This window comes from Sapajus apella, unplaced genomic scaffold, assembly GCF_009761245.1.
Source record: "Sapajus apella isolate SASKATOON/1434 unplaced genomic scaffold, GSC_monkey_1.0 scaffold1, whole genome shotgun sequence".
Classification (NCBI taxonomy): Eukaryota; Metazoa; Chordata; class Mammalia; order Primates; family Cebidae; genus Sapajus; species Sapajus apella.
This window is the reverse complement of record NW_022436941.1, coordinates 64,432,226-64,548,210: the sequence shown is the minus strand read 5'-3', so window position 1 is coordinate 64,548,210 and position 115,985 is coordinate 64,432,226. Positions and strand designations below refer to the sequence as shown.

Below are 115,985 nucleotides of genomic sequence, written 5' to 3'. Positions count from 1 at the left end.
AAAAAAAAAAAAAAAAAAAAAAGACTTAAACATAAGACCTAACACCATAAAAACCCTAGAAGAAAATCTAGGCAAAACCATTCAGGACATAGGCGTAGGCAAGGACTTCATGACCAAAACACCAAAAGCATTGGCAACAAAAGCCAAAATAGACAAATGGGACCTAATCAAACTCCATAGCTTCTGCACGGCAAAGAAACAGTCATTAGAGTGAATTGGCAACCAACAGAATGGGAAAAAATTTTTGCACTCTACCCATCTGACAAAGGGCTAATATCCAGAATTTACAAAGAACTAAAACAGATTTACAAGAAAATAACAAACAAGCCCATTCAAAAATGGGCAAAGGATATGAAGAGACACTTTACAAAAGAAGACGTACATGAGGCCAACACACACACGAAAAAATGCTCATTATCACTGGTCATTAGAGAAATGCAAATCAAAATTACATTGAGATACCATCTCACGCCAGTTAGAATGGTGATCATTAAAAAATCTGGAGACAACAGATGCTGGAGAGGATGTGGAGAAATGGGAACATTTTTACACTGTTGGTGGGAGTGTAAATTAGTTCAATCATTGAGGAAGACAGTGTGGCAATTCCTTAAGGACCTAGAAATAGAAATTCCATTTGACCCAGCAATCCCATTACTGGGTATATAGTCAAAGGATTATAAATCATTCTACTATAAGGACACATGCACAGGAATGTTCATTGCAGCACAGTTTACAATAGCAAAGACCTGGAACCAACCCAAATGCCCATCGATGATAGACTAGACAGGGAAAATGTAGTACACATACACCATGGAATATTACGCACCCATCAAAAACAATGAGTTCGTGTCCTTTGTAGGGACATGGATCAACCTGGAAACCATCGTTCTCAGCAAACTGACACAACAGCAGAAAATCAAACACCGCATGTTCTCACTCATAGGCAGGTGTTGAACAATGAGAACACGTGGACACAGGGAGGGGAGCACTACACACCGGGGTCTGTTGGGGGGAAATAGAGGAGGGACAGTGGGGTGTGGGGAGTTGGGGAGAGTCAGCATGGGGAGAAATGCCAGATATAGGTGAAGGGGAGGAAGGCAGCAAATCACATTACCATGTGTGTACCTATGCAACTATCTTGCATGTTCTTCAAACGTACCCCAAAACCTAAAATGCAATTAAAAAAAAAAAGGAAAAAAAATTGTTTTCTTTTGCGTGAGAAGTCATTTTATGGGATTAGAATTTACTTGGTTTATTTGTATGAATTTTTTCTCAATTTCAAGCACTAAAGGAAGGATTTAACTTTCGTTTATTTTTGTGACTGGGGACATTTTTACAATATCCTTAGTTTAATGGCATCTTTTTCTTTCTGTCATTTGCCAAAGTCTGGATACTTCAGTGGAGTTTTGTTTTGATAGCAGAGAAGAGAATTGTGGGACTTCTAATTTTTTTTTTTTTTTTGAGATGGAGTCTTGTTCTGTTGACAGGCTGGAATGCCGTGGAGTGATCTCTGCTTACTGCAACCCCCACCTCCCAGGTTCAAGCGATTTTCCTGTCTCAGCCTCCTGGGTCTTTTGGACTACACGCATGCGCCATCACACCCAGCTAATTTTTGTATTTTTAGTAGAGATGAGGTTTCACCATGTTGTCCAGGATGGTCTCAATATCTTCATCTCATGATCTGCCCACCTTGGCCTCTCAAAGTGCTGGATTACAGTTGTGAGCCCCATGCCTGGCCTGGGACTTCTAATTTTTTGGTTTCTTTTTTTCTTGTAGGTCCTTAAATTTTTTCCTTGACCATCCAATTTCCAAAGAACTCTTCTGTTTTCAGTCTTCCAGAAGCTATACACATTCAGAAATCTCTTTAAATCATACTTAAATGGCTGTCTAGCCTTTTAAATTGTTCATACTTTGAAATCCTTTTCCTATAGCTGTGCTCTTATCTGCCTGGTTAGTTTTTTGTATTAAAAACACAAAAAAGGGTAGATTTAGTCTTTCTGGTGGTTCTTCCAGCTCTCTTCACTAATGCTCCTTCTGTCTTCTCAAAGAACATATGTTGATCTAACTTTCCTTGTCACAGTGTCCCCTTGTGGCAGTGGGGTCAAAGTGTGTAGGACCACTGCACTGGAGTGTGTTACCTTTCCTTACATGATTATTTTGCAGTTTTGGCATCATCTATCTACGAGTAATGCTGAAGGTGTTGTTTCATGTAGAAATGATATACATGTGGAGTTATTTTGTATCTTTTAGGGAGATAACATTTTGGGATGCTGCTTACCACAAGCCTACCACCTACCACTATCTTCAGCTACCTGGAAGCCCATGCACAGTTTAAAGAGTTAAATCATCTAGGGCTGGGCGTGGTGGCTCACGCCTGTAACCTCAGCACTTTGAGAGGCCGAGGCGGGCGTATCACATGAGGTCAGGAGTTCAAGACCAGCCTGGCCAACATGGCGAAACCCGTCTTAAAGCAAACAAACAAACAAACAACAAAAAACAAAAAAAGAGTTAAATCATCTAAACTCTTTAAGGTTTGATAACGAAAAACAGTTGTAGCTCTTCTCACCTTTACTTCTCTCTCTCCCTAATCATTTTCACCTTTTTCCTGATAATACATAAAATAGCTAGCACAATGTATGTCACAGTTGCTCAGTCCCTATTTGTAGTTTTAAAAATCTGATAGTAGTGGCCAAGTGCAATGTCTCACACTGTAATCCCAGTAGTTTGAGAGGCCAAGGATGGAGGATTGCTTGAGGTCAGGAGTTCGAAACCGGTCTGGACAACGTAGTGAGAATCAGTCTCTACCAAAAAAAAATTAAAAAATAAAATAGCCAGGTGTGGTGGTGCACCTACAATCCCAGCTACTATGGAGGCTGAGGCAGGAGGATCATGAGCCCAGGAGGTCAAGGTGGCAGTGAGACATGACTGCACCACTGCACTCTAGCCTGGGTGACAGCATTAGGCCTTGTTTAAAATAAATAAAAATATATAAATCTGATAGTAGAGACAGAAAGATGAGAATGAGATCTAAAGTGATTCCTTGAAAAGCTGTGGTTTAGTTGATCCCAGGAGGAAAGATAGGCTTTTAATAGTACAGGAGGAAAGGCATTCTAGATTAATAAAAGTTTCAATTGGTAAAGTCAGCAAAGAATGTCAAGGTGCCAGTTAGGCAAGCAGCCGGGTTGGTATAGGACGTGTTCATATGTTCCCCTCATACCTCTTCCCATTTCTAATACAATCACTATACTTAAGAGTTCCTTAAATCTGAACTTTTACATCTATTGTTCAGATTGTTAGAACTAGTAGCACAATGTAGTATTTTTTATGTGTAACAATTCAATTGATTTAATAAATGTCAGAGCAACTATCAAAGTCCAGAGAAAGCAGTTAAGAAAATGAGATGATACAAAACAGCAGTCATGTCCATTCTCTACTTGAGCACAGCTATTTTTCCTGCTTTAAGAAAGTGGTTCTCAAATTTTAGGATGCATCAGAATCATTTGAAGGGTTTGTTAAAGACAGAATGCTGGACTCCCTGTCCAGAGTTTCTGATCCATTAGGTTTGGGGCAGAGCCCCAGAACGTGTATTTCTAACAAGTTCACAGCTTACACTGATGTTATTGCCCTGGAGATCACACTTTGAGTACAATAACCTCTATCACATCTTCCTCTTGTTTATTTAATTCTTCCTTGTTTTGATGGGGCATATCTTTCAGCAGAAGACAGATGTCTGTGTTTTACTTTTTATTATGAAAAATTTCACATATATGTAAAAAAAAAAACAAAACATAGAACAATGAACCCTATTACCACTATTTGGTTTCAACAATTACTAACTAATGGTTATTCTTTTTTAAAATCTATATTCTCATCAATTCACACCCTTCCAAAGGCAATTTAGAAGTAAATTCTAAACATACTGTTTCAACTATAGATATGTAAACATGTATCTCTAAAATATTTTTTAAAACAACAAGAGGTAAATTTGTAGAGACCATATTTTAAAATGCTTTTAGTCTGTCCTTATACTTGCTTGGTGGTTTGGCTGAACATATAATTCACTGTTGAAAATAATTATTCTTCAGAAGAATGTAGGCATGATCCATTGCATTTTAGCTTCCAGCATTGCTTTTGAGAAGTCCACAGTTATTTTGAATCCTTATCCTTTGTTGCAATGCTTTTTCTCTCTGGAGGCATCCAAGATCTTCTTCCCAGTGATCTGACTTGACACAATGTGTCTTTAACATCAGTCTTTTAAAAATCTATTACACTGGATCTTGCTAGGCCCTTTCAATGTAAAACTCCTGTCCTTTATTTCTGTGAATTTTTCTTTTATTCTTTCACTGATACTCCTCTGTTCTTTCTTCCTGGAGCTCCTACTGTTCAGATGTTAGAACTCCTGGATCATTCCTTTAATTTTTACCTATGTCCTATTTACTACCTTTTTGGGGGTTTTTGTTTGTTTTGTTTTTGTTTTTTTGAGACAGAGTCTTGTTCTGTCACCAGGCTGGAAGGCAGTGGCACAATCAGCCCACTGCAACCTCTGCCTCCCTGGTTCAAGTGATTCTCCTGCCTCAGTCTCCTGAGTAGCTGGGACTACAGGCATGCACCAACCACATTGGACAGGATGGTCTTGATCTCTTAACCTCATAATTTGCCCACCTCAGCCTCCCAAAGTGCTGTGATTACAGGTGATTTTCAAAAAAATATTTTTCTTTACATTCTGGGAATGTCTATAATTCTACCTTCTAACTCTTTTCATTTCTTTCATCACTGCTACCATATTTATAATCTCCAAGAGCTTTTTTTAAACTCTTCCTTTTTTATATAGTTTTTTCATAATTTCAAAAGCTATTATCTTTAAAAATACTGACAAATTTCCTTCCTTATTTTTGTTGGACATCTGAATAATTTGTCTTCTAGTGTTGCATTTATTCTCTTGATCTCTTTCATATTGGAAACTTTCTTCATATGACTCTTAATCCTCGGCTGTCTGCTCATTGTTAAGAATAGGGAATCTTCTAACTGGAAGCCCAAAGGCTTTACTTATGAGTTTACCAAAAATGAGCTTCACAATAGGATAATCCAGTTGGGCTACCCTGTTACGGAAGCTATATTGTTATCCTCAGGTCAAAACTCTTGGACCCCAGCAACCTCCTGTCCTGATCCTATTTCCAGCCTCTGGAACTGTGAAACAATAAATTTTGGTTGCTTAAGTCACCCAGTTTATAATACTTTGTTATAGCAACCCTAGCAAATGAATACATTTTATAATTATATAATTTAAATTATAATTTTCTGTGACTTATTTCTACATTCTGAGCCCCAGATTTCAACAGGTATCCTTCTTCATGTTTTTCTTCTTCAAGACCTCTTAGCAAATATTTTAAATACTTTCTACTTCATTCATGCTATTTGAGTTACATTATCTGAATCATATATTATTGAAAGATGGAATATACTGTTTTCAAATGAACTGTTAAAGAGATAAATTATGAGTTCCTCAAGGCATAAATCTTAGCAGAGCAAGATTCTTACTTCTTTAAAAATTCACTGACGAATGCTCCTCCAATGAGAATTAACAACTAGTTTCTTATCTAGTGCCTTTACTTGCCACATACCTTCCTCTTTCCTTCAGTTCTCACTAACACAGTTCAAAACAGTAAAACTGCATGCTTGAGAAAATGCCTACTTCTTGGATTTCTCACTAATTTGGAGTTCTTATAATGACTATTTATGGCACTATCATCTTTGGTGATATCCAATTTGGTGAACATCATTTCCATAACATAATTTCTCATTTTACAATTCCACATGCAAAAACTTTTTAGATCTGACTATTCTTTATCTGGCACTTTAAAAATTTATTTTTATGGTTCTCTTCAATTTTGAACACTTCCCTCCCTTGCTTTTGTAACTTGTCTTTTTTTGGGGGGACAGGGTCTCACTCTGTCTCCCAGGCTGGCAGGCACTGGCACGATCTTGGCTCACCGCAGCCTCCACTTGCTGGGCTGAAGCAGCAGATCCTCTCACCTCAGCCTCCAAAGCAGCCGTGACTACAGGTGCATACTCCTACATCCAGCCGATTTGTGTATATTTTTAAATGTAGAGACGAAGTTTCATCAGTTTTCTTTAATTTTTCTAAGATCTTTCAACTTCCCCTCTTGCAGCACCACCCCCTAACCAACTTGCCTAATCACTATTTGGCCTTAATTTTTTTTTTTTTTATTCCAACAGTAACATTTTCATTACCTTTCAGTTTTCCTTCTAAAAATATTAAAACACGAAATTGGCAAATAAATTTCCCTAAAACCAACCTATTATAAGAATAATAGGAATTCTACTCATTTGGTGATTTTAAAAGTTCAACAAGATATTAGGTATACAAAGGCAGATGCCTAATGTGAGACATCAAACTACATAACTTAAGAAAGTCAATTCTATCTAAAGATATTATACCAAAACTCTCTATTTTACAAAGTATCTTCTAATTTTAGTAACTGCAAACAAATTACATCTATCTTCACAAATGAATCATTAGCAATTTAAGGAACTGGTTGAAGAAATACTCACAATATAATTTTAAACATGGACTAAGAAGAAGGACAAGCCAAATGCCCAAAAGAGAGTCCAGAAACAACCTTAAATAAACATGGGACCGTAATATATGATAAAAGTGGTGTTTCAAACCACTTGGAAAAAGGTGAGTTATTTAATTAATGCTACTAGGATACATAATTAGTCATTTGGAAAAAACTAAAAACATCAATATCACTCCTTAAGCTAAAATAACTTCCACAGGAATCAAAATTCAAGTGTAAATTTTAGATGAAAACGTTACGTACATTTATATAGAGAGATAGTCTTTGAGAGGAAAACACCTATCTAAACAAGTAAATATAGAAGCCATAATAAAAGATGTCAATAACAGTATGTAAAAATCTAAGATTTTTTGTAGGGCCTAATATAGACTATAAAAAGAGCAATGAAGAAACAGACCAGTGACAACGGGGAAAACATTTTCAACAAATGTGCCACATGGCTTATTATTATATAAGTAATTTCTACAAGTCAATAAGAAAAACAAACAAAAAAGTGCATAAGCAATTGGAAAAGAAAAAATAAACAAAAATGGGCTATAAATTATTCTGTTACTCAACCTTATGGATAAGAAGTGCAATTTAAAATAAGATACCATTTTAATTCAGCAGTTTGACAAACACTTTAACATTTGCCAAAATCCAACTTCCTAAATACTTGAGGATGGGGAAAACCAGAGGCACTCATTCACTACTGGTAGGAGTGAAGAGCGTTACATTTTGAAGGAGTATTTGACAATAACTAAAAACAAATTTTAAAGTACATATTTGTTTCAATAATGGTTGTAATAAAAATGAGAAATGATTTAAATGTGCAAAAACAGGGACCAGGCAAATAAATATAATATATCCATATGATTCAACAGAACATAACAGTTACTGTGTAAGATGTATTAAAACAAGGTGCAGAACAATAGACAATATGCCATTTGTGTAAATATTTATGAAAGTTATAAACAGACAAATCCTTGTACAGACCTACACATTTTCTGAAACGATGACCAGAAATTTAAGTGTGGTTGCCTCTTTAAGTGCAAGACTAAAAAGAAGCATGTATTTCTTAAACTGTTTAATGCCACAAATTATATTTTTTATCATGTACTTTATTTAAAAGATAGAATTTAAAAAGTAAACAGTGTAAATATTCCATAAACATTTGCTTTTAATTAAAACAATTACGACTAACATATTCAGAATATCTACTAGTGGCAAATTTTGTAGCAGAGGCTGGGTCTTCTAAGTATCAAGCTATAATAATTGAATTCAACTGTCTTTCTACAAACACTTATCCTACGTACAAATAGCTCTTTTTACACAAAATAAGGGAATACTATTTTTCCTCTCACCTACTTACTCTCAATCCCTTCACACTAAGGAATAAATTCTCCCAAGACATACTTTGTTCCTTGAAATTATTTCACCCACTTTATTATCACACAGCTAAAGAAAACTGTTTTTATAAATTAGGAATGATTTAATCATTAAACTAAGAATGAATTTAAAATGGATCAGGCTCTATCAGGAAATGTGGGCTCAGACGCTAGGTTCACCAACACCAACAAATAATAATGAATGGTTATAGCAAAGTCACAGCAACTCTTCAAGCGTAGATTTCTTCATATGTGAATATTATCAATTTCATAAGGGTGCCGTATAAAGAAATTAAACATTAATATGTATTTTTTGTATTAAGTGATATAAGCAATAGCTCATGTTTAAGGAAAAAAATACCAAGAGACGCCTATTAAAAATTAATGATGACTATTACTATGACATCTATTTATTTAACTAAAGTACATACTCGAATTTGTAAACTTCATCCTGAGTTCACTGAATTCAGTTATATTTTGTAATTTTCTTTAAATATGTAACATGGAGTCTGTGAACCCAGGGCAAGGAAAGTTCAAGTTCAGTAATATAAATGCTTGTGTTTCTTCCTATCACATTTCATTGTACCTACGACTATGATACAGATTTTGCTGCCTCATTCATCTTTTTACCTTTACTTCTGTATTTCTCCTTCAAAGAATTCAATTTGTTTCATGTTCCTCCCCATGTCTTTTACTATGTGCCACAACGAAAGTTATACGTGTAGATATAGTTATAACAAAAACCATTTACAATGAGGTAACACTGTTTTCTTCCTGAGAAGATGGAATTAAATGTTTATTAAAAATTTTATTTTCTCAAAATAAGCCAGGCAATAATATTATAGTTCATAATTCACGACAGAACAACAACATTTAAATCCACAGAAACTAGCATGGTACTACAGGAATACTACTACTTAGGGAACAACAGAGATAAAATTTAATTCCTCCCCATTCTTGTATCAATCATTATACTATTTTCAAAGAGTTAAGCATTGCAACTAATAAACATCCAATTATATGCAAAAGAAGGGGAGTGGAGGACCACAGAAAAACACTTCAAGATCGCAAAGTACATTTCCATCTACTATCATGTCCCCTGACATGAATAATGATCTACCTTGAAAGAAAAACACCCAAAATGTTAAACTAGATACAATTTCTAAACACACTACAATGTACCACATACCAGTAAAAATACTGAGCTTTTATGTTAAAGCTATATCCTTAAAATTGTCTCTACAAATGCAGAGTAGTGGTTTCATTAATACTTCCAAACATTTCTTCTGTGTTTCTCTAACCTAATATTCAATTCTAAACTTTTCAAATGCTGAATATACAAGAGGGGAAACAATGCATGAAAAAAAAAGTGAAAATACTATAAGATTTTCCCTAAATGCATAACAAACGTTAAGTCAGAGTTAGATATTAACAGAAATCTGAAATATTATCTTTCACTTTTAGAAGCAAGATAAATTCTATCACAAAAAGAAAACTGACTTCTCTTTGAATGGGTTAGTAAAATCTGTATTTTTAACATACCCATTTTCATATTTTAACTATAATATTTAACTGTCTGGCTTTAGCCAACACCTTTTTTTTTTTGCTCAACGCATGCAGACCATTCTTAACTAGCATGCTATTTTTGTATAATCAGGCACTTCTGTTCTCACTAGTTGGGTTACATGCTTAACAAGTCAGTTGGTGGTTCCCAAACCCATTTATGCCAGTTTACTTGTTACAATCCTTACATAACTTAAACATTATTTAAGTCTATGTACTGCAAGTGCAAAAAGGAATAGTTGTTTCTGTATAAGTTAAATGTAAACTAAGTAGGCAGGGTGCAGTGGCTCATGTCTGCAATCCCAGCACTTTGGGAGGCTGAGATGGGTGGATTAGTTGAGGTCAGGAGTTTGAGACCAGCCTGGCCAACACAGTAAAACCCCATCTCTACTAAAAATACACAAATTACCTGGGCATGGTGGCATGCACCCATAGTCCCAGCTACTTGGGAGGCTGAGGCAGAAGAATTGTTTGAACCTGTGAGGCTGAGGTTGCAGTAAGCTGAGACTGCACCACTGCACTCTAGCCTGGGTGACAGAGTGGGACTCTGTCTCAAAAACAAAACAAAACACAAAAAAAGGACAATAACAAAATATAAACTATATAGCATGACTCAACAAAGCTGAGTTACTCTTTTAAAGGGTGTTGAATTAGATAAAAGTGACATAACTGCAAAATATAAGGGGAAATCCTAAAAAGTTAGAAGGAGCCTATACTTAGGGTTTTTCAAAAGTTATCTTTAGGCTTTTATTCCACGTTAGAGAAATCAAAACTGGAAATAGCAAATCATGCATTATGAATATAAGAAAAACTTCTCTCAACTCCACAAAGAGAGGGCATTAGCTCAATGTTAAACGGTTTATAAATGAATGTACATTTATACCTTTTAAGTTAAAATTTTAAAATGTTACCTATAAGATGTATTATTTTTAAATTTTCAGTAACCTACAAAAAAACTGTTCCAGTCTCAACAAATAGAAAGGCTTCAAACATTTTTTTTTCCTGAAGCCCTTAAACTGGTTTGATATACCCACTAGATTAAAAACTACATGTCTATTTCCAAGGAAACCAAGGATTAAAAAATAAATAAAAATAAATAAATAAGATAAAAACTACACGTCTATACAAAATAACAATATTTAGCAAAAAGCACAATAAAATAACTTTATGGAAGCACAATAAAATAACTTTATGGAAAAAAAGTATTAGAATGTATGTTCTATAAGGGCAAGGATCTTTATCTTATTCACAGATGTATCCTGAACATGTAGAACAGTTCCTGATATGTAGTTGACACTCAATAAACATTTGTTGAATGAAGAAGAAAAGGAACTTACTGTGATGACAGCCTTGCTAAGACAAATGGATCCCCTGCAGCCATACTCTGTTTCATCTTCAGATTTGTAGTAACTCAGAGCATTATTTTTCAAAACTACCCAACGATCCTGCCACCCATGAATGTAGTTTGTCCACTGGGAGTGGGAAGGGAAAAGGAAGGAAGAAGAAAACAAAAAATAGAAGTATTTTAGAAATCCAAACTTTTTGAAACAGCAATATAATTTTAAAACCAAAATGTGAAAAATCCAACTTAATTCTAAGCATAAACAGTAAAATGATTACAAACGTGAAAAGTTGACATTTTCTAGATTGCATAATGATTTTCAGTAATTTTTACAATATCATATATAAATCAGTAAGAAACAAAATATACCATTTTCATTTTTTTTTTTTTTTTTTTTTTTTGAGACGGAGTCTTGCTCTGTCACCAGGCTGGAGTGCAGTGGCGCAATCTCGGCTCACTGCAACCTCCACCTCCTGGGTTCAAGTGATTCTTCCACCTCAGCCTCCCAAGTAGCTGGGACTACAGGCGCATGCCACCACACCTGGCTAACTTTTGTATTTTTAGTAGAGACGGGGTTTCATCATGGCCTGGATGGTCTCGATCTCTTGACCTCATGATCCGCCTACCTCAGCCTCCCCAAGTGCTGGGATTACAGGCGGGAGCCACCACGCCCGGCCTACCATTTTCTTTTAACATTTTAAGAATAAAACCAAAGCCAGATTTTGGTTAAAATTATTGTTTGTTCTTTGTGTGCTTTCATCCTTTCTTAAGTATCTTCATGATACTTGTTTTGGTCTTTGTCATACTTAACATATTCAACAGAGAATTATGTTCAGTTATGTATGTATGTAGTCTCTCATTCTCTGACACCAAGGGCTGCATGAAGCTTTCTAAGTCAATGGAAGTATAAAGTCAATTACTGCTAAAACTTTAGTTTTGTTACTCCCATATGAAAATCTATAATGGTCATAACTATATCAAAGTAAAAATAATAGAAACTAATCTGTAGTAAGCCGTCAACTTTCACTTTTCCTCCACAGAACTGAATAATATTTTATATGGCTAATTCACTTTCCAAGTTTCTCTGAACATATATTTTTCAAACCCAAGAGTAATAATACCAAAATAAAATTGGTTTTCAAAAACATATTGGATTGTCTGTCTTCAGTATTCTGAGTTTCTGTGTTGCTAAAGTCTTGCTGTACAGTGAAGATCACAATAAACTGGAAAAGACAGAAACGTAATCTTTATGAGAATACTTATTTTTGCATGTTTTTTATCTATCCTCTGGGGTTGGACGTATAGAAAAATCCCAAAACCATCTGCCAATTCCAGAAACTAATTCAAAATGGATTGCCAAAATATACTGCATTTGCTCAGGTTCTTTATCTACTGAGAAATCTATTTTTCTATTCTCTAAGCATTTTTGAGACCAATTCAGTTCTTAAATTTTCTTTTATTTTGTATTTTTTTTGAGACATGGTCTCACTCTGTCACCCAGGCTGGAGTGCAGGGGCGCCATCTCAGTTCACTGCAACCTCCACCTCTTAGACTTAATCCTCCCACCTCAGCCTCCTGGGTGACTGAGGGTACAGGTGCACGCCACCACGCCTGGCTAATTTTTTTGTAGGGTTGGGGTTTTGCTGTGGTGCCAAGGCTGGTCTCAAACTCCTGGGCTCAAGTGATCTGTCCTCCTCAGTCTCAAAGTGCTGGGACTACAGGTATGAGCCACCATCCCTACCCAGTTTGTAATTTTTCTAAGCCCCATCATTATAACTCTTCTCTGAGAACTCAACCATGCTGACAATTTAACTTATTCCAGTGGCTCCTAATCACCATTTCCTTATGTCTAACTGCGTGTGATGTACCACCACTTAGACACAGGCTTGAAATAAATGATAGTTACCAATAAAACTGAATTCAACTCTATCTATAATGTGTACTTCCTTCCTATTTTCTTATTTCCTTGGCTGGACTGCCACTTCTGCTCAGTTTTACTGTATTATATATACAATCAGATTAGTGGATACAGGATTAAATAGGCTCAACTACTTTACAACTCATGTGAAGAGAGTTTTGACAAGTTACTTTTGTAAGCTTCAGTTTCTTTGCCTATTGTTTGAAGGCTGAATAAAATAATGAAATTGCCCAGCACAGTCACAAACAATACTCAATACCTGAGTATTCCTTCTCTATTTTTATGGCCCATTACCAAAACCAGCTTATCTTTCCTTCATAGTAAACCCTTAAATTTGCCTCCTCTTCTCATTTTCAGCCATTCCAATCAAATTATCCAGTTCCTGAATTCCTTAGACGACTTAATAAGCTTTTCTTTAGTATCTTGTTTTTTTCCATAATTTACACAAGCTTATTTACTTACTCAGCATATTTGCCTACTTTTCTCACCTATTGATCGTATGGAGTCCCCAGCTCCAAAATTCCATGGACAACTTCCCACTGACTGTCATAAAAATTGTTTAGTGCATTCAACACACTCCATGGATTAATCCTGCCTTATTTACAATTACCACACTTCATAAGGCTAAACTGTGTGACTGTGGTCAAGTTACTTACTCTGTGTTCTTTTCTTTGTCAAACACTATCTCTTAGAGTTAATTTTAAACAAGAATAGACTTAGAACAGTGCCTGGACACAGTATTTTCTGAATGTGAGGAAGAGTTACACAGAGCTAATGAAGCTTAATCTTCGGCATTTCTCAATAGAACAGAACGCTTTCAAAGTTAGAGGAGGGGCTCCAGCAATATGTATCCATAATTTAATACCATGTTCTTCTAAGGTACTGAACAAATTATAACAGCTTCAGTACTCTTTAATCAGTAAGTGTTAGCTGTTATGAAACCTGGAAGGCAGGTTTTTGTCTTTTCTCTGCTCTCATAATGTTCCTTCACTCTTCCTCATTTAACAAATACAGACAAGGCAATACGCTAGACACTGCAGGAGAATCAAATATTACTGTGGCCAACAGGACAGCAAACACAAGTACAAGAGAAAAAAATATATTTAGAATAAGAGTCAGAAGCAAGCTACAAACAAAATGCTATGGGAATTCTAGTGAAGAAGGTCTTGAATGATGGCAAAATAATAAAAAGCTTTATGGAAAAGACAGTATTTGACTTAGACTCTTAAAGATGAATAGAATTTCAAAAAAGGTGTGTGGAAAAACAGAAGAAGGTAAACCATGAGGGATGGAGGAAATTCGGAAATTGAATGAGACTTATTTTATCCAGACTTAGTTGCTTTTAAGTCCAACTAAGGCATGAATCTTTTCCCCACCATGATCCACCATGATATTTGTTATAACCACATAGAACTATTGTATATACAGTATTTTTGGAATCTATACTCAAGTGATTTATAAGAAATATGCCTCATAGGTATTTCCATGTATTTCAGACTACCAGATGGAAAATATGCTTTGAACTGTATATTTTTAATATAAATTTACCTCAGCCCATTCTAAATCCCCCCCATTTTGAGGGAGAAACAAAACAAATTGCACTGGGGCTTATTTTCATTACTCAATAAAAGGAAAAGAACAAAAGCCGAGTTCTGACCCTTGTTTAAATTACCAGGTGAATACAAAGAATTCAAAATATATAGTTTACATTTAAAAACATGTACCATACTCAGTATAAGTATATATATTCAATTTAAAATACCTTTGATTAAAAAGCTTCCAGAAAACACTATATGTAACCATAAATTGGTAAATCTCAGGAAAAATTTCCTTCAAAGCTATCAGCAAGAATAATATCAAAAGCTTTATTCCTATTGATTCTACAATAGCAGCAACAGTCAAAATTTAAGTTACTTGCCTTCCATAGAGGTGTCAAATACATTTTTACACATTTAAATATCGAGATTGGTCTTCCATTTTTTGATCTACAGTATACCACTCCACATACAGTAAATACTTAGAACACTGGTAACTTTTCCCTCAGTCACTCCACTCCCCCAACCCCTAAAAAAGTTATTATTAGTAGGTTAAAAGTACAATTTGTTTTGTAAAATACTCAACACACTACAGTACTAGTGTGGCAGTCGGCTTCCCATCTCATGAGCAGTGATGAAACTATCAAAATCACTGAGAAGCAAGTAACCCATTTCACAACTATTACCAACTGAAAATGTATACCTATTACAGAATGTGTTCAATAGAGATTCCTAAATTATAGGATACATTTAATCTAAAGAAATCCTGAGGAGCTTCACTTTACTGAAAACCTTGCACTGAAATTTCAAGAATGATCACAGCATCAATATATAACATAATTTTTCTGCTATACAAATCAAAGTCAACACTTGCATTCCTTAGTTCTGACTATTCATGCCTTTCCTGGTCCCCTTTCTAAAGACATTATAAAAGCCTAATATGAAACAATTCCACAAATAGTGTCCAAGTGATTTGCCAAAATATGAATACTGGAAACAGGGTGATTTCTTAACAGCCAGTCTGCACATGACATAGTATCTTATGACCAGCTTGTTGTGGGACTGGCCCAGCTCTCCCTTTCCAAGTTAACTGCTAGCTCCAGCCATTTCTAAAAAAGTTTAACAGGAAGGGAGAGAGAAGTCAAAAAGGCTATGTGAATCTTCTTATTGCAAAAACTTAAAAAACAAACAAAACAATCAAAAACCCCCACAACCATGTATTATCAAGAAGTCCCCCATCTGAAGTCCTAGAAACGACTGCTTTGCTAAAATTTTGATACAGAGATTTTAAAAAATATATAAAAGGTAAAATATCTTTTCCTTACCCTGGACCCCTTACTGCAAAAATATTTTATTGTTAAATAATGCTCTTCTTCCTGGACTAAAGATCAGTCTCCATTCTCATGTGTTCCAAGTTACTATGAATATTTCTTGTGCCTATCAGGTGCTGATTCAATATCTCTATTCTAAACTGGGGTATAGGGTGAGGGAGAAAGTCCTCCACATTCATCTGTCTCACTACATCTAATCTGGCATAGTTTAGCACCTCAAATTTCAACATCAAGCCGAGTCGCTCCGGCTTCTATCGAAACAGTTGCGTCCAAAGTGCCCCCAACCCTACTCAACTTGGCATCCTCAGACAGACCAACCTCTTTTAAGAGATCCGACTTGAACCACTCCCAGTCGTTCCGACACCGCTGAAGCCCAACCCGGATTCCTTAGACCCGAGACAGCTGCTGCCCTGAGTCCCAAGTCATCTCGCCTCCCAAACCGGATCCCAGGTTTGATACACGCTTTCACCGGTCCTCGGCTGCCCCCGACAGTACCCCTATATCCCCACCTCATCCCCAGTCGCTGCGGCAGTACTTAGCCCCGCACCCCGGCACGTTCCGCGCCTCCTGCCAGCCCCACCCCACGGCCTCAGCGGATTGCCTTGCGGCAGGTGAGTCTGGCCAGGGGTCCCTTGGCACCGCGGGTTGCTCACCTTACTGAGGACCCCGCAGCGCTCCACAGGCGGCCCAGACTCCGTCTCTGGATCCTCCTCCGAGCCCGACGAGTTCCAGCTCTGATTATCCGACATGGAGGCGCGACAGCCGAGCAGGAGACTGGCCCCCACTCCCTCAGCTGCGCTGGAGGAGGCGCCCAGTCCTCGGGGTGAAGGGTCGGGGATGGCGAAGCGAAGAGTGCCCGTTCCGGTGTGGGGGGGGGAGCAGGAGGAGGAACGGAGTCCGCCCGCCGCGCCGCCGCGCCTGACACCGAGCGGAGCGGGGAAGGAGGACAAGCGGTGAAGGAAGTCTACCCTTCCAGCCGTCAAACGCCGTCGCCGTGACCCCTGCGTTGCGCCCGGCGCCGCCACCTGAACTTAGCCCCCTCGATGCCAATTTCAAATAGGGAAGAAAAAGGGAGAAGAAGGAAAGAGAAAAATTCGGCCGCCGAGACCCGCGTCCACTCACACCTCCGCTACAGCCGCCATCTTCCTGCCTGGCCCACTATTTACCCTCCCCTCCCCTGTCCTTTCCCCTCCTCTTCGTCCTCCCATTCTCCCTCCTACTCCCCGCCCCCTTCCCCTCCTGACGTCTGACGCAACACGCCGAGCGTTCGGGATCCTCCTCCAGCACCCTACCCCCGGCTCTCCTGGGTGACGAAGGGTATTAAAGTAGGAGGAGCGGCGCAAGGAGAGGGCGGGATAGGAACGCCACTCTGTTGCATTCTGGGAAGGGCGCCGGTCTGTCGTTCGCGCGGCCTCCTGGGAGTTGTAGTTGCGATCTTGAGGTAACGGGTGAGTATCCCGCGCGGGCATCGCTTGCTGTCTTGGGGACTTTTCAGTCGGTGGGTGGGCTTCGTTTGACAGTTGCGTGACTTGCCCTTCGGCCTCGTTTCTACCCTTGCCTTATGTGTTTATGACGAACTCTCCGGGCTTGCGGGCCCTGACGCGAGAGAACTTTCCGCTGAGGATGACGGGCCTGCTTTCTTGGGCGGCTTTTCGAAAGCCCGGGAGCATCTGGCCGCTTCCGCTTCAACCACGAGCTGAGGGTTTTCTTTCCGCCTAGCTGTAAATCTCAAGGGTCTTGCTAATTAGAATTTACACTTCACGTTTGACGTTTACCGCATTTAAAGGCAGAATTTCCTCACTCCCTTCTCACAAGCACGCACTTCGCATTTTTTGATTTCTAGAGTTTTCTTTGTGGAAAGCAATCTTGAGGTTGTCAGATAAATGACGTTAGAAGAGTTGTTAAAGTAAAACAAGACGGACGATAGCCTGGAATTTTCTTTTAGTTGTAAATGGATATCTTATTGAGAACCAGATTAACCATGACTGCCTCTCAAAGATAGGAAAGGTTGGCAACGTATAGAAACTTTTTCGTATTAGGAATACCTAAGTGCAATGGTTTTGTGTACACGGGATTTGGCAATAGGAGGCTATTTTTGTTTTAAGACTAGAGTTGAATTAGCTAAAAGACCAACGGAAGATCTACCAGCTCTTGTCTGTTGTCAAGGATAACTTTGTGAGGCCTTTGACTTTGTAGCTTCAGTAATATCCTCTCGTTAGCTATTTTAATATAGTCGATTTCCTGATAACTGACAGGAGTAAAATTTGTTATTAAACCTTAGAAATAATACTTTTTTACTACAGGGATGGGACAATAGGAGCGAAATTTCGAGTCTAAGGGAAAGCGCTGGCCAGGCGCGGTGGCTCACACCTGTAATCCCTGCACTTTGGGAGGCTGAGGTGGGCGGATCACCTGAGGTCGGGAGTTTGAGACCATCCTGGCCAACATGGTGAAACCCTGTCTCTACTAAAAATACAAAAACTATCTGGGCGTGGTGGCACACACCTGTAATCCCAGCTCTTTATATTCTGGTTTCAAATCTAGGCTTGATGACTTTTTACCATATCCCAGTCTCATATTTTTTCCTTCCTCTATGGAGAATTAATTACGATTCTAAAGGTTAGTAGCATGAAGCTAGATTATCCCTATCATGGCAATGGATAGATAAGTAGGCATCGCCAATATTTATATTGCTTTCTTTTACTTTCTTTTTTTTCTGACCATCCACACTCCATCTATATTGATGAGTTCTTTTACTAATATCAATTATTGTATTATGCTCATAGTGCCGGGTCTTATTCTGCAGCTTTGATTTTTAAGGTGACTTTGCATATCTGTCTAAGATTCCTTTATCTGTTGATTTTTACCATTTAAGTCTTCAATGACAGTTGTATTTTTGGAAAAGTGGGAGGGAAAAGGTAGATGGGGGTACTCAGTGATACCTTAATGCATTTCACAGCTACTTGAGAATATGTCAGATCTCATAAAAAGTTCTAACATTTGAGAATAAGGCAGTGATTTCAGAAATGGAATTTCAAAAGTTGTGTAGGCCACCATTTTTATCTTGTTTCCTGTTGTACAGATGAGAGCCAGGCTAGGCATGTTTCAAGCAGAAATATTCTTACTATTGAATGACATTGAAAATATATTCCAATATCTTCTAATCTTTTTGGTTTATGGGATAAAAACTTGTTAGGGTAGTTAGTATTTCATAGGCTTCACTATAACATTGAAAAATCTTTTAGTTTAAAAAGCACACAGTACACTACACATTTATAATAGATGACCAGTATTAGAAATTATAATACAAATCAAAACATACCAAACCCAAATTTTTATTCCTTATTTTCTTGAAATAGGGAGGCCTCAAGTGATCTTTCTGCTTTGGCCTCCCAAAGTGTTGAGATTTGATGTGAGCCAACATGCCAGGCCCAATAGTCTTTTTTTATGGCTAAATTGTGTGTGTGTGTGTATACACACCACATCTTCTTTATCCATTCATCTATTGATGTTGATTCCGTATTTTAGCTATTGTGAATAGTAGTGTAATAAACATGGGAGTGCAGATATCTCTTCAATGTATTGATTTCCCTTTTGGGTATATACCTCGTACTAGAATTCTGGATCATATAGTAGTTCTATTTTAAGTTTTTTGCAGAATCCCCATACTGTATTCCATAGTGACTATATTAATTTACATTCCCACCGACAGTGTACCAGGGTTCCCCTTCCTCCACATCCTCACCATCATCTGTTATTCCCTGTCTTTTTAATAAAGCCATTTTAGGCCCCACATGGTGGCTCATGCCTGTAATCCTAGCATTTTGGGAGGCTGAGGTGGGAGGATTACTTGAGCTGCTCAGGAGTTCAAAATCAGCCTGGGCAACATAGTGAGACCTTGCCTCTATGTTAATAATAATAATAAAATTGTAAAGCCATTTTGACCAGAGTAATACGATATCTCATAGTGGTTTTGATTTACATATCTATGATGGTTAGTGATGTTGAACATTTTTTACATTTACCTGTTGGCCTTTAGTATGCTTTCTTTTGAGAAATCTCTATTCTTTTGCCCATTTTTAAATCGGATTATTTTATTGAGTTGTTTGAGCTCCTTATATATTCTGTTTATTAATCTGTTGTCAGATAGATAGTTTGCAAATATTTTCTACTGTTCAGTGGGTTGTCCCTTCACTTTGTTGGTGACATCCCATGCCAAGCTCAGGAACTATAATAACAAATGCCCTGCTGTGAAAAAACTATTTAGCTTAATATAATCAACAAAGTGAAGGGACAACCAATAAAGTGATACTTTTTTATTGGTGTTGACAACCAATAAAAAATATTCTGCTGTGTAAAAACTGTTTAGCTTAATATAATCTAATTTGTCCACGTTTGCTTCGATTGTCAGTGCTTTTGAGGTCTTACATGAAAAAGTCTTTGGCCAGGCAAGGTTCAGTGCCTCATACCTGTAATCTCAGCACTTTGGGAGGCTGAGGCAGAAGGATTGCTTGATCCCAGGAGTTTGAGGCCAGCCTGGGAAACATAGGGAGACCCTACTTCTGCAAAAAGAATTTTAAAAGTTTAAAAATTAAAAAGTTAAAAAAGTAAAAATAAAAAGGTTTTAAAAATTAAAAGTTTAAAAATAAATAAAGTTTAATAAATAAATAAAATTAGTTGGATATGGTAGCACACACTTGTGGTCCCAGCTGCTCAGGAGGCTGAGATGGGAGGATCGCTTGAGCCCAGGAGGTCAAGGGTGTAGTAAGCTATGATTGCACCATTGAATTCAAAATTTGGGTGACAGAATAAGACCATGTCTCAAAACAAAACAAAAAAACCTTTGACCAGACCAATGTCCTGGAGTATTTCCCTTATGTATTTTTCTAGTAGTTTCATAGTTTCAGAACTTAGATTTAAATTTTTAATCCATTTTGATTTGATTTTTATGTGAAAAATCAAACAGAGATAGGGAAGAAATATCTTTGAGAGATAGTCTCATTCTTCTACATCTGGTTATCCAGTTTTCCCAGCACCATTTATTGAGGAGACTATCCTTTTACCATTATATGTTCTTGATTCATTTGTCAAAAATTAGTTGGTTGTAAATGTGTGGATTTATATCTGGGTTCTCTATTCTGTTCCATTGGTCCATGTGTCTGTTTTCATGCCAGTATTGTGCTCATTTGGTTACTATAGCTTTGTAGTATATTTTGAAGTCAGATAGTGTGATGCCCCCAGCTTTGCTCTTTTCCCCTAGGATTGCTTTGGTTATTCAGCGTCTTATGTGGTTCTATATATATTTTAGAATTCTTTTTCTATTTTTGTGAAGAATGTCATTGGTATTCTGATAGAGATTGCATTGAATCTGTAAGTTGTTTTGGGTAGTATTGTCATTTTAACAATATTAATTCTTCCAGTTCCACAACTTTGGAATAGTTGTCTCAGTTGTTATGTCTACTTTTTCATTTTTGTTTTTATTTATTTGAATTTTCTCAGTCTAACGGAAGTTGTGTCAACTTTATCTAGCTTCTGAAAAAAACTTTTGTTGATCTTCTGTAATTTTTTGGTCCTAATTTTATTTACTGCTTCTCTGTTATTTATTTTCTTCTACTAATTTTAGGTTTGGATTGTTCTTGCTTTTCTAGTTTTTGAGATGCATGGTTAGGTTATTTGAGATCTTTTTACTTTTTTGATGTAGACATTTATTATTGTAAACTTTTCTCTTAGTACCACTACTTTGGCTGTATCCCATAGATTTTGGTATAATGTATTTCCATTGTCATTTGTTTCAGAAAATTTTTAAATTCCCTTTTTAGTTAGAGGCAGGGTCTCAGTTTGTCATCTCGGTTGGAGTGCGGTGGTGCAATCATGACCCACTGCATCCTCAGTCTCATTGGCTCAGGGGATGCTTCTGCCACAGCCTCCTGAGTAGCTAGGACTATAGGCGCACACCACTAAGCCCAGCTAGCCCCGGTATTGCTGTGTTGCCCAGGCTCGTCTCAAACTCTTGGCCTCAAACATTCCTTCCACCTTCACCTCTCAAAGTGCTGGGATTATAGGCATGAGACACCATGCCCTTCCAGTAACAAGTCATTTGATTTGAACTTGCCTGAAATTAAAGCAAGCAATTAATTAATTTTTTGTATTGTTTCCCAGATTCCACTTATTAATGATTTCTACTTTTATTCCATTGTGGTTACAAAAGATAATGTGATATGATTTCTACTTTTTTGACTTTGTTGAGACTTGTTTTGTGTCCAAGATGTGGTCTGTTCTGGAGAATGTTACATATGCTGACGAAAGGATTGTTCTGCAGCAGTTGGGTGAAATGTTCTTTAAATGTCAATTAGGCCTATTTGGTCTAGTTTAACCCCCTTGTTTTTTTGTTTATTTTCTGTCTGTATGATTTGTCCTTTACTGAGAGTAGGGTGTTGAATTCCCCTACTATTATTATATTGCACTCTAACTCTCCCATTATGTCCATCAATATTTGCTTTATATACTTGGGTATTCTGGTGTTGGTGCTTAGATATTGTTAATTGTTATATTCTTTTGCTGAATTGACTTGTTTATCCTAATATTGTGATCTTCTTGGTCACTTTTTGGAGTCTTTGACTTACAGTCATATTTTATCTGATATGATAGCTACTCCTGCTCTTTTCTGGTTTCTCCTTGCATGGAATATCTTTTCCTATCCATTCACTTATAGTGTTACATGTGTCTCTATGGGTGAAGTGGATTTCTTGTGGGCATTGTATGGTTAGGTCCTGTTTCTTTATCCAGTCAGCTACTCTGTTTGGAGACTTGAGTTCATTCACATTTAGTGTTGTTATTGGTAAGTAAGAACTCATTATTGCCACGTCGTTGCTTGTTTTCTATTTTCCTTTCTATGTTCTTTTATGGTTAGGTGATTTTCTCTGATAGTATGTTTTCATTCATTGCTGTTTATTTTTAGTGCCTCTATTACAGGCTTTTGCATTGTGGTTACTATGAGGTTTATTAAATAGTTTTAGAGCTATGACAAGTTATTTTTAAAAATGACAACTTATCTTAGATAATGAAGAAAAAATAGAAACTAACAAAGAAAGAAACTTAAAAAAAAAAATTCCTACACTTTAACTCCATCTCTCCCAAAATTTTAACTTTTTATTTTCTCAATTTATATATTTTTATATTGCCTACCTCTCAACAGTTTGCTATAGCTACTATGGTTTTTAACAAGTTTGTCTTTTAGACTTCATATTAGAGTTATGAGAGGACCAACAACAATTATAGTATTACAGTATTTGGGTATCCTGGGTTTATCTGTGTACTTACTTTTACCCATGGATTTTATTTATTTATTTTAATTTATTTTCGTTTTTAGAGACAGGGTCTTGCCTCATCACCCAGGCTGGAGTGCAGTGGCATAATCATAGCTCACTGTAGCCTCAAACTCCTGGGCTCAAATGATTCTCCTCCCTTAGCCTCCCAAGCATCTGGGACTACAGGCATTTGCCACCATGCTCAGTTGATTAAAAAAAAAATTTTTTTTTTTTTTAGAAATAAGGTCTTACAATGTTGCCCAGGATAGTCCTCCTGGCCTCAAGCAGCCCTCTTGACTCAGCTTTCCAGGTAGCTGGTATTACAGGCATGAACCACAGTGCCTGTAATAGACTAGGAGTGGGTTTACACCTTTAAGTGTTTTCTTTTTGCACACTTTTTTTTTCTTCTGAGACTAAAGAACTCCCTTTAATATTTCTTGTAAAATGAGTCTGGTGATGGTGAATTTTTTCAGCGACGGTTTGTGTGGGAGAGACTTTATCTTTCCTTCTTAGTTGAAGGATAGCTTTGCTGAATAAAATATTTTTGGGCCGGGCGTGGTGGCTCACGCCTGTAATCCCAGCACTTTGGGAGGCCGACGCAGGCGGATCACGAGGTCAAGAAATCGAGACCATTCTTGCCATGATGAAACCCCGTCTCTAATAAAAATACAAAAATTAGCCGGGTGTGGTGGCATGTGCCGGTAGTCCCAGCTACTGGGGAGGCTGAGGCGGAAAAATCGCTTGAACCCAGGAGGCGGAGGTTGCAGTGAGTGGAGATTGCGCCACTGCACTCCAGCCTGACGACAGAGCAAGACTCCGTCTCAAAAAAAATATGTATATATTTTTGAATGGCAGTTTTTTTTTTTTTCTTTTGGGGCTTTGAAAATGTCATCACACTCCCTCCTGGCTTATTTGGTTCCCATTGAGGAGTCTGTTGCCAAACAAATTGAAGCTCCTTTATATATTATTTTCTTCTTTTATCTTGCTGCTAAGATTCTCTCTTTGTCCTTGACATTTGAGAGTTTGATTATTTATATGCCTTGGGGTAGTTTTATTTAGGTCCAATCTCTTTGGTTTTCTCTGGCCTTCTTGTACCTGAATATTGACATTTTTCTTAGATCTTGGAAAGTTTTATTTCTACGAATAAGCTTTTTACCCCTGTTCTTGCTCAGCTCCTTGAATACCAGTAATTCTTAGATTCGGTCTTTTGAGGTGATTTTCTATATGTTCTAGAGAATCTTCATTCCTTTTTATTCACTTTTTTCTTCCTCTGTGTTTTAAAATAGCCTATCTTCTAGCTCACAGACTGCTTTTTCTGCTTGGTCCACTATGCTGTTGAGAGCCTCTAATGAATTTTTTAGTTCAGCACACGTATTTCTCAGTTCCATCAAGATTTGTTTGATTTTTTTCATTGTTTCAAACTCTTTGTTAATTTTCTTTGATTTTTTTTTTTTTTTTTTTTGCTGTTATTTTGGATGTCACTGAGTTTCCATAAAATCTCTGTTTTGTATTTGTGGTCCAAAAACTCACATATCACTGTCTCGTTAGGATTAGTCACTGGTTCCTTACTTTTTCCATTTGGGGAGTTTGTGGTTTTCTATTTGCTGTTGTTTCTTTTGGATGTATATGTACCTTTGCATTGAAACATTATTTATTCATTTTAGTCTTCTCTGACTAGTTTGGTTTTATTGGACATATTTACTTAGAGATTCTTTGTAATTTACCTGTTGAATTTCTTTTTTTTTTTTTTTCTTTCTGCTAGGTCACTGCCTCTTTTTTGGCACTAAATGAAGGCTTAATTCCAGGTTTGCCTCTGGAAAAGTAAAGGATCAGAGTGTTGCCTGTTAGGAATTGAGGAGGTCCCAAACGGGATATCCCAGTAGTGTAGAAAGGCTGGCTAAGGGTTTGTGCCCAGGGCACCTGTGGAACATACCTCCTACCTAGTGGTCCTGCTGAACAAGTACTTTGATTTGGTGTCTCCTTTGACTAAGTTAAAGAACAGAGTTTCCAAGACTGGGAATGGTAGTCCTGACTTTCCCCGTTGTCTCGGAGTATCCTCAGGGCTATTTCTCCCTTTGGGTACTTATGATGCTTCCCATGGGAAGCTTGAGTTTCACTGTTTCCAGTTTAGGCACTGTGAGTTAGGGAGATTTTCCACATACTTGTTGTCAGGCAGGTTGTAGGGAGGAGTGTCATAGATATTGAATTCTGATTTGTTTTCTGTCTGCCTGGAGTTTTTTTTTTTCTTTTTTGTGTCCCTGGGAACCATTTCATCTACATATTTGAGTTCTGGGATATTACTGGCAATAATCTCAGCACCATACATTTGTTTTTAGTTTTCTGTAGTTGGAGAATGAAGCCAGCTTGCTTCTACTTACCATTTTGGAACCCAAAAGTGGTTTCAGAACTCTTAATGGTGTTAATGAAAGCCACTAAAAAGAAGACTGCAAAAATGGGGCTTCTATAGTTTTTCTGCTTTTAAAGATGTTATACTGTGGAAAACACAATATGAAAGCTATACTATGATATAAAAATGATTTCTTTTCCTACTGGATCATGTTTTTAGGTGATTCCATTTTTTTTTTAATTATTGTATTTTTAGCATATCTCCTAAGAAATAACTGATGAGTAATGGTTAAATAAATCCCAGGATGATGAAATACTAAAATATAGAGTATAGGAAAAATAGGATCCCTAAGATTCTATTATGCATCTTAAATTTATAAAGGGGATTAATAAATTCATATAGTAAATGTAGGATAGAAAGATTTTTATTCTGTGAAATAAATCCTTTTTTTGTTCCTTGGAAGACTTCTAAGAAAATAAGATATGAAATATTAATGTTTACAAATAAAGTTGCTCAAAGAAAAAACCTCAAAAGTAAAAGACCCTGGTGGTATGTGAGGGCTACTGCAACTACATTCTTCAATTTTTTTTTTTAGTTTTACAGCCAAACCTGAGCTGGTTTATATTTCCTTCTTCTATCTCAGGGTTAGCTGTTGCAATTCATTCCAAAATAAGAATAATTTGCCTAAATAAGGCACTCTTTATATTAAAGGTCAAAGCACATCTTTATTTTTATTCCTTTTAAAAAAAATTTCATTATTTTTATTATATATATATATATATATATATATATATTTATTTATTTATATATATATATAATTGCACTTTAGGTTCTGGGTACACGTACAGAACATGCAGGATTGTAGCATATGTACCTACATGACAATGTGGTTTGCTGCCTCCATCCTCCCATCATCTATTTCTGGCATTTCTCCCCATGTTATCCCTCCCCAACCTCCCTACCCTCTGCTGTCCCTCCCCTATTCCCCTGCAACAGACCCCAGTGTGTGATGCTCCCCTCCCTCTGTCCATGTGTTCTCATTGATCAATACCACCTATGAGTTGGAACATGCGGTGTCTGATTTTCTGTTCTTGTATCAGTTTGCTGAGAATGATGGTTTCCAGATTTGTCCATGTCCCTACAAAGGACATCAACTCATTGTTTTTTATGGCTGCATAGTATTCCATGGTGTATATGTGCCACATTTTCCCTGTCCAGTCTATCATCAATGGGCATTTGGGTTGGTTCCAGGTCTTTGGTATTGTAAACAATGCAGCAATGAACATACGTGTGCGTGTGTCTTTATAACAGAACAATTTATAATTTTTTGGATATATACCCAGTAATGGTATTGCTGGGTCAAATGGAATTTCTATTTCTAGGTCCTTGAGGAATCACCACACTATCTTCCACAATGGTTGAACTAATTTACACTCCCACCAATAGGATTAAAGTGTTCCTATTTCTCCACATTCTCTCCAGCTTCTGTTGTCTCCAGATTTTTTAATGATCGCCATTCTAACTGGCATGAGATGGTATCTCAATGTGGTTTTGATTTGCATTTCTCTAATGACCAGTGATGATGAGCATTTTTTCATATGTTTGTTGGCTTCATATATGTCTTCTTTAGTGTCTGTTCATATCCTTCGCCTACTTTTGAATGGGTTTATTTTTTTTTTTTTCTTGTAAATCTGTTTTAGTTCTTTGTAGATTCTGGATATTAGCCCTTTGTCAGATGGGTAGATTGCAAACATTTTTTCCCATTCTGTTGCTTGCCAGTTCACTCTAATGATTGTTTCTTTTGCTGTACAGAAGCTCTGGAGTTTAATTACATCCCACTTGTCTATTTTTGGCTTTTGTTGCCAAAGCTTTTGGTGTTTTAGTCATGAAGTCATTGCCTATGCCTATGTCGTGAATGGTTTTGCTTCGGTTTTCTTCTAGGGTTCTTATGGTGTTAGGTCTTTAAGTCTTTAATCCATCTGGAGTTATTTTAGTGCAAGGTGTCAGGAAGGAGTCCAGTTTCTGCTTTCTGCACATGGCTAACCAGTTTTCCCAACGCCATTTATTAAACAGGGAATCCTTTCCCCACTGCTTGTTTTTGTCAGGTTTGTCAAAGATCAGATGGTTGTAGATGTGTGGTGTTGCCTCCAAGGCCTCTGTTCTGTTCCATTGGTCTATATCTCTATTTTGGCACCAGTACCATGCTATTTTGATTACTATAGCCTTGTAGTATAGTTTGAAGTCAGGTAGCATGATGCCTCCTGCTTTGTTCTTTTTGCTTAGAATTGTCTTGGCTATATGGGCTCTGTTTTTGTTCCATATGAAGTTTAAGGTGATTTTTTCCAGTTCTGTGAAGAGAGTAATAGGTAGCTTGATGGGGATAGTGTTGAATCTATAAATTACTTTGGGCAGTATGGCCATTTTCACAATATTGGTTCTTCCTAACCATGAGCATGGAATGTTTTTCCATCTGCTTGTGTCCTCTCTTATTTCCTTCAGCAGTGGTTTGTTGTTCTGCTGGAAGAGGTCCTTTATATCCTTTATTACTTGTATTCCTAGGTATTTTATTCTCCTTGTAGCAATTGTGAATGGCAGTTCATTCTTGATTTGGCTCTCTTTAAGTCTGTTATTGGTGTATAGGTATGCTGTGATTTCTGCGCATTGATTTTGTATCCTGAGACTTTGGCGAAGTTGTTTATCAGTTTCAGGAGATTTTGGGCTGTGACGATGGGGTCTTCTAAATATACAATCATGTCGTCTGCAAATAGAGACAATTTGACTTCCTCCTTTCCAAATGAATACCTTTATTTCTTTTTCTTGCCTGATTGCTTTGGCTAGAACTTCCAATACTGTATTGAATAGTAGTGGTGACAGGGCATCCTTGTCTGGTGCCAGATTTCAAAGGGAATGCTTCCAGTTTTTGCCCATTCAGTATGATATTGGCTGTAGGTTTGTCATAAATAGCTTTTATTATTTTGAGATACGTTCCGTCAATACCTAGTTTATTGAGTGTTTTTAGCATAAAGGGCTGTTGAATTTTGTTGAAGGCCTTCTCTGCATCTATGGAGATAATCATGTGGTTTTTGTCTTTGGTTCTCTTTATGTGGTGGATTACGTTTATAGACTTGTGTATGTTGAACCAGCCTTGCATCCTCGGGATGAAGCCTACTTGATCATGGTGGATAAGCTTTTTAATGTGCTGTTGCAATTGGTGTGCCAGTATTTTATTGAAGATTTTTGCATCTATGTTCATCATGGATATTGGCCTGAAGTTTTCTTTTCTTGTTGAGCCTCTGCCAGGTTTTGGTGTCAGGATGATGTTGGTCTCATAAAATGATTTGGGAAGGATTCCCTCTTTTTGGATTATTTGGAGTAGTTTCAGAAGGAATGATACCAGCTCCTCTTTGTATGTCTGGTAGAATTCAGCTGTGAACCCATCTAGACCTGGGCTTTTTTTTTTTTTTTTGATTGGTAGGCTATTAATTGCTGCCTCAACTTCAGCCCTTGTTATTGGTCTATTCAGGGTTTCGACTTCTTGCTGGTTTAGACTTGGAAGGGTGCAAGTATCCAGGAATTTATCGATTTCTTCCAGGTTTATTGGTTTACTGGTATATGTGCATAGAGTTGTTTGTGGTAATCTCTGATGGTAGTTTGTAATTCTGTGGAATGGGTGGTGATATCCCCTTTATCATTTTTTATTGCATCTATTTGATTCTTCTCTCTTTTCTTTTTTATTAATCTGGCTAGCAGTCTGTCTGTTTTGATCTTTTTTAAAAAACCAGCTCCTAGATTTATTGATTTTTTTTAGGGTTTTTTTTTTTTGTGTCACTGTCTCCTTCAGTTCTGCTCTGATCTTAGTTATTTCTTGTCTTCTGCTAGCTTTTGAGTTTTTTCATCTTGCTCCTCTAGCTCTTTCAATTTTGGTGATAGGGTGTCGATTTTAGATCTTTCCTTGCTTCGCATGTGGGCATTTATTGCTATAAATTTTCCTCTAGACACTGCTTTAAATGTGTCCCAAAGATTCTGGTACATTGTGTCTTTGTTCTCGTTTGTTTTGAAGAACATCTTTATTTCCGCCTTTATTTCATTGTTTATCTAGTCAACATTCAAGAGCCAGTTGTTCAGTGTCCATGAAGTTGTGTGGTTCTGAGTTAGTTTCTTGATCCTGAGTTCTAATTTGATTGCACTGTTTGTTACGATTTCCATTCTTTTGCATTTGTTGAGGAGTGATTTACTTCCAATTATGTGGTCAATTTTAGAGAAGATGTGATGCGGTGCTGAGAAAAATGTATATTCTATGGATTTGGGGTGGAGAGATTTGTAGATGTCAATTAGGTTTGCTTGGTCCAGATCTGAGCACAAGTCCTGGATATCCTTGTTAATTTTCTGTCTTGTGATCTGTCTGATATTGACAGTGGAGTGTTAAAGTCTCCCACTGTTATTGTGTGGGAGTCTAAGTGTCTTTGTAGGTCGTTAAGAACTTGCTTTATGTACCTGGGTGCTCCTGTATTGGGTGCGTATATATTTAGGATCGTTAGCTCTTCTTGTTGCATTGATCCTTTTACCATTATATAATGCCCTTCTTTGTCTCTTTTGATCTTTGTTGGTTTAATGTCTATTTTATCAGAGACTAGGATTGCAACCACTGCTTTCTTTTGCTCTCCATTTGCTTGGTAAATCTTTCTCCATCCCTTTATTTTTAGCCTATGTGTGTCCTTGCATGTGAGATGACTTTCCTGGATACAGCGCACCAATGGGTTTTGACTTTTTATCCAATTTGCCACTTTTGATTGGGACATTTAGCCAGTTTACGTTTAAGGTTAATATTGTTATGTGTGAATTTGATCCTGCCGTTTTGATGCTATCTGGTTGTTTTTCCCATTAGTTGACACAGTTTTCATTGTGTCAATGCTCTTTACCATTTGGTATGTTTTTGGAGTGGCTGGTACTGGTTGTTCTTTTCTGTGTTTAGTTCTTCTTTCAGGACTCTTGTAAGGCAGGCCTGGTGGTGACAAAATCTCTCAGGAATTGCTTATTCATAAAGAATTTCATTTCCCCTCTGCTTATGAAGCTTAGTTTGGCTGGATATGAAATTCTAGGTTGAAAGTTCTTTTCTTTAAGAATGTTAAATATTGCCCCTTACCCTCTTCTGGCTTGTAGTGTTTCTGCTGAGAGATCTGCTGTGAGTCTGATGGGCTTCCCTTTGTGGGTAACCTGACCTTTCTTGCTGGCTGCCTTTAGCATTTTTTCCTTCATTTAAGCCCAGGTGAATCTGACAATTATGTGTCTTGGGGTTGCTCTTCTTGGGGAGTATCTTTGTGGTGTTCTCTGTATTTCCTGGACTTGAATATTGGCCTGCCTTGCTAGGTTGGAGGAGTTCTGGATAATATCCTGAAGAGTGTTTTCTAGCTTGGATTCATTCTCTTCGTCACATTCAGGTACACCAATCAAACATAGATTAGGTCTTTTCACATAATCCGATATTTCTTGGAGGCTTTGTTCATTTCCTTTCACTCTTTTTTTGCTAATCTTGCCTTCTCGTTTCTTTCATTGAGTTGATCTTCAATCTCTGATATTCTTTCTTCTGCTTGGTCAATTCGGCTATGGAAACTTGTGAATGCTTCGCGTAGTTCTTGTGCTGTGTTTTTCAGCTCCATCAATTCATTTGTGTTCTTCTCTAAGCTGTTTATTCTTGCTACCATTTTGTCAAACCTTTTTTCAAGGTTCTTGGTTTCTTTGCATTGGGTTAGAACATGTTTTTTTAGCTCAGAGAAGTTTGTTATTACCCACCTTCTGAAGCCTGTTTCTGTTAATTCATCAGACTCATTCTCCATCCAGCTTTGTTCCCTTGTTGGTGAGGAGTTGTGATCCCTTGGAGGAGGAGAGGCGTTCTTGTTTTGGGTGTTTTCATCTTTTTTGTGCTGGTTTCTTCCCATCTTTGTGGATTTACCTACCTGCGGTCTTTGTAGTTGGTGACTTTCGGATGGGGTCTCTGAGTGGATGTCCTTTTTGTTGATGATGAAGTTATTTCTTTCTGTTTTTTAGTTTTTCTTCTAACAGTCAGGCCCCTCTGCTGTAGGACTGCTGGAGGTCCGCTCCAGACCCTGCTTGCCTGGGGATCACCTGCGATGGCTGCAGAGCAGTAAGGGTTTCTGCCCAGTTCTTCTTCTGTTATCTTTGTCCCAGAAGGATACCCACCAAATTTCAGCCTGAGCTGTCCTTTATGAGGTGTCTCTTTGGATATACAGGGATGGGGGAGCGGCTTCAGGAGTCTGACCCTTATAGGAGCTCAAGTGCTGAGCTGAGTTCTGTTGTTTCTTTCAGAGCTGCTGGGCAGGTACATTTAAATCTGCTGCAGCAGAACTCATAACCACCTTTTTTCCCAGGTGCTCTTCCCTGAGAAGGTGGGATTTTATTTATAAGTTCCTAATGTGCTGCTGTCTTTTTTCATAGATGCCCTGCCCAACAAGGAGGTAGCCTAGTCACAGTCTGCCAGCAGAGACGTTGCTGAGCTGCCATGGGCTCTGCCCAGCTGCTGTGTCAACTTCCTTGTGGTTTTGTTTATAGAGGTATAGTTAGAACTGCGTGGGTAATGGCAGTCTGCCTCAGTAATGGTGGATTGCCTCTGTAACACAGACTGCCTCGGTAATGGCTGATTGCCTCAGTAATGGCGGACTGCCTTGGTGATGGCGGACTGCCTCGGTAATGGTGGACCGCCTCAGTAATGGCGGACACCCTTCCCCCACAGAGCTGAACCATCCCAGGTCCAGCTGCACTTGCTATGAAACTTTCAATCCAGAGTGTTTCAGCTTGCTGGTTTTTGTGGGGGTGGGACCCGCCGAGCAAGATCACCTGGTTCCCTGTTTCAGCCCCCTTTTTTTCAGTTGAATGGGCGGCTCTGTCTCCCAGGCATTCCAGGTGCCAGCTGAAAGGGCCGCCCAGATTCATGTGAGTTTTTGTGTGTAGACCTGCTGCGCCAGCTGAAGCAGCTGTGGTGGAAATTTGTGGTATTTTTCAGCCTGGGAATCTCCTGGTCTGTGGGCAGTAATAACTCGTTTGGAAATGCAGTGATCACTCACCCTCTGCATTGTTCTCACTGGGAACTGCACTCCAGAGCTGTTCCTATGCGGCCATCTTGGATCTGCCCAAATCCAAAGTATATCTTAATATACTACTAGTTGATTTATCTTTGTCCAATCTAGTAAAAATTTTTTGCATTACAAATAGAAACTCGTATGTATATATGATGTATTTAATAAATACTTGTCCATTGGGATATCTGAAAGTCATTTTCTTAGAAATACCTAAAGTATTAAAATCATTTTTCAGGTTTCCACATAAGAAAGGTATGTCTGTCATGTAGATTGCACTGTAGAAATCAGTTGGTAGTAGAATCATCCTGTGTAAATTGCAATCTAAGATAATTATCAAGGACCAAAGTAAAGTCAAGGGGATCAATGACTAATGTGCAGTAATACTTACCTTAGCCCTCAGGCAGATATATGAAAAGATGTGTAAAGAAATACCTGTAAACTCCAGAGACAAAGGCTTTCTGCAAAGGCCTTTGCTTCTTTCTAGGCATTTTTGCTAGTTTTAATATGGAATGAGAACCCAAAAGTTAAACAGGTACATGATTTAAGCAGTAAGTTTTGTAGGTCATGTTCTTGAAAGAAGGCCTGAAAATTTAAGCCTTGCTTTTTTTTTTTTCACTAGGGGGTGTTTTTGAAAAATAGAAAACAATTTAAATATATGCATAATGAGGATGCTGGGGAGGTGAGGAGGGCATCTTTGCTGCATGTCAGAGACAGATTAAACTTTCAGATTGTAGGCCGGGCCGAGTGGCTCAAGCCTGGAATCTCTTTGGGAGGCCGAGGTGGGCAGATCACCTTAGGTCAGGAGTTCGAGATCAGCTTAGCCAACATGGTGAAAACCCGTCTCTACTAAAAATACAAAAATTAGCTGGGTGTGATGGCAGGCGCCTGTAATCCCAGCTGCTCAGGAGGCTAAGGCAGGAGAATTGCTTAAACCCAAGAGGTGGATGTTGCAGTGAGCTGAGATTGAGCCACTGCACTCCAGTCTGGGTGACAAGAGTAAGACTTCCTCTAAAAAAAAAAAATGTTCAGGTTGTAAAAAGGTCAGATGAGAGGAAGCAGGAGCAGGAGGTTGTTCTCATGGAGAATACGATAACCTGTTTTATCTCTGTATTTGAAGGCCGGGGTGGACAGTTCACTGAACAGGTTTAAATCTGGGAACTGAGTCAGTCCCAAGTGCCTCTCTTAAATACTTGAGGGTTTGAATGAGTGTGTTAACCCATCTGAAACAAATATAGGATTAAAATTTTAGAAGAGACTGGAGTTTAATTGGCTGCTCTCTTCCCTTTGGATCTTGGAGAAAAGTCAGTGCTCTCAGCAAACATCTGTTTAAACATGTGGAATAGCCACACTGTGGAGAGCAAAAGTTATTTTAGTACTTTAGGAATATGAATTAAATTATGTATAAGTTTATTTGCTTTTAAATTTTTGAGAAACTTTTACTTCCAGTATGGTGAAGTAAGCTCCTGCACATGGCTGAAAACCTAGAAAAAGTACAAAAATCAATACTTGAGGGGTCTGGTATGAAAAACAGATTTTTAGAGGCTATCAAACTTGAACAAAATAGCCCTTACAGAGTGAGAGGTTTGGTTTTTTTTGTTGTTTGTTTGTTTGTTTGTTTGTTTCTTTTCTTTTGAGGCGGAGTCTCGCTCTGTAGCCCAGGCTAGAGTGCAGTGGCGCCATCTCAGCTTACTGCAACCTCCACCTCCCGGATCCTGGTTCAAGCAATTCTCCTGCTTCAGACTCCCAAGTAGCCGGGATTATAGGCATGCGCCACCATGCCCAGCTAATTTTTGTATTTTTAGTAGAGACAGGGTTTCACCATTTTGGCCAGACTGGTCTTGAAATCCTGACCTTGTGATCCACCTGCTGGGTTTACAGGCGTGAGCCACTGCGCCAGGCCAGGATTCTCATTCTTTGCAGCTTTTCCCTGAGGGCAGGAACAGTATGGCGTAACTAATGTTCCACTAGGACACTCACTGTTATTCTGTCCAAAAGAACTAGGGGAAGAGGGCCAGGGCTACCAAAGAGTAGAGAAGGAACCCAAGAAAACAGAGAGCCAGAGAATGGAAATTCGAAATGCCATATAATAGCTTCACCTGACTCTCTGACTGGCATAGTCTACATGCATGCTCAGGGCAAATTGAAAGCAGTCTGAACTGCGGTCTGAGTCACTCTCTCCTTACCAGACATTAGAGAGTTTTCAGTTAGAGTTTATTTGCCTGCTAAAACCAAAATATTAACACTCTTCAGAAAGATAAAACAGAATCCAGAGTTTTCACAACATAGCATTTACAATATCCAGGATATAATCTAAAATTACTTGATGTATGAGCCAGGAAAATGTTAACTATTTTCAAAGATAACCCCAAGATGATCCAGATGTTGTAACTATCTGACAAAGTCTTTAAAGCAACTATTAAAACTGTGCTTAACGAAATAAAGAAATATGTTCGTATCGCTAGAAAGAAAGGAAATCTCAGCAAAAAAGGAAAATGTAAAAAAAGCAAATGGAAACTTTAGAACTAAGAAATACAATATCTGAAATCAAAATGATGTTACTAGATGGACTTAATAGCAGAGTGGAAACGACAGGAATTGGTCTGTCAGTACCAAGATAGAGCAATGCAAAATAACCAATATGAAGAAGAGTAAGAGAAAAGAGTAAAAAACTGAAAAGGAAACTCAGGTACTTGTGGAATAATTGTAAAGGAGAAATAACAGGAGTAACAGGTAATTGAACCTCCAAAAGGAGATGAGAGAGAGATTGTAACAAGAGGAAGAAATAATAATAATGGCCACAACTTTCTCAAAATAGGAACACATACATAGAGAGAACAACAATTTGAGTGATCATGGCCTTAGCAGAAATAATAGAGGCTAGAAAACAATGGAACAACATTTTTAAGGTGCTGAAAGAAAAAAAATTGTCAATTCAATTCTACATCTGATGACAATATCATCATTTGAGAATGAAGATAAAATTAAAATGGCATCTTAGGTGTAGTTATATATTTGGCATACTGATAAAGAATGTGGGCTCTGGAGACAGAATCTAGATTTGAGTTTTAGCTTGGGTACCTCTTGTGATCTTGGGTGAATTATATAAATTCTCTAACCTCAATTTCCTTATGTATTTTATTAAAGATTCTTTATTGAAATATCTAAACTAATGAGTAATCATGAATAGCAATGAGAGGATGCTTCTTGAGCACTTAGTATCTGCTTGGCATATGGTAAATTGTTGGAAAATATTAGTTACCATTTATATATGCATGTTTTTAGCTTTCGTAGTAAATATAACCAACCTTTATAGAATTTCGTATTTTCCATTTTTATCTGTTTCATTTTTGTTCAACTTTAGAGAGGTTGGCTCTATTTTGAAAAGGGAAGAGCGAGACTCCGTCTCTAAAAAAAGAAAAGGGAAGAAACCACTAACAGTATTGTAAAAGAGAAATCACTTTTGCTACTGCTTTGACGTCAACAAAAACAAGATTTAGGAAGCTCTCATTTTCAGAAAAGGAAATGAGAAGGGAAATTTTTCTCTCTTAGAAAACAAAAAAACCTCAGCACCTAATTAATAAGACTTTTTTACTATGTAAACTAAACTTGATCCAATCATCCTTTTGTTCATTTGGTGCCTTTTTGTTTGTCTCCCAATTTCTTTTTTAGAATTTTTTTTCATGGTATTTTGAAAGTATGATTTAAACAGTTGGAAATAAACTTCTGATTTAATGTGATTTTTTTTCTTTAGACAAAGTCTCCCTCAGTCAACCAGACTGGAGTGCAGTGGCGTGGTCTTGGCTCACTGCAACCTCCTCTTCCCAGGATCAACTGATTCTCGTGCCTCAGCCTCCCGCGTAGCTGGGATTACAGATGTGCACTGCCATTCCTGGCTAATTTTTGTATTTTTAGTAGAGGCGTGTTTTGCAATGTTGGCCAGGCTGGTCTCGAACTCCTGGCCTCAAGTGATCCGCCTGCCTCAGCCTCCCAAAGTGCTGGGATTACGGGTGTGAGCCAACACACCTGGCCTAATGTGAATATTTTAAAACCTAAAACCATTTATTTTTCTTTGATGTAAAAGATAGAGGTATCTAAAGTAGATAAAGAGAGTCAGCTAGGTTTGTTAAGTTTATCTCTCAGACTGATTTGAGTTTTAATGTTCATAAACATAAACCATAAGATACCCCTTTTGATTTTGTTTCTGTGTTTGATATGAATGGTAGTGAAAGATATTATGTATTAAATTCGGCTTTTTAAATACGTAATTCATGACATGAAAAAAGTCTCCAAGGAGGATATGCTTTGTTTTGTTCCTGCTAAAAAGCATTATATAATCAAACATGTTTTTTATTCCAGTTGTTGGAAATCTTAAGATGTAGTTTTGGCCAGGTGCGGTTGTTCACACTGCTAATCTCAGCACTTTGGGAGGCCAAGGCAGGAGGATTGCTTGAGCCCAGGAGTTCTAGGGCCTGGGCAACACAGTGAGACCCTGCCTCTAACATTGCTTGAGCCTGGGCAACATAGTGAGACCCCACCTCTAAAATAAATAAATAAATAAATAAAAATTAGCTGGTCTTGGTGGTGCACACCTGTGGTCCCAGCTACTTGAGAGGCTGAGGTGGGAGGATTGTGTGAATATAGCCTGGATGACAGAGTGAGACCCTGTCTCAAAAAAAAAAATACGTATATGTGTATATCATGTATATACACCTGTACATACACGTGTATATGTGTGTATGTGTGTATGTATAGTTTTATTCTTAGGTCAACTATTTGCACTTTACTGTTGACATACCTGCTTTTCTTCTCTTAACCTGGTAGTTTTACTTTCACTTTTATTTTTAATTCTTTTTATAAGGTATCTCAAATTCGTTTTGCAAAGAAATAGATAAACAGGCAGGCTGATAGGTAAGAAGACCACTTGTTAAAGAATTCCATGTGTTGCTTTTAAGATGTCTGTCTAATTAAGACCAGTGCCTAAAAATCTATGGGCATAGATATTCATCCCAGCATTTTTTATAATAGAGAAAAATTAGAAGCAACTGCTGTCATTAGGGGTCTGTTATATAAAATGTAGTTCAACTATACAGTGTATACTGCACAGTCATTAAAAATGATGTTAGAATATTGGTAATCTCAGACAAAGATTTTGAAGCAAGAAGTTAAAGTTCAGCCATCCCCAAATGGCTAAACTCAGATGCCCAGACACATCATGATGGCATGGAAAATTTCCCTTCATACAGTCTTAAATAAAGAACATAGACTAAAAAACTGTATGTAGGATGAAATCAACTACGTTTAAAATATATAGATGATATACTTCTATTGCATATAAGTAGAAAAAATTATGGAAGAAAAAATGATTCTATAGTTCCATAATTATTTAAATAAAAATAATTCCATGTTTAAGAGGGGAAAAAAGGTTACAAAGCAGTATGAATAGGATTATGTCATTTTTGTATAAAATGTATGGGGAAATAGACATAGAAGAAAGTAATGAAGTATCCCATAATATTTTATTAATGATCATTCTCTCTGGATTGTTGCATGATATATTTATTTTCATTTAAACAACCTGATCTCTTGTGAACTCAGAGCAAGAACTCACTTATTACTACAAGGAGGGTGCTAAGCCATTCATGAGGGTTGTAAGTCATGACCTACCCCCATGACCAAAACACCTCCCACTATGCCCCACTTCAACATTTTCTTTGTTTCCCTTTTATGAATTCTGATATAAAACTTTTGTAGCAAGCATGAACTTTTGTCATTGGTATAAACATTGATGCTGTCTTAAAATTAGAGTGGAGCATGGTGGCTCATGTCTATAACTCCAGCAATTTGAAAGACCTAGGCAGGAGGATCACTTGAGGCCAGGAGCTTGAGATCAGCTTGGGGAGCACAGCAAGAACTCTGTTGTACCAAAAAAAAAAAATTTGGGCATGGTGGCACATACCTGTAGTCCTACCTACTCTGGAGTCTGAGTCAGAAGGATCACTGGAGCCCAGAAGTTCAGGGTTACAATGAGGTATGAATGTGCCACTGCACTTCAACCTGGGCAACAAAGCAAGATCCTGTCTCTTAAAAAAAATAGAATGTAATGAAATAGGTATTATAAAATATAAAATTATGCATTTTCATGACATTAGGTAAGTACAGTTATCCCTTAGTGTCCATGGGAGATTGGTTCCCGGACGTCCCACAGATGCCAAAATCCATGAATGCTCAAATCCCTGATATAAAATGGGATAGTATTTACATATAACCTTCATCTGTTCTTCCATAGATTTTAAATCATCTGTAGATTCCTTAGAATACCTAATTGTGTTAGTCCATTTGTATTGCTTTAAAGAAATATCGGAAACTGGGTAATTTATAAAGAAAAGAGATTTATTTTGACTTATGGGCTATAAGTTCTGCACGCTAAATAGGAAGCATGTGCCAGCATCTGCTCCTGGTGAGGGCCTCAGGAAGCTTCTAATCATGGTGGAAAGCAAAGGGGAAGCAAGCACATCACATGGAGAGAACAGGAGCAAAAGAGAGAGTGAGGAGGTGCCACAGTCTTTTAAACAACCTGATCTCTTGTGAACTCAGAGCAAGAACTCACTTATTACTACAAGGAGGGTGCTAAGCCATTCATGATGGTTGTAGGTCATGATCTACCCCCATGACCAAAACACCTCCCACTATGCCCCACTTCAACATTGGGGATCACATTTCAACATGAGATTTGGAGAGGAACACACACATACAAACCATGGATGTGTAGTTTGGATGCTGTATGAGTGCTTGTTATATTGTTACACAGCATATGCTATGCAAATAGTTGTAAATACTGTATAAATAGTTGTTATGCTGTTGTTTAGAGAATAATGACAAGGAAAAATGTCTGTACATGTTCACAGATTTTTAAAAATTTTCTTCGATATACAGTGTGTTGAATACACAAATGTGGAACCCATGGATACGAAGAGCCAAGTACACAGATTATAATTTTGTAATATATATATAAACATATCAAAATGTATACTGGAGTATATAGAGATCTTTTACATTGAAATAGAGTAAACAATACTTAATACATATCAATTATATAAGTACATACAAGAGGCATTTAAGTATAAACATGTACACATAGATGAAATTGTGCCCTTCACATCCGGTCTTACATTTCAAAAATACAGTAGAACTATCAGCGCAAATTCTGCGGTAAATCTTAGTTCACTCAAATTCGCGTCAAATAGCTAACAACAACAAAAACTTTCTTTTTATGAATAATGCATTCCCTTTACTATCCCTTTTCCTTTTAATAGAAATGATAGGGCCCTTTTTTCTTGATTGTTGATCTTTCGGTTTTTAGGTTACGTAATGTCTGGTGAAAATAAGCTGTTTTAGATGCCAAGATTGTTGAAGAAATTACCCTTTGGGTTACTGGGAAGATCTGCAGTTGATCCAAAATCTGTTTTTCTTTATGTTTCTCACATTTGAGGGTATTAAAAAAGCTGAATCTATTTGTATTTCTTTTTTGTTTTTTTGAAATGGAGTCTCGCTCTGTCACCAAGGCTGGTGTGCATTGGCGTGATCTAGGCTCACTGCAACCTCTGCCTCCAGGGTTCAAGCAATTATCTTGCCTCGGCCTCCTGAGTAGCTGGGATTACAGGCATGTGCCACTGTGCCAGGCTATTTTTTGTGTTTTTGGTAGAGGTGGGGTTACAGCATGTTGGCCAGACTGGTCTCGAACTCCTGACCTCAGGTGATTCGCCCACCTCAGCCTCCCAAAGAGCTGGGATTACAGGCGTGAGCCACAGCGCCCAGCCTTTATTTGCATTTCTTAAATAATTCCATGGTTTTTAGTGAAGTCTGAATGGACATTGTATTTTCATACTTTTATTTTTGTTTTCTTGTCACTATTTCATATCCTTCATTTTAAGACTTCTAGAAAGTTGTAAAAATCATGTCATTTAGAAATAAATTATACATTTTTTTGTTACGGAATGTATACTTTGGCTATTATTCATACCACTTTCATGCTACTTCTATTATCAAGCTACTGTTTTACTGCTCTTCTTTTTCTGTTTGATTTCACTAACTGTATTTTACCCTCTTCATATTTATAGGGTAGTGGTTAAATGTGAGATTTTAACTCATTTATACCTAATGTTCCATTTTTGGAATGCCAAGCTTGTGGGAGTTATTTGTATTCTACTGCTCAAGGTCATGGTCAAGGTCTGATTTTTCACACAAAAAATTTGCAACCTCCAGCATAAATGGGTTAAAGCCACTGAAGTATAATCCCAAACCTGCCAATTATTAACTATATTACCTTATCCAAAGTACCTACTAAATTCATACCCAAGTTTCCTCATCTCTGATGAATATTAAATCATGCATGTAAAATACTATAGGATCCAAATGTTAACTTTTACAATTATTCCATTTATAAAAACTTAACTGATGTATTGTTATTATTTTTGTCTGTATATTAATCTGTTCATTCAACAAACATTTAATAATTAACAGGTCTAATGGCCTAGCACTGTAGCAGTTTTTGCCCTCTTGAAGTTTATATTTTAGTTGAAATATAACTAAAATGAAAAATGTTTTCTTTTTTCCTTGCACAGATTCTAGGGGAAAAAGTTATTTGGCATCAGTTATTCTGTTGGATCAGTTCATTACTGTGCTTTAAATTCTTACCTTCATTCAAATGAAAACTGTTATCTTCCATATATAGCTATTTATACCAGTGCCACCCAAAATGTTGGCTGTGGACTAGTGCTAATCCATATGAGATAATCATAAAACTTCAGAGTAAGCTGTAAACTAACAGTTTCTGAGGGTCAAGGATTTGAGCATACCATAGCTGAATGCCTCTGGCTTATGAGGGTCCAGTCAAGTTATTATCTAGGGCAGTAGTCTTATTTGAAGACTTGACTAGAGGAGGATCCACTTCTATGGTCATTCCACATGACCTCCTCACAGGGCTGTCTCACGTGGCAGCTGGCTTCCCCAGAGGTAGTAACCCAAGTGAGAATAAGAACATCTAAAATGGAAGTTACATTCCTTTATAAACCATTGTAGTTTTTTTTTTTTTTAACTTTTATTTTAGGTTCAGGGGGTACATGTACAAGTTTATTAGATAGGCAAATTGTATGTCATGGGGTATGGTGTACAGATTTTCACCCAGGTAATAAGCATAGTACCCAATATGTAGTTTTTCAATCCTCTGCCTTCTCCCACCCTCCACCTGCAAGTGGGCCCCAGTGTCTGTTGTTCCCTTCTCTGTGTACGCAAAGTTTAGCTCCTACTTTTAAGTGAGAACATGTGGTTTTTGGTTTTCTGTTTCTATGTTAGTTTGCTTAGAATGATGACCTCCAGCTCCATCCATTTTGCATCAGAGGACATGATCTCATCCATTATTATGGCCGCATAGTATTCCTTTGTGTATTTGTACGACTTTTTAAAAAAAATCCAGTCTACCATTAATGGGCATTTAGGTTGATTCCATGTCTTTGCTATTGTGAATAGTGCTGCAATGAAAATGCACACGCATGTATCTTTTATGATAGAATGATATATATTCCTTTGGATATATACCCAATAATGGCATTGCCAGATCAAATGATAATTCTGTTTTAAGTTCTTTGAGAAATCACCAGACTGCCTTCCACAATGGCTGAACTAATTTACATTCCCACCAATAGTGTATGAGTGTTCCCTTTTCTCTACAACTTTGAAAGCATCTGTTATTTTTTGTTTTTTTAAAAAATAGCAATTCTGACCTGTGGGAGGTGGTATCTCATTGTGATTTTGATTTGCATTTCTCTAGTGATTAGTAATGTTGAGCATTTTTTTTTTATATACTTGTTGATCATGTGTATGTCTTCTTTTGAAAAGTATCTGTTCATGTTTTTGTCCACTTTTTAATGGGATTCTTCTTTTTTTTTTTTTCCTTTTTTTTTTTTCTTTTAAAGATGAGGTTTTACCATGATGGCCAGGCTGGTCTTGAACTCCTGACCTCAGGTGATCCACCCACCTCAGCCTCCCAAAGTGCTAGAATTTCAGGCGTGAGCCACCGTGCCCAGCTTGATTATTCTTTTTTTGCTTTAAAATTTTGTTTCAGTTGCTTATAGATGCTGGATATTAGACCTTTGTTGGATGCATAGTTTGCAGATATTTTCTTGCATTCTGTAGGTTCTGCTTACTATGTTGATAGTTTCTTTTGCTGTGGAAAACCTCTTTAATTAGGTCCCATTTGTCAGTTTTTGTTTTTATCGCAATTGCTTTTGGCATGTTCATCATGAAATCTTTGCCAAAGCTTGTGTCCAGAATGGTATTTCCTAGGCTGTCTTCCAGGGTTTTTGAAGTTTTAGGTTTTACATTTAAATCTTTAATCCATCTTGAGTTGATTTTTGTACATAGTGTAATGAAAGGATCCAGTTTCAGTCTTATGCATCTGACTATCCAGTTATCTCAGCACCATTTATTGAATAGGGAGTTCTTTCTCCATTGTGTGTTTTTGTTGATTTTTGTCAAAGATCAAATGATTGTAGTCATGTGGACATACTTCTGGACTCTCTATTCTATTCCATTGGTCTGTATGTCTGTTTTGTACCAATACCGTGATGTTTTGGTTACTGTATCCTTGTAGCATAGTTTGAAGTCTGGTAATGTGATGCCTCCAGCTTTGTTCTTTTTGCTTAGGGTTACCTTGGCTATTCAGGCTCTTTTTTGGTTTCATAGGAAATTTAAAATAGTTATTTCTAGTTACAGCTTTTTGAAGAATGTCATTTGTAGTTTGATAGGAATAGCACTGAATCTATAATTTGCTTTAGGCAGTATGACTCTTTTAACAATGTTGATTCATTCTATCCATGAGCATGGAATGTTTTTCCATTTGTTAGTGTTATCCCTGATTTCTTATAGCAGTGTTTTTTAATTCTCCTTGTAGAGATCTTTCACCTCCCTTTCAATACCTGGTTAGATATTTTATTCTTTTTGTGGCTATTGTGAATGGGAGTGCATTCCTGATTTGGCTCTCAGCTTAGAGGTTGTTGGTATATAAGAATGCTACAGATTTTTGTACATTGATTTTGTATCCGGAAGCTTTGCTGAAGTTTATCATATCAAGGAGCTTTTGGGGTTGGGTGTGGTGGCTCAAGCCTGTAATCCCAGCATTTTGGGAGGCTGAGGCAGGTGGATTGCTTGAGGTCAGAAGTTCAGTACCAGCCTGACCAACGTGATGAAACCCTGTTTCTACTAAAAATACAAAAGTTAGCTAAGCGTCGTGGTGCATTCCTGTAGTCTCAGCTACTCAGAAGGCTGAGGCAGGAGAATCACTTGAACCCAGGAGGCAGAGGTTGCAATGAGCCGAGATCGTGCCACTGCACTCTAGCTTGGGTGAGTGAGGCCCTGTCTCAAAATAAAAAAAATAATAATAAAACAAAGAAATTTTGGGCTGAGACTGTGAGGTTTTGTAGGTATAGAATGATACTGTCTGCAAAGAGGGATAGATTGAATTCCTCTCTTCCTATTCTTCTATATGCGTTTTATTTCTTTCTCTTGTCTGATTGCTTTGGCTAGGACATCCAATACTATGTTGAATAGGAGTTGTGTGAGAGGGCATCCTTCTCTTTTGCCATTTTTCAAGGGAAATGCTTCCAGCTTTTGCCCATTCTGTATTGGCTGTGGGTTTTTCATAGATGGCTCTTCCTATTTTCAGGTATATTCCTTCAGTGCCCATTTCGTTGAAGGTTTTTAACAGGAAGAGATGTTGAATTGTAACAAAAGCCTTTTCTGCATCTGTTAAGATGATCATTTGGTTTTTGTTTCTAGTCTGTTCATGTGGCGAATAACATTGATTTGCATTTGTTGAGCCAACCTGGCGTCCCAGGGATAGAGCCTACTTGACCCTTGTGGACTAACTTTTTGATGTGCTGCTGGATTCTGTGTACTAGTATTTTGTTGAGTATTTTTGCATCTGTGTTCATCGAGTATATTGGCCTAAAGTTTTTGAATTGTGTCTCTGCTGGGTTTTGGTGTCAAGATGTTGCTGGTTTCATAGAATAAGTTGTGAAGGGGTCCCTCCTCCTCAACTTTTGGAAGAGTGTTAATAGGAATGGTATGAGATCTTCCTTATACATCTAGTAGAATTTGTGAATTCATCTGGTCCTGGTCTTCTTCTGGGTGGTAGGCATTTTTTTTTTTTTTGCTGATTCAATTTGGAAGTCATTATTGGTCTGTTCAGGGATTCAGTATCTTCCTGGTTCAATCTTGGGAAGATATATTTTTCCAAGAATTTGTCTGTTTCTTTTATGCACATAGAACCATTAGGTTTTCTGGCTTATGTGCACAGAGGTCTTCATATGTGAATATTCACTTAGGGTGGCTGGCAAAATATTAAAGATATATTAGGAAAAGTTGTGGATTAGTCTCAAACTGTTTGGAAGGCTGAAAGGTTTTATTGGAGCAGGCCAAAGGTGGCTGGCTGGTCCATTAAGCTAGGGAGAAGTTAGTGACCAGGCTTTCCCAGTTAAGTCTGTTTACCCCACATCCCTTTGACTTTAATCGTTTACTCATGTAAACTTTGTGTTGGATAGCCCTCTGAGTGGGAGATCAAAGGGGAATTACCTGTTAATAGTGTTTACTCTGTGCCCAGAACCTAAAGTTTTTATCATTCATAAAACCACTCCTTTAACCATGTTAGTTATCCACAAGTGTGTTAACTTAGAACCTCTGTTGAAAAGTCTTGATGGAATAAATGTGTGGATGGACAGAAGGTTTTGGTTGATAGGTTGCATTTTGCCCTCTGAAAGCAGCCAATGGCCATCCCTAGCCCATTTGTATCACTGTAACAGTGTGAAAATGCATTCATTCATCTGTTGTTGAGTCTGGGTGTGCAGGTCAGACTTCCTCAGGTGGTGGTTAACGTCTCATTCATGATGGCCTCTGATGATTTTTTGTATTTCTGTGGAGTCAGTAGTAACATACCCTTTGTCATTTTAAATTGGGTTTATTTGGCTCTTCTCTCCTTTTTTCATTATTAGTCTAGGTAATGGTTTATCTGTCTTACTAATTCTTTCAAATAACCTACTTCTGGAGTCACTGATCTTTCGTATGGCTTTTCACATATCAGTTTCCTTCAGTTAGGCTCTGATTTTGGTTATTTCTTGTCTTCTGCTACCCTTGGGATTGGTTTGCTCTAGGTTTTCTAGTTTCTGTAATTGTGATTTTAGGTTGCTTATTTGAGATCTTTTTTCTTTTTTAAGAAAAAAGAAGAAAAAAGTAATTTCATGCTATAAACTTCCCTCTTAACACTGCTTTGGCTGTGTTTGAGAGATTCTGGTACATCGTATTTTTTTCTTGTTAGTTTCAAAGAGTTTTTTGATTTCTGCCTTAATTTTATTATTTGCTTAGAAAACATTCAGGAGCAGATTGTTTAATTTCTATGTAATTGTGTGGTTTTGAATGATTTTCTTAGCATTTATTTATATATTTTTTACACTGTGATAAGAGAATGTGGTTGGTATGATTTTGGTATTTTTGAATTTGCTGAGGATTTTATGCCAATTATGTGATCTATTTTGGAGTATGTGCCATGTGCCAATGAAAAGAATGTGTATTCTGTTGATTTGGGGTGGAGAGTTCTGTACATGTCACTGAGTCCATTTGGTCATATGTAGAGTTAAGATCCTGAATATCTTTGTGATGAGATGTCTAATATTATCAGTGAGGTGTTAAAATCTCCCACTATTATTTTATCTAAGTCTCTTCATAGGTCTCTAAGAACTTGCTTTGAGTCTGGGTGCTCCTGTGTTGAGTGCATATACATTTAGGAAAGTTAGGTTCTTTTGTTGAATTGAGCCCTTGGCCATTATATAATGCCCCTCCTTGTCTTTTTTGATCTTTGTTTATTTAAAGTCTGTTTTGTTGAAATTACAATAGCAATCCATGCTTTTTTCTGAGTTCTATTTGCTTTATAGATTTTTCTTCATCCCTTTACTTTGAGTCTGTGGGTGTCATTGCATGTGAGATGGGTCTACTGAAGACAGCGTACCATTGGGTTTTGCTTCTTTAACCAAGTTATCATTCTGTCTTTTAATTGTGTTGTGCATTCAAGGTTAGTATTGATGTTTGCAAATTTGATGCTGTCATGTTGTTAGTTGGTTATTATGAAGACTTGTTTGTGTGGCTCTTTTATGATGTCACTGGTCTGTGTAGTTAAATGTGTTTCTGTAGTGTCCACTAACAGTCTTTCCTTTCCATATTTAGCACTTCCTTCAGGAACTCAGTAAGGCAGGTATGGGAGTAATTAATTCAATTAGCATTTGCTTATCCGAAAAGGATCCTATTTCTCCTTTGCTTGTGAAGTTTAGTTTGGCTGGATATGGAATTCTTGATTGAAAAAATTTTTTTAAGGAATGCTGAATATAGGACCCCAATCTCTTCTGGCCAGTAAGGTTTCTGCTGACAAGTCTGCTGTTAGCCATTTAAAGGGGTTCCCTTTGTAGGTGCCCTGCCTCTTCTCTAGCTACCTTTAACATTTTTTCTTTCATTTTGACCTTGGAGACTCTGATGACTATGTGCTTTGGGATGGTCTTCTTGTTCAGTATTTCACAGGGAGTCTCTTCATTTCCTGAATTTGAATGTTGGCCTGTCTAGTGAAATTGGTGAAAATTTCATGGACAATATCCTGAAATATGTTTTTCAAGTTGCTTACTTTTTCTGTCTCTCTTTTGGGGTTGCTGATGAGTCATAGATTTGGTGTCTTTAACATAATCCCATATTTCTTGGAGGTTTTGTTCAGTCTTTATTGTTTTTTCTTTATTATTGCATGACTGGATTATTTCAGAGAGCTAGCCTTCAAGCTCTGAGATTCTTTCCTCAGTCTGGTGGATTCTGCTGTTAATACTTGGGATTGCATTATGAAATTCTTCTGGTGTTTTTTTCAAGTTTTATCAGTTGAATTTGGTTCTTTCATGTAATGGCCATTTGGTCTATTACCTCCTGTACTGTTTTATTGTAATCCTTAGATTTCTTGGATTGGGTTTTAACTGTCTCCTCTATGTCATTTATCTTTGTTCCTATCCATATTCTGAATTCTGTTTCTGACATTTCAGCCTAGTTAAGAACCATTGCCTGGGAACTAGTGTGGTGATTTGGAGGTAAGTAGACACTCTGGCTTTTTGAGTTGCTAGAGTTCTTGTGCTGGTTCTTTCTCATTTGTGTGGGCTGATGTCCCTTCAGTGTTTGATATTGCTGTCCTTTGGATTTTTTCTTTTTTTTTCTTCTTTTTTCTTCTTTGATGCCCTTGGGGATTTGATTATGGTATAAGGTGGGTTCAACTGACTAGCTTTGATTCCAGTCTGCTCCTGGGTCTTGAAGGATCCCCCTCTGATTACTGTCTCTATGCCTGCATTTTTTTGGGGTTGTTCTTGTCATCAGGGGCCTTAGTTGGCAGACAGACTGCATCCTTGCCACATCAGCCCTAATCTGCTATTCGTGTGCTTCCTGGGAAAACATGGGGTTGCGCCTGCCTACAGAGTTCAGGTGGAAGTAGGAACCCTGGGTTGGAAGTTCTAATAGATGTGGCCCATCTGGCTGTAAGAGGCAGGGTGGGTGGAATTGCCTGCTCTGCTATCTGGGTGTTTCCAGGGCAACAGGAGGCCGTACCCCTCGGCAAATTCAGGCAGAAGTAGGACCACTGGGCCAGAAGCTCTAGCAGGCATAGCTCTCCTGACTACCAGTGGTGGGGGTGGGTGGAGCCACCCACCCTTCCCCCGGGTGTTTGCTGGGACAGACACCACTGTGCCCACCACTAGCTGAGTTCCCAGAGAAGCAGGACCCCTGGGCTAAAGCTCTAGCATATGTTGACCCCCGCGCCCCCACCCCACCCCAGGCAAGGATGGTGGTAAGGGTGGCACACTCTCCTGTCTGGGTATTTACTTGGACAACAGGAAGCTGTGCCCTCCTCCGAGTTCACACAGATGTGACACCTCTGGGCCAGAAGCTCTCGCAAGCATTGCTTGCCTGGCTACCAGTGGCAGGGGCAGGTGGGGTCATGTAATCTGCTGTCCTTGTGTTTCCTGGAATGACAGGAAGCTGCATCCTTCAGCTGAGTTCACATAGAAGCAGGACTGCTGGGCTAGAAGCTCTAGCAAGCATTACTTGCCTGGCTACCTGTGACAGGGGTAGGTGGAGTGGCTGGCCAAATTCTGGCTGAAGCAGGACCACTGGGCTGGAAACTGTTGCTGAGCCCCATCCAGCAAGGAGTAGTAGAACAATCTTAATGCTTTCAGGCACTGCAGCTGCGACCTCTACTGGGGCTATAAAACTGATGCTGGTCTACTCCAGGGCCCAAGGCATGTGGAGGCCCTTGGACTTCAGAGTTGCCTCTGCCAAACATCCTAGTGGCTCTCTGCCTCAGTCTAGAAGCGTGGGGAGTGAGGAGATGAGGGGGCCAGGGAAAATCTCCCATACTGTCTTGCACAGGACCCTGCAGAAAGTGTGAATCTCCCTGAGGCCTCAGTCACCCTTTCCAGTGTTGGTTAGGTTCTCTTGGCTCTGTGCTCAGCCCAGACAGGGTACCTAGTTTCATTTCTCCTGCTCTCTGTGTTCCCCTGCTGCCTTGATAGATCTCAGCATTGTTTCTCAGCTGATCAGCCTGCAGGATCAGTGTTCATTAGCTGTTTTGCTTATTCTCTGTGAGAGCAGCACACAAAAGCTGCTTCTAGTCTGCCATCTTGGTCCCACTAACCTAACTCATTTTTGGTTGTTACATTCCATCACTTCTGCTTCTGCTATATTCTGTTTGTTAAAAGCAAGTCTCTTTTTTTTTTTTTTTTGAGACGGAGTTTCACTCATGTTACCCAGGCTAGAGTGCAATGGCACGATCTCGGCTCACCGCAACCTCTGCCTCCTGGGTTCAGGCAATTCTCCTGCCTCAGCCTCCTGAGTAGCCAGGATTACAGGCACGCACCACCATGCCCAGCTAATTTTTTGTATTTTTAGTAGAGACGGGGTTTCACCATGTTTACCAGGATGGTCTCGATCTCTTGACCTCGTGATCCACCCGCCTCGGCCTCCCAAAGTGCTGGGATTACAGGCTTGAGCCACCGCGCCCGGCCAGAAGCAAGTCTCTTAATTACACATTATGGCATTATTTTGTTGTATCTTTCTTGCTTTTCCTAGCACCTGTGAAGTATTACTGAAAGTAATTATTTTAGTAGTGTTAGAAAATGGATATTTTCTTTGCAGTTCAAATTTTATTTTCTAGTGCATTTTGTAGTATAGAAATAAGTGCTTTATATGTTGGAGGTTGCTGTTAACACTTTATTAATTTTCATAATGCTATACCGTGTGCACATAGCAGTGTCAAAATTAGCCTTAAACAATTTATTGGCATTGGGCAAGTGGTTTTTCTCAAAAATATTAATTCAGTGAGCTCTGCCAATATGCTAATGCCATTGTGATTTAAAATTCTGATCTGATAAATTTAAGCTCTTGCCTTTTAATAAAGATGATTATTTTGACCTTTTAGAAGTTATAGTCACATAGCCAAAACCAACAAAGGAAGACTTTTTCTTGGCTTTTAGAGCTTTAACATTGACATTATCCTAAAATTCAAATCCAGGTTTTTTAGTTTAATTTAAATTAAAAAAACATATTAAGATAACCAAATTTAGGCCAGGTGAAGTGGCTCACACCTGTAATCCCAGCACTTTGGGAGGCCAAGACGAGCAGATCACCTGAGGTCAGGAGTTTGAACAGCCTGACTAACATGGTGAAACCCCATCTCTACTAAAAATACAAAAATTACCTAGGCTTGGTTGCATATGCCTGTAATCCCAGCTACCCAGGAAGCTTAGACAGGAGAATTGCTTGAATCCAGGAGGTTGAGGTTACAGTGAGCTGAGATCACACCATTGCACTCCAGCCTGGGCAACAGAGTGAGACTCTGTCTCAAAAAAAAAAAAAAAAAAATCAAAAAAAAAAAATCAAATTTAGAGACATATAAATTTTGAAACTAATACCTAATGTTGAATTTGATCTCCTGATGTTTAACTGTGTTAGTGCATTGTCATAATGTGCTTGGAATGACTGATTTAAAAGTCACATCTATGACTGTCTAGAATACTTGTGAAAACACTTGATATTAATGAAACCTGACAAGTGAATGCATTTTTATGGGGTAGGTACCTTTTGTTCTTTCATACTTCCCTAAAGTTAGTTGGTACTTTGTGTATGTGTGTGTGGCAGTGGATAGAGGGTGATATTTTTTCACTTGTCATTTATTTAGTAATAAAGATTTTTGTTGGTGTTCTGTGATTTCTCAATTATTACATGCTAATTAATTTGCAGCCAGCCCTGTGGGCTTGATCACATTTTAGAGAAATAAGTAAGAATGAAAGTGAGTGGAGAGAATTCACATCTAATATATGCTTATTGTGTGTTTATGAGGTGCATGTTATCACACATTTAAGCCTCAACAACCCTGGAAAGTAAGTTTTATAAACCAGAATACCAAGATTCATAGTCTTTGAAATAACTTAAATTGCCCAGGAAGACACAGCTAACAGCTAGCTAAGTTTCAGAGTTTAAATTTAAATCCAGGTCTATCTGGTTTCAAAGCATATACTTCTTGCAGTACATCATAATGCCTCTGTGGGGCTAAACTTTTTAAAAGTCTTCTTAAACAGCATATTTAGATCTCATTAATTTAAAAAAAGTTATTAGTAATCTGGACTGCTTTTTCTTTTATGAAAAAAATTAAGCTAACATAAACCACATATTAAGCTAACATAAACCACATATTGTGATAACTCATGCTCTTTTTCATAAACCTTCCATTAGTGTTTTTTGAAACTTCAAAAAAAATTACCAAATAAAAACCAAGTTATGGTATCTCAAAGGTTCGAGAGATATCACCTCATCAGTTTTTGAAGGGGCAGGGTGGTGGGAGCTTTCTGGTGAAGACCAGAAAACCTACTAAATTCTAAAAAACTAACGTTCGTCTCATCAATTGAGAATATTTTTACTAATTTAGTATAAATCCCAGATGCCATTGTTTAGTATCAGATGCTTTTTATATGATATGGGTTTAAGTGTTTTTGTTTTGTTTTTTTGAGAATTTTGTTCTCGTTGCCCAGGCTGGGGTGCAGTGGCGCAATCTTGGCTCACTGCAACCTCCGTCTCCTGGATTCAAGCAATTCTCCTGCCTCAGCCTCCTGAGTAGCTGGGATTACAGGCCCACGCCACTATGCCCAGCTAATTTTTTGTATTTTTAGTAGAGATGGGGTTTTGTCATGTTGGCCAGGCTGGTCTCGAACTCTTCACCTCAGGTGATCCACCTGCCTCAGCCTCCCAAAGTGCAGGGATTACAGGCATGAGCCACCGCACTCTGCTGTATAAGTGTATTTTTATAGCACAGGGTTAATAATAGTTTCCAAATTGACTGTCAGTATTTTAAAAGTAGAGTTCTTTTTTACCAGTATGATCTTGGAAAAAATTTTATCAAGGATTTTTGTTTTTTAATTTATTGGGCAGGAGGAAGGTGTGTGGGTATGTTTCTAAATCATTTTGGCTTAATCACTCTAAGACCAGAACTTCTTGCTGGTGTTTTTTTTTTTTTTTTTACCATGTTTGGCAAGTTCTGAAGCAGTGTTTTTGAGATGTTTCATTTTTTTTGTTTTTGGTATTTGGGCATGTATGATATGACTAGGAAGATAACAATGATTTTCAGAGTTTACTTGTGGAAACCATCTTTTAAAATTCATCAATAGTAAACAACTGTTATTTGAAACTGTTATTGCAGTCTTTGAGTTGGTAACAATATGTTAGTGTTCACACAAATACTTCTTACTCTGTTTCTTTCTTTTCTTTTTTTTTGAGATAGAGTGTCACTTTGTCACCCAGACTGGAATGCAGTGGCACTTTCATGGTTCACTGCATCCTAGACCTACTAGGCTTCAGAGTTACTCCCACTTCAGCTTCTCAAGTAGCTGGGACTGCCCAGCTAATTTTTAATTTTTTTTGTAGAAACGGGGGTCTCACTCTGTTGCCTGGGCTGGTCTCAAAACCCTGGGCTCAAGCAATACTCCCACCTCAGCCCTGCAAAGGGCTGAGATTACAGAAATAAGCCACCACATCCTGCCTGCGTACATACTTCTAAGGAATTTGGAGAATCAAATCAATGAAGGTTACTATGAGTGTTCCTCTTTTTGTAGGCTATCCATTTATTCTTTTATATTAGTGATAGAATACATATGAAGAAGTTATAGAAGAGCTGTAGAGTAGCATTAGTAGAAAAGAAATCTAAGAAAATATTTGAGGTTTTTATCTAAAATTTCATTTGAACAGAGTTATGTTGCTACGGAGTTTTAAACCCCTACCATACACTATTAGAGCTGTAAGAAAACTAAAAATTCAGTAGCAGTGGATCAAGAAACAATATCAAGGTTAGAACTCAGAAGAAACTTAGGAGCAGTTTGGCAAAGGGGACAATTGAAAGGATCATTTTTCCAGGATAGGAAAATAATAATAGCTTATACAATTCTTTTTGATTTTATTAGATATCTTCCTTCCAATAGTGTGAAGTGGAGTGTAAAGATAAATAGCACAATATCTCAGTTTCTTACTTGTGTAATGCTAACCTATTATCCTGGCTTCTGTTGTAATTTTTTTTTAAAGACACAGGTCCTATCACCCTGTCTCTTAAAAACTCTTGCTCTCAGGCTGGAGTGCAGTGGCATAACCATGGCTCACTGCAGCCTCCAACTCCTGGGCTCAAGTGATCCTCCTGCCTCAGGGTCTCAAGAAGCTAGGACTACAGGCACATGTCAACACACTTGGCTGCTTATTTTTTTATAAAGACAGGGTCTCACTATGTTGCCCAGGCTGGTCTTGAGTTCCTAACCTGAAGTGGTCCTTCCACACTTAGCCTCCCAAAGTGCTGTAATCACAGCCCTGAGTCCTAATTTTATATTAAAATCATAATATTCTAGATTATAGAACTTAAAAAATAACAGCACCAAAAAAGGTACCACAGGAGAAACGGTTTCTCCTTTTCTAAGGACATAGTATGAACTATCCCCTAAGACCTGTGCACTTTACTGAAACAAAATTAGTCTGTTTAGCATCCCTTTTTTATAGATAGATATTTTTGCTGATATCTAGTGCCCAAAGAAATAAACTCCGAGCCTATCTCCTTCATGTTGAGTCAACATTCCAAGAAACAATCAACTTCTATAAGATAAAAACTTAAATTTTCACAATTATTAAATGTCTTAAATATGTTTATTTCTGAGTTGAAGGTTTCATTTTTAAAGAACCTGGAAGAATTTTTATAAAATATGTAACTCATCACCCAAATAGAAACTTAAAAACTTGGGGCTTGGGGAATTTGCCTCTGAATTGACACAGTAGGTAATATGTTTATATCAGGATATCTTCATTCTGTCAAAAGAAGATAATTTCTGCTTATTGTTCTATAAAAGTGAATTTAATGTCTTTAGGATGAAATAGAGTATAGGTTTTTAAATTGCCCTCTGTCCCATTCTTCTTCATTAGAACCAATTAAATGAATAGAAAAAGGAAAAAGTCAGAAGAGAATATAGGCATGGTTCTCACAAGACAGACCTTCTGTCTCCGGTAAAAAACTTGAGTTTTCTTTTAGCATATATATTCTTGGTTTAGGATCTATGTGGGGTTTCATTATTTCTGTTATTTCTCTCAGTGACACATATAAATGAGAAAATCTTTCAAATCCAGTCTAAAATATTTTTGAAAGTTTTTGCCTCTTATTTTGCAAAAATATTAAAAGCTAAAGCTAAAAATTCAAAGTTGCACCTCTACTTTTATTCCTGTCATGTAAAAATTGTGGCCATATTGTTTCCATGTTTCTTTTCATGTATCTGTTTGTAAAATAACTGACGAACATGGAAAAATAATGTGTTAAAGTCTTGAGATTGTGATTTTTTATTTTCTTGAAATTTCAAAAAGTATTTTTACAATAAATGAAACTGAAAAAGTAAATTTTAAAGTAGATCATATAAGATGTATTGGTTTGAAAGTTACTACTTTAAATGTAGGGTAATATTCCTAATTTGATTCATTGTATTTATGAAGAGTAAAAAGAACCTTTAATCACAGTCTGAAATTTTGTGTTGGTTACTTAATCTGTTCAAAGTATTAAATATTTGAATATTTGGGAGATTTAAAATAGTATTTGTTCTTAAGTTTAATAAAGGTTTTCTGAAGAAATTATTACATTTGATTATTTACAGTGTATTAGAAATAGGAAGCAAGCTCCACGTAGGAACTTACTGTAGTTTAGCTTTTCATATTCATACTTCTTACCTCTCTCTCTCCCTTTTTCCCCCCCCTTCTCTCTTATTACTTTTGGTATACTTTACATATTTTCTGGTAGATTAATTCCAGGTGACTTTGATCACAGTGTGATATTTTCTACATAGTTTTATTTGCGTTTTATAGGTAGGAGGACCCCTACCACACTAAAACTTTTTCCTTGGAATTCCTTCTTAAAAATCCTAAGTTTCATTGTTCAACACCCACCTATGAGTGAGAACATGCGGTGTTTGATTTTCTCTTGTTGTGTCCGTTTGCTGAGAATGATGGTTTCCAGGTTCATCTATGTCCCTACAAAGGACACAAACTCATCATTTTTTATGGCTGCATACTATTCCATGGTGTATACATGCCACATTCTCCCTGTCCAGTCTATCAGCTTCACACACTGGGGTCTGTTGAGGGGAAATAGGGGAGGGACAGCAGGGAGTGGGGAGTTGGGGAGAGAGAGCATGGGGAGAGATGCCAGACATAGGTGATGGGGAGGAAGGCAGTAAATCACACTGCCATGTGTGTACCTGTGCAACAATCTTGCATGTTCTTCACATGTACCCCAAAACCTAAACTGCAATAAAAAATAAATAAATAAATAAATAAAAATTAAAAATTAAAAAATCCTAGGTTTCCATCTTTACCACCAGAAACAAAAGTTTGCCTTATATGTGTGTGTATAAATACGTGCGTATATGTGTGTGTGTGTGTGTGTGTGTGTGTGTGTGCGCATATATATATATATATATATATATATTTTTTTTTTTTTTTGGGAGTTTGAGACGGAGTCTCGTTCTGTTTGGCCCAGGCTGGAGTGCAGTGGTGTAGCCTTGGTCCACTGAAGCCTCTGCCTCCCGAGTTCAAGCGATTCTCCTGTCTCAGCCTCCCAAGTAGCTGGGACTACAGGTGTGTGCCACCACACCTGGCTAATTTTGTATTTTTATTAGAGATAGGGTTTCACCATGTTGGCCAGGCTGGTCTCGAATTCCTGACTTCAGGTTATCCACCCACCTTGGCCTCCCAGAGTGCTGGGATTACAGGCATGAGTCACTGCTGTGCCTTATATTTTTAACTAGTAACCTGAGTAGTCAGTGGTAGAATGAGACTGGAAAGAATTTGAGTATTTTCAGAGAAAGCGTCCTTTTAGACCAATATGCTCAGAGTTTGTTCCTTTGAGTTGTGTATTACTCTGTGCTTCTGAGCTGAAGTTAAACAAACTATATTCTGTAAGATCAGGCTATAAAGATGTTTGATCTACCTATGCAACAATCTTGCATGTTCTTCAAATGTACCCCAAAACCTAAAATGCAATAAAAAAAATGTTTGATCATTTCCTCTTCAAAAAAACTTGTTTATAAAGTCACAGTTATGTCCATTCATAGGATTTTGGACTTTGGATATGATAGTGCCTAATGATCATAGGAAAAACACTAATTTGGAAGCAAAACAAAACAAAAATTCATCTGTAATATCTGTGAACTTTGGCTTTTTCTTGGGGGTACTTACACTGTACCCTGTTGCCTTGTATAGTCTCTGGTCTTCATTGTAAAGGGAGAGAATTAGGAAAAGTGAGACCAGTGATTTTCACAGTTATACACATTTGGCTTAGTTTTATTATTATTATTATTTTAGAGAAAGGGTTTCACTGTTGCCCAGACTGGAATGCAGTAGCACAATCATAGCTCACTCAAATTTTTTGTGGAGATGGGGTCTTGTTTTGTTGCCCAGTGTCGTCTCAGACTACTGGCCTCAAGGAGTCCTCCTGCCTTGGCCTCTCAAAGTTCTAGAATTACCGGCCTGAGCCACTATACATGGCCTGGCCTTAACTTTAATAGTAATGACACCTATTGACTGAACACTTAGGTGCCAGATACTATACTAGGCACTTAACTTACATTATTTGCCATATGAAATAGAACGAAACCTTCTTTTCCAGGAAAATACAGAAAAATCATTATACTTTGTGGTATTATATGATCGTTTCTACTAGGAGCTCACTTTCAATTTAAGGATTTCTAGAAAAAGAAACTCATTGAAGAACTAATGGGAAAAACAAGGGTAATCAGGACTAATGAGAGATTTTGGAAATCTGAAAAAATAAAAGAAATACTAACCAATAAAAAACAAAAGCAGGCTGAGTACAGTGACATAAACGATAGTGCTAAAAGAAACTCATAATGATCCCAATATATTAAACCTCAGTATGTTGTTTATTACCTTTGTTGTCCAATGTTTTTTCTTTGGTTTACAAATAGTTGAAAAGGATTGCCGGGCGCAGTGGCTCACGCCTGTAATCCCAGCACTTTGGGAGGCCAAAGCGGGCAGATCACGAGGTCAAGAGATCGAGACCATCCTGGCCAACATAGTGAAACCCCATCTGTACTAGAAATACAAAAAATTAGCCAGGCGTGGTAGTGTGTGCCTGTGGTCCCATCAACTCGGGAGGCTGAGGCAGGAGAATTGCTTGAAACCAGAAAACGGAAGTTGCAGTGAGCCGGTATTGTGCCACTGCACTCTAGCCTGGCGATAGAGCGAGACTCTGTCTCAAAAAAAAAAGAAAAGGATTTAATCAAGTAAATTATACAACATAATCTCCATAAAAATAAATGTAAAGTAGACTCTTAAATACTCTAATACAAGTCCCTTAAAGGCTTTGATAAATCAATTTGCACATCAAATATCTGAGGAAAGTAAGGTTTGTAAACTGGGAGGTTATTTATCACATATACTTATCATTACATGTTTAATGTTGAAACAAGAAAACACTACAAGTGTTTTTAAATTATTAGCTTCAAAAAAACAATTTTTCTCGTGATTTTTATTGTGATTATGTGATCTTGCTTTGTGAATTAGAGAATGAGAAAAATGATATAAACTGAGATTGTTCATTCAACAAATACCTGTTGCGCAAGGTATTTGTTGATACCTGTGCCAAGCATTATTTGTTAATACCCTATGCCAAGCATTATTTGAGGTATTTTGGATATATCATTGAAAAGAAAAAAAGAAAATGAGTTTCCTGTCTTCATGGAGCTTACATTTTCACTGGGGAGATAGACAGTAAACATAACATACCTTAGAAAGAGCTGTGAAAAAAACAGGGCATTGGGAAGAGCAGGTGAGAGGGGTAATTAGGCTATAATTTTAAAGAGGGAGATCCGGGTAGGGGCTCATTGACATTTAAGCAAAGGCTTGGAGATGTGGGAGCTTACTCAAGAGGACATCTGGCATAAGAACCCTCCAGGAGAAGAACATAGTCAGTGCAAAAAGACCTCAAGATTACAGTGTACCTCAGAGAGTTGAGAAACAGCACAGAGACCAGCGTGGCTGCAGAATAATGTGCAAGGCAGAATATTAGACAGACAGGAGAGTAGACATGTAGCAGGGATCCAGTTTCCACAGGGCCTTAAAGGTCATTTTAAGGACTTGGGGTTTTATTCTCAAGTGAGATGAATGGCACTGTACAGTTTTCAGCAGAAAAAATGACATGATCTTACTTGTGATTTGAAACAATCCGTTGTGTTACTGTGTTGATAATTGGCTATAGGAAAAAAAAGGGCAGAAGCAGAGAGACTTATTTAAGAGACTACTGCAATAATCCAGCAAAAGATAATGGTGGTTCAGGTGAGAGTGAATGCAGTGAAGAGAATGAGAAGTGGTTAAATTCAGGGTGACTTTGAAAGCAGAGCCCACAGGATTTCCTGATAGTTTGGATGTGGGTATATGATAAAGAGAGGGGTCAAAAATGACTCCCGGGTTATTTGCATGAGCAACTGGAATGGATTGGAGTTGCCCTCAGTTGAGACCAGGAAGGCCAGAAGTGGAGCTGGTTGGAGGGGATGGAGGCAGATTAAAAGGTTACTTTTAAACATGTTAAACTTGAAATGTCAGACAGGTATTTGGATTGGTGCTATAAACCTGTCAGTCACTGGCATGTAGATGATATTAAACATATGCCTATGAAACTGGACAAAAATTTCATAGTAATTAGGTATCAGTAAGCAGGAAGGTAGTCAAAAACTACCTATCACAATTTTGCCTTGTCCCAGGATTGCCGGTAGCCTAGTTCTTCTGACTCAAACACCAAAACCAACTCTTAAGAGTTTTTTTGGTTAGGTTTGGTTTCATTGAGACAGGTTCTTGCTCTGTTGCCCAGGCTGAAGTGCAGTGGCATGATGGCCTTGACCTCCCAAGCTCAAGTGAAACTTCCAACTCGGCCTCCAAAGTATCTTGGACTACAGGTTGCACATCACCATACCTGGCTAATTTTTTACTTTGATTTTTATTTTTGTAGAGACGAAATCTCACTGTGTTACCAGGGCTGGTGTTGAACTCCTGGGCTTAACCAATGCCCCTGCCTTGGCCTCACAAAGTGCTACGATTACAGCCATGAGATGACGCACCCAGCCTCTTCTCAGTTTTTTTGGCTAAGGCATTAATGTATCATATGTAAGGAGAAGGCATTAATAGTATTTCTTTACCTTTTATCATTTCATTATTTAAAGGGCAAGACAGGCAGGAGTTGTGGCATGTGCCTTTAATCCCAGCTATTTGGGAGGCTGAGATGGGTGGATCACTTGAGCCCAGGAATTTAAGTCCAGCCTGGGCATCCCACTCCTATCTCTAACAAACAACAACAGCCAGGTGCAGCCTCCCAGCTATTTGGGAGGCTGAGGTGGGAGGATCACTTGAGCCCAGAAATTCAAGTCCAGCCTGGGCATCCCACTTCTGTCTCTAAAAATCATCAACAGCCAGGTGCAGTGGCTCACACCTGTAATCCCAGCTCTTTGGGAGGCTGAGGCAGATGCATCACTTGAGTTTGAGACCAGCCTGGCTAACATGATGAAACCCCGTCTCTACTAAAAATACAAAAATTAGCCAGGCATGGTGGTGTGTGCCTGTAGTCCCAGCTACTTGGGAGGCTGGACTCAATATGATAGTTGAAGACAAACAAAAATCAAATGATGAAAACAAAAAACTAGCCTATATTTCCCTGGGCACTGCGAAACAACATCTATACCAGTGGTTCCTGTACTTTGGGACACATTGGAATTACCTGGGCATCTCTTTAAAATACTTCTGTGTAGCGCCTACTGCCATACCTTTTGATTTATTTGGTATCATATGAGCTTTGGCATCACAGCTCTCCAAGAGGGCCTGATGTGCAGCAAAGTTTGGGAACTACCAAGATGTACACTTTTTTTCCTAGTGGAACTACCAGTAATAGCCACAGTATTCACAGTCCCAAAATTCTTTTTATTCTTTTCTGATGCCAAAAACAGAAGCAGCATTGTTAAGGGAAAATCCTCAAGGCAAAGTGAAGCAAATGAGCCCTCTCTAAATCATACAAATAAGTCACAATCATAATTTGTTGTAGCTTCATGACAACTGTTCACCTGACCACTTATTTGTAGCATACATGAACCCCAAATTGGAGGCAACCATGATGTCATGGAGTCTGCATCAGAGTTGAAATAAGAAGGCTTGCATTCAAATCCCAATTCTTCTACTTACTAACAGATGGGCAATCCATTTAATCTTGCTGAAGTTCTCATTTTTTTCTCCCTAATATGAGAATAACCAGATCTGTTTTGCATGGATGTAAAATATCTTTATAAGCTAATGTATGTGAGGGTAAACTATAAAGAAGTATATAAAGATATTAAAGAATTATCACTTGAAAGGATTTTTTTAACCTTAGAGGTGACTTACTTTCTAGGTAATATTTTTCTGTATTTTTTCATTTCCTTAAAAATGGAGATCTGCATACCGTTGATAATAAATGCCCTTGAGCTTAACATGTGTAGTAGAGGAAGTATTATTCCATATTTCTAAACTATGTTTTAATCTGGGTGGAAACTTAAGTTTTTGACTGATACCTGGGTTCCAACACATGTGTTGCCACTTATGAGCAAATTTGTGTCAACAGACATGTTCTAAGTCTCAGGTTTGTTATCTTTTTGTGTGCAGAATAATATCTATTTTTCAAGGCTATTATGGCCCTCAAATGTAGTGCCCCTAAGCATAGTAGCTAGAACAGAGCATACAGAAAATGCTAATTCCTTTCTTCCTTCCAAGAATATCATAATCTTTTGATAGTACAGATGACTCTTGAACACCACAGGTGCTAGGGACCCTGCCAATGCACAATCAAAAATTCACATAGAACTTTTGACTCAAGAACATAACTACTTATAGCCTATTGTTAACCGGAAGCCTTACTAATAAGATATACAGTTGATTAATACGTATTTTGTATGTTATATGTATCCTGTCCTCTATTTTTACAAAAAAGCCAGAGAAAGGAAAATGTTATTAAGAAAATCATAAAGGAGACAAAATATATTTACTATTCACTAAGTGGAAGTGGATCATAAAGATCTTCATCTTCATTGTCTTCACACTGAATAAACTAAGGAGGAGAAAGCAGTGGGGTTGATCTTGCTGTCAAGGGTGACAGAGGCGGAAGAAATTCAAATATAAGTGGATCCTCTCTGTTCAAACCTGTGTTGTCTAAGAGTCAACTGCAATTTTTAAAATCTGAGTAATAATTTTTAGTAGCTAAAAATTCTTAACTGTCATTTAAATTTTTGTTTTGCTGATTTCTATGTCATTTAATGTTTTAAAAACATTTTTTGTTGATGCATAATGGATGTGCATGGTGTCCCGCCCCTCCCTCCAACAGATGGTTTTTTTTTTTTTTTTTTGGAGACGATTCTCACTCTGTTGCCCAGGCTGGATGGCAGTGGTGCCGCCTTGGCTCACTGCAACCTCCACCTCCCAGGCTCAAGTAACTCTCCTGCCTCAGCTTCCTGAATAGCTGGGACTACAGGCACACGCCACCATGCCCAGCTAATTTTTTGTATTTTAGTGGAGATGGGGTTTCACCATGTTGCCTAGGCTGGTCTCCAACTCCTGAGCTCAGGCAATCCACCTGCCTTGGCTTCCAAAAGTGTTAGGATTACAGGCGTGAGCCACTGCATCTGGCCACAGATGGTTTTAAAAGCAGTGTTTATCTTTATGTTTTTTCAGATAAGCTTATACCATGAATGGCACAAAGGAAAAGAATGACAGTTACAAAGATGATCTTCTGCTTAGGATGGGACTTAATGATAATAAAGCAGGAATGGAAGGATTAGATAAAGAGAAAATTAACAAAATTATAATGGAAGCCACAAAGGTATGTTTCTTTTTTCTTTTGATATGTGTAATTTAATGACCTTTTAACTTTGTTTCAAAGAAAATCATTTGAATATCAATTTTATTTAAAATTTTAATATTTTAATATTTATTATTTTTAAACTACAAAAGGTTGTGAAATAATCTCCCTTCTATTCTGTTGCTCTTGCCATCCAGCTTTCTATTTTACATGCATATAATGTGCATATAAAAGCAAAAAAAGTACATGTTCCTGTTCACTTTTTTTTTTAACCCCAATAGGAGAAATTTTTTTGGTGTTTGGATTTTTTTTTTTTTCCAGTTAATATAACTCGCAGGTCTTTCTGTACAAGTAATTAAAGGTCTTCATTCTTTTTATGCCAGAGTGTGTGGATATAATGTAATTTATCGAACCAGTCCAAAAGTTTATAAACATGCATTTGTAGTCTTTTATTTTTACAAACTTTACTAGTGAAGTAGTGAATAACCTTGTACTTTATAACTTTCTATATGTGCAAGTGTAACTGTAGGAGAGATTCCAAAAGTGGAATTGTTCCACCAGCTACACATAGCACAAAAGAATATATGCATGTGTGATTTTTATGAATTGCCAAATTACCCTCCATGGTGTTTCTGTCAATTCATACTTCCACGACAAATCTGTGACAGTATGTATTACCATACTGAAACTGTGCAACACTGTGTATTACTAAACATTTGTATTTGTCAATCTGAGGTAATACAGTATTGCATTATTTTGTATTCCTCTTATGAAAAATGATATTGCATATCTTTTCTTTTTTTTTGAGACTGGGTCTCACTCTGTCACCCAGGCTGTAGTGCAGTAGCACAGTAATAGCTCATTACAGCCTCACCCTCCCCGGCTCAAGTGATCGTCCCACCTCAGCCTCTGAAGAGTTAGGATAATAGGCACATGCCACCAAGCCTGGCTGTTTATTATTTGGTAGAGATGAGGTCTCACTGTGTTGCCCAGGCTAGCCTCCTGGCCTCAAGCAATCCTTCTACCTTAGCCTCCCAAAGTGCTGGGATTATAGACATGAACCACTGTACCTGGCCGCTCTTTTGATATCCTGAAAATTATTTGTATTTCCTTTTTTATGAACTCTGATTATATGTTCTGTACACATTTGCATATTCAATAATTAGTTATCTTTTGACTTTGCTTATGGTAGTGTCTCCTTTGCAGAAATTTTTTGTTTGCTTCATTTTATGTAGTTGACTGTCAACTACATATGGCTTTCTTCAAGGACATAAAAGAATTCTTTAAATTCTTTAATTTTTTTTTACCACTTTTTTGTTTTATTTCTATATTATAGAATATATATGTATTAATGTATTAATGTATATCAATATTAATATATATTATATATCAATAATATGTATATTAGCATGTTATATATGCTATGTGTATCAAACATAATACATGTATTAATATACATGTAGAAAGATGAAAGCTATAAGATTCTTAGGAAATGTATGTTGATGCCCACAGCATCTTACTTTCGAATGGTTTAGCCAAAAGGAGGGCAAAGTGTGTGTTTGTGGTGTGTGTGTGTGTGTGTGTACACATACACTCTTACACACATACATACACAGAAGTTGGGGAAGAAATCAAATGTAGCAGGATATTAATTGATGAATCTAGGTAAGGATATATAGGTGTTCATTGTACTATTTTTTCAACTTTTGCAGATTTGAAAATTCCAAGATAAAAAGTTAAGGAATTATCATTAATTTTGTTAACTATGAAAATGTTTCTATGATGAAGTGGGAAAATTGCCTTATTTTTAAAAATGCATACTGAAATCCTCTGTGGAACAGCTAAATATCTTGATATCTATAATTTATCTCTGTGGAGCAGCTAAATATCTTGATATCTAAAATGTTTCACTTGTAATGAAGCATATACACTACAATGTTAATAGTTGTTAAATCTAAGTAATAGTTTTATTTGTGTTTATTGTATTCATGTTTTTTCTGTGTTTGAGAGTTTTTTGATATTCTCATCATAAAAATGTTGAAAAAAAGAAAAAATAAAACCTATGGATCTAGTTTTTAGGTTAAGAAATATAATATGTAGGTTATTCTAGATGTCCCTATCTGATCCTCCCTCTCTATACTCTGTCCAGTACAATTTATTAAATAGTCCATCCTTTTCCTACTGATCTGCTGTGCTTCCTCTTCTGTTCCACTGGATCATTTGCCTATTTTTGTATGTATACATGTTTTTTTTTTGTCCTACTTTATAATAAGTCTTGATATCTGCTAATACAATTTCTTTTTTTTTACACTTTTTTCTTTTTTTAAGAATATCTTAAGTATTCTTAAAGCTTTGCTTTCACATAAATTTTATGTGATACATATTAAAAATATATAGGCACATATATGATTGATATATATTACATGATTGGTATATAAGCATATATAGAATAATATATATTCCTCTAGTGTATGGTGAGCTTATCATAAATGGTATCTTGTTTAAATTGGAATTTTCTAAGTGTTTCTATTCCATGGTAATACAATTTACTTTTTTAAAGTTCTTACCAGAAAATTTAAAATACACAGAAAACTGTAGGGAATGGTAAAGTAAATCCCCATATAATCATCACCTACCATCAACAATTACCAACATTTTTGCAAATATAGTTTTATCTGTCTTACCCTTCCCCTACTGACTTTTGGAGAGGGGAATAGAGTATTTTAAAATAAATCCTAATAAATTGAACACATTTCTAGAACTTTACAGTTTTTCAAAATGGACTCAAGAAGATATAGAGAATCTAAATAAAGAAATAAATTAGTAATTAAAAATCTCCCCATCAAAGAAAAAAGACCAGGCCATGTTGGCTTCTGTGGTAAATTTTATCAAATAGTTAAAGAAGAAATGATATCAATATTCCAGAAGCTCTTCTAGAAAATAGAGAAGAATGGAACACTTTCCAACTCCTGTGATGCCAGTATCACCCTGATACTAAAGCCATTATGAATGCAAAAGTGCTCAAAAAATATTAGAGGAATGATTCCAATAATATATCAAGAAGATTAAGCACCATGACCAAGCGGGATTTATTTTAGGAAAGCAAGATTGGTTTAAGATCTAAAAATCGGCCAAGCTCATGGCTGTTATCCCAGCACTATGAGAGGCTGAGGCGGGTGGATCAACTGAGGTCAGGAGTTCAAGACCAGCCTGACCAATATGTGAAACCCCGTCTCTACTAAAAATTCAAAAATTAGCAGGGCATGGTGGTGTACTAGTCCCAGCTATTCCCAGCTACTCGGGAAGCTGAGACAGGAGAATTGCCTGAACCCAGGAGACGGAGGTTGCAGTGAGCGAAGATCATGCCACTGCACTCCAGCCTGGATGACAGAGCAAGACTCCATCTCAAAAAAACCCACAATCTAAAAATCGATTAATGTAATACACCATATTAAAAGGGCAAAAACTACACAATCATCTCAGTAGACTCAGAAAAAGCATAGTTGATAAAAATCCCACCACCATTCGTGCTAAAAACTCTTAACAAACTTGAAATAGAAAGGTACTTCCTCAATCTAGTAAACGGCATCTATCAAAAAACCTATAGTGAACATCATACTTTATGGCAGAAGGCTCAACACTTTCTCCCTAAAATTAGGAACAAAGCAAGAATGTCTACTCTCATCTGTTCTATTCAACATAGTTCTAACAGTTCTAACTAGTGCAGTCAGGCAATACAAATAAATAAAAGGGCCAGGTGTAGTGACTCACACCTGTAATCCCCCAGCACTTTGGTAGGCCAAGGTAGTAGGGTCACTTGAGCCCAGGAGGTTGAGACTAGCTTGGGCGACATAGTGAGATCCCATCTCTTAAAAACAAAGCAAAACAAAACAAAACCCTCACACCATACACAAAATTAACTCAGAATAGACTTAAACAGCCCAAATAATACAACTTTTAGAAGAAAATGTGAGAAAGCCTCTGAGAACTTCAGTTAGGCAGAAATTTCTTAGATATGATACCAAAAACACAGTCAATAAAAGAAAAAGTTGAATTAGTCCTCATCAGAGTTTAAAATGTTTACACTTCAAAAGACAGCAATAAAAATAAAAAGATAGGTCAGGTGTGGTGGCTCATGCATGTAATCACAGGGCTTGAAAGCTGAGGTGGGTGGATTGGAAGTTTGAGACCAGGCTGAGCAACATAGCGAGACCCCATTTCTTTAAAAAAAAAAAAAGAAAAAGAAAAAGATGAGCAACATACCTTGGGTAAAGTATTTGTAAAAAACAGATCTGATAAAAGACTTACATCCAGAATATACAGAAAATGTCTATAACGCAGTAAGGCAAGCAACAAATCAAAAAAGTGTTCAAAAGATGTGAATAGACATTTTCAAAAGATGTGAATAGGCACATGAAAAGGTGGTCAATATCTGCTGGGTGTGGTGGCTCATGCCTGTAATCCCAGCACTTTGGGAGGCCAAGGTGGGTGGATCACAAGGTCAGGAGATTGAGACTATCCTGGCTCTACTAAAAGTACAAAAAATTAGCTGGCGTGGTGGCACGTGCCTGTAGTCCTAGCTACTTGGGAGTCTGAAGCAGGAGAATCACTTAAATCAGGGAGGCAGAGGTTGCAGTGAGCCGACATTGTGACACTGCCCTCCAGCCTGGGCAACAGAGCGAGACTCCGTAAAAAGAAAAGAAAAAACATGGTCAGTATCATTAGTCATCAGGGAAATACAAATTTAAAAACCACAAACAGATGTCATTCATGCTACTGTTGCTTAGAATGACTATAATAAATAAGACAGTCACAAATGTTGGCAAGGATGTGGAGAAATTGAAACCCTCCTACATTGCTGATGGGATTATAAAATGGTTCAGCTACTTTGGAAAATAAACCGGCATTTCCTCAAAAGATTGCATATAGAGGTACCATATGACACAGAAACCCCACTCCTAGGTACATACCTGAGAGAAATGACAACATATGTCCACACAAAAACTTATGTACAAATGTTTATGATAGCATTTTTCATTGTAGCCAAAAAGTAAAAATAAGCTAAATGCCTATCAGCCAGATACATGGATAGACACTATGTTCACTGATGGAATGATGAGCAGTTTTTTGAATTATTTTCTACATTTTCTTCAATGTCTTAACATTAAATGTTTGAAAATACTTTCTAAGGAGTAAATTTTTTTTCTTTTTTTGAGATGGAGTCTTGCTCTGTCACCAGGCTGAAGTACAGTGGTGTGATCTTGGCTCACTACAACTTCTGCCTCCCGGGTTCAGGTGATTCTCCTGCTTCAGCCTCCCAAGTAGCTAGGACTACAGGTGCGTGTCACCATACCAGCTAATTTTTTGTATTTTTAGTAGAAATGGGGTTTTACCATGTTACCCAGGATGGCCTTGATCTTGATCTTGTGATCCACCCACCTTGGCTTCCCAAAGAGCTGGTATTACAGGTGTGAGCCACTGTGCCCAGCCTCTAAGGAGTAATTTTTAATGCAGCAGATCACTGATGATCCAACCCACTAAGGCCTTTGATATGCCCTATGGATCCTACCTAGGACATACTGTTCTTTTCTGAATGCAAATGTGTGTTCATCTCAGAGAGCTTGTACTGTGCTAAGTACTGCCTCACAACAATCCTATGATTTAGTTAACTACTAATGAATTCATCTTACAAATAAAGAAACAGATGTAGAAAGATTAAATAATTTTAGGGTCACCTAGCTCGTAAGTAGTAGAGCTAAGTTTTACATTTAATCTTCTGGTTCCCGAGTTTGTGCTCTTAGCCACCAGGTAATACTACAGTGATGCTTTCCTTCAGACATTTTTCTTATGCTTTGTTTTGTTTTCCTCCATAGGGGTCCAAATTTTATGGAAATGAGCTCAAGAAAGAAAAGCAAGTCAACCAACGAATTGAAAATATGATGCAACAGAAAGCTCAAATCACCAGCCAACAGCTAAGAAAAGCACAATTACAGGTATTAATTAAATTGTTAAATAGAGCAGAAGCTGGTAGAATAGTAATTGACAGTTAAAATGCATTATCAAGTCATAACTGAAAACAAGATGAAATGTAAATCTTCATTATATTGTAAAGCATACATATTCAGCAAATGAACTTACTGTGCTGAATGTTGCTCTGTTCACTTACATAAAGACTCCACACCTAGACATTGTTACCTCTGTTACACAGAAGAGTAAATGAAATTTTAATTAGGTCAAGTAACCTGCCCAGGTTGATAGGACAGGTAGTTGGCAGAACTAGGATTTAATCCAAAGCCTATGTTCTTTTTATTGTATACATACTTGGCAGCTAGGAAAGACCACAGGATAAATGTTGCATGTTTCCTGCAATGCTGATTTTGCAAAAAGTATTTGAGGAATATGTTAATTAAATTGGAGAGTAACTTAAAACGTAATCAGGTAATAGTAAAATAAAAAGTCATACTATAGATTAGAATGCCAAACGTACATGAACTTTTAAGACAAAACACAAGACTTCTAAAACCTTGGAGGCTTTTTGCCTTCTCCAGGATCTTCAGGAAGTAAATACTCAAAGTTTCCTCTTCTGTTAAAAGTTATTTCAGGAGAAAAAAATAGAAAAAAAAAATTATTTCAGGAGAAAAGTTTGGGAAGATCCAACTTGCCAGGGCACTGTGTGGTAGTTTGACAACTCAAAACAGTCGAAGCAGTCAAATTTCTGCTAGTAATACAAGTCATGGCAAGAGGAGTTTACTCTTTATCAAAATCTGATCCAGTGTTAACAAAGCTCAGTCTTTAAGGTAACAATAAAATTGTATTAATCTAATATGCTACAAAATCATTCTCTTGTGATAAAGAGTTCAGAGATCATAAATTTTATGTTTTCTTTACCAAACTATAATTTGTCATTTTTAATTGTATGCCTTCTCAGAACACAAGATAATTTTTAAGTGATTTTTTTATTATGATGAAACATGATTTATTTGTTATATCATGTTTAATGCTTCACAGCATTTCACTGTAAGGAGGTACCATAATTTGTTTACCATATCCCACCTTGATTTCAATTTTTTGTTTCATAAGCAATCCTGTGATTATCATGCGTTTTTTTTTTTTTTTTTTTTTTTTGAGATGGAGTCTTGCTCTGTCACCAGGCTGGAGTGCAGTGGCGCAATCTCGGCTCACTGCAACCTCCACCTCCCGGGTTCAAATGATTCTTCCGCCTCAGCCTCCCAAGTAGCTGGGACTACAGGCGCATGGCAGCATGCCTGGCTAATTTTTGTATTTTTAGTAGAGACAGGGTTTCACCATGTTTACCAGGATGGTCTCAGTCTCTTGACCTTGTGATCCACCTGCCTTGGCCTCCCAAAGTGCTGGGATTATAGGCAGGAGCCACCGCCCCCTGCCTGTCATTCTTATCTTTGCACTCTAGTGCTGTTATTTTGACCAAAGATGCTGTCATTTTACATTTTCTGCATGAGAGTATTGATTTCCTCTTACAGTTGTAAGCCATTAATATTTCCTTATTGTGAAAATTTCCTCTTTATTCGTTTGTTAGTATATAGGCTAAGTTGCTAGCACAAGAGAGCAAAAATGTACTATTTTAAATAAGAGCTGCTTTCTTTCTCACATAAGTAAGCAGTTCTAGCTGTTGAGTGACTCTGATCATCATTTAGAGACCCAGGTTCTTTAAATCATGTTGTTCCATCATCCTCTGGTGTTATCTTTACCTGAGGTAACAAAACCAAATTATCTCCAATCCATATTTCATCTTCTGGTTAAGAAAGAAAGAGAAAAAATTGAAGGCAAGTACAGTAATTCGCTACTAAGTGAAAAATAAGTTGTACACATTACTTCAGCTCACATTCTTTGGCAAGAATTTAAGTTACATGGCCACACCTAACTGCAAGAGAAGCTGTAACTTTAGCTGGGTGGCCATGTGCCCAGCTGAAAATCTGCTACTATGGATGGAAGGAAGAATGGATTTTAGGGTTCAAGTAGCAGTCTGAAGCAATATCCTTTCCCCCCATTTCTAGGGGATTTATATCTATTTCTCTTGACTTATAAGGTCTTATATGTTAGAGATTTTTTTCTTGCCATTTGTTATGAATATTTTTCCAATATATTATCTTTTAATTTTGCAGTTTTTCTCATATAATTTTTAATGTTTATGTAATCAAATCCAGTGATTTTTTTTTTTGAAAAAGACTATATATCTATCTAGATTTCCCTTTCACTTCAAAATTTATTTTTTTAACTTTTAAGTTCAGGGGTACATGTGCAGGTTTGTTATATAAGTAAACTGGTGTCATGGAGGTTTGTTGTACAGATTATTTTGTCACCCAGGTATTAAGCCTAGTACCCATTAGTTTTTTTTTCTGATCCTCTCCCTCCTTCCACCCTCCGCCCTTCACCCTCCAGTAGACCCAAGTGTGTGCTGTTCCCCTCTATGTGTCCATGTGGTTTCATGATTTAGCTCCCACTTATAAGTGAGAACATCTGGTATTTGGTTTCTGTCCCTTTGTTAGTTACTAGGGATAATGGACTCCAGCTCCATCCATGTTCCCTCAAAAGACAGGATCTTATTTCCTTTTTATTGCCACACAGTATTCCATGGTGTATATGTACAACATTTTCTTCATCCAGTCTACCATTGATGAGCATTTAGGTTGATTCCATGTCTTTGCTGTTGTGAATAGTGCTACAGTGAACAAACACCTGCATATATAAAAAGACCTCATTTTTCAAAGCAGTTTTAGGTTCACAGCAAAATTGAACTAAAAGTCTGAAGATTTTCCATCAACTCCTTTCTCCCCACAGGCATAGCCTCCCCTACTATCATCATCCCCCACCAGAAAGGGTACATTTGTTACAGTTGATGAACCTATGTTGACACATTATCACCCAAAGTTGATAGTTTACATTAGGGTTCAATATTGGTGGTGTACATTCCGTGGGTGTAGACAAATGTACAGTGAGGTGCATCTGCCATTATAGTATCATACAGAGTAGTTTCACTGCCCCCCCGAAGAAATACTCTGTGCTCCATCTGTTCATCCCTCCCTCCCTGACTAACTCCTGGAAATCACTGATCTTTTTACTATCTCCATAGTTTTCCCTTTTCCAGAATGTCATATGTTAGAATCATACAGGATGTAGCCTTTTCAGACTGACTGCTTTTACTTAGTAATGTGCATTTCCCTTTCCTTCATATCTTTTCATGGCTTGATAGTTCATTTATTTTATGTGCTGAATATTATTCATTTATCTGGATGTACCACGGCCAGTTTTATGTATTTATTTATTTTTGAGATGGAATCTCTCTCACTTTGTTGCCCAGGCTGGAGTGCAGTTGTGCGATTTTGGCTCACGGCAACCTCCACCTCCCAGGTTCAAGCTATTCTCCTGCCTCAGCCTCCTGAGTAGCTGGGATTACCAGCACCCGCCACTATGCCTGGCTAATTTTTGCATCTTTTAGTAGAGACGGGGTTTCACCACATTGGCTAGTCTGGTCTTGAACTCCTGGCCTCATGTGATCGCCTGCCTTGTCCTTCCAGAGTTCTGGGATTACAGGCATGAACCATACCACAGACAACTGAATAATATTCAGCATGTAAAATAAATGAGCTATCAAGCTATTTGTCCATTAACCTACTGAAGGTCGACGTTGGTTGCTTCTAAGTTTTGGCAGTTATGAATAAAGTTGCTGTAAACATCCATGGAAAACTTATGTGTGCACATAAGTTTTCAGCTCCTTTGGGTAAATAAATAAATATGGTAAAATAAAATTATGTTTAGTTTTATAAGAAACTGCCAAACTGTCTTCCACAGTGACCGTACCATTTTTTCTTCACACCAACGATGAATTCCTGTTGCTAAATATCATTGCCATCATTTGGTGGTGTCAGTATTGTGAATTTTGACTATTCTAATAGGTGTATAGTGGTATCTCATTGTTGTTTTAATTTGCATATCACTGATGACATATGATGTGGAGCATCCTTTTGTGTGCTTTTGTATATTTGCCATCTGTATATCTTCTTTGTTGAGGTATCTGTTAAGGTCCTTGACCATTTATAATCAAGTTGTTTGTTTTCTTATTTTTGGCTTTTCAGAGTTCTTCGTGTATTTTGGGCAACAGACCTGTATCGGAGATGTCTTTTGCAAAATATATATTGTTTTCCAACCTTGGCTTTTCTTTTTATTCTGTTGACAGTATCTTTCACAGAGCAGAAATTTTTTATTTTAGTGAAGTCCAGTTTATCAATTCTTTCTTTCATGGATTGTGCCTTTGATATTGTATCTAAATAGTCATCTTCAAATCCAAGTCCATTTAGATTTTTTCTTCTGTTCTCTTCTAGGAATTTTATAGTTTTGCATTTTACATTTAGATTTATGATTCATTTGAGTTTATTTTTGTGAAGGCTATAAGTTTATCTTTTTTTTTTTTTAACATGTAGATATCCAGTTGTTCCAGCACAATTCGTTAAAAAATTCTTTTCTTGCTAGGTGTGGTGCCTCATGCCTGTAATCACAGCACTTTGTGGGGCCAAGGCGAGAAGATCGCTTGAGACCAGGGGTTCAAGACCAGCCTAGGCAAAATGGCAAGACCCTATTTCTACAAAAAATATAAAAAATTAACTGGGTATGGGGGCACACACCTATGGTCCTAGCTATTTGGGAGGCTGAGGTGGGAAGATTGCTTGGGCCTGGGAGATTGAAGTGGCAGTGAGCCGTGATTGCACCACTGCACTCCAACCTGGGCAACAGAGTGAAACTGTGTCTCAAGAAAAGAATAAAAAAGAAACTCTTCTCCATTATATTGAGTCATTACTCTTTTGTCAAAGACCCGTTGTCTATATTTTTGTGAGTCTGTTTCTGGGCTCTGTATTCTGTTTCATTGGTCTATTTGTCTTTTCTTTTGCCAATACCACACTACCTTTTTTTTTTTTCCTTTTTTTTTTTTTTTGGGACGGAGTTTCGCTCTTGTTACCCAGGCTGGAGTGCAATGGCGCGATCTCGGCTCACCGCAACCTCCGCCTCCTGGGTTCAGGCAATTCTTCTGCCTCAGCCTCCTGAGTAGCTGGGATTACAGGCACGCGCCACCATGCCCAGCTAATGTTTTGTATTTTTAGTAGAGACGGGGTTTCACCATGTTGACCAGGATGGTCTCGATCTCTTGACCTTGTGATCCACCCGCCTCGGCCTCCCAAAGTGCTGGGATTACAGGCTTGAGCCACCATGCCTGGCCTTCACACTATCTTAATTGTTGTAACTTTATAGTAAGTCTTAAAGTCAAGTAGTGTCAGTTTTTCAGTTTTGTTCTTCTTCTTCAATATTATGTTGGCTAGTTGGATCTTTTGCCTCTTCATATAAATTTTAGAATAAGTTTGTTGATATCCACAAAATAACTTGCTGGGATTTTGACTGGGACTACATTGAGTATATAGATGAAGTAGGGAAGAACTGACATTTTATAATAGAGTGTTGCTATTCATGAACATGGACAATCTCTCCATTTAAAGATGCTCCTTGACTTACAGTGGAGTTACATTGGGATAAACCCGTTATAAAGTTGAAAAATTGTAAGTCAAACCATCATAAGTCCAGATGCTCCCTGTCTTACGTGGGGTTATATCCAGATAAACCCTTCATAAAGTTGAAAAATCTTAAGTTGAACCATCATAGGCCAGAGACTGTATTTAGTTCTTCTCTGCTTGCTTTCTTCAAACTTTTGTAGTTTTCCTCATGTTGATCTTGTACATATTTTGTTACATTTATACCTAAGTATTTCATTTTTGGAGGTTCTAATGTAAATTGTAATGTGTTTTGTTTTGTTTTGTTTTTGAGACAGAGTCTCCCTCTGTTACCCAGGCTACAGTGCAGTGGCATGATCTCGGTTCATTGCAACCTCCTCTTCCTGGGTTCAAGAGATTCTCCTGCCTCCACCTCCTGAGTAGCTGGGAATACAGGTGCCCACCACCAAGCCCAGCTGGTTTTTATATTTTTAGTAGAGACATAGTTTTACTATGTTGGCCAGACTAGTCTTGAACTCCTGAACTCAAGTGATACACCCACCTCAGCCTTCCAAAGTGCTGAGATTACAGGCATGAGCCACCATGTTTGGCCTGTGATATGTTTTAAATTTTAAATTTTACTTGTTCATTGATGGTATATAGGAAAGTGGTTGACATTTGTATATTTATCTTATATCTTATAACTGATTATTATCGCTTATTGGTTACAGAAACAATATTCTTATAATGGTGGTTTTTTTTTTTTTTTTTTTTTTTTGTATGGTACTTGGAAAAGTATTCCTCACAACCAAGCCTATGTCTTTTTTTAGTATTTTTATAGCTCTTGGCATACTGAAATCTTTAGTCAATTTGGAATTTGTTTTGCTGTAAGGTGTGAAGTATATTTTTCTTAAATGGTGTTATGTTTTTCTTACATAGTACTATTTGCCCTAAATGGTGATTCACTTGTCCCAACTCCATTTATTGAATCACGAATCCTTTCTTCATTGAGTCGAAATGAGGCACTTCCAAATAAAAAAATTCTCGTTCTTTGATTTATTTCTGGACTCTCCTAATTAATTCAGTCTTTTCTTGTATCAGTACCATACAGTTTTAGTTGTTGAACAATAGAAATATAGTTTAATATTCTCTCTCATAACTCTTTAAAAATATTGTTTTGTTTTTCTCATGCATGTTTCTTTCAAATAAACTTAGGCATCATTTTATCAAAGTTTAAAAAAAATCAGTTCTAGCCACAATCATATTATTTTTAAATTGATATTAATCCTTAAGTAATGTACTTTCTGGACATTTTTGTTTTATTGATCTATAATCTACAAATATATTTAACAGTTTTAATAATACAGTATATGAGTGATGCCAACAACTGTTAGCTATTCATACTATTTTTAAAGCTCATATCCCTAAATATACTACTAATCTGAAGGAATAAAAAGTATCTTTCAGTGTACTGTGTAGTAGAATTTAAGATTTTGTTCCAGTTTTGGTTCACTATTTCTTCGGAGGCTCTCTGGCATCTTTTGCAATAGGAATGGCAGGAAATGTGTTTTATGTTGATTGTTAAATTGTTTCATGTGTTGAGCTTCCTCCAAAAGAAGCTGTATAAATGGGAGAGGATTGAGGAAGTTTAAGGAGTCAAGAAGGTCTGAGAGAACTTGTTTTCATAGGAAATGTGTTTCTATTTTAGAGTCTTAAAATTTCCAAGTACTTGATTTTATTATGTGTGATATGATAATATGAACTATTTGCTAGTCAAGCTGAGGTAAGCAACTTCTGCAGGCATGAACTCCCAGGGTGCTGAGAACCTCTCTAAGTATACTCCACCCTTTCCCACTCCCATTGGACTTCTTAAAGGCACAATCGTTTTTGTAACTGACAAATTGTCATATAATAACATGGGTTCATAAATCGAGTAGACAAATGTTCATTTTATGTTACGTGACAGCTATACAGCAAATCCGTGCATTTTGGCCATTTTAGCAATTTACTGATTTTGGGGTTTTTTTTTTTTTTTTTTTTTTTTTTTTAGAGAGAGATAAGGTCTCTCTTGTCACCGAGGCTGGAGTGCAGTGGTGTTATCATGGCTCCCTGCAATCTTCAACTACTGGGCTCAAACAATCCTGCTTTGGCCTCCCAAGTAGGTGGGACTATGGGTACACACCTCCACACCCAGTTAATTTAAAAAATTTATTGTAGAGACAGGATCTCACTATGTTGCCTGGGCCAGTCTCAAACTCCTGGCCTCAAACTACCCTTCCACTTCAGCTTCCCAAAGGGATTAGAGGCATGAGCCACTGGGCCTGGCCAACAATTGATTTTATTAACTCAAATTTAGTCACTAGTCTTGGGAAAATACTAAGTTAAGAAAACAAACAAAAAGTTATTTCTGAAATAGTCTCCTCAATATAATAGAAATGGGGGATTTTAAAAGAAAATAAGACATAATATGGATAGAAAATATACCATTATGGTTTGATTTGAGTGTATTTCAACATTACATACTTTTAAAAATCTGTTACAGGGAAGCATTATAGCATAATCAAAAACAGACTTCAGAGTAACCTGGTTTCAGTGTTTAGTGCTATTTACTAGCTCTGTGATTTAGGGCAAATTACTTACTCTTACTGACCTTTAGCTTCATCTGTACAATGGGAACAATAATTATGATCTCAGAATTATTTTGACCAGTAAATGAGTTAACATAGGAAGCCCTTAGCATATTATATGTCACATATAATATGCTCAATAAATGTCACTTCTACTTTTATAATTACAAATAATATCATTAAAGCCTTATTGTATCCCTAGATAGGCACATTTTATGAGCATCTCTTTTAATTCTTTCAATGACCTATTGAGGTTGGTTTGGTACCACTTTACAAATAAGGAAAGTAAGCATGAAAGGGGTTGAATTGCTCCCTGTGCTGTAACTAATGAGTTGCGCTACTAGGACCCAAACCAAAGTCCTTAATTCTTTTGGTTGGTTTCTTTTTTAATTTTTTTTTATTATTATACTTTAAGTTCTTGGATACATGTACAGAACGTGCAGGTTTTTTACGTAGGTATACATGTGCCACGGTGGTCTGCTGCACCCATCAACCCATCATGTACATTAGGTACTTCTCTTAATGCTATCCCTCCTCTTGCTCCCCAGGCCGTAACAGGCCCCACTGTGTGATGTTCCCCTTCTGTGCCCATATGTTCTCATTTTCACCTCCCACTTACGAGTGAGAACATGCAGTGTTGGGTTTTCTGTTCCTGTGTTAGTTTGCTGAAAATGATGGTTTCAAGCTTCATCTGTGTCCCTGCAAAGGACATGAACTCATTCTTTTTTATGGCCGCATATTATTCCATGGTATGTATGTGCCACTTTTTCTTTATCCAGTCTATCATTAATGGGCATTTGGGTTGGTTCCAAGTCTTTGATATTGTGAATAGTGCTGCAATAAACAATAAAATAGTGCCTGTGTTTTTATAGTAGAATGATTTATAATCCTTGAGATATATACCCAGTAATGGGATTGTAGGATCAAATGGTATTTCCGATTCTAGATCCTTGAGGAATCATCACACCGTCTTCCACAATGGTTGAACTAATTTACCACCAACAGTGTAGAGGCATTCCTATTTCTCCACATACTCTCTAGCATCTGTTGTTTCCTCACTTTTTAATGATCACCATTTTAACTGGCATGAGAACCATGGTCTTTCATTGTGGTTTTGATTTGCATTTCTCTAATGACCAGTGATGATGTGTTTTTTTTTCAAACATTTGTTGTTTGTTTTTGTATAAGGTATAAGGCAGGGGTACAGTTTCAGTTTTCTGCATATGGCTAGCCAGTTTTCCCAACAGCATTTATTAAATAGGGAACCCTTTCCCCATTGCTTGTTTTTGTCAGGTTTGTCAAAGATCACGTGGTTGTAGATGTGTGGTTGTGGATCTGAGGGCTCTGTTCTGTTTCATTGGTCTATGTATCTGTTTTGGTACCAGTACCTTGCTGTTTTGGTGACTGTAGCCCTGTAGTGTAGTTTGAAATGAGGTAGTGTGATGCCACCAGCCTTGTTCTTTTTGCTTAGGATTGTCTTGGCTATACAGGCTCTTTTTTGGTTCCATATGAAGTTTAAAGTAGGTTTTTCTAGTTCTGTGAAGAAAGTCAGTGGTAGCTTGATGGGAATAGCATTGAATCTGTAAATTATTTTGGGCAGTGTGGCCGTTTTCATGATATTGATTCTTCCTATGAATAGACATGGAATGTTGTTCTATTTGTTTGTGTCCTCTCTTATTTCCATAATCAGTAGTCCCCTTTGTAGTTTTCCTTGAAGAGATCCTTTACTTCCCTTGTACGTTGTATTCCTAGGCATTTTATTCTCTTTGTAGCAATTGTGAATGGGATTTCACTCATGATTTGGCTCTTTGTTTGTCTTATTGGTGTATAGGAAAGCTTGTGATTTTTGCACATTGATTTTGTATTGTGAAACTTTGCTGAAGTTGCTTAACACCTTAAGGAGTTTTGGAGCTGAGATGATGGGGTTTTCTAAATTTGCAGTCATGTTATCTGCAAACAGAGATCATTTGACTTCCTCTCTTCCCATTTGAATACGCTTTATTTCTTTCTCTTGCCTGATTGCCCTGGCCAGAACTTCCAATACTACATTGAATAGGAGTGGTAAGAGAGAGCATCCTTGTCTTGTGCCAGTTTTCAAAGGGAATGCTTCCAGCTTTTGCCCATTCAGTATGATACTGGCTGTGGGTCTGTCATAAATAGCTCTTATTATTTTGAGGTATGTTTCATCAAGACCTAGTTTATTGAGTGTTTGTAGCATGAAGGGTTGTTGAATTTTATTGAAGGCCTTTTCTGTATCTATTGAGATAATCATGTGGTTTTTGTCATTGGTTCTGTTTATGTGATGGGTTACATTTATTGATTTGCATATGTTGAACCAGCCTTGCATCCCAGGGATGATGTCACCTTGATCATGGTGGATAAGCTTTTTAATATGCTGCTGGATTTGGTTTGCCAGTACTTTATTGAGGATTTTCGCATCGATGTTCCTTGGCCTGAGATTTTCTTTTTTTGTTATGTCTCTGACAGGTTTTGATATCAGGATGATGCTGGCCTTATGAAATGAGTAAGGGAGAAGTCCCTCTTTTTCTATTGTTTGGAATAGTTTTAGAAGGAATGGTACCAGTTCCTCTTTGTACCTCTGGTAGAATTCGGCTGTGAATCTTTCTGGTCCTGGGCTTTTTTGATTGGTAGACTATTAATTACTGCCTCAATTTCAGAACTTGTTATTGGTCTATTCAGTGATTTGACTTCTTCCTGGTTTAGTCTTGGGAGAATGTGTGTGTCCAGGAATTTATCCATTTCTTCTAGATTTTCTAGTTTATTTGCATAGAGGTGTTTAAATTATTCTCTGATGGTATTTTGTATTTCTGTGGGATCAGAGGTGGTATCTCTTTTATCATTTTTATTGCATCTATTTGATTCTTCTCTCTTTTCTTCTTTATTAGTCTGTCTAGCAGTCTATTTTGTTAATCTTTTTTAAAAAACCAGCTCCTGAATTCATTGATTTTTTTGAAGGGTTTTTTTGTGTGTCTCTGTCTCCTTCAGTTCTGCTCTGATCTTATTTATTTCTTGTCTTCTGCTAGCTTTTGAATTTGTTTGCCCTTGCTGCTTTAGTTCTTTTAATTGTGATGTTACGATGTCTATTTTAGATCTTTCCCACTATCTCCTGTGGACATTTAGTGCTATAAATTTCCCCCTTAACACTGCTTTAGCTGTGTCCCAGAGATTCTGGTACATCGTGTCTTTGTTCTCATTGGTTTCAAATAACTTTATTTCTGCCTTGATTTTGTTATTTATCCAGGAGTCATTCAGGAGCAAGTTGTTCAGTTTCCAGGTATTTGTGCAGTTTTGAGTGAGTTTCTTAATCCTGAGTTCCAATTTGATTGCACTGTGGTGTAAGAGACTGTTAGGATTTTCTTTCTTTTGCATTTGCTGAGGCAATCAATTTCCAATTATGTATTGAGTTTTAGAACAAGTGCTGTGTGGTGCTGAGAACATGTATATTCTGTTAATTTGGGGTGGAGAGTTCTGTAGATGTCTATTAAGTCCGCTTGGTCCACAGCTGAGTTCAAATCCTGAATATCCTTGTTAATTTACTGTCTCTAATATTGACAGTGGGGTGTTAAAGTCTCCCACTGTTATTGTGTGAGAGTCTAAGTCTCTGTAGGTCTCTAAGAACTTGCTTTGTGAATCTGGTTGGTCCTGTATTGGGTGCATATATATTTAGGATAGTTAGCTCTTCTTGTTGCATTGATCCCTTTACCGTTATATAATGCCCTTTGTCTTTTTTGATCTTTGTTGGTTTGAAGTCTGTTTTATCAAGACTAGGATTGCAACCTCTGTTTTTCTTTCCCTTTGCTTGACAAATCTTCCTCCATCCCTTTATTTTGAGCCTGTGTGTCTTTACACATGAGATGAGTCTCCTGAATACAGCACACCAATGGATCTTAACTCTTTATCCAGTTTGCCAGGTTGTGTCTTTTAATTGGGGCATTTAGCTCATTTACCTTTAAGGTTAGTATTGTTATGTGTGAATTTGATCCTGTCGTGAAGCTAGCAGGTTATTTTGCCCATTAATTTATGCAGTGTCTTCATAGTGTTGATGATATTTACAATTTGGCATGTTTTTTGCAGTGGTTGGTACTGATTTTTCCTTTCCATATTTAGTGCTTCCTTCAGGAGCTCTTGTAAGGCAGGCCTGGTAGTGACAGAATCCCTCAGCATTTGCTTGTTTGTAAAGGATTTTGTTTCTCCTTTGCTTAGGAAGCTTAGTTTGGCTGGATATGAAATTCTGGGTTGAAAATTCTTTTCTTTAGGAATATTGAATGTTGGCCACCACTCTTTTCTGGCTTGTAGGGTTTCTGCAGAGAGATCTGATGTTATTTTGATGGGCTTCCCTTTGTGGGTAACTCAATGTTTCTCTCTGGCTGCCCTTAACTTTTCCTTCATTTCATCCTTGGTGAATCTGATGATTATATGTCTTGGGGTTGCTCTTCTCTAGGAATATCTTTGTGTTTTTCTTTATATTTCCTGAATTTGAATGTTGTCCTGTCTTGCTAGGTTGGAGAAGCTCTCCTAGATAATATCCTGAAGTGTGTTTTCCAGTTTGGTTCCATTCTCCCTGTCACTTTCAGGTATATCAATTGTAGGTTTGATCTTTTCTTATAGTCCCATATTTTTGGTAGCTTTGTTCATTCCTTTTCACTATTTTTTCTCTCATCTTGTCATCACACTTCTTTTCATTAAGTTGAACTTTAATATCTGATATTCTTTCTTCTGCTTGATCGATTCAGCTATTGATACTTGTGTATGCTTCACAAAGTTCTTGTGCTGTGTTTTTCAGCTCTATCAGGTCATTTATGTTCTTAACTAAACTGGTTATTCTAATTAGCAGTTCCTGTAACCTTTTATCAAGATTCTTAGCTTCCTTGCATTGGGTTAGAACATGCTCCTTTAGCTTGGAGGAGTTTGTTATTACCCACCCTCTGAAGCCTACTTCTGTCAGTTCCTCAAACTCATTCTCCGTCCAGTTTTTTTCCTTGCTGGTAAGGAGTTGTGAACCTTTGAAGGAGAAGAGGCATTCTGGTTTTTGGAATTTTCAGCCTTTTTGCACTGTTTTTTCTTCAACTTTGTGCATTTTTCTACCTTTGGTCTTTGATGTTGGTGACCTTCAGATGGTCATCCTTTTTGTTTATGTTGATGCTATTGCTTTCTGCTTGTTAGTTTTTCTTCTAACAGGCCCCTCTTCTGAAGGTCTGCTGGAATTTGATGGAGGTCCACTCCAGATCCTGTTTGCCTGGATATCACCAGCAGAGGCTGCAGAACAGCAAAGATTGCTGACTGTTCCTTCCTCTGGAAGCTTCCTTCCAGAAAGGCAGCCGCCGGATGACAGCCACAGCTCTCCTGTATGAGGTGTCTGTCGACCCTTGCAGTCAGGAGGCATGGGGTCAGGGACCCACTTGAGGAAGTAGTCCGTCCCTTACGGACAGCACTCAAGTGCTGTGCTGGGAGATCCACTGTTCTCTTCAGAGCCAGCAGGCAGGAACGTTTAAGTCTGCTGAAGCTGCACCCACAGCCACCCCTTCCCCCAGGTGCTCTGTCCCAGGGAGATGGGAGTTTTATCCATAAGCCCCTGGTTGCAGCTGCTGCCTTTCTTTCAGAGATGCCCCAACCAGAGAGGAGGAAACTAGAGAGGCAGTTTGGCCACAGGGGCTTTGAGGAGCTGTGGTGGGTTCTGCCCAGTTCAACCTTGCCTGCAGCTTTGTTTACACTGTGAAGGGAAAAACCTACTGCTCAAGCCTCAGTAATGGTGGGCGCCCCTCCCCGTGCCAAGCTTGAGCATCCCAGGTCGACTTCAGACTGCTGTGCTGGCAGCGAGAATTTCAAGCCAGTGGGTGTTAACTTTCTGGGCTCCTGGGGGTGGGTTCTGCTGAACTAGACCACTTGGCTCCCTGGCTTCAGCCCCCTTTCCAGTAGAGTGAATGGTTCTATCTCGCTGGCATTCCAGGTGCCACTGGGGCACAAAAAAAAAAAAACAAAACTCTGCAGCTAGCTTGGTGTCTGCCCAAATGGCTGCCCCGTTTTGTGCTTGAAACTCAGGGCCCTGGTGGTATTGGCACCTGAGGGAATCTCCTGGTCTGCGGATTGCGATGATAGTGGTAAAAGTTAGTATCTGGGCCGGATAGCACCATCCCTCCTCATGGCACAGTCCCTCATGGCTTCCCTTGGCTAGGGAAAGGAGTTCCTGACTCGTTGGGCTTCCCATGTGAGGAGACACTCCACTGTGCTTCTCCTCGCCCACTGTGGGCTGCACCCACTGTCTAACCAGTACCATTGAGATGAACTGGTTACCTTTGTTGGAAGTGCAGAAATCACCCACTTTCTGTGTTGATCTCGCTGGGAGCTGCAGACAGGAGCAGTTACTGTTCGGCCATCTTCCCCGGGAATCAACAAAGCCCTTATTCTTAACCAGTGTGGCACATACCAGTTTTGAACAGTAGCAAGAGGAACAATGTGCATGTTGACTCAGATCAGAACTTGAAAGTCATTAGAAAATGGAATGAAGAGAGGACAATATAAATGGGGATTTCAGTTGAAGAAACTTTTAAAAGCAATAGTGACAAGTATCTAGTTGATGTAGAAAGAGAAGAGTTCAGAGAAGGGTGACTAATGAGAGATAGTAAAGGAAAATGGAATGTATGAGTCATACAGTGGGGAGGTTTCCTTTTGGCAGCTATGCTTGCTTTAAGCACAAAAAAGGAGAATAGCTTGTTGAAGATATTATAATAACATTAACATATTAGTCTGAGGAGAATTTTTTCCCATTTGTCTATTATCTTTTTTTTTCTAGATGATTCCATATCAAGGCATCTTAGATGCCACTTCCTTATTCTCACTTGACTCTTATATCTTAGGTATATTTTCTGGATTAAGGTAGAGTAGCTTTTAGCTTACATTTGTTTTTATTAGTCTCCATAATTTGTTTATATCTGGTCGTGATGCTATTCTCTGGTTTAGAATTGAGGTACTAAAATAAGTAGATTTTAATTAGCATGTTAAATTGTAGCAGTATTTAAAAGTTCCATGTATTAGGTATAGGATTTTGCTGTAAGAAGTTAGATTTCTTCAAGATTTTTCTATTACTGCTCCCTCTTTTTAAACTACCTTTAATATACTGCTATACATTTTATTCTTTTCTTCCTTCTAGTCTCCCCTCCCTATTTCTCTTCTGAGAAAATAATTTGAAGTCAAATAAGGTTTTTCTTCTGAAGGAACTCACAATTTAGTATCTAATACAATAAGTGCCATGCAAGAGCAGGAAAAAAAGGAACATTAAATTCCGTGGCACAGAGGACAGAGATTCTACTAGGTACCAAGAGATATTTCAGCTGATCCTTGAAAGCTTGTGAGAGAGCTCAGAAGGGCACTCCAGACAGAGGAACAGCCTGAGGAAGGCATAGAGCAACCCAGGTCATTCACTGAGCTATATCCTAAACAAGGGGAGGCCTTCTACAGATTTCCCTGTACTTCCTGGAGACATGAGTCAGGGTAATTGCCTCTAAAAAAAGGAGTTACAGTTTTAACCTGCGACTAGTGGGCAGCTAGTGTCACAATAACACTAAGAAGGAAGGACATAAAAAAAATTCTGCATAGTAGAGGCAAAGTTGGAGTCCAGCATGAGGGAAAAAGCCACATATACTTCTATAGCTCTCCACTTTTGAGAAAATTTGCTAGAGGGAACTCCACATGACAGAAGTTATTTTCATTCCATAGATCACCCCACTTGCTCATTGCTGGCTGTTTTTCTCTGTTTTTGATGTCTTATTATGCAGCTATCCATTGATTCTTTTAATAATAGATGCATTTATTGAACTTGTACCATGTACCAGGCGCTGTTCTATGTTCTCTATGTTTTCCAGCTTATTTAATAGATTTCTTCTCTTATGATTTTACTTTAATGATCTTGGTAACTTCCTTATATGTTGCATAGATCACAGCTATTACACAGCCACCTCTGGCTGCAGGGTAAGCTGGAAAAGTCAGTATTTAGCCTTTCTTGCCTTGATAGTGGAGGCTGGCCACAAAAATGGAAGTTAGAAATGAACGTGTCAGCTACGTATTCACTTTTCTTACTTGCTTCCTTTGTTTATTTCTGTCCCCTTTCATTTCTTTCTTATTGTAAATCTAACTCTTTTTCTCTGAAGAAACTAAAATTCTTTAAAGGTTAAAATTATTCACTATTATATTTGACGTATAAAAGTTGATGAAGAATAAATTACAGTTTGGGTTTTAAATTTTACTTGTATAGATTAACATCAAATTTCAACATTATAAAAGCAGTTCTACAGAGGGAATGTTTACATTATGCTTCAGTATTTTCAGTTGTTCCTTACTGTTCAACATAAACATCATATGCCAAAGAAGTATAGTCTTTTATTGTATATTTCCTTTGTTGCTCTTTTAAGACATAAACAATATGAATCAAATGGCAATCTTACCTACATTGAAGCTTTTAATTACAATGAGTTGAACTCCAAATTTATAAAGCAGTAGAATCATTTGATAAAAACAGTTGGATTAGCTCATTCAGTCATTCATTAAATATTAAGTTCCTGTCATGTGCCTGAGGGTTTGGAGAGATGAAAGGCTTGATAGGGAATGATATTTGAGGACAGGCTGTCTCTACGAAAATAAAAGCAATTACCAATTTTAATTTTAAAAAAGTAAAAAATATATATATAAACACTCATAAACAGTAATAAAATATAAACCCATAAACGCTCTTGAACAACAAAATGTACACCCTCTAAGTAAGTAGGTGGGTGGATGCATGAATGGATGGATGAATGGGTAGGTGGACAGAGACTGATAGATGAATACTTACTAAATTAAGATTAATTTTATGATTAATGGTGTTTCAATATTATGTTGTCTAAATATGTGTTAACTCTTTTAAAAAATTAAGGTTGACCGATTTGCAATGGAATTAGAAGAGAGCCGAAATTTGAACAATACCATAGTGCACATTGACATGGATGCTTTCTATGCAGCTGTAGAAATGAGGGACAATCCAGAATTGAGGGATAAACCCATTGCTGTAGGATCAATGAGTATGCTGGTAAGATCAAAAACAAAAAGGAAATTCTGTAATGTATTCATAAGTTTACTAGTTCATGAAAGGGGAATTCTTTATTGAGGTCTACCAGTTTGCTGAGTATTTTTCTGGGTGCCTTATATATGACTCAATTACTGAATCCTTTTAACATACTTTAAGGCAAGGGTCCAGCCCCCGGTTCACAGACTGGTATTGGTCTGTGGCCAGTTAGGAACTGGGCCTCACACAGGAGGTGAGCGTCAGGCACGTGAAAGAAGCTTCATCTGTATTTACAACCACTTCCCATCACTTGCATTACTGCCTGAGCTCCACTTCCTGTCAGATCAGTGACAGCATTAGATTCTCATAGGAGCGCAAACCCTATTGTGAACTGCCCATGGGAAGATCCAGGTTGCCTACTCCTTATGAGAATCTAATGCCTGATGATCTGTCACTGTCTGCCATTACTCCCAGATGGGATCGTCTAGTTGCAGGAAAACAAGCTCAGGGCTCCCATTGATTCTACATTATCGTGAGTTGGATAATTATTTCATTATATATTTCAGTGTAATTATAATAGAAATAAAGTGCACAATAAATGTAACATGCTTGAATCTTCTCAAAACCATCTTTCCCACCAGTTTGTGGAAAAATTGTCTTCCACGAAACCTTATTCTTTGGTGCCAAAAAGGTTAGGAACTGCTGCTTTAAGGTACTCGTTTTTATTTCCATTTGAGAAAAAAAAACAAACTCAGAGAGATGTTTAATAACTTGCCCAAAGTTACAAATCTAATAATTTACAAGGCAAATTAAATTTTTCCTTAAGTAACCATTCTAGTGAAAGAGGGTTGAAGAAGAAAAAAAAATGTTATTCTAAAGTATTAATAAAGATTTTCAAAGTGGTCTGCAGGCGAAATCCAGCTTTTTATTGGAAGAAAGTCACACCCATTTATTTATTACTGTTGTTGCACTAAAAGAGCAGAGTTCAATAATTCAATGATCTGCAAAGCCTGAAATGATTACTATTTGGACTTTCACAGAAAAGAAAAGGTTTACCAACCCCATTTCTGGAATAACATATTTCATTAATATAGTACATTTAGAATGCAATTAAATTGTTTTTCCCATGACTTGGAACCTTTGCTTTTCTGATTATTGTATTGCTCTTCCTTTTTACCACTCTAACCTTAGAAGGTAAAAATGACCAGGATAGCTATCTGTGGCTGAAAATGAGTTGGGAATTAAAAGTAGCAACTGGAATAGATGGGTTTTGGTATTTGAAAAGTATTAGATAAACAAGAAGACTTTTTCCCTGTTCCTAACTCCTTCCCATGCCTTAGATAGCTATAAAACTAATTCTTACTGAGTTACGATTTTATTATAAAACTATAATCTGTTTTTTATGTCTGCCTCTATGAATATGCAGGCAACTGATAACTCTGATTCCAAAACACTGTTTTTTGAAAGGAAACTCCCCTTTCCTATAAATCATCAATAAATATTTGAAAAAATATATTTAATTTTATTAAAATATAACACTGTAAATTTATGTATGCTTATGTATGTATATATATACATTCAAACCTGCTGTAGCCATGTTAAAGCTAAACCAACTGCTTTTGAAATCTACAAAATATTTTCTTTCCTACAATTTCTGTCCTCCTAAAAATCAGTTATTGTTTCAAAATTACTATTTGTTATATTTAAACAAAGATTACCCCTTTTATATGTTGAACAAATAGGTTTCCCTTCTAGTGAGCATAATTTTTTGTCCTGTTAAACATTATTCCTACAGGTAAAATTCTTTTTGGTGAATTTGATAAATTTTTGAAATGTTCTAACTTGGCACTGAGAGTTGCAACTGAGACCCTATAGCAGTTATCTATTGCTGCATAACACACTCCCCCAGTATTTAGTGGACAGTCAAAATTTATTTGCTCATGATTCTGTAATTTGAGCAGAGTGCAATGGTGATGGCCCAACTCTATTCTATCTGGAGTTGGCTAGCCTCAATTTAACTGAGGCTAAAAAATTCAAGATAGCATCATTCACAGGTCTGGCACTAGGACTGAGGAGATTGGAATGGATTCCAGCCTTAGAACTTTCTCCATTGTTGCCTCATCATTTAGTAATCTACCCCAAAATATTTACAGTAGTTGCTGGATTACAAAAAGCAAAAGCCTTAGGTTTCAGAACTCAGTGTCACTATCCTCACATTATTTTCCTCTAACCAAGTCACAGGACAAGTCATGTGGCATAAGGAACTAGAACCCGCTTTGAAAAGAGTAACTATAAAGCACTATGGCTATGATCTACAATATACCACAAATCTAAAAGTTAGAGAAACTCTTATTTAAAAGTTTGTTTCTCCTCTCCTGTAGATCTAGCTTTTATATCAATTCTATTAAACTTATTTACTTAAGCATTGGTTTTGTTTCCAGCACTATCTGCATTTTCTGTTCCAGAACACTGACCAAGGATTAGTATAGTTTTGAGTACTATCAAGATGTTTTAATTGCCATTTGAAAATCATTATTGGAAAATTGATATTATTCTGAAATAATTCCTTCATTTGATTCTGTTTTGCATTTTTTGAAATTTCACTTGAGATTCCAAATAAGGATTCAATTTGTGATAGAATTCATTTTATAAATAGTATTGTGGTCTACCACATTCACATAGACTTTTGTCAGATGTCACCATCAACAGGATTTAATAAATAATATTCTCCTTTTTACTCTCATACTTTTGTAGTTCCATCTCCTAGTCAGAATGTTTTCAGCAGACAAGATAATTAAGCCTTAAGGAAAAAAACTTTAATTTCTAAACTTACTTTAAGCTTTAACCACTTCATTTTGGAGACAATTCGGCTGACCACATAGTAGACCTTTTATTTTCGTTCTAGATGAAAAATTTCCAAAATCCCAAATACAGCAAATTCCAAAAGTATACTATTATGCTGTACTATTACTTTGTATAATGTAACATCTATACATTTGTACTACACTATTATTTTATGACTATTCTTTGCTATTTACTATACTATTACTTTCATGTAATGTAACTCACTATCATCCAAACTTTGATATTTATTCTATTGCAAGTATGCCTTAAAACCAACGAAGTTTAGTTACTGGAAATATAAGAAAATCTTTTTATTAGCACAGTCTTGCATATACCTGGTATCACATTATAAATATAGGGATAGTAATGGGAGAGGGTCATGGTATCAAAATACCATGACAGAATAAGTCGAAACTTGGGTTAAAACAGTGGCCTATAAATGAAATGTCCTTGAATTGAAAATGCACATATTAATGTGTTTCTTATGAAAGCATTGATCAATATGCTCATTTAGGTTTGTATATTTTTTTTCCATGTGGTCAATTCTCTTTCAGACTACTTCAAATTACTGTGCAAGGAGGTTTGGTGTTCGTGCAGCTATGCCAGGATTTATTGCTAAGAGACTCTGCCCACAACTTATAATAGTGCCCCCAAACTTTGACAAATACCGAGCTGTGAGTAAAGAGGTAAGCTAATGTCTCATCCCTACTTTAGCCTTTCACTGATTTTCTGTCACCTGGAGAGTCAAGTTCAAGTGCCTTAGCACATCAGGATTTGGTCTTAGCTTATCCTTTCAGTCGAGCGTCCTACCACTTTTTCAGCTTGTATATTGAATGCTGAGCTGCATATAGTATCCAGAATACATCATTCTATTTCCCAATTCTTTACCTTTCCATGCAGTTTTCATTTGCTTAGAAAACTCTTCCCATTTCCTCAAACGTTGAACTGCCTTAATGACAATATAAAATTAAATTTAGCTATTTTTTCTTAATATACATTTTTTCTATAACCACATTTTATTTATAACCTACAGAATTTGCTCATCATTTAACTTCAACATATTTTCTGAGTAATTCTTTATTAATGTTGTTAAACAGTGACAAAATTCATGTATTTTGATTAGTCTATTTGCCCCACTATCATTTACTGTCTAAGAGACTGATAATTGAAAAGGGAGTAATCCATTGCTTCAGGAATGATCTTTGAAGTAGATCTGATTATTTACTAAAATTGCCAAACTGTCATATGTGAAAAACTGCCACTTTTAAAATTTTTTATGACAATTGGCCTTTCATGCAGTACTGGAATTTAATTTTTGAATTAAGATTTTAGATTGCTACATCAAATACTTTTAGACTGCTGTAGTAAAATGTGTTAAAGACTACTTTCTGAATAGAAACACTTAAAAAACTGTGGCCTAACACTTACTACTCTTTAGTTATGCCAGAGGTCTTTAAATTCACCCCTCTTACTTGTATTCCACCTCATTTTCCATAGAAGTGACACTATCCCAAGTTTAAAAACAGGTGTTTTTTTCTTTCCAAGGTGGTCTGTGACAGCAAGTGCTTTGTGCTTACCTCTGAAAGGGTGATGGACGAGAAGGGAGCACACTCATGTTTGGTTCCTGTTTATCTTTTTTATTGTATTCCTAATTAAAACGAGATAAAATGCTAATCATAAATATAGCCTTTTAAGAAGTTTTAAAAATCCTACAAAAATTTAGTAAGAAGGAGTGTTTTTTAAAGTTGTACTTTAACTCAGTAAAACTTCTGGCAGTATGCCAGTGAGAACCAAAGTACTTTTAGTCTGGTTACTTATGTAAGTCAGAGAACTCTTCACATTTGAGCAGGATCTAGCCAATTTATTTGCAGATAACAAACGAGTTCTTACGTGTAAATGAGCTGTGGAACAAATTTATCACTGACTTATGTTTACATTAATATTCATGACTTGGTTAGAAAGTTTAAGAAGACTGGGCTAGGTGGCTCACACCTGTAATCCCAGCACTTTGGGAGGCCAAGGCCATCCTGGCTAACACGGTGAAACCCTGTCTCTACTAAAAATACAAAAAAAAAAAAAAAAAAAAATTAGCCGGAGGTGTCATTCTAGCTAGTTGGGAGGCTGAGGCAGGAGAATCGGGAGGTGGAGATTGCAGTGAGCTGAGATTGCACCACTGAACCCCAGTCTGGGCAGCAGAGTGAGACTCCATCTCAAAAAAAAAAATTTTTTTCAGAAAAAACTCCTCCTTTCTTTTTTTGAGACAGGGTCTCACTCTGTAGCCCAGGCTGGAGTGCTGTGGCTCGATCATACCTCACTGTAACCTTAAACTCTGGAGCTAAAGCAATCCTCTGGCCTCAGCCTCCTGAGTAGCTAGAATGACAGGCATGCATCACCACACCCTCCTAATTTTAAAATATTTTGGCAGAGATAGGGTTTTCCTCTGTTGCTCAGGCTAGTCTTGAACTCCTGGTCTCAAAAAATTAACCAGCCTGGGCCTCCCAAAGTGCTGGGATTACAGGCATAAGCCACCGTGACCAGCTAGACATTTTTGTTCTATCTAAAATATTGGAGCTTTAAGTGCTTGATTTTTACTGGAATGTGACTGTTCTAATTCTTAAAGCAATATCCTATGTAAAGGAAGTTAATAAATACTCAAAAGTGTCTCTAGGGAGTACTTCTCATTCAGAATCTTAGTTGGCTGCCAGTTACAGACTTCCCAGAGTTTCATTTTCATTGGAAAGATTCTGTTTGAGCACATTATAACAAGAACAAAGCTAATTAAGGCACTCTGAGTAAAACTTGGCCAAGTTCGTATCACCATTTTCTAAAATACCTTTTGACTCAGATGTTCATAATTATATTAAGCTAAAAAGCTTTCTTTTTATAAAACAAGGAACAGTTTTCTTGTGATACAGTAGACAGTTTTAAAAGCTAAATGGAAGCATAACGTAATTCAGCAAATATGTTTTCTAATAGACATTTTTTTTGAGGCAGGCTCTCACTCTGTCACCAAGCTGGAAAATATGCATATTATTTTGAGAACCATTGCCTCCAATTATAGCTAATACTTCAGTGATTAGAAAAAAAAGTCATAGTTTTATGTAATAACACTATCTTATATAAAAAGCATTTCTGAATTGTAGCATCTATAATTCTAATATTTATATGTATTTCTTTTATCCTAAGATGTAACTCCAGACTGTTCCCCATCCTTTAAGGTAGTCGTGGAAGTACACTGCAGATTGGTCATTTTTCCCACTCAAGATCCTAATAAGTAATAGGAAATGGAAAAACATTTTTCTGTATGGATTCATGCATTAATTAACGTATGTAGTAAGTGAATTCATGCATTAATTAATGTATGTAGTAAGTGGAGTTTTATGTGCATGTTATAATTAGTTGAACTATTTCTAAAGCAATATAGTACCTTTACATGAGATTATTCCTTTTTAAAATGAACCAAAAACAAAAAAATGACAAAAGGTAGGAGGGAATACAATTCTGTCATTCCCACTTCAGCTTCTGACTAGCTACCTAAAACGTTAACCATTGTTTTGTATGTGCCTAGCAGATAATGTTGTCTGAGATTTATTTGAATTGCCTGCTATAACTAGATTGAGGTGGCTACATAGAGGTGGTATCAAATGAAGCTATTTCATGATCTTCTGCCTTCATGGTCTATTTTAATACAAAAGGAAATTTTGACAAATATTCCCTGGTAGTGGATTATTTATGCCTTAAATCCATGAGGATTGCAGGATTGTTACTGTAGTTGCAAACTAAGAATATTAACATTTCTTATCAGCTACATATGACAGAAGAAATTTGCTATCACAGTAAAATTTAAACTTTTTTTTGTTTCATTTGAAGGTTAAGGAAATACTTGCTGATTATGATCCCAATTTTATGGCCATGAGTCTTGATGAAGCCTACTTGAATATAACAAAGCACTTACAAGAAAGACAAAATTGGCCTGAGGATAAAAGAAGGTATTTCATCAAAATGGGAAACTCTGTAGAAAATGGTAAGCAACTTATTAAGACTATCAATCCAAGAAGCAGTGAAAAAAAAAAAAAAAAAGCATAACTCTTTGAGTTAACCCAGTTAATTTATTAGCCTGCATAGGTAGAAGGAATAGATATACCTTTATAAAAATGTAAAATCAGAAATTTAAAAAATACCAGTGGGTTTTCTGAGTTAAACATGTAGAATATCACATATAAACAAAATGTGATTGTTAAATCTCTAAGCTTAAGAGTCTGCAGAGTCCCTGAACAAAATAATTTTATAGCAGTTATTTTCCTAAAAAATGTTTAGATGGCATTGAAGCTGAGAAAGTTATCTGTTTAAGGTGGCCTTTTGTTGTTGTTAGAAAAGACTAGCCTCAAACATATCAAAACATAGGACGATTCTATTTTTCTTCATTGTCCTAATTTTCTATAATCTATTATAGCAATTATGACTGTTTTCAGTTCTGCCAAAATTAATGACTTTCCACTCCCTTCTTTGCCTTAGACTTTATAGTCTCAAGATTCCAGGGTTTTTTGTTTTTTTTTCTTAAATAATCCCTTTATTACCTATCTAAAAGCAATACCAAGAAACATGCAGATATTACACATACTGCTTACAACATTTTGTCAAAGGTATGATTATTTCACATTGTCTAAGATGTCTTGGACCCCTGAAGAAAGTTCACCTGGATGAAAAAGTGGCACAGAAGAGTTTGCTCACAACCCACAAGAACATTTCATGTGCACAACTCATTGCTTCAGAGGGGCCAGGCAGTGTTAGGGAAAGCTGTTTGTAACTTTCCCTGAAGCAAAAATGGTAGATCCAAAATGACATTAATCTTAACTCTCTCACTTTGTGACTCACATAATTTGGAGCAAGTTTAATATGGGCATCAAATCACAACTTTATTACCTTATTTAAAGGCCTAAGGGATAGGTCTCTCTTTTCTTTTATTAGGAACATTAAAATAATCATTATTTCTGGACACAGAGGCATAGAGCAAAGGTTTCCCTTATTTAGTATAACTTTATTGTTTGAGGATGTAGTGCGTAAAGCCTGATGTCAGTCACTTTGCGTAAAATCTTAGTTTATTAATTCCTTACTTTCATAAGAGAATGAGGGAAAATCATTAAATAATTATGTCAAAGCATCCCCTGAGGGCCTCCCATAATAATTACTTGCATGATATGTTTTAAAATTTTTACATTGGGATTAAAGTAAATGTTTTCATTTTCCACTACTGTTCTTCTTGTTTTTTTTTGTTTGTTTGTTTTTTGTTTTTGTTTTTGTTTTTGAGACAGAGTCTCATTCTGTTGCCCAGGCTGGAGTGCAGTGGTGCAGTCTCGTCTCACTGCAAACCCCACCTCCCAGGTTCAAGCAGCTCTCCTGCCTCAGCCTTCTGGGTAGCTAAGAATACAGGCGCCTGCCACCATGCCTGGCGAATTTTTTGTATTTTTCATAGAGGCGAATTTTCACAATGTTAGCAAGGCTGGTCTCGAATTCCTGAACTTATGATCCACCTGCCTCAGCCTCCCAAAGTGCAGGGATCACAGGCTTGAGCCACCATACCTGGCCTACTAATGTTCTTTTCATTTATTATAATGTCCAAAGTCACTATGAGTATGTGAATTTTTCATATCTATTGCTTTTAACATATTTACTTGTATAGTGCCTCTTCATGTATTTTCGTATTCTCAAGCAATTGAAATAGTTTAACTTTTCTTCTCATGTATAAATCCCTGTGGGCTGGCCTGTGGGCTGGGCTTTCAGGCATTTCTGACCTCACATTATGCCATGGGAAATTGTCAATAGTGCATTGGAACTATGGCAGGCAATTGATATATCTTCCTCTAAAGTTGTCTAAAGATATCTCTAAAGTTCAAGACATTTTCTGCTGTTTCCCTGTTTTCTAGAAGGTGTTTGTCTTTGGAAGTGTATTGCTTACTACCATCTATCTCTACATACAAATAAAATAATAATTTTAAAAATATTTACTCTGCCATCTAAATCTGGGTGGTGAGTGCCAGACAATATAAGAAACTGAAATAGCATACACTTTTTAGCACGTGTCGTCCAGAAGGCTTGCTTTAATCCTATTGTTATATTCTGATTACCTCAGTTATGGGGATTATAAAGATATTTCTGTCAGAAAGCAAATAAGAAACTACTTCAGCAGTTAGTTACACAGCCAGGCCTCACAGAAAAGTTGAGTGTAGTTCAGATTGAACAGGTACCTGAACATTCTGTAGAAGCTCTGATAATGTACCAGAAGGCGGCATTCTTTGCTTCCTGCTGTATAGTTCTGCTCTCACAGTGATTCACCTGAGGGCAGGGTGGTAGAGGAAAGAGGTATAAAACATGGCATAAAAAAGGCTGCAGAGGGTGTTTATGAATGTGACACATAAACTTGGTTTGCAGTTTTTCTGTAGCTCTCTTTACCTTAACTTCTACCCATCCAGATGGGGAAAGAGCTCCAGGTAGATAACATTTCAACTGTTCCACAGTCTTTTTTTTTTTTTGAAATGGAGTCTCACTCTGCCACCAAGGCTGGAGTGCAGTGGCATGATCTCAGCTCACTGCACCCTCCACCTCCTGGGTTGAAGTGATTCTCCTGCCCCAGCCTCACAAACAGCTGGGATTACAGGTGTGTGCCACCATGCTCGTTTTTGCGCTTTTAGTAGAAATACGGTTTCACTACGTTAGCCAGACTGGTCTCGAACTCCTGACCTCAAGTGATCCCCCTGCCTCAGCCTCCCAAAGTGCTGAGATTACAGTTATGAGCCACCTTACCTGGCCTGTTTTCCCTCTGAATTGCTCTACATTTTAAAACCAGCATATTTAAAAATGACAGGAACTGAAGCACATAAATAACAGCTAATGTAAGTTTGAAAAATAAGGCTTATTGGTGAGGCAAGATAATTCACATTTATAATCCTAGCACTTGAGGGGGCTAAGGCAAGAGGATCAGTTGAGCCGAGGAGTTCAAGACCACCCTGGGCAAGATTATGAAATCCCATCTTTATTTACCAGAAAATTATAAAGTTAGCTAGGTGTGATGGCTTGTGCCTTTAGTCCCAAATACAGTCCAGCCTGGGCAAGAGAGAGACCCTGTCTAAAAAAAAAAAAAAAAAAAAGAGGAGAGAAAGAAAATAAGGCTTATTATGTATGTGCCCTGGGAATTTGGAAAATGTCTGACTGAATTAACATCTATGACTTAACTCACACTGCATATTTTAAATTTTAGTTAATCTGATGTCTTTGGTATTTATTTTATATTATCTTTATTATATTTTCTTTAAATTTTTTTCCTAAATAGCCAAGTTCATTTTTCAAGTAATATACATTCATATGCATCTTGAAACTAGAAATTTAATTTTTGTTTCTGCATTTGCCTTAATTTGGAAAATGTTTACATGTAATAAAATTGTGAGACAGGATCAGAAAGCTTTGTTGCTAACCTTGGTTGTTATAAATACATTTAAACTGTATTTCTTCTACATTAAGCCCAGAAAAATAGGCTTTAATGGATTTGTTCATGGAGACATTTTTAGTATAAGTATAGATTTAAGTGTATTTTACAGTCCACTTATGAAAAATATAAGTATAATGAGGTAATAACTAGATTGGTATTTTTGCTTTGTAATAATAGTTTATAGCCTAGTAATAATAACATCTCTTTTTCTTAAACTGGGGATTATTCAATCAGACCTTAAGAATTTGTATATTTAGATAAGCATAACTTTCAGAGGTAGTTTCTGTTGATTTCGAATTTGCCCTTAGTCAAAGTGATACTTTATAAATAAGCAAATCAAAATTTTAAAAGTATATACTTCTTAAAACAAAGATGAGTTACTCTTCCTGTTTATGATTTAGATAATCCAGGAAAGGAAGTTAATAAACTGAGTGAGCATGAACGATCCATCTCTCCGCTACTTTTTGAAGAGAGTCCTCCTGATTTGCAGCCCCCAGGAGATGAAGAACAAAACAATCCTCAAATACTCCAAAACTCAGTTGTTTTTGGAACATCAGCCGAGGAAGTGGTAAAGGAAATTCGTTTCAGAATCAAGCAAAAAACAACACTGACAGCCAGTGCAGGTATTTAAAAGGATATTGGTGGCCACTATAGTTAGAATTTTCAGACTGGCTAATTCAAGTGTAATTTTAGTAGTTTCTCATTCATTTTACTTATCTAGTTGGTTCAACTTCTAACAACTTTACCTATTCAGAATTGCTGTGAACCTAGTAAGTAAATTGTAATTAAGCAGATTATGAGCCTGAAGAAGAAAAAAAAAAGATTATATATTTCATATAGCTATCTCTTTTTAAGGACAAAATATATTTTTATTGGTTTTACATGTAATACTTGATTATTAGTTTGCCTTGGGAGACTTCAGTCCTTCCACGATTACACTGCAGGAGAGAACCCAGATGGCCACAAGGTAGGAGACAAAAGAAATACCAACTAGCAACATAGCAATCCAGGACCATGTGGTAAAAGGAAAAACAAGTTTACATATGCTGATAATCCATGAGGCCATCACTGTCTCTTAGCATAATAAATGTTATTCATCATGAGGACCCTGAACTATCTTGTAAAAGCCATATTGTGATTAGGTAAATCTTTTTTTCTATATCAAAGCATGTGAATAAATAATGCATCTTAGGAAGGTGTATATAACAATTGAAATGAACTGTTTAATGAATATATTTGAATGTACCCATTTCAAATTATCTTAATCAGGACTCCCAGAAATTATAAAACATCTTTCTGAAAAATAGTAATTTGTTTTGTGAATAACGTAAAAAGGATGCACCAATCTAATTATCATTATTTTAAATATACTGCAGCCCAGAATCTTTGATTTTTTCCTTTATGTGGATAATCTATGCAGAAGACCTTTTCAGAGAGTAAATATCCATCCTAAATTATATCTGGATCTTTTCTGAGAAGTGGATACAGAACCACTATAAAAACAATCTGGGCCAGGCGTGTTGGCTTACACCTACAATCCCAGCACATTGGAAGGCCAAGGCGGGTGGATCACTTGAGGTCAGGAGTTCAAGACCAGCCTGACCAATATAGTGAGACTCTGTCTCAACTAAAAATATAGAAATTAGCTGGGTGTACTCAGGAGGCTGAGACAGGAGAATCACTTGAACCCAGGAGGTGGAGGTTGAAGTGAGCCAAGATCGCGCCACTGCACTCCAGTTTGGGCAACCGAGTGAGACTCCATCTGAAAAAAAAAACAAAAACAAAATCTGTATTCCCACTAAAAGTAGTAAGTAAACTAATAATAACACTTAATATTGCTCAGCTCAGAAATTACTCTTACATTTTAAAATATCATGGAGAACTAAATATTCCTCATTTTTGCTGCCACAGTAACTAACACAATCTCTTTTTCTAAAACCATATAGCAGGCTCTGGGGAAGTAAGGTAGATGGTAATCAAATGTTATTCTTAAAGTAGCAGTACAAATCATTTGAGATTTTTTGCAATTAACATTTTTTTCTGTTTTGTTATTGCATATTTAAAAATCATACATATCAACTTCTTTGAGTTATCCGAGTATTCTTCTTTTAAGGCATTGCCCCAAATACAATGTTAGCAAAAGTATGCAGTGATAAGAATAAACCAAATGGACAATACCAAATTCTCCCCGATAGACAAGCTGTGATGGACTTCATCAAGGATTTACCCATTAGAAAGGTAAGATTTTATATAAACTTTTTCATCTATATACGTACGCCAAATTCTGAAGAGATAACTATGTAGACCAATAGTTAATCATTCTTTGCTAAAAAGTTTTAAAACAATAGATAACAAGCAAGAAGTATAATGGGTGATTGAATTTGGACTTGAAGAAATGTTTCTATGAAACCTTAAAAGTGAGATTTAGTGTATATTTCCTATAAATTTTTAAGAAAGTAATAATCACAGTTTTTTAAATGAACTCCTGCCAAGCAGAAGGGAAATTAAAATAACATTTGTAACAGTCCTTTCATCTGTAACTTAGTGCTAGCTTAGTTCTAAAGTCCAGATTGCTGCTAGATTAATGGGCATGATGCTTCAAAGATATTTAGAATTTTAATTGTTGTTGACAAAGAATAAACCAAAATACTTCACCATTTTAAAAATGGTAAAATTATCCCTCAGGGCTTCCAAAAAAGTGTATACCTTATTTTTTTTTTTAAAGCTTCTATATTATTTTTTAAAGCTTCTAGATTTTTCTGAGTACATACATTTTTTTTTCCAATAATTGCACTACACACTACTGTATATGATGTTCTAGGATTTGCTTTTCTCATTCAACATAATGTACATGAATGAATTTAAATATTTTTCCCATGCTCAGTATGTAACATATAATGATTACTGACTAGTATATGTAAGGCGTAGCTGCAAAGCAGTGTTTTCCAATGTGTTTTTCAAGTATGAATATGTATTCTCTTTAAAAAGGTTCTGGGGTCAAATACCTTTGGGTGTGTCACACACTGTTGTCATGTCACTATGCATATTAATATATTAAAGATTCATAAATCTTGCAATTAAAAGCTTCACTTAAATTTGTTAGTCCCACCATTCCCCAAGTTTATATGACCACAATACTCCTTTTTTAAGCCTTTTGAAATTCCATGAAAAGCTAGTTTAGTAAATGTGGTGAAAAGTAATTAAAGCAGTTTTCTTGCATGACTTGTGAAGATGATAGGCACATTAATCATACCTTTAATCAATTATAAAAGGTATAATGAGCACTTTGGGAGGCCGAGGTGGGTGGATCACCTGAGGTCAGGAGTTCGAGACCAGCCTGTCCAACGTGGAGAAACCTCGTCTCTACTAAAAATGCAAAATTAGCCAGGTGTGCTGGTGCATGCCTGTAATCCCAGCTAATCGGGAGGCTGAGGCAGGAGAATCATTTGAACGCAGGACGTGGAGGTTTCGGGGTTTCGGTGAGCCAAGACTGTGCCATTGCCCTCCAGCCTGGGCAACAAGAGCGAGACTCAATCTCAAAAAAAAAAAAAAAAAAAAAAAAAAGCATAATGAGATTATAATCTCAATTTTTAGCTCACCTTTAAAATCTATTAATAATAAATATTGATTCTTTTCTAGGTTTCTGGAATAGGAAAAGTTACAGAAAAAATGTTAAAGGCCCTTGGAATTATTACATGCACAGAACTTTACCAACAGAGGGCATTGCTTTCTCTCCTTTTCTCTGAAACATCTTGGCATTATTTCCTTCATATCTCTTTGGGTCTAGGCTCAACACACCTGACAAGGTATCTATATGTATTGTCATTATGTTTTTTCTTTAGCATTTACTGCAATATCAGTTTTAACCATTGATATGAGGCTATATGGATAACATGTTTTAAAATTCTTTTAGGCTAGTTTAATTCAGAATATAATGTTTGAATTAGAGTCAACAGATTGGATGTAGGAGAAAGGGAAAAGAAGAATGAAGAATCACTCCTAGGTTGTTGGCTTAAGCATTGGGTAGAGAGACAAGAGGAATGATAGCTACTTTCTTTTTTATCCTACCTTGTTCTTTGTTCAGAACCTAAGAGGAGGCTGGGCACGGTGGCTCACGCCTATAATCCCAGCACTTGTGGGAGGCCGAGGCAGGCAGATCATGAGGCATGAGGTCAAGAGATAGATACCATCCTGGCCAACATGGTGAAACCCCGTCTCTACTAAAAATACAAAAATTGGCTGGGCATGGTGGTGGGCACCTGTAGTTCCACAGCTACTAGGGAGGCTGAGGCAGGAGAATCACTTGAACCTAGGAGGTGGAGGTTGCAGTAAGCTGAGATTGCGCCACTGTACTCCAGCCTAGTGACAGAGCAAGACTTCATCTAAAAAAAAAACAAAAACAAACAAAAAAAACCAGAACCTAAGAGGAATGCCAGTAGTCAGGTTGTTCATCCTGGCGACAGAGCAAGACTCCATCTCAAAAAAAAAAAAAAAAGAAAAGAAAAAGAAAAAAAAACAGAACCTAAGAGTAGTTAGGTTGTTGTGGAAAGAAAGATGGCCATATTCCATAATACACACTTTAATAAAGGAAGGAGATATGATGATTCTTTGAAAGCCTTAAACCACATTTCTTTGGTTTTCCAAATTTGTAAATGATTCATTCATTCAGTACTGAGAATTTTGTGTTAGGTACTATTCCAGGCACTATGGATAACAGCAGCAAATAGGCGTTTGCTGCCTTCATGGAGTTTACAGACTAGTGTGAGAGATAGAATATAACCAAATAAACAAATGAAGAAAGTAAAGCAGAGTGAGGGCATAGAAAATGACTTGGGGGTAAGTGTGAGGGATGGCAACCATCATCCAAAGGGAGAGAGACCTGTGGGAGCCAGTCATGCAAAGGCTGAAAGAGGGAACAGCTAGGGGAAATACCCTGGGTTTTCTTCCCTGCCACTCTTTTATCTAGGTCTTAAAAAGAGGACCTCTAGAGAGAGAAGGTAAATTGCTGGGAGGATAGGTGAGAAGAAGGGAATTTTGAAAGACTGGGAATCATGGAAGTCAACACTGGGTACTATTTTGACAATTTTGTCATTGTCTTGTCAGACTGTCCTCAAAATGACTCCTTTATATTCTTGTGTTTAAACTAAAGGACAACAATAAAAATCAATGGGGATGCATATAAAATTGATTGACCAATTAAACCTACTAAATTTTACAGAGATTGCAAGGCTTGTTGTAATACTTTACTCATCTCTTCCTGCTCTTCAATCTTTTGAGTCCATAGTTAGCTGACTTTGATCTTCAGTGGACATAATGAAAGATAAAGATGTCACAGCACTATAAGTAATTATATTAGAAGATAACAGGAAATAAAACTTTATTTTTAATCTAAATTTTTTTTATTTCCATAGTGCTTGAAAACAATATAGTTCTGATTTAATATAACATATATTAACTTGTGGTATTTAGAGATGCAGGTAAGGCTTTTACATGAAATTCATAGGTAATTTATAATAATATATCAAGCCTGCCTTTCCCTCTGTCCGTATTCTCTATTCCCTTACTTTGCTTTGCTTTTTAATCTGAGTACTTCTCCCCTTCTATCTATTCCGTATTTACTACTATATTTGTTTATCTGTCTCTCTTCAGTGGGATATATGTAAGTTTCCTTAGGGCAAGTACTTGGTCTGTTTTCTTCATTACTATATCCTCAAGTTCTAGAACAGTGCTTGAATCATAATAGATTCACTAAATGTTTGGAAAATGAGTACTCTACATGTAATTTCAACTTTTTGGTTTTAACTAGTCCTGTCGAGCAGCTGGAATACAGCCAAACCACGTAGTTCAGATTCCCAGTCTTCATCCTATAGTCTGTATCAAATTCTGACTGAGGTTCTCTAGAGTGGTATAAATGAATAATGAATGGGGTATGGGAGAAATAAGTTAATATACTAGACCAAAAACTAGATAAATGATTTTAAATTTTTAAAAATTTAATTGTATTCTGTAACTGGAAGATACTACATTACCACTTCCTATTTGTTTTTATAGCTTGTGGTTTTTGATAGGTTTTTAATAGAAGCAATTTCTAATATCTACCTATTTTCAAGTTTGTTCTCTTCATTAGATATAGACTTGATTAGCATCTTACCTATGTATGTTCTTTGTTTATTTTTGGATAAAAAACACTTTTTCATGAAGTATAAATTTTAATAAAAAATTTGAGATCTCTAAAAGGTAATTGATGGTTAAATCCTCTTGGTTAACTAAAAAAACTCAGTCTTTGAAAAATAAAGACTTTTTTTTTTCATTTTAAGGGATGGAGAGAGGAAGAGTATGAGCGTTGAAAGGTAATGTTTTGTTAATTATTGTTAATTGTGCATAATTCATGTTATTTTACTAATTTTAAATTGATTTTTAATATCACTGAAATAAGGAATCTATTTGCAAATTACTATAACCATTTTTAGTAGTTTACACTCCCTGAAGTAAATGCCTTAGTATAAGACTATTATTTTTAGTTGCTATAATCTCAAAAATAAACTTCAGCTATTTTTTTAATGTTGGTTTTTAATCCTTAGTGAAAACAAAGCATTTTAGAATTTCATATTTTAATTTCTAGCTTGTTTATAAGGACAATTGAGTATTTACTTAGGAAATTTAAGAAGTAACAATGGTAATTCTTCCTAAAATTCTTTCAATATTGGTGATTAAGCAGAAGCTTAATCACATAGTAAAGTATTACTATTGAAAGAAAGCTTAAAGATGATCTAGTTTAGTGGTTCACAATCCTGTTGGAAAACCAAAGAAAATCTTGATGGAAACTAGTACTATTTGGGGAAATAAGTAATTGTTTGAAATGTCCCTCAATTATCTTCTCAAAGTAGCAAGGTTCATTCCACTGAGACATTTAAGAAACACTGACCTAGGGCCCAGCAAGGTGGCTCATGCCTATAATCCCAGCACTTTGGGAAGCAGAGGCAGGCAGAACACTTGAGGCCAGGAGTTTGAGACCAGCCTGGCCAATGTGGCAAAACCTTGTATCTACTAAAAATACAAAAATCAGCTGGGCATGGTGGCTCAAACCTGTAATCCCAGCTACTTGGGTGACTGAGGCTCGGGAATTGCTTGAACCTGGGAGGTGGAATTTGCAGTGAGCCAAGATGGCACCACTCCACTCCAGCCTGGGCAACAGAGTGAGACTCTGTCTCAAAACCAAAACAAGACAAAACACTGACCTAGTCAAGGTGTGTTCATATTTCACATATATTGTTTGTGGTCAGAAAAGCGAAATAACTTTTACAAGACAACACAGTAAATGGATTTGATAAAAATTGCTATTTTAGGTTTCGGTCCATGTGAAAGCAATCAAAGAGAGAGAAAAAAGCATCCAAAAGCAAAATAGTATTGTCCTATTAATAAAATGCTCTGCCATTTTGTCTGTTATTGAGGACGCTATTTGATATACAGGAATGTGTTCTCCACTGTTTTTCTGGAAACTGTCTCTCCTTGCTCTTTTTTAAAATGGGCCATATAACATCAAATTTGGTATGAAGTTGGAGCAAAGGAGGTTGCAATTTATTTACACACTTCTTTAATATAGAAAGAGCTCTTATAATCAATAAAAAAGAGACAGTAAGCCAATACAAAAAATGAACAAAGGTCTGATTAACTAATAGAAAAGAAAATACAAATGGCTCTTAAAACAAGTGAAAATATTGCCATTTTTATTTATAATTAAAAAAATGCAGATTGAAAGTTCTCTCAGATACCTTTCTTTCACTGGTTGGCCAAGATTCTAACCTACTTTATTGGCAAGACTGTGGGAGTAAAAATGTATAAACTTTAGAGGGAAGAGTACATTAGGTTTTTTATTGCCATTATAACAAATTTCTACAAATTTAGTGGCTTAAAACAACACAAATTTATTCTCTGTCATTCTGAAAGTCAGTGGTTCTAAAGTTAATGTGTTGGTAGAGCTCCGTTTCTTCTAGAAGCTCTGGAGGAGAGTCCATTTCTTTATGAAAATCTTCTAGAGGCCACCGGCATTCCTTAACTCATAGCCTCAGCAACTTCTTTATCTGACTCTAACCCTCCTGCCTCCTTCTTATAAGGACCCTTGGGATTACATTGGGCACAGCTGGACATTCCAGAGTAATCTCTCTCGATCAGAATTTAATCACCATCTGCTAAATCCCTTTTGTCATGTAAGGTACTAGGTTCACAGATTCCAGGGATTAGGATTTGAACATCTTTAGGGACCATTATCTGGTTTACCACAGGGGGTAAGAAATTTGATAATATATATCAAAATCACAGATACACATGTACTTTGATGCCATAATTCTTTTACTAAGAATTAATTCCACAGATGTAGTCACCTGTCATTTTACATATACACAGGGTTACTCATTGCATCTTTTATGATAGAAAAAACTTGAATATCCATGAATAGAGAATTGGTTAAATTACCTGATATATTTAAATTAGAATATTATGCTACTGTATAAAAATGAGGAAATCATTTACTCATGGGGAACTCTTACCAAGATAAATTAAGAAAAGCAGGGTACTAAACAATATCTAAAATTCTACTGTTAATATAAAAAAATAAGGGGGAAATGTCATGTTGTTTGCATATACATATGTGGGATATTTCTAAGGAATTCATAAGAATAAGAAGCTGACACATTGATTGTCACTAGGGAAGAGAACTGAGTAGCTGAGGACAAGGTTAAAAGTAGAAAGGGAACTCTTTTCTGATGGGTCACTTGCCCAGGGTCCATGCTCATCATTCTCGCCTCTTTCTATTATCCTCTTTTATGTTAATATCACCTATCAACTTTCTTCAGTACTCTTTTGCAAATGAATTCAAAATATCTATATTTAATCTTATCAGCCTCTATTTTCTTTTCTTTTCTTTTTTTTTTTTTTTTTTTTTGAGACGGAGTTTCGCTCTTGTTACCCAGGCTGGAGTGCAATGGCACAATCTCGGCTCACCGCAACCTCCGCCTCCCAGGTTCAGGCAATTCTCCTGCCTCAGCCTCCTGAGTCGCTAGGATTACAGGCATGTACCACCATGCCCAGCTAATTTTTTGTATTTTTAGTAGAGACAGGGTTTCACCATGTTGACCAGGATGGTCTCGATCTGTTGACCTCGTGATCCACCCGCCTCGGCCTCCCACAGTGCTGGGATTACAGGCTTGAGCCACCACGCCCGGCCCAGCCTCTATTTTCAACTGTCTATTAAATAACTCTGCCTAGGCTTCATGGGTCAACCCTTTAAATCTACTTAAAGATGTTTCTCATCCAGAAAATCTATGTGCAGTAATTGGAATCATATTCTCATTTGGACTTTCTTAAGATAATCTTCTGTAACAAAGTATATATATATATATATATATATATATATATGCCCTAATCTGTTTTAAGTTCTGGAGGTGTTACCATTATCTGTTGGTAAGTTTAATTATCTTTTTTGTGATATAATAGAGCAAGAGCATAAAATTGTTCCTTTGCTAATCATGCAATATTTATATAGATCTTAGATATTTTTACTTAATTAAATCTTAGTTCATTTGAAAACTTTATTTTGTACTGCAGAAAATATAACTTAATGCTAGCCACATAAACATGCATACCATTTCCAAACTATCCTGAATTGTGGTTTACTTTGTGCATCAAAATCTTTCTTGTCTTTCTAGGACTTTCAGTGAGATAAATAAAGCAGAAGAACAATACAGCCTATGCCAAGAACTTTGCAGTGAACTTGCTCAAGATCTACAGAAAGAAGGACTTAAGGTGCTTTATTTTGATATGGTGTCCTTAGTTTTTAAGTTTTTTAATAATGCTACCTTAAAGCTAGAGTTAAATTACACATTTCTTAATGATGACTACAAATTAATAAATGTCAGAATAGTGTATTCCTATCCCCAGCAGTCAGACAAATTCAATTCTGACCCATATCTGAAGTCTGTGATGAGGTGATTCTATGAAGAAGCAACTTACGAGGATAGAGTGGTTCAGTATAATTCAGAGGACTTTACTCCTGTACCTCAGGAGTATATTTGAATAAGTTCAAAACCAGAGTTACACTGGCATTAGAGAATAAAGCAAAAGAAAGCGTTTCCCAAGAATTGTATTCACATATTACGAATGTCTTTCCAATCATCCTTTAATGTTTTTCTTACTTAGACAATGATCTTCTAAAATAGGCGTTTTGTTTCAAGGCTATAATCCAGGTTGCTTAACACAAGACAACAAAAGCCCGTAAGGCTTTGAACTTGCTATTTTATAATCTTCAGTCACAATAATTTATATTTAGTGTATTCCCAATACTCTTAAACCATAGGTAGAGTCAGTGCAAAGTGTAATAAAAAAGCATTTTAAAATTGCTACACAGATACACATATATGGTTGGATAGAAGAAATAAGACCTGGTGTTTAATAGATCAGTAAGATGACTATAGTGTACAATATTCTATTTTACATATCAGAATAGCTAGAAGGGAATAATTTGAATGTTTCCAGCATTAAAAAGATACAAATATTTAAGGTGATAGATATCCCAAGTACACTTATTTGATCTTTATGAAGATCAAAACTATGAGGTACATGTGATAATTTACTGTGTTCATACTATGCATCAGTAAAAAATTTGTTTAAAAAATTATGACAGGCCGGGCGTGGTGGCTCAAGCCTGTAATCCCAGCACTTTGGGAGGCCGAGGCGGGTGGATCACGAGGTCAAGAGATCGAGACCATCCTGGTCAACATGGTGAAACCCTGTCTCTACTAAAAATACAAAAAATTAGCTGGGCATGGTGGTACATGCCTGTAATCCTAGCGACTCAGGAGGCTGAGGCAGGAGAATTGCCTGAACCTGGGAGGCGGAGGTTGCGGTGAGCCGAGATTGTGCCATTGCACTCCAGCCTGGGTAACAAGAGCGAAACTCCGTCTCAAAAAAAAAAAAAAAAATTATGACAAAGAATGGGATATCTGATGAGTATTTTTCTCATAATCCTTCTCTATCATACCTTGAGTTTAAGAATTTTCTTTTTAAAAAAATATTTAAATGTTTAATTTTATGATAATTTTAGATTTCCAAGAAAGTCACAACAAATAATAGAATTTCAGCATACTCCTCATCCAGTTTTCTCCATTATTAATGTATTACCAGAGTACAGTTGTCAAAAGTAAGAAACTGACATTAGTATATTGCCAATTATTAACTCAGCCCCAGACTTTATTAGGAGTTTACTTATTTTTCCATTAATGTCCTCTTTGCATTCCACAGTTCAATCCAGGGGACTATGTTGCATTTAGCTGTCATGTGTCTCCAGTTTTCTGGTCTGCGATAGTTTCGTAGTCTTTCTTTCTTCTTCATGACCTTGACAGTCTTGGGTAGTATTATACAGATATTCTGCAGAATGTCCCCCAATCTTGTTTTTTTTAATCTGATGATTTTTTCATGATTAGATCAAGGTTATGGATTTTTAGAATACCACAAAGAGAAAGTTCCCTTTTCATAACATCCTATCATGGGGTATATGATAGCCACATGATATCATGGATGATATTAACCTTCAACACTTAGTGTTTACTAGGCTTCTCTGCTGTGAAGTTAGTGTTTTTCCCTTTTGAAGTAAGTTAGTAAATGTAATCTACCCTCTGATGAGAGAGAATAGGAATTAACTTCCTTCTCCAGGGGATACTAAAATATACATAACATAAAATTTACCATTTTAAGTGTATCGTTCATATTGTTGTATAACCATCACCACCACCCATCTCTAGAACTGTTTCATTGTCTTCACTGAAACTTTGCACTCATAAAACACTTAACTGTAGGCGGAGGATGGCAGATCACCTGAGGTCGGGAGTTCGAGACCAGCCTGACCAACATAGAGAAACTCCGTCTCTGCTAAAAACACAAAATTAGCCAGGTGTGGTGGCACCTGCCTGTAATCCCAGCTACTCAGGAAGCTGAGGCAAGAGAATCGCTTGAACTCAGGAGACAGAGGTTGTGGTGAGCCAAGATCTCCCCGTTGCACTCCAGCCTGGGCAACAAAGAGTGAAACTTCATTTCAAAACAAAACAAAACAACAGAAGAAAAACAAACTTAAATATAAAGGGAATTCTTATATGTAAATTGTTTGGCATAGTATCTGACAATATAGAAGGCACATAATAAGTATGAGCTATTCTTAAGTCCTTTTCAATGAGACACTTTGAGAAAGAATTTTTTTTCCTTCCTTTGTGTGAATCAACCTCCAAAAGAGATTCTGTAAAAATGAAAGTGACCTGCCAGGCACGGTGGCTCACGTCTGTAATTCCAGCACTTTGAGAGGGTGAGGCAGGCAGATCATGAGGTCAACAGATTGAGACCATCCTGGTCAACATGGTGAAATCCTGTCTCTACTAAAAAATACAAAAATTAGCTGGGCATGATGGCGCACACCTGTAGTCCCAGCTACTCGGGAGGCTGAGGCAGGAGAATCACTTCAACCTGGGAGGCGGAGATTGTAGTGAGCTGAGATCGTGCCACTGCACTGCAGACTGGCAATAGAGTGAGACTCTGTCAAATGAATGAATGAATGAATGAATGTGATCATTTAACCTTGCCCTTAATGTAAATGTCTTTTATAAAAATTTGTTAGGGGGCAAGGCACGTTGCCTCATACCTGTAATCCCAGCACTTTGGGAGGCTGAGGTGAGTGGATCACAAGAGATTGAGAGTTCGAGACCAGACTGGCCAACATGGTGAAACCCTGTATCTACTAAAAATATAAAAAATTAGAACAAACAACAACAACAACAATACCACCACACACACACACACACACACACACACACACACACACACAAAGAAAAAAATAAAAAATAAAATTATTGCATTTTTACAGTATAATAAAAAAAAATCTGTGAGAGGGTGTAGTGGGGAGCACCTGGTCAAGGCCAGGGCCTGGTCCTGGTCTTCTGTAGAGTGACGTCAGCCTCCCTGGCTGGCTTGCTGCAATCCGGAATCTGGATTTGCCTCTCACCAGAATCCCCACTCATCTTCCACTTTGCTGAAGTGCATGGGTCAGCTTGGTGCTGATGTGCGTGATGGTATGTGCAGGGTGTGCACCTGTAATCCTAGCTACTCGGGAGGCTGAGGCAGGAGAACTGCTTGAACCTGGGAGGCAGAGGTTGCAGTGAGCCGAGATCACTCCACTGGACTCCAACCTGGGCTACACAGTGAGACTCTAACATAAAAAATAAACAAAAAAAAAATTCAGTTGGGAAGGGGAATAATAATTACTGGCTAAAATGGGATTTTAAGTCAAGCATAGTGGCTCATGCCTGTAATCCCAGCACATTGGGAAGCTGAGGCAGGAGGATTCCTTGAGCCCAGGAGTTCAAGACCAACCTGGACAACATAGTGAAATCACGTCTCTACAAAAAATTTTAAAAATTAGCTGGGCATAGTGGCATGAGCGTGTACTCCTAGCTACTTGGGAGGCTGAGGCAGGAGGATAGCACAAGCCTGGGAGACTGAAGCTGCAGTGAGCCATGATCATGCCACTGTACTCCAGCCTGGGCAATAGAGTGAGACCACCATCTGAAAACTAAAATGGGATTTCAGCTTATGTTTGGAAAGGGGAGTAAAAATTGTTAGCTAAAATGGTATTTTAATTATAATAGTTTTTATCACCATGTTTTATAAATAATTGGTTATACTTCATATTCTTGTGTCTGTAAACCTTTCTGAATTTTTCTAACAAGACTTTTTTCTAGAAGTTAGGACATCATATAAAATAATGTATTCTGGTGGGTGCAGTAGCTCATGCCTGTAATTCCAACACTTTGGGAGGCCAGGATCCCTGGAGGCCAGGAATTTGAGACTAGCCTAGGTAACATAGTGAGATTCTCTCTACCAAAAATTAAAAAATTAGCCAGGTATGGTGGCATGCACTTGTAATCTTAGCTATCAAGAGGCTGAGGCAAGAGGATCACCTGAGCCCAGAAGTTGAAGGCTGTAGTGAGCTACAGCTGTGCCAGCACACTCCAGCATGGACAACAGAGAGAGACCTTATCTTATAAATAAATAAATAAATAACGTATTGTATATGTTATAGGGTAGAACTGTTACCATTAAGTTGAAGAATGTGAATTTTGAAGTAAAAACTCGTGCATCTACAGTTTCATCTGTTGTTTCTACTGCAGAAGAAATATTTGCCATTGCTAAGGAGTTGCTAAAAACAGAAATTGATGCTGATTTTCCACATCCTTTAAGATTAAGACTTATGGGTATGACTTTTTATTTTTGTTTTCCCTTAAATCTGCTAGATTTTCCCAAATAATCAACTATGGGAATACAGGTGGCCCCCAGCTTAACAGTGGTTCAACTTACTGATTTTTCAACTTTGCAGTGGTGGGAAAGCTGTATGTTGTTTTCAGTATACTCTCAACTTACAATGTGGTCATTGTGGTTATGTCCAATTAACCCATCATAAATTGAAAGTATTCTGAGTTTACTTATTATGTTTTCAATTTACAATGGGTTTATCTGGATACAATCCGATTTTAAGTCAAAGAGCACCTGTATTCTCACTTTCATTTTATTTCTTAAACCTGTTTAGGAAGTTTTTTCTTTGCTGCTGCCATTTATCTTAATTATTAGATCCTGATTTGAGAAGCCATGATCATTAGTTTAATTCCAGTAAGTGCCAATTAAAGTTGTTCTTTTCCTTATTAATGAAATTCTGAAGTCCAGGTATGTTTCAAAATTCAAAACTTTTCATATTTTAGAAAGCAAATTCAGTGCATGTATATTATGTAACAGTTCTTTGTGGATCTGGGGCAACACCGCCTGTTTAAACACATTAATATTTCTGTAGCAAAACAAAATATTCAGAGACTGTAAAGATTCTAGTCTCTCGTTAATTTAGTCATTAGTTATCACTTGTTTACAGTTTTCAGAACTTTTTGGATTTCGGAATTACAGATAAAGGATTGTGATGAATGAAATCACATCTCCAGCCATTGCATGGTAAAAACTAACAAGCCATGTTTCCAAAGTGAACTGGGTCAAAGTATGTATATGGATCAGCACTCCAAATGCCTACTTTACTAGTAGGAGCGGGTCACTAGCCATACTTTCATATAAGAAAGATACCACACACACTTAACTGAATAAAATGTTAATTAAAAGAGCCGGGCTGGAAGCAGTGGCTCACTCCTATAATCCCAGCACTTTGGGAGGCTAAGGTGGGTGGATTGCCTGAGGTAAGGAGTTCGAGACCACCCTGGCCAACATAGTGAAACCCTGTCTCGACTAAAAATACAAAAAATTATCTGGATGTCGTGGTGGGCACCTGTAATCCCAGCTACTCGGGAGGCTGAGGCAGGACAATTGCTTGAACTCATGAGGCAGAGGTTGCAGTGAGCCAAGATCACGCTATTGCACTCCAGCCTGGGCAACAAGAGCAAAACTCCTTCTCAAAAAAAAAAAAAGCCAAAGAGCAGATGTCTATAGAAGCTTAATTCATACTTGCCAAAACTTGGAAGCAAGCAAGATGTCCTTCAGTAGGTGAAAGGATAAATAAACTGTGGTACATACAGACAGTGGAATAATATTCAGCACATTAATGAATTATCAAGTCATGAAAAGACATGAATGAAACTTAACTGCCTATTGTTAAGTAAAAGAAGCCAATCTCAAAAAGCTAAATACTGTATGATTCCAACTATATGAGATTCTGGAAAAAGGAAATATAAATACAGTAAAAAATAATTGATTATCAGGAGTTAGGAGGGAAGGAAGGGATTAATAGGCAAAACACTGGAATTTTTAGGGCAATGAAATGATTCTGTATGATTCTATAATGACACACGTCATTATAAATTTGTCCAGGCACACAGAATGTACACCAAGGGTGAACCCTATGTAAGCTATGGACTTTGAGTGACAATGTTGTGGCAATGTAGGTTTGTAGATTGTAACAAATGTACCATTCTGGTACCACATGTTGATAGTTGGGGTGGAAGGGTGTACATGTGTAGGGGAAGGGGCTCTATGGGAACTCATTGTACCTTCTGCTTAATTTTTCTGTGAATTTAAAATTCCTCTAAAAAATAAAGTTTATTGGAAGAAAAAAAAGTTAAAGAGTCTGTATAGTTGACTCCAGTTAGTTACATAGTATTTAATGGTATTATGTGTCATATATGAATTAAAGTCCTACATCATCCTGCTAACTCTAAATAGTTAATATTTAATGGGGGGTATTCTTTTATAAAGGAAAGTAAATTTTCACTCATGATACCAGCTTTGAAATGTTACTTATTGTTTCTCTCTAGCCAACTTTTTGTATATGTCATAGCATGAGACAAAATGTTTTTATGCATTGTGAGTGAATTGGCTTTGTTGAATTTGAATTTGATTGTGATTGATTTAATTTAGGTGTTCGGATATCTAGTTTTCCCAGTGAAGAAGACAGGAAACACCAACAAAGGAGCATTATTGGCTTTTTACAGGCTGGAAACCAAACCCCATCAGCCAATGGGTGTATACTAGAGAAAACTAACAAAGATAAGTTTGCAAAACCTCTAGAAGTGTCTCCTAAGAAGAGTTTCTTTGATAAAAAACGATCAGAAAGGAAATGGAGCCACCAGGATACATTTAAATGTGAAACCATGAATGAACAAAGTTTACAGACATCACAACTATTCCCAGTTTTAAAGAAGATGAATGAGAATTTGGAAATATCAGAGAATTCAGAAAATTGTCAGATACTTACCTGTCCTGTTTGCTTTAGGGCACAAGGATACATCAGTCTGGAAGCCTTTAATAAACATGTAGATGCATGTCTTGATGGACCTTCAATCAGTGAAAACTCTAAAATGTTCTCATGTTCACATGTTTCTGCAACCAAAGTTAACAAGAAAGAAAATGTTTCTTCTTCTTCACTTTATGAGAAGCAAGATGATGAAGCCCATCCAAAAAATAAAGAAATATCTTCAGTAGATTGTGTAGATTTAGTAGATACTATAGATAACTCATCTAAAGCAAAAAGCATAGATGCTTTAAGTAATAAACATAGCAAGGAAGAATGTTCTAGTCTCCCAAGCAAGTCTTTTAATATTGAACACTGTCATCAGAATTCTTGTACTGTTTCATTGGAAAATGAAGATGTTGGATTATTAAGTAGACAAGAATCCTGCCAGCCTTATTTATGTAAAGTGGTAACAGGCCAAGCTCTAGTTTGTCCTGTTTGTAACGTAGAACAAAAGACTTCAGATCTAACCCTGTTCAATGTGCATGTGGATGTTTGCTTAAATAAAAGTGTTATCCAAGAACTAAGAAGGGATAAAGTTAACCCAGTTAATCAACCCAAAGAAAACTCCAGAAATACTGGTGAGTATGTAGTCATTTTAAGCTACATGGTTTTCTAGGAATAAGTTTTATTAAAATTAATGAGATTGTTGTTAAATCTGAAACACACACTATTAAAATGGGTAGTTTGTGTATGCTGCTATTTAGGAAAATGTTAGTTACCTTGCCATAGTTTAGAATTAACTCAAGCCTATAGATTGTGAATCTTGGGAAAACTTTGGTTTGATCTTGATTTAGTACAGAATGAACTCAAAGGTTGAAAGAGTTGAGTGATCTAATCAAAAAAGAAATTCCTTCAGAGAACATCTGTGAAGGCACAGTGGTAAATTAACTATAATTGCATAACAAGAAAGCCTCTTTAACTTGGTAATGTTGAGTCTACCCAAATTTCACCAATAAAATTAAGTGTAATGCTAATAAAACTAGTAAATTACAAAGAAACTATAGTTTTTGGTGTTTACATATGAACTATATAGTACCAAGGAAGTTATTAGCTTTAATCAATTAGTTTTAACTTTTTAAATTTTTATACAACTTTTAAATTATTTCATGTTATTCATTATGGAATTTCTTGACTTTTCTTTCCTTTAAAGGTAACTCAAGTGGAGTACAGAAGACTGTAACAAGAACAAAAAGGTATGGCTAATTTGAGCCTTAATAAAGCTGGCTACAATATGAAAATTCAATTATTTTATAAATTATTAAGTAATCAATATTAAAAATGAATTATTTTCTAGAATCTCTTCCTGCATTTTAATTGTGTATTCCTTTTCATTCTAGGCCAGGATTGATGACAAAGTACTCAACATCAAAGAAAATAAAACCAAGCAATCCCAAACTTACCCTTGATACATTTTTTAAGTAAACATTGAACATTTGATCATTAATTTTTAATTGAAACTTGTTATTTTATAATCAATGAATTTGTTCTTCCTGATTTTAAGTTTGCAGATTTATTTAGTAAAGGCAAGTGCAATAATCCTTCCTCAGATGACATTTGCTTTTCTAAGAATTTGGAATATATACGAATTCTTTATATCTTTTTTATAACCATGAGAATTTACTTCTGTTTTACATCAGTTGGAAATTAATCCTATTAAGAGATCATTTTTAAAAAGGAAATTAGGAATTAGATCAGAAGGTGATTTTTAAAATTATTTTTATACTGATTAGAAAAACAGATTTGTAAGGGCTGTCAAAGATTCATGCAAACCTATATTATCCTAAGGATTTTTTTAGCACTTAACTACTTTGTTGGCATTGATCCTAGTATCTTTAGCTACCTCATGAGCATTCATAATTAAAATTTATCTTAAGTTCTATGAAGAGTATTAACATAACTAGCATAAGTGATTTTCTTACCTTCAGGAAAATAATATCATAGTATTATCTGTGTTAAAATGGTTTTTGCTTAAAATATAATTTTTAATTTGGCTTTTCTTATTTAAAATTCTGTTATGAATAAACACTTGAATCACTTTTTAAAATATTTAGGCCAAGATGATTCAAAGTAGTTTTATTTTAATACAGGACTTTTAAATGACAGTATTTCATTTCCTGTCAGTTATGTTGGTACTTTCTACAAATCTATAAAGAAGAATGAATTGTATAGTCATTTTATTATAGTCTTCAAGAGAAAATGTGTAATTCAAAAGATTAATGTATATTAAGACACATTAAGTATCTTAGTTACATTACTATCAACATTTTTATTAATAGTTGTGAAAGAAGACAGCTTAATAGTAGTTAGCTTAAGTAGTTTCTTAACATACTTTTGTGCTATCAATGAATTCTTCTCAAAAAATAATTATTTAGACTGGCCACGGTGGCTCATACCTGTAATCCCAGCACTTTGGGAGGGGAAGGCGGGCAGATTATTTGACGGGTCAGGAGTTCCAGACTAGCCTGGCCAATATGGTAAGACCCCGTCTCTACTAAAAATATTAAAAAAAAAAAAAAAATTTAGCCAGGCTTGGTGGCACCTGCCTGTAACCCCAGCTACTTAGATGGCTGAGGCAGGAGAACCATTTGAACCTGGGAGATCCAGGCTGCAGTCAGCCAAGATCTTGCCACTGCACTCTAGCCCGGATGTGACAGAGTAAGACTCTGTCTCAAAAATCATAATAATAATAGTTATTATTTAATTGCAACATGAAGTTGGAAGTCATTTTCTGTTACATCTTTAAGGAACTGAATCTTCTGTTCTCTTATATTTTTGTTTTCTCTCCCCTTGCTTTTCATAGCTTATTAACTAAATATATATTTATATAATATGTAAATATATATTTTATATATTATAATATTTTAGGAATAGCTTAATTAAGAACACGCAGACTTTGGCAAAGTGGTAACTTGACTTTTAATTACTAGATTGTTTAAAGTAAGCTTAATGCCTGTTAGCATGCCAATTCAATCCCATGACTGATGTTATTATACACTATGACAAATACAAAGTTGTAGTGTTATGGTTCTTGATCATGTGATTTACTTACGTAAATTCTGTACAAATTTAAGTTCAATGAAAACTGATTTAAGGTACTGAAAGGTAAATAGTACTATATTCAGTTCTTTTTTGTCTTGCCTTGTTTATTTTTATTATTTTCAATATTAGAATAAATGCTAAATTATTTTCATTTAAGGATTTATTTAGTTGAATGTCATCATTTAGTAATATTTAATAATCATTTGAAATAAAATTTAGAACTTTAATTGATGTGAGATGCTTTTCTTACTTTTCTACTCTTCCTCCCTCTTACACCTTCACTTTTGCTTTCTCTGCCCAGAATTTTCATCACATTCTTACTACCTATTTTGTCCATTTTCTTTTTATTATAATTTTGATTTGGGGCATTCGAAGAAAATAACAGCAAAACCACAAGGACCCGTAATAAGCATGCATAATCTTACCTACTTGGTGAACCTAATATAAACCTAATCATAAAGAACTACCATATTTGCAATATATGTAACTGGTGAAAAACTAGTATCTGGAATATATAAATGATTCCTATGAATCAGTAAGAAAAAGGCAGTCAATAGAAATTTGGACAAAAGACTTTATATGGCATTTCAAGTGAAAGGAAATCCAAATCACCAAGAAACTTGAAAATATTCCCAGCCATATTAATATTTGGGAAGTAAAAAATAAAACTACAAGGAGATATCATTA

General features: G+C 36.9%; 2 protein-coding genes across 11 annotated transcripts in view; one reads left to right on the top strand and one right to left on the bottom strand.

Annotated features, from left to right (window-relative positions):
• CERT1 (ceramide transporter 1) overlaps window positions 1-17,060 on the bottom strand; it is a 142,136-nt gene extending 125,076 nt beyond the window's left edge. For all 5 annotated transcript variants that reach the window (XM_032278146.1, XM_032278136.1, XM_032278127.1 and 2 more), the window contains exons 1-2: window positions 16,312-17,060; window positions 10,870-11,004 (exon numbers count right to left, since the gene is read on the bottom strand). In XM_032278146.1, the coding sequence (XP_032134037.1) occupies window positions 10,870-11,004; window positions 16,312-16,407 (231 nt within the window). In that variant the 5' untranslated portion in view covers window positions 16,408-17,060. The remainder of the gene's footprint in view (window positions 1-10,869; window positions 11,005-16,311) is intronic.
• A 32,241-nt stretch (window positions 17,061-49,301) lies between these two features.
• On the top strand, window positions 49,302-115,525 carry POLK (DNA polymerase kappa). Of its 6 annotated transcripts, XM_032278075.1 has the most exons (15): window positions 59,692-61,244; window positions 61,798-61,939; window positions 67,792-67,911; window positions 84,985-85,137; window positions 88,512-88,643; window positions 91,828-91,981; window positions 95,842-96,063; window positions 97,554-97,678; window positions 99,080-99,246; window positions 101,758-101,790; window positions 105,145-105,241; window positions 109,560-109,731; window positions 111,884-112,837; window positions 113,410-113,452; window positions 113,597-114,756. In XM_032278075.1, the coding sequence occupies exons 2-15, from the start codon at window positions 61,805-61,807 to the stop codon at window positions 113,679-113,681; spliced, it is 2,592 nt and encodes an 863-aa protein (XP_032133966.1). In that variant the 5' UTR covers window positions 59,692-61,244; window positions 61,798-61,804; the 3' UTR covers window positions 113,682-114,756. The 6 variants fall into 6 exon arrangements, with proteins under 6 accessions (XP_032133983.1, XP_032133966.1, XP_032133955.1 ...); XM_032278092.1 differs by lacking the exons at window positions 59,692-61,244; window positions 61,798-61,939 and adding an exon at window positions 49,302-49,325 and having other exon boundaries at window positions 113,597-115,525; XM_032278064.1 differs by lacking the exon at window positions 59,692-61,244 and having other exon boundaries at window positions 61,697-61,939; window positions 113,597-115,525.
• Window positions 115,526-115,985: the final 460 nt, after the last annotated feature.

Excerpts from the sequence above, each read along its gene's own strand:
- POLK (XM_032278064.1), top strand. The coding sequence starts at position 61,805 with ATGAATGGCACAAAGGAAAAGAATGACAGTTACAAAGATGATCTTCTG. Across the intron at positions 99,247-101,757 it reads GGCTCAACACACCTGACAAG|GGATGGAGAGAGGAAGAGTA; the intron begins GTATCTATATGT and ends TTTCATTTTAAG. Across the intron at positions 112,838-113,409 it reads AGAAAACTCCAGAAATACTG|GTAACTCAAGTGGAGTACAG; the intron begins GTGAGTATGTAG and ends TTTCCTTTAAAG.